The sequence below is a fragment of the Hemicordylus capensis genome, chromosome 4 (genome assembly GCF_027244095.1).
Source record: "Hemicordylus capensis ecotype Gifberg chromosome 4, rHemCap1.1.pri, whole genome shotgun sequence".
Taxonomy (NCBI): Eukaryota; Metazoa; Chordata; class Lepidosauria; order Squamata; family Cordylidae; genus Hemicordylus; species Hemicordylus capensis.
This window is the reverse complement of record NC_069660.1, coordinates 70548591-70692769: the sequence shown is the minus strand read 5'-3', so window position 1 is coordinate 70692769 and position 144179 is coordinate 70548591. Positions and strand designations below refer to the sequence as shown.

Here is a 144179-nt window from a genome sequence, read left to right as displayed (position 1 = left end):
CCGGACCACTTGCAAACCACCTTGTTAACTTGTTAAGACCCTGGGTGTTTAGGGCAAAAGATGGTATGTAAATATAAATAAATAAATATTTTATATCCAGTATTTATTTCAGTCCTACTAAACTTGTGGACCCAGCAATGTCCTGTGTCTATGAGTTTCATGATCTGATTGGATGCTGAGTCAACATACTGTATTCCCTTTTAGGAAAATGTGTGTGACCTTTGAATTTCCACAGAATATCCCTCTTGTTTGTTGGTGAGACAGAGCTGACTGCCCAGCACACTGCAAAAGAACACACTGTCCCTTTTCCATCCATTGCAGAAACGGTTAGTGTGGCCATGAGAGAAATTTCCAGCTAGTGGCATCAGCTGTCATTTCTGGCACAGCATTCAGCCTGTAATGGAGGATTATTATTATTGCAAGGATTAGTGCCAGGGGATGGAGACTAACGGTATATGAATGAAAATAAGAGAAGGGAGTTACTTTTCTCTTCCAGCCAGCTTAAATGTTGCTAGTGAACAAATAGCATCTGAAGAATGCGTGGGAAATAAGCACAGCTGTGAGTTCAGCTGTGTATGAATGATTAGTTTTCTGAGGCTGCAGAAACAATGTACTCCTTAGCCATGATCCAGCACTGGTAGATAAAGATAATGGGGGAGGGGGAGCCTATTTGCTGTTTTCCTAATTCTTGATTGCAGCCATTCACCCTAGAACCATAGAATTCAAAGGGGACATGAAATTGACTACAAGAAGTTTCTGGTCTAATCAATTTCAATACAAAATGAATAGTTGACCATTTAAATTATATGTGGACACCAACTCATCCATTCATAGACTTTTAAAAATGGAATGAAAAAGTCTGGAAAAGGTTCCAAAATGCTTGGGGGAGGGTGTATAACTTGTCATGAGAGCCTTGCAGGGAGGAGGACACCTTAAAATCTGCTTTCCAGAGACAACTACTGCCCAGTGGTGAGAGCCTGTGTAGCTGCTGTCATCAATCTGCCAGCCTGTGTGCCCCCTAATGTGTGGGGCTGTGGCTGCTGCTCTGTGGGTGAGTGTGGGGAACTGGGGCCAGAGGGAGTGAGTCAGCAGTTCTTGAGGACCAGCTGCCCAGATTACCCATCTTTCTGGGCTTATGAAAGGGCTGCTGCCCTGTGGCGGCGGGCCAACCACTGAAGGGGCAACACTAAAGGGGGTTGCCCCTGGGGGGGAGCTACTTCTGGGGACAAAGAAGGTGAGGGCCAGGTGGTATTTTTTTGTTTCTGTTGGGGTTTTTTTTAGGTCCTAGGTGTTTCAGATGTGTCTTGGTTTGTCTGGGGATGGGGAGACAGGGGGTGTGTCCACTGACTGTGGGGTGGCTATTTTGGTGGTGGTGGTGAATAGAAGAAATAAAGTTGACAGGTCAGTAAGTCATTACAGGGGAGGAAGTCAGAAACCTATTAGCTGTTTCCCCTTCCAGCTGTCTTGCCAGTTCTTTGGCCTTGGGGAGCAGTACCAACCTCCCGCAGACTCTCACCTTGTTCCTCTGGAATGCCAGGTCTTCCAGAATAAGTCAGAAACCATCCATGATTTGATTCTGGATGAAGGTGCAGACCTGGTATGTATTACAGAGACTTGGTTGCAGGAGGCTGGTGGCCCAGTCTGGTCCCAGCTTCTCCCTCCAGGGTACTCTGCTGAGAAGCAGGGGCGGAAATGTGGGCGGGGAGGTGGTCTATAAGAATAACCTCTCCCTGACCAGGATCCCTGTCGAAGTGCCTGACCATATTGAATGTGTGTACCTAGGGTTAGGGACCAGGGATAGACTGGGACTTCTGTTGGTATACCGATCGCCCCGATACTCAACAGAGTCCCTAACTGAGCTGATGGACTTGGTCTCAGGTTTGGCGTTGGAGTCCTCCAGGTTTATGGTGCTGTGGGACTACAATGTCCACTTTGGGACCAATTTGTCTGGGGCAGCTCAGGAGTTCCTAGCGGCCATGACAACTATGGGCCTATCCCATATTTATATTTTGCCTGGAAACCTTGTATTTTGCCTGGAAACATATCAGCAACCAGTGTGGCTCCTTCAATATGGGAGCAATATGGTCTCTCTTAGATGACTCAGAGACCAACGTGGCTGCCGCACTCTGGACTATGTACAAGGGCAGCCCCACATAGAGCACATTACAGTAATCCAGTTTGGATGTTACCAGCAGATGTACCACTGTTTTGAGGTCATCCATCTCAAGAAATGGACGCAGCTGACGTGTCAGCCAAAGCTGATAGAAGGGACCTCTGGCCACTGCCGAGAGACTCAGATCCAGAAGCACCCCAAGACAGCATACGTGTTCATTCTGGGGAAGTGTGACCCCATCCAGAACAGGCAGATCAAAATTGTCTCTCGGGTTTTGACACAGCACAATGAGTACCTCCGTCTTATCTGGATTCAGTCTAATTTCTTATCCATCATCAAGCCCATCACTGACTCCAGGCAGGCAATTAGGAAGGTTATGCCCTCTCCCGATGATGCTGACATGGAGAAATAGATTTGGGTGTCATCAGCATACTGATAACACCCTGCACCAAATCTCCTGATGATCTCTCCCAGGAGTTTCATGTAGATTTTAAACAACATAGGAGACAATACAGAGCCCTGAGGGACACCATACAAAAGTTCAGATTCTGAAGAACAACAGTCTCCAAGGGACACCATCTAGAACCTGCCCAAGAGGTAGGAACGGAACCATTGCAAAGCAATACTTTCCAATCCCAACCCCCTCAGACGCTTCAGAAGGATACTATGGTCAATAGTATCGAAAGCCACCAAGTGGTCCAAAAGGACCATCAGAGTCACACTTCCTTTTTTCCACAAAGAATTTGTTAAACACATCACAGTGGGTAATAGATGGTTCCAGATTCTTATTCAAGGGAGGAGGGGCACATACTAGGCTTCTCACAACCCTGAACAACTCCACTGGACGTGAGCTTGCAGATGCAATATGGACAGAAAAGCATCGCTTCTTTGCCACACGTATTGCCTGAACTCTATGTTGCAATCTGTCAGATTAAAGCCGAATCTTTCTCCACCTGCGCTCCAGTCGTCTACCTCGCCGCTTCACCCCCGTAGTTCTTCTGTATACCCAGCGGCCAGTTTTGAAGCGGGTCGGAGAGAACGTTTAGGAGTAATTATGTCTACTGCCCTGGTGAGTTTGCTGTTCCAGTTCTCCACTAGGGCATCAACAGGATCACCAGCAGAGCCAACACTAAATCCTTCCAAGGCTTCTTGAAATCCTATGGGATCCAATAACCTTCTCGGGCAGACCATCTTAATAGGTCTCGCACCCCTGCGAAGGTGGGGTGTGACTGTGAGTCCAACCTTAACCACATAGTGGTCCGTCCATGACAATGGGGAAATCACAGGAGTCCCACCCATGGATCACCACCCTGATCAGAGTGAAATACCAAATCAAGCATATGACCTGCAACGTGCATCGGTCCTGAGACCACTTGAGATAGGCCCAGAGTTGTCATGGCCGCTATGAATTCCTGAGCCGCCCTGAACAAATTGGTCCCCAAATGAACATTGAAGTCCCCCAACACCACAAGCCTGGTGGACTCCAACACCAAACCCGAGACCAGGTCCATCAGCTCAGTTAGGGACTCTGTTGAGCAGTGGGATGATTGGTACACCAACAGATGTCCCAGTCTATCCCTGGCCCCCAAACTTAAGTACACGCATTCGATATGATCCGACACTCTAACAGGGATCCTGGTAAGGGAGATATTATTCTTATAGACCACAGCCACTCCACCTCTCCACCCCCGGTTCCTCACCTGCTCCTCAACAGAGTACCCTGGAAGGAGAAGATGGGACCACACTGAGCTCCCAGCCTCCCCCAACCAGGTTTCTGTAATACATCCCAGGTCTTCAGTTCATCCAGAATCCAATCATAGATGGTTTCTGATTTGTTCTGGACCGAGCTGGCATTACAAAGGAGCAAGGTGAGGTTCCAAGGGTGGTTGGCATTGCTCCCCAAGGTCAAAGAGCTAGCAAGACAGACGGAGGGGGAAACAGCTATTAAATTTCTTAGTCCCCTTCCCCTGTAATGGCCCGCTGACCTGCCAACGTTACTTCTTCTGTTCCCCACCACCACCAGAATTGCTGCCCCACAGTCAGTGAACACACACCCCTGTCTCCCCATCTCCAGGCAAGCCCAGACACATTCTAAAAGATCCTCACCCAGGACTAATTAAAACAGAAGCCCCATTATTAAATGCCCACCACATACAAATACCTGGGCCAAGAGGCCTGGCCCTCACCCTCATTGTCCCCCAAAGGGGCAACCCCTTTTGGTGTTGCCCCATTGGTTACAACCCTGCCGCCACAGGCAGCATTCCTATATAGGGCCAGAGATAGTCCCTCTGGTCAGCTGGTAATCAAGAACTGCTGACTCACTCCTGGCCCCGATCCTGCGAAGCAGCCACTGCCAAAGGCCACAGTTCTGCAAGTCAGGCAGGGGGCTGGCAGGTGGACTTGCCTTCCCCCCTCACTCCTACAGGCAGATGTTCAATGCAGCAACAGACAGTCCACACCTGTTTCTCACCCTTGGGGCTGTCTAGGAAGCAGGTGGTCTCTCCCAATGCTGCAGGGCTTCTAGCAGGCTGAGGTAAGAGGCAGCATTCCTATATAGGGCTAGAGCTAGCCCCTCTGGTCAGCTGGTAAGCAAGAATTGCTGACTCACTCCTGGCCCCGATCCTGCGAAGCAGCCACTGCCAAAGGCCACAGTTCTGCAGGACAGGCAGGGGGCTAGCAGGTGGACTCACCTCCCCCCACCACTCTAGCAGGCAGGTGTTCAACGCAGCAACAGCAGCAGACAGCCCACACCTGTCTCTCACCCTTGGGGCTGTCTAGGAAGGAGGTTGTCTCTCCCAATGCTGCAGGGCTTCTAGCAGGCTGAGGCAGGAGGCAGCGTTCCTATAGAGGGCCAGAGATAGCCCCTCTGATTTTGATCTGCCAGTTCTGGATGGGGTCACACCTCCCCAGAAGGAACAGGTACTCAGTCTAGGGGTGCTTCTGGACACAAACTTCTCTCAGGTGTCCCAGGTTGAGGCAGTGGCCAGAGGAGACTTTTATCAGCTTCGGCTGATACGCCAGCTGTGTCCATTTCTTGAGATAAATGACCTCAGAACTGTAGGACATCTGCTGTTCACCTCCAGACTTGACTACTGCAATGTACTCTATGTAGGGCTGCCTTTGTATGTAGTCCGGAAACTGCAGTCAGTCCAGAATGTGGCAGCCAGGTTAGTCTCTGGGTCATCTCGGAGAGACCATATCACTCCTGTCTTAAAAGATCTACACTGGTTGCTGATAAGTTTCCAGGCAAAATAGAAGGTTTTGGTTATAACCTATAAAGCCCTAAACAGCTTGGGCCCTGCGTATTTAAGAGAACGCCTTCTTTGCTATGAACCACACCGCCCATTGAGATAATCTGGAGAGGTTCGTCTGCAGTTGCCACCAGCTCGTCTGGTGGCTACTCAGGGAAGGGCCTTCTCCATTGCTGCCCTGATGCTTTGGAACACACTTCCTGCTGAAATAAGAGCCTCCCCTCCCATCTCTTACAACTTTTAAAAAGGCAGCCAAGACGCATTTGTTCACCCAGGCTTTTAATTAAATATTGTTTTAATTGTGTTTTTAATATTTTTAACATTTTAAATTTTAATTGTTGTAATGTTTTAATCTTTTTATCTGGGTTTTAAAAAAAATTGTTTTGTTGTAAACCACCCAGAGACTTGCGTTTTGGGCGGTATACAAATGTGTTAAATAATGAGAATTATTGAACAGGCATCTCTCTCTCTTTCTTCCAGTTCAGTTGTGTCCAACTCTCGGTCACCCTATGGATCACTGCACTCCATGCTATCCTATCTTGGAAAGCTTCTTTTAAGTCCGCCATGGTCATTCCAGTATCATTTTTGCGAAGCGGCAAGGTAGGCGACTGGAGTGCAAGTGGAGAAAGACTCGACTCAAATCTGACAGATTGCGACAAAGAGCACATCTAAAGATCTATGCTCAGGCAATACGTGTGGAAAAGAGGCGGTTCTTTTCTGCCCGTATTGCCTCTGCGAGTTCACGTCCAGCGGATTTGTTCAGGGTTGTGAGTATCTGCTCCCCATCCCTTGAACCAGAATGTGGAGTCATCAGTTACCTGCTGTGATGTGTTTAAAGAGTTTTTAACAGATAAAATCTCTCAGATTCAGGCCGACCTAGATGGACACTCCACAATTAATCTGATGTCTGAGCTGAAGGTGCCAAACAACTCCTCTTATGTGATTTGACTGGATCAGTTTCAGTTTGTGACTCCTGAGGATGTGGACAAGCTGCTTGGAGGAGTTAGGCCTACCACTTGTTCTCTTGACCCTTGTCCAACATGGCTTGTTCGATCTAGCAGGGAGGTTGTTGTAGACAGCCTGGTGGAAATCATAAATGCTTCTCTGAGGGAGGGCAGGATGCTTCCTTGTCTTAAGGAGGCAATCATTAGACCTCTTCTAAAGAAGCCTGCATTAGATCCCTCGGAGTTGAGCAATTATAGGCCTGTTTCCAACCTCCCATGGCTGGGCAAGGTAATTGAGAGGGTGGTGGCCTCTTAGCTCCAGGCGGTCTTGGAGGAAACTGATCATCCAGACCCATTACAAACTGATTTTTGGCTGGGCTGTGGGGTGGAGACTGTCTTGGTCGGCCTGATGGATGATCTCCAATTGGCAATTGACAGAGGAAGTGTGACTCTTTTGGTTCTTTGGATCTCTTGGCGGCTTTCGATACTATTGACCATAGTATCCTTCTGGAACGTCTGAGAGTGTTGGGGGTGGGAGGCACTGTTTTACAGTGGTTCTGCTCCTACCTCTTGGATAGATTCCAGATGGTGTCAATTGGAGACTGTTGTTCTTCAAAATCTGAGCTTACGTATTACAGTATGTTCCTCAAGGCTCCATACTCTCTCCAATGCTTTTTAACATCTACATGAAACCGCTGGGAAAGATCATCAGGGCAGGGGATTTGGAGCTGGGTGTTACCAGTATGCTGATGACACCCAGATCTACTTCTCCATGTCAGCTTCTTCAGGAGCTGGCATATCCTCCCTCAGTGCCTGCCTGGAAGCAGTAATAGGCTGGATGAGGGAGAATAAACTGAAGCTGAATCCAGATAAGATGGAGGTACTTGTTGTGCGGGGTCAGAACTCCAGAGATGATTTTAATCTGCCTGTTCTAGATGGGGTCACACTTCCCCAAAAGGAACAGGTTCACAGTCTGGGAGTACTTCTGGATTCACACCTCTCCCTGATTTCTCAGGTTGAGGCGGTGGCCAGGGGTGCTTTCTATCAGCTGCATCTGATATGCCAGCTGTGCCCATTTCTCGAGATCAATGACCTCAAAACAGTGGTGACCTCCAGACTTGACTTCTGTAAAGCGCTCTACGTGGGGCTGCCTTTGTACGTAGTCCAGAAACTTCAGTTGGTTCAGAATGCGGCAGCCAGGTTGGTCTCTGGGTCATCTCGGAGAGACCACATTACTCCTTTACTGATGGAGCTACACTGGCTGCCAGTAGGTTTCCAGACAAAATACAAAGTGCTAGTTATAACTTATAAAGCCCTAAATGGCTTAGGCCCTGGGTATCTAGGAGAGCATCTTCTTCAATACAAGCCCCACCACCCATTGAGGTCATCTGAGGAGGTCTGTCTCCAGTTACTGCCAACTCGTTTGGTGGCTACACAGAGATGGGCCTTCTCGGTTGCTGCCCCGAGATTGTGGAACGCGATCCCTGCTGAGATACGATCCTCCGCATCTCTGGCAATTTTAAAAAAACACCTTAAAACCCATCTTTTCACCCAAGCTTTCTCAGCTTCCTAATATTTTTGGGTTTTAATCTCTGGTTTATTTTTAAATTGTTAAATTGTTTTTACGTTTTTGTATATGTTTTTAACTGGTTTTATATTATTGTAAATCGCCCAGAGATGAAGGTTTGGGGCAGTGTACAAATTAGATAGATAGATAGATAGATTTTTTATAATATCCAGCCACCGAGCATAAGGCCGTCCCCGCCTCCTTCTCCCGCTGATCATTCCCAGCATAATTGTCTTTTCGAGTGAATCAGCTCGCATAACATGACCAAAATATGTCAGTCTATGTTTGGTAATCTTAGCTTCTAGCGATATTATTGGTTTAACTCGATCTAAAACTTCCTTATTTGTAATTCTCGCTGTCCATGGGAACAGGCATCTATGACACATCAAAATGTATATCCATGTCTGCCTCTTGGACTGCCACCCCTTCCTGTTCTCCGTCCCAGTCCCTCAGCTCAGTGGGGAGAGGGGTTGTTCTTGCCCTGGATCCTTGTCCACATAACTTGCCTCTCACCAGCTTTGCACATATCCTCCTGCTCCTGCTCCTCCTCGATGCTTTCTTCTCATGCACTCTCACTAGGGATGTGCACAAACCCGTTCAGCACTTCCTTAGGGAAACTGGCTTGGGCACTGTGAAGAAATGTTCATGCAAAGTGTTGGAGAGAGGGAGAGGGTGGGGGCCAAGAGTTGCCATAGCAACCAGGCATGGAATGTTGAGGGGAGGATTTGACTAAAAGACAGTTGGTGACAGTTGGAGAATAGGTTAGGAGTTAGTGACTGAGCAGGACAGGAGAACGGAGCTCAGAGGGAGAGTTTCTGTGCGCTGACTAAACAAAGCAAATTGTTCAGGTTTTGTGAAAGTTCTTGGTTAGTGGATGTGCAGAGACTGAATAGCCAGTAGTGAACTGGTACAGTACTCTGGGAAGTTTGGAGTAATAAGCCTAAGGGGGAATCCTGAGAGAGAAAGGTGTCCAGAGGCAAAAAAAAAAAAAACCCTGGATAAACAGACTAAAAGGTCTGGGTCATTACACCAAGTCTCACTCGCCCCCTATCAAAAGAAACATTTGGATTGGTCTGAGGAACATTTTATTGTTTATTTTTTAGGAGATAGGCATGAAGAAGTTACTCATAGCATAAGGGTGGGTTCCTGACAGGCAACCTTAGCAAACTGGTTCAGTGGGATGGGGAGTGGTTCCCTTAAGAAGAAGGTACCTGCTCCGCTGCTGCCCTGCTGATTTTCCGGGTGCAGAGCTCACTCAACCAAAGGCCACATGCAGTGCAGCACTGTTCCCTACAGCGTGTGTGTGGCGTCAGCATGCACATGACATGCATGCACAATGGCCATGTGCATGGTCAGCAACACCATGTTTACCACGTAAATGGCCGTCAAATATGTGCGGCAGCCATGTGTGTGCCAACACCACACACAGGTTGAAGGGTACTGTTACAGAAACAGCTTGTCTTGGGGCTACAGACAGCATCCTTCTATGTGAGTTGGAGTTTCAGGCTTGCAGCCTCTGTCTTGGACATTTGAGCTCACAGGATCATGAACTCTGCACATTCCCATGTTTGGCAAACTATGCAGTTTGATCACTTGGCACAAGCAAACATGTGGCAGCACTGCTCAAGGTCAGGTTAACAAATGGCCAGGTCAAAGAGACCTTCACAAGCAAAATAGCTAACTCCCTTCACACTGGGATTAGCCTCACTAATCACTTTCACAACTAATCAGATAAGCATGGCACACACCCAGACTTCTATCTCAGCGTTAATGAGCTGTCAAGGACCCAAAGTAGGATTGTTAACATAAAAGGAAACCTATATCTCTCTCAGGAAGAAATGTCCCAGTGTCCAATATGGCTTTTGAGTTCACCCATACAATAATCTGCATACACCCCTCGGCCAGCCATTCCATCTTTTGTTTCTTATAGAGCACACCCACTCAGTTGGTTCATGTAAACATGAACTTCTTTGTTACATGTGAGTTTCAGCCCCTGCAACCAGGGCGCCTAACTTATGCATTGCCTCAAGATATGTTTCTGGGTACAAATACCCCTGGCCCAGCCACATGGCCTTGGGACCAGAATTAGAATCAGACTCCACATGGATCTTTGCCATGCTGGTTCTCAAGGGTTTGAGTGGTAGCTCTTTGCTCCTCACTCTTTCTTCTTCCTGCTTTTCTGCTGCCTTCCCCCTGCAAGGAAGTCTGCCTGCACACGCCAACCTGCAAGTATATTCAAAACACCAACAGATTGGGATTGGTAATAACTAACTTACTATCCTTTTTAAGTATCCTTGCTCCCTTCTCTCTTCTCTTCAAGTCTACATATGGGTCCTTTCTCAAGCAAAGCCTTAAGCCAATTCAATTGACAATTTGGACCATAAGCTAAAACACTTCTACATGAGACTCTAGTTAATACTGTTTGTTAAGATTTGATTGCCTCCTCACCTTGCCTAATCAATCTTTTCCCTTCCTGTCCCCCTATAACCGCTAAATAAACCTGATTGTACCATATTCCTGTCTTCTTCTTGTTTCCAGACCAAAGGTTTGCACAAATTTATTCTGTAACGAACTGTTCCATATAGTCACATTGATTCTCCACATTAGACTAAAAGTCCAATTTGAGTGTTTGGCCAGCACTCCAGAAGAGTCCCATTAACAGAACAGTGCCATAGACACATAAAGTCTTTGACAGTGCAAGCGCCATGACTGTAAAAGTGGCGGGGTGGCAGTGGAGCAGGTAAGGACCTGCTTACCTGCTTCTTAAGGGAACTGCTCTCCGCCCCACAACCCACAGCTTCCCGAGCCCGCGCGTCCCTAAATCTCACCAGGGACTTTCATCTATCACAGTGATCTTACCCTGCTCTCACAAGGATCCTACTGTCTACTCATTCCTTCATCTCCTTGCCTTGCCTTCTTCTGTCCACTCCCTTGTCAGTCTCCCATTTGCCTGCTAACATGGCCCAAATGCTCCACCCCCTCACTGGCCTTGCATTGCACATTCTCATCTGAATGCAGGACACCTCCAATCAGGCTTTGCTCTGGAGAGCTGAATTCTATGCCACTTTGTTGGCCCAGCCACTCAAAGATCAAATACCCATCTTCCAAAGGTTCAGGTCATGTTGCTGGGGGGTGGTTTTGACTTTGCCAGAGAATAGCCTGGCGCTCTCTCTCTCTCTCTCTCTCTCTCTCTCTCTCTCTCTCTCATTTCTTCCTATTGTCCATAGACCTCAAGGTAGGGATCATGACCTGGACACGCAGCGTCCACTTGCACAGGCGCAGCAGTCTCCCAAATGGCCACTGTGCAGGGGAATAGGCCTGGAAAGGGTCGAAGATGCTAGAACTGGGCAATTTTTACTAAAAGGAAGGCCAATGGGGGAAGAGGGAGCCTCTGCAAACCTCCCCCCATCACCTTGGAGAAGCCCCCCAGAGGGGGTAAATTTTTTAAAAAGTAAATAAATTTCCCCAAAATTGATTGATGAACCCCCAAACTGGGGTGGTGGGTGGGTTTTGGTCCATGGTGAAGCCAAACTGGGGATGGTTCAGCTCAACCCCAAATCTTCGAACCAAACCATTTCGATATCGAACTGGTTCAGATTTGAACCTGTTTGCACACTCCTACTTCAAGGTGCTTTACATCAATACAATGTTTTATTGATAAAACAAGAGGTTCTTCCTCTTTCTTGTTATCCTCACAGGTAATTTGTTTCTATGTGAGGAGGGAGGGATTCCTCATTTGGACCAGACATAATGATAGGAGACAAAAATGAATGTATGTACCATAGGCAATGGCACTCAAGTCTCCAAGCTGGAATATGTACACACCCTTTGTGCACACTTCTATATGCACTCTTACTGAACTATGCAAGAGTGAGCAGGCTGTGGGAAAAGGATGATAGTAACAAATGTGACTTCGGGCTGGATATATTTTCTGTAGGGAAAAGGAGGGCTTGAGAAAAGAAAGGCAGTTTCTTTCTGCTAGTGTGTCGTGGGAAGAGCTCTGGATATTACACACATCAACTAGGCATTTGCACAGCACAGTTTTTGAGGCAGCTGAAGGAACACAAGGGGGTGGAAGAAAGAAACACAAGGCCTTTTAATGAGGGAATATCTCATTATTTTACTGTAGGATCAAGGAACCTGGATTCTTTCCAGCACTGACTGACTCTGTGAAACATAGAGCTAATTAATATCATTCTCTGTCCCCTTTCCCACCACAGAACATTATAGAGATGACAAAGTAAACTCATATGTCTGAAGTTGTGATGAGGGGCTTTCTTTCCTCTACAGCAGCAGAAAACCCCCTGCTCCAGCTCCTGAAGAGGGAATCTAACCCTCTCATGTGGGAAATGGCTGAAAAAATCCTGTGTATTGTTGCCAAGGAACTGCCAAAGGCATCAGAAAATGCCTGAGAAAGGGTTAATCAAGATACAGCATATCTAATCCCATTCCCTCTGGATTGGGAACCTCTTCATTATCTCTACCGACCAATCTTGGAGGAAGAGTGGGATTAGGGATGTGCACAAAACCAGTTTGCCCGGTTCAGTTTGAATTCAAACCAGGTTTGAACCAGGTTCAAACCAGGAGGGGGTGGTTCAATTTTGATTTTGCTAGAACCTCCCCCTTGTTTGGTTTGAATTTGAACCATTTAGAACCAGTTCAGACTGGTTCAGACCTCCAAAAATTGGTAGGGTGGTAGCTGGCACCCAGGGATACCTGCCACCCAAACCCCAAAGCAATCGGACACTCGTACAATTTTTTAAGAATTTTTTAAATTTATTTTTATTTTTTCTCATAGGGTATAATGGAACTAGAACCAGCCCATTATTCCATATTGTGGAGCACCCATGGGTCACTTCAGAAACAACAAAACCCAGTACCCCATGGGTTAGCAACCTTGCTCTGGGCCACCCCAGCACCCCCCAAGTGCAGTTATGGGGCTGCTGAAACCTCCATTCTTCCCTATGGAGAAAAACCTTAAAGCCACTTGTGGGGTGCTGGGGTGGTCCAGAGTGAGTGGTGGTGTAGTGAACAGAGGGTGCTAACCACCCCCATAGGTTGCTAACCAATGGGGTACTGGGTTTTGTTGTTTCTGAAGTGTTCTGAGTGTAAATTCTTTGGTAGCATATAAGGTTTTCAATGACAAACCATGAATCCATTCTCATTGCCAAACTTAAAGATACATAAACTTCAAAAATCACTTAAAAACCAGCCCTTTGCCCAATTCCTTTCAAATAATTCTGATAGCTACCTGGCCCCCCTTGGGCACTACCACCCACCACATTCCACTCTAAAACATGCCATCCCCCCTGACGTGAAGCTATACATTTGCTGCAATCCTCATTCCCTATGAGGAATTCCAAAATAATTTTAAAATACACCAATAATCAGAGGAGTGTCCGATTGCCTTGGGGCTTTGTGGGTGGTAGGCAACCCTGATTGTCTACCACGCATCCCACTTTTGTGCCCCTAGGTGCTCCAAAATAGGGGATAATGGGCTGGTTCAGTCCCATTATACCCTATGAGAAAAATAATTAAAAATATTTCAAATATTCATTAAAAAATCATAGGAGTGTCCAATTGCTTTGGGGTTTAGGTGGTTGTTGGCACCCATGGGTGTTCCACAACAGGGAATAATGGGCTGGTTCGAGTCCCATTATACCCTATGCGAAAAAAATAAAAATAAATTTCAAAAATTCATTTAAAAATCGTATGAGTGTCCGATTGCTTTGGGGATTGGAAGGTAGGTACCTATGGGTGCCATCTACCACCCCACCCATTTTGGAGGTCTGAACCAGTCATAACTGGTTTGAACTGGTTCGAATCGAACCACCCCCAGTTTGATTCGAATTCGAACCTGCAGCTCGAACCTGATGGCTGGTTTGGTTCAAATTTGAACCATCGAACCACCCTGGTTCAAATTCGAACTGGTTCGAGTTTGAACCAGTTAGCATATCCCTAAGTAGGATATAAATGTAACAACAACAACAACAACAACCGTGGACCACCTAATCAGCTGTAGTAAAAAGATCACACAGACTGACTACAAACAAAGGCATGACAAGGTAACAGGGATGGTACACGGGAACATCTGCAAAAAATACAAGCTACCTGTAGCCAAAAATTGGTGGGACCATCAAATTGAAAAAGTTGAAGAAAATGAAGATGTAAAAATATTATGGGACTTCCGACTACAAACAGATAAACATCTGCCACACAATACACCAGATATAACTGCAGTCGAGAAGAAAGAAAAACAAGTCAAAATAATCGACATTGCAATATCAGGGGGTAGTAGAATAGAAGAAAAAGAAATAGAAAAAATCACCAAATACAAAGATCTACAAATTGAAATTGAAAGGCTGTGGCAGAAAAAGACCAAAATAATCCCAGTGGTAATTGGCGCCCTGGGTGCAGTTCCAAAAGACCTTGAAGAGCACCTCAACACCATAGGGGCCACAGAAATCACCATCAGCCAATTACAAAAAGCAGCTTTACTGGGAACAGCCTATATTCTGCGACGATATCTATAACAATTGACAATAAAATTCAGCCATTCCAGGTCCTTGGGAAGGACTTGATGTCTGGATAAAACAAAGCAGTCAATAACACCTGTCTGACTGTGTAAACAAGAAATAATAATAACGAAATTCCCAGTCAGAAATTGAATCACTGCTAAACACTGTCTGTATATTCAGTAGCGATATAGCAATGGAGTTTGGACTAGACAAGTGTGCTGCATTAATAATGAACAGAGGAAAAATAACAAAAACAGAAGGAATACAACTGCCCAATGGAAGCATCATTAAGAACCTGGAAGAGAAAGAACATTATAAATACTTGGGCATTCTCCAGGCTGATAACATTGCACACACTGAAGTGAAAAGAAAAATTGGAAGTGAATACATCAGGAGAGTGAGAAAAATCCTCAAGTCCAAACACAATGGCGGGAACACCATACAAGCCATAAATACCTGGGCTATACCTGTTATCAGATACACTGCAGCAATAATAGACTGGACCCATGCAGAGCTAGAGACGCTAGATCATTAGACCAGGAAAATAATGACCATCAATCATGCTCTGCACCCCCGCAGTGATGTAGATAGGCTCTACCTCCCTCGCAGCTCAGGTGGAAGAGGAATGTTGCAAGTCCATCAAACAGTAGAGGAGGAGAAAAGAGGCCTTGAAGAATATATCAAGTACAGAGAAGAAGATGCACTTCAAATGGTCAATAATGAGAAACTATTCAACACCAATGAAAGAAAGCAGGCCTACAAGAAAGAACAAGTCAAGAACCGAGCAGAAAAATGGAAAAATAAGCCCCTGCTTGGTCGATATTTGCACAATATAAGTGGAAAATCAGACATCACCAAGACCTGGCAATGGCTTAAGAATGGCAACTTGAAGAAAGAAACAGAGGGTTTAATACTGGCTGCGCAAGAACAGGCACTAAGAACAAATGCAATAAGAGCCAAAGTCAAAAAATCCACAACAAACAGCAAGTGCCGCCTTTGTAAAGAAGCAGATGAAACAGTGGACCACCTAATCAGCTGTTGTAAATAGATCGCACAGACTGACTACAAACAAAGGCATGACAAGGTAACAGGGATGGTACACTGGAACATCTGCAAAAAATACAAGCTACCTGTAGCCAAAAATCGGTGGGACCATAAAATTGAAAAAGTTGAATAAAATGAAGATGTAAAAATATTATGGGACTTCCGACTACAAACAGACAAACATCTGACACACAATACACCAGATATCACTGTAGTCGAGAAGAAAGAATAACTAGTCAAAATAATCGACATAGCAATACCAGGGGATAGCAGAATAGAAGAAAAAGAAATAGAAAAAATCACCAAATACAAAGATTTACAAATTGAAATTGAAAGGCTGTGGCAGAAGAAGACCCAAATAATCCCAGTGGTAATTGGTGCCCTCGGGTGCAGTTCCAAATGACCTTGAAGAGCACCTCAACACCGTAGGGGCCACAGAAATCACCATCAGCCAATTACAAAACGCAGCTTTACTGGGAACAGCCTATATTCTGCGACGATATCTATAACAACAGCAACAACATTGACAATAAAATTCTGGCATCCCAGATCCTTGGGAAGGTCTCGATGTCTGGATAAAACAAACCAGTCAATAACACCTGTCTGACTGTGTAAACAAGAAATGATAATTATCATCTTTTTCCGTTTCATTGGCTTTGGGAAACTGTTTTGGTGATTTGCCTAGAATTTTTTGAGGAGTCCTATTGCGTTAACAATGCTTGTGTGCATGATGAGTGCCAGGTGTTTTACTATAACAGAATGAAGACTTCTATAGCTTCTTCCAGTGCTTATACATTCTCAGTAATGGCCCTCACCAAAGGGTTAAGTGTGCTGCATGGATGGATGGCCAGCCAAGCAACCATGAAAACTATTTTTCTTGTGAGCTTCATCCCCCGCAAAAAGGGCAGTCTGCAAATGGGTTCTGCTTCATTCACCCAGGCCTGGAATTCTAGGGCATAACTGCTGCTGCCACAAGGTTCACAGGATAGAATTGATGTCTCCCATTCACAGCATGGAGGAACAGTTAGGATCTGATTGCAAAGACATGGATTGTGTGTAAAGCTACCTTTCTACAAGGCATAGCCTACAGGATGCAATGCCTCTTTCACAGCGTGTGAAATTATGATAGGAATGGTTGTAACAGAGATGCCTTGGCCTGGATGTCTCCGCATCAGTTCCCTTAGCATGAGATCACTAACAGCTCACAGTATAAGGACTGCATTATATCATCTAATCGGGAAATAGATGTGGACTCCCAGCTCAGCAAGGAGTCCATCCATTTACTTCCAGCCACTTACAGCTGGAATTCGGAGAGTATTTGATTTCCACATGTGTAAGTAGAGCAGGCTTTTCCTAAGATCATGAGATCCTTGAATGCTTTGGGATTAAAGGTTCACCTAAGGAATAAATAAAAATAGATAAATAGATAAATCAAAGGATTTCTGGTGGTTCTTCCAAATGTGCTTATCGCACTAGAAAGACCCCTAGAAATCTAGGGTATTAAGACAATATATATTAGGCCCTGAGCAGAAATTAGCCATAATTTCTCAGGAATTTATTCGGTGTCAAAAATATCTCTTTCTTTCATTGACTTTTCACATTGACTTTGTGAAATGTCACAGCACTCTTGTGATGTGTTCTAGGAAAGAGAAGGAAGCAGTAACCATGGGGTAGGGATGTGCAGAAATCAATTTTTTTAAATTCTATTTGTGCCCCAAACAAATCACACCTGATTTGTTTTGTATCCAAATCTACCCCCTCCAAATCACCCCAGATTCTATTTGTATTTGCTCTGATTCGATTCATACTTGGACTGATTCAGACCACTTAACAAGGTCCTAGGGACACTAAATTTGGGTGATGGGTAGGTACCCATGGGTGCCACATACCACCCAAATTTCAAGGCAGTGGGACATTTGGTAGATTTTTAATTAATTGATTTAGTTTTCACTGATTTTGAACATTTCTGCCATAGGAAACAATGGGGATTCGAAGTTGTCATATCCTAACCCTAACATGGATCCCCAGCTTTCATTTTTTTTTTAAAAAAAAGCTAAGCTCTAGTCCTTATAGAAGCAGAGTTATAGAGCAAAATGTGCAGTCATTTTTCAAGTATTTGGTTTCTTTGGTGTATAATAACTTTTCCTCATAATGAATCCCTATGAGGATTCATTATACACCTTCATTTCTTCTGTTCATTTTGACTATCATTGGACAGTACCAACTGTCAACTGCCATGTGTCAGCTGTACCCCCCCCCCCCACACACACTGGGGTACTCAGTTTATTTTTAAGTATTTTTGAAGTGTTTAGATTCTTTGGTGTCTTCATTACACACCTTCATTTCTTCAGTTCATTTTGACCCCACTGCTTTGCAGGTGGTGTCACGCCTTCGATCTCAGATAGCGAGGAGGAGGGGGAAGCTGACAGCCTTTCAGCCGATGCAGGGGTGCCTGAGGGGCAGAGCCCGGCTGTCTTTTCCCAAGAGATGGCTGAGGAAGGTCCGGCTGATGTTTCAGAGCAGGCACAGCAGTCTGAAGCAGCAGAGACAGCGACGGACAGACTAGAAGATGAGCCGTGCAGGTAACCCCCACTGACTCCACAGCAAAGGCACGTCACAAGGTGAAGAGCACAGCTGGAAACTATCAGGAGGAGTAAACGCCTCTTGCAGAGGGCTGATAAACCTTGAATTCCTGCCAGCTGAGCTTTATCAGCTTGGACTATAAAGCACATCAACAGCTTTCTGTTAGCCGCTGGAAGACAACATTTGTCAACTCTCGTGTTGACAGCTTTCAGACCAAGCCTGATATAGAGAACTATTCCGAGCCATGTTTCATTTCTGCAGCCCAGTTTGTATTGTGGACTATCTTCCTGGACTTTCCTTCTGGGTGGCCAGATTGCTGACAGGTGGGAGTGGAGAATTAGTGGCATTCCATGTGCCAACTACCCTGCAACCCACAAGTCACTGGGTACTCAGTTTATATTTTAGGAATTTTTGAGGTGTTTAGACTCTTTGGTGTGTAATGAATCCTCATAGGGATTCATTATGAGGAAAGGTTATTAGACACCAAAGAGCACATAAACTGAACAGTAGCCCACTGCCTTGCGGGTGGGAGTGGGGTGTAGTTGGCACATGGCAGTTGACAGTTGGCACTGTCAAAAAGACAGTCAAAATGAATATAAGAAATGAAGGTCTGTAATGAATCCTCATAGGAATTCATTGAGGGAACGTTATTATATACCAAAGAATTCAAACACTTGAAAAATAGTGACCACATATTTTGCTCCATAACTCACTTCTACAAGAGCTAGAGCTTAGCTTTTTTTTTTTTTAATGAAAGCTGGGAAACGGGGGGAATTAATAGGAGGGATCCCGATCTCGAATCAATTCAAATGGAATCAGGCACAATTCAATTTGTACCCAGATCTAATCAATGGACCACAGCGGTGATTTGTTTTGTCTCCAAATCACCCAAATCAGCTAGATTCGGGTACAGACCAATTTGTACCCAAATCAATTTGCACATCCCTACCATGGGGGGTGGGGTGGCAAAGCAGAAACATCTATTTGAGAAGCACCAAGCTAACCCAACAAACTCAAGAAAAGATGAATATTCACATACCAAGTGTTTTTAGTGCAGGAGCTTAGTGTGAGGTACAGCCAAAATATTTCACTGTTGGCTACTCACTGCATATTGCAGGTGGAAATTGCATACATATGGCATTGAATATCGCTTGGGAGACACACAGTCCAGATGGAGTGTTTGGGACACTTTCCAAAAGGGTCCTGGAATGCATGTGGGAAGTTTTCCAGTAGGTTATAGAACCTTAATGCTACTCTATAGGACAAAGTATCTCTTTCTTCACTCCCCACAACTGACTCCAACATGGATATTTCAAATTAATCTTATAAGGCTTTCAGTGCTCTAATATGGCTCTAAATGCCAAAAAGACCCCAAATATGAAAATTTTTTATTTATTTATTTATTTATTTATTTATTTATTTTTTATTTGATTTATATACTGCCCTTCTAAAAATGGCTCAGGGTGGTTCACATCAAAATAAAACAATTAAAATCAATTAACAATTAAAAACAAAACTATAAAGACAGCATAAAACTAATAAACAATTAAAACATATAAACAGTTTTTAAAAAACGTAGAACCAGGCTGAACATTTACAGCAATTAAAAACAATTTACAATAAATTAAAAACCCTGGAAGGCCAGGCCAAACAGATAGATTTTAAGGGCTCTCCTGAAGGCCAGCAATGAATTCAGATGACGGATTTCTGCCAGGAGTGCATTCCACAGCCCCGGAGCAGCTACAGAGAAGGCCTGCCTCTGAGTCGCCACCAGACGAACTGGTGGTAACTGGAGACAGACTTCCTTGGATGACCTTAATGTGTGGTGGGAATCGTGTAGAAGAAGGCACTCTCTAAGATAACTCGGACCTAAGCCATTCAGGGCTTTAAAGGTAATAACCAGCACTTTGTATTTTGACTGGAAACATATCGGCAACCAGTGTAGCTGTTTCTAAACAGGCATAATATGGTCTCTCCAAGTTGCCCCAGAGACCAATCTGGTGGCCGCATTTTGCTAACTGAAGTTTCTGAACTACTTACAAAGGCAGCCTCACGTAGAGCATTTTGCAGGTAAGCCTGGAGGTTACCAGCTGATGCACCACTGTTTTGATGTCATTCTCTTCAAGGAATGGGCACAGCTGTTGAATCAGCTGGAGCTGATAGAAAGCACTGCTGGCCATGGCCTCCATCTGAGATAACAGGGTGAGGCCTGGGTCCAGGAGTACTCCCAAGCTGCACACCTTCCAGGTAACCCCGTCCAGTACAAGAAGATCTAATTCCTCCCTCAGATTCTGAGCCCCTAAAATGAGCACCTCCGTAATACCACCTAAATGATTCATTATTATCATTATTATTATTACAGATATTTACGTACCATGGAACATGTCCCTTTGCTGTCAATTCATCCAAATATCACCTATGTATGCATATTAGGCTAATCTGATATGTCCCTTACTTTGGTTCATATGATTTCACATAACTTGGTGGATAAATGAATGCAGTTGTGTGCAAGCTATAATTTATACATTTTCATTTTTTAATTTCACATATGCACATGCAATGGAACAAGCGTCCTAAGTGGATAGTTACTACCTGCTTCTTGTAGTATTACTTGAGGTTATCATAAAAAAGAGAGGAGACATTGTCTGACATGTATCACTTCATAATACAGGCAGTGCAGACTCACCCACGCCACTGTGGGGGTCTTAATGCACATGGTGATGTTGCTACACAAGAGGATTGTTCCGGTACAGTTTACCCATGCATGATTGCAGTTTGTTATGCTACTTGCTTTGAGAATAATTCATACTACCACATGACCTGCAATCGCACAAGGGTAAGATGCACCAGTACAGCGCTCTTGCTTAGCAGCATCACTATGTGTGTTAGAGTTGGGTCTGCACACACACCCCGTTATGCTGTAGGACATTTCAGCCATTGTTGGGATGCTGGACAATTCTTGGAAAGCAGAAACAGTTTTTGGAAATGGCATGTGTGCCTTCTACACAGTTTTCTTTCCTGTACCTGAAAAGGCATACACTGTTTCGCACTCTGTGAAACCAGGGAAACATGTCAAATGTAGAGACAGGGAGGTGTGAATGTAATATCTATGTAAATAAGCAGAGGCTCCCAGCTCCTCTCTCAATGCACAGTTCTTCTAGGTTTGGAATATGTGAGAACCCAAACCGTGCTTCAGCAACAGCATTAGAGTCCACTGTTTAAATAATAACATTCTTGTGGCCATTTTTCACAGCATCCCACATTTAACAAAACTCATACATCTGATATTTTGTACAAAGGAGTGATGTGGGTGATTCCATCATCTTCTCTCACTGTATCTTTGAAAGTGCAGAACACTTGCTTTGCTGTTGTTGGTTGGAGAATTAGATCCTTTGCTAGAAGGCGGAAAAGATCTCCTTTAATTTTCTCTACTGAGAAGAATTTTTTCACTGATATATCCCCCTGGTTATGCCAAATTCTTATGTCCAATCATAGGAACCATGGGAAGGAACATAGATGATCCCCCTACATGTATGAAGATGATAGTTGGGTTATTTCACTTATTTGGTTGTTTTGGATGAGTTAAAGAGGAGGACATTTTGCTGCACAGTGCATTGGTATTTATGAACATTTCTTTTGTTTTTTTGGCATATAAACAGCCTTGGAAATTCCAAATTTGAAAAATTCATGTTGAAGAAATCTTCCAGGTGATCCATATGCATACAGTTTCTTATTTCTATGCCATCATTGCTATTTTCAGTCTGAAAATTGAAAGTAGATAATGTTTGGAACAACCCTAGCATATATAATAATACATTGGTCTATGTGAGGTTCCTATGATTGTCAGATTCTTTCTAGAGTTGAACCAGAACCAGAGGCCAGGGGAAGTGTTTAATGAGAATCAGATCCTGCTCATGGTTCATTCAGAAGTCATCTCTGGGTAAGAAAAATCCTGCAGGCTGCAGCATTAAATGAAAATGTGCCACAGGAAGCTGAAGCAGAGGAAGATTCAGCTATATTGTTCCAGGTATTTCCCTACTAGCAGCAGTTGAAGAGATCAGAGTTATGCCATTGGATGGTATCATTGTACCCATCAGCTGTTATTGTAAAGGTCATTGCTTTCCATTCATTCAATGAGATATCCCCAGGTTCCATTCAGCAACATAATTATTCCCACATGACGTGTTAGAAAGGAAGACCTCTGTCATGGCATTTCACAGCTAAGGCCCGTCAAAACAAGACATGGGAATCCCTCCTTTAAAGGCCATCCAAAAAGACTCAAACACTTGATTTGTGGAGTATATTGCTAACTTCTTGGAAGATACCAGGTGAGTCAACTGTAGCTAAAATAACAGTAGATGTTAAGAATAAGGAAAACATATCCACTGGCAATGAAAATCATTCATAATGTAGTGATTGGTACACATGAGTCTTGCAGGCATTCTTCAATCAGAATTCTAAACCTGACATAGTGCTGAGCTTCCTTCTTTATGTAGTGGCATTCTTAGGCTTAAAACAGAACTTGTGATGGAAAACTGAGGACTATTATTATAATGCTCTGTTAGAATTTATATTTAGTTATATGTAGATTCAGTAATCCAAAAACCTTCAGTTCAAGATTAGAATTAAAGTGCTTTAAATTTTCAATCATGTTCTAAAAAGTGTAGAAATTGCAAGTTAAGGTGCTCATCTTAATTTCCATGCCATATAAGCTGTAAAGACTTTGTGCAGTCTTGCATATTATGCTGGAGTCACATTTAGAAATGTGTGACTCCAGGCACTCACACTTTGCCTCTGTCTTTTAGCTTTTCATTGGGGTGGAGAGGGATACATCCAAGCAGAAAATCAATAGGTGCAGCTTCCCCAGTCACCTGCAACTGATGAATTTCTGCCTGATGCATTTCTACAAAGCACAGTCCTTCTCCAAAATGTCACCTAGGCAAAGTGTGGTACCTAGAGCATCATTTCTAAAGCCAGCATAATATACAAGACAGTATAAAGTCTTTACAGCTCATATGGCACAGAAGTTAAGATGGGTACCTTAACTTGCAATTTCCACACTTATTCGTGCGTAAGTGAAATATTAAAGAACCTGAACTCGCATCTTAAACTGAAGGTTTTGGGACTGCTAAATTTCCAGGCTTTTTGAAAAGAAAAATCTGACGGGGCACTATAAAAAAAGAATAGTAGCTCTTTCCCATAGAGTCCCTCGTGGTTATACAGCCCGCAGGGAGATACTCTTGACAGAGAAAAGACCTTTTGCAGTGGAGGGAGAGCAGTAAAAATAACTTCTCCCTCTCCTTCTGCCCATCCTGGGATGTAAGCCAAATTTGGGCTGCAGCTAGTTTACTGACTCCTTGTGAAGATGGAGCTTTTGTCTCTGCCATTTTAAGGCTGTACTGCATGTCAGCCACTGGCACTACCTTGTCAGTATAATTAATTAATGTAAAGGTTTTGTTTCTTGTAGTGCAGTGATGGCAAGACATCCTTGGAGATGGTACAGTTGGGTAACTGAAAAAGTTTTGGTTTTGCAAAAGGGGTGAGAAGAAACCACTAGCCACATTATTTGTAGACAGCACAGTCTGGGAAATTTGACAACTTCTAGCAGACTAAAGAGATGAATAGAAAGCCTAGTGTCTTTTACACTCATTCATTCAGAGTACCACAAATGCCTGCATATTAACCAGGCAGTTATTATGAAACATACCCTGTTCAGGAAGTTTGGCAGCTGTCAGGGAATGTCTGACTTCCAAAGCATCACCCATACCTGCATTATGATGGATTAGCGAGTGGGTGGGGTACTGATAACTAAGGCCTTTCCAGACTCTGTGGTCTTCCTGGAGGGGTTTCAGCAGTTGTCACTCATCTACCAGAAAACGTCACCCCAGCAACTGCTTCTGTTGCCTGTAAATTACTGTTTCCAAGAGGTCAGGCCTCTAAATCCAGCTGCTGAGCAACTGCAACCTTGCCCCAATGAACATGTTTATCAAACATACGGTATTTTGAAAACCTCTGTGCATAGTGATGAAGCTATGCAGATAGAGATAGAGATAGCTTATTCATTCATTCATTTGTTCTATCTATCTATCTATCTATCTAGGCTGCTTTGGGAACTTTTGTTAGAAAGCAAGCAAACTAGCGGGGAATGGGATCATGGTGGCAGAGCCTACCACCAAACTATGCAAGTTCATTTGATGTCTGAAACAGAGCCTTGCCAACATGCAATGAATGCAGGGCTTTCTGTGCCATTAGGAATCCTGAAAATGCAGGGTTCTCAGTTGTGCCCTACAGAGAGAGTCCTCCTTCCACACTGTTGTATGTGCAGAAGTTCTCTTCTTACTTGCTAATGTATATACACACAGGCCAAGGGCAAGCATGTGATTCTGCTCTTCCTATGTATGTTCTCTCATCACAAATGGGTGCTGGAAAAGCTGGGTACAGCAGGCCAAGAGCTAATATATGGCTATGGAACTCAGATAGTGGTAGTAGTAGTAGTGCTTGTACTATTAGTAGCAGTGTGTGTTGGTTCATACAAATGTTTTAATTTAAAATGAATATTTGGATGATTTTATACTGGAGGAATGTGGAACCTAATGAAATTCTTTTCTCTCTCCCTGCACTTAAACTCACCACTGAAAACCCGTGTGTGTGTGTGTGTGTGTGTGTGTGTGCGCGCGCGTGCGCGCTCATGTGTGTGTTGTCTCTGTGTGTGTGAGTGTGTCTGTGTGTAAGCGTGAGTGTTTGGGAGGAGGTGATTGTTACAATTTCCATAGCAAATGAGATTATCCTCTTGAAGTCCTCCAGACCTCCCAAGCAGTCTCTGCAGCTTCACGGAGGTAAAACAAAACAAAACAAAACAAAACCCCTTACAAAGAATCTAGCTTAGCTCACATATTTACGAGAAGAAAAGTATGGAGGCATCCAGTGTGTGTCGAGAGCTCCATACTGTTGGAAGTGGATGGCCCAGGCAATGGGAAAGCAATACCACATTTTCAGACAATGGCTCATTAAAATCCATGGAGGAAGTACACGGGGCGGCAGCAGGGGTGGGAGAGCACTACGCCAACAGGAATAAAGGAAGAAAACAGGAACGGTGCACTTGCAGTTTATTAAAAGGTAGGTCCCAACATGTTTCGAGTGGAACTCTTATTCAGGCCAAGTGACTTTGGCTAAAGGCCAGAGTTGTATGTATGTATGTATGTAGTTATTTATTTAATTTATATCCTGCCCAAACATACGTCTCTGGGCGGCTAACAATTAAAACATATATAAAAATTAAAACAATGCAACATATAACACATATATAAAAGTTAAAACAATACAATAATTTAAAAACCATAAAATTAACAAACTACTTTTAATTAAAAACCTGAGAAGGCTTGGGTAAAAAAAAGGGTTTTCAAATGTTTTTTAAAAATAGCCAGAGATGGGGACGATCGTAGCTCAGCAGGGAGCGCATTCCACAATCTCGGGACAGCAGCTGAGAAGGCCCGTCTCTGTGTGACCACCAAACGAGTTGGCGGTAACTGGAGACGGACCTCCTCAGATGACCCCAGATGACTTTCGTCTCTGGGCGGTCAACAATAACATAAAACCAGTTTAAAACATATACAAAAAACTTAAAAACAATTTAAAAGTAAAACCAGAGATTAACACACACACACACATTTTTTTTAGGAAGCTGACAAAGCTTGGGTGAAAAGATGGGTTTTAAGGTGTCTTTTGAAAATTGCCAAAGATGGGGAGGATCGTATCTCAGCAGGGAGTGCATTCCACAATCTCGGGAAAGTGACCGAGAAGGCCCATCTCTGTGTAGCCATCAAACGAGTTGGCGGTAACTGGAGACAGACCTCCTCAGATGACCTCAACAGGCAGTGGGGCTTGTATTGAAGAAGACGCTCTCCTAGATACCCAGGGCCTAAGCCGTTTAGGGCTTTACAAGTTATAACTAGCACTTTGTGTTTTGTCCGGAAACCTATTGGCAGCCAGTGTAGCTCCATCAGTAAAGGTGTAACATGGTCTCTCCGAGATGACCCAGAGACCAACCTGGCTGCCGCATTCTGAACCAACTGAAGTTTCCGGACTACGTACAAAGGCAGCCCCACGTAGAGCGCATTACAGAAGTCAAGTCTGGAGGTCACCAACAGATGTACCACTGTTTTGAGGTCATTGATCTCGAGAAACGGACGCAGCTAGCGTATCAGCCGAAGCTGATAGAAAGCACCCCTGGCCACTGCCTCAACCTGAGAAACCAAGGAGAGGTGTGCATTCAGGAGTACTCCCAGACTACGGACCTGTTCCTTTTTGGGAAGTGTGACCCCATCTAGAACAAAAAAAATCGTCTCTGGAGTTCTGACGCCGCACAATACGTACCTCCATCCTATCTGGATTCAGCTTCAGTTTATTTTCCCTTATCCATCCCATTACTGCTTCCAGGCAGGCATTTAGGGAGGATATGCCATCACCTGAAGAAGTTGACATGGAGAGGTAGATCTGGGTGTCATCAGCATACTGATAACACCCAGCACCAAATCCCCTGATGATCTCTCCCAGCAGTTTCATGTAGATGTTAAAAAGCATTGGAGAAAGTACGGAGCCTTGAGGGACACTATACTTAAGCTCAGATTTTGAAGTGCAACCTTCTCCAATAGACACCATCTGGAACCTATCGTGAGAGATAGGAGCGGAACCACTGTAAAACAATGCTTCCCACCCTCAACCCCCTCAGACGTTCCAGAAGGATACTATGGTTGATAGTATCGAAAGCCGCCGAAGGGTCCAAAAGGACCAACAGAGTCACACTTCCTCTGTCAATTGCCAATTGGAGATCATCCATCAGGCTGACCAAGGCTCCACCCCATTGCCCGGCCGAAAGCCAGTTTGAAATGGGTCTAGATAATCAGTTTCCTCCAAGACCATCTGGAGCTGAGAGGCCACCACCCTCTCAATTACCTTGCCCAGCCACGGGAGGTTAGAGACAGGCCTATAATTGCTCAACTCTGAGGGATCTAATGCAGGCTTCTTTAGAAGAGGTCTAATAATTGCCTCCTTGAGGCAAGGAGGCATCCTGCCCTCCCTCAGAGAAGCATTTATGATTTCTACCGGGCTGCCTACAGCAGCCTCCCTGCTAGATAGAATAAGCCATGTTGAACAAGGGTCAAGAGAACAAGTGGTAGGCCTTACCAATCCAAGTTAAAAGGTGGGTTAAAAGGCAGGGCAGTAGCAGGTCAGCCTCAATCCCAGCACTCCACACAAGCAACCCAACCTGTCTGTGCTGCCCTAGCCTGGGTTTGGCTACTCATGCGAATAGCCTCGAGGACTTCTTCTCCATAGAAGCCGCTAGGACTTCTTATCCATAGCTGGTAGCTGCCGAAAAGTTGGGCTTATGAATTATTTCCCCTGAAGAAGATGTCCACTCGAAACGCATCGGGACCTACCTTTTAATAAACTGCCAGTGCACCGTTCCTGTTTTCTTCCATTACAATCCATACCAAAGGATTCCCTGTGTGTTTCTATAATGCTGGTTAACCCATACAGCTCAACACTAGTTTCTGCTCCACCTCTTGTTTCCACAAATCAGTAGCATACAGCCATCTTTCTAGGTGGATTTCCTTGGGCCATATCTGTCAAAACCTGAGATGTAGATCTTGTGAAATGACCGCATCCAGGATGCAAGGCCTCAGCTAGTGTAAATGAGCCCAGGTCAGACAGTATGTGGAGCTATTCCAGTTCCCACCAGCAGAGGTTCAAGGATCTAAGGCTGCCAGCTTTGCTCTCCATCTTTTCTGCTGCCTGGGTAGAAAGTGAATTAAAGCTTCTGCAGATTAAAAAGACAGCAGTGACACTTCTGTATTAAATTATTTTGCCCTGCCTGTTTTTCCTCTTCTATTATAAGGCTGCCAGATCTGAAAAGGCTGTAAGCAAGTGCCAGAAGAAGGTAATAACCAAAGCAGAGGAGATGAGCTGTATATTGAGTGCAAGCTTTATAAGCCTTGATGGACTTGCCCAGTTTTTTCCATTGCTTAATTTCCCCAGTGCTGGACAGGGTGCATCTATTTCCTTGTTCTCCTGGGGAAAATTTGTCCACAGTTTCAATGACCAAAATATCCAAGGAACGTTCAAAACATGTGCTCTCCTTTGTTGCTTTTCCTGAACCACCTGGCTAAAGCAAGGAGGGCAAGTAGAATTCTCTCAGTGTGACCTCACTCTTTCCAGTTCCTCAATGAGCAACATTCCTCTCTCCATCCTTTAAAGGACAGGGAAAGCAAAACAACCCAGTCCAAGGGGTGGGGAGAGACTTTTATAAGCCCAGACTGTCCTGACCAAGGTGTTTGGTGATGGACATTAAATGCATGGCCAATTGTAGAAAAACAAGAGTAGCCTATCTTCTGGGATGCATGCAAGTGTTGTTTCTGTATCATGCACGTGTTCTTGCTCTTAAAACGTACCCCCTCCTCACATGGTCATTCTCTCCTCTTGGTTCTGGCTTTTGGATGATGGAATGCATTGCCAGTGTTAACATAGTTAAAGCTTAAAAACAACACAAGAGCCATCCCTCGGACACAGCCTGTTTATTTTGTGCATACAACTTGTGTGCTGGTAGAGTGCTCAGGTTTTAGCCAACCCCATGAAAGCAGCAGGGTCCCACAATAATCATTTATGACTGTTTTATTCATAGAAGACCCCTGTAGAGGCTATAAAAATGGTTTCCATGTAGAAATGTGTGTGTGGGGGGGGGAGGATAATGTTCCTACTTGTATATTTATGAAGTTGATGGGTGAACTTTCCCTAGGTCACCGCATAATTTGTTTGATTATTCTTAACTTTCTCAGATTAGGTGGGGTTTTTTTGTGAGGTGGTGGTGGTTTTTTGTTTATTGATCCTGGAGGCTCTCTCAGAAAGCTTAGAATGTTTCTGCATCTGGGGAACATCCATTCCAGCCCTCCCCAAACAAATTTGCTTGAGTGAAGCAGGAATACTAGTGGTGGGGAGAGTTAACTGGTGATGATGGAAATGGTGTAGACATACCTGTGATTCTTTTTAGATTGTGAGCCCTTTGGGGACAGGGATCCAACTTATTTATTTATTATTTCTTTGTGTAAACCACCCTGAGCCATTTTTGGAAGGGCGGTATAGAAATCAAACAAAACAACAACAACAACAGAAAATCAACAAGAACTAAAGCAAAAAATAACTGAGCACATGAACCAAATAACCACCAGGGTTCAACTTCCAGCTCTAAAAACAGTTGCCAAAAAACAACTTACTCAGGCATTAAAAGATGTCAATGCTGCACTTGCAGAAATAACAAATTATTGGTTGTCTTTCATATCTTTCAATTTACTAGCATCTAATCTAAGCCTGGAGATTTTATTTTCTAATCTAATCTTCCATTTAGGTGATGTACTGCTTTTTTTTGTTTACAGGTCCACTGATCTTATATCTGAGCTCTTGTGTTGTTATTGTGGACCTGTCAAAAAAGAAAGCAGTACATCACCTAAATGGAAGATTAGATTAGAAAATAAAATCTCCAGGCTTAGATTAGATGCTAGTAAATTGAAAGATATGAAAGACAAGAAGCTGAAGAATGAAAACACCAAACAGTATCTGATCCAAAAATACCACCTAGATTCAAAGAAAATTAGAGAAGTCCTGGAAATAATAAAGCAGCAAATAACAGCAGTGTCAAAGAAGATTAGCAGATACGAAGCCAGAATTACACAACACAGGCAGAATCTCCAATTCCAGTCAAATCAGAGACGTTTCTACCAAAGCATAGAAGGAGAAACTGCAAGAAATGTAGAAACACCAAATAAAGAAGAAACAGTGCAATTCTGGAGGAAATTATGGGACAATCCAATAGATTATAATAAAAAAGCAGGCTGGGTGAAAGAGGTCAAAAAATGTAACCAACAAATGCAAGATCTAATAATAACACCAGAATTAATAAGTGGAAGAGCAAAGAAAATTAAAAATTGGACTGCTCCAGGCGACGATGAACTGCATGGCTTTTGGCTTAAACACCTAACAAGCCTTCATAAGCAACTATCAAAACAGTTCAATCACATTTTGCAAGGAGGTGATATTGAACAATGGCTAACAACTGGGAAAACTCATCTCATCATGAAAGACCCAGCATAAGGTGCAGTTCCAAGTCATTATAGACCGATAACCTGCCTGCCAACCATGTTCAAATTATTAACTGGAATAACAGCAGATGAAGTGATGCAACACTTATTAACTAACAAACAGCTTCCAGTTGAACAGAAAGGAAATTGCCCGAACACCAGAGGCACAAAAGACCAGCTGCTGATTGACAAATGATTTTAGAAAATTGCAAGAGAAGAAAAACAAATCTAAGTGTTGCATGGATTGACTACAAGAAAGCCTTCGATTCATTGCCTCACACATGGATACTAAAATGTTTAGAAACAACTGGTGTCAGCAAAAACATTCAGATATTTATTTAAAAAGCAATGAGCATGTGGAGTACACAGTTAACAATCAATGGCGAGACACTTAGACAGGTTAGCATTAGAAGAGGCATTTTCCAAGGGGACTCACTATCCCCTCTGTTGTTTGTAATTGCCATGACTCCACTTTCACAAATACTAAACAAAACAGGCCTCGGATACCAAACATCTAAAACATCAAGTCAAATCAACCATCTGCTGTCCATGGACGATCTGAAGCTGTATGGAAAGTCCCAGTCAGAAATTGAATCACTGCTAAACACTGTCTGTATATTCAGTAGCGATATAGCAATGGAGTTTGGACTAGACAAGTGTGCTGCATTAATAATGAACAGAGGAAAAATAAGAAAACCAGAAGGGATAGAACTGCCCAATGGAAGCAAGATCAAGAACCTGGAAGAGAAAGAACTTAACAAATACTTGGGCATTCTCCAGGCTGATAACATTGAACACACTGAAGTGAAAAGAAAAATTGGATGTGAATACATCAGGAGAGTTATAAAAATCCTCAAGTCCAAACTCAATGGTGGGAACACCATACAATCCATAAACACCTGGGCTATACCTGTTATCAGATACACTGCAGGAATAATAGACTGGACCCAGGCAGAGCTAGAGACGCTAGATCGTAAGACCAGGAAAATAATGACCATCAATCATGCTCTACACCCCCGCAGTGATGTCGATAGGCTATACCTCCCTTGCAGCTCCAGTGGAAGAGGAATGCTGCAAGTCCATCAAACAGTAGAGGAGGAGAAAAGAGGCCTTGAAGAATATATCAAGGACAGTGAAGAAGATGCACTTCAAATGGTCAAGAACGAGAAACTATTCAACATCAACACCAATGAAAGAAAGCAGGCCTACAAGAAAGAACAAGTCAAGAACCGAGCAGAAAAATGGAAAAATAAGCCCCTGCATGGTCAATATTTGCACAATATAAGTGGAAAATCAGACATCACCAAGACCTGGCAATGGCTTAAGAACGGCAACTTGAAGAAAGAAACAGAGGGTTTAATACTGGCTGCACAAGAACAGGCACTAAGAACAAATGCAATAAGAGCCAAAGTCAAAAAATCCACAACAAACAGCAAGTGCCGCCTTTGTAAAGAAGCAGATGAAACAGTGGACCACCTAATCAGCTGTTGTAAAAAGATCGCACAGACTGACTACAAACAGAGGCATGACAAGGTAGCAGGGATGATACACTGGAACATCTGCAAAAAATACAAGCTACCCGTAGCCAAAAATTGGTGGGACCATAAAATTGAAAAGGTTGAAGAAAATGAAGATGTAAAAATATTATGGGACTTCCGACTACAAACAGACAAACATCAGCCACACAATACACCAGATATCACTGTAGTCGAGAAGAAAGAAAAACAAGTCAAAATAATCGACATAGCAATACCAGGGGATAGCAGAACAGAAGAAAAAGAAATAGAAAAAATCACCAAATACAAAGATCTACAAATTGAAATTGAAAGGCTGTGGCAGAAAAAGACCAAAATAATCCCAGTGGTAATTGGCGCCCTGGGTGCAGTTCCAAAAGACCTTGAAGAGCACCTCAACACCATAGGGGCCACAGAAATCACCATCAGCCAATTACAAAACGCAGCTTTACTGGGAACAGCCTATATTCTGCGACGATATCTATAACAACTGACAATAAAATTCAGCCATCCCACGTCCTTGGGAAGGACTCGATGTCTGGATAAAACAAACCAGTCAATAACACCTGTCTGTGTAAATAAATAATAATAAAACCCTAAATGTTTATGAGAGTGCTCAGGAGGATCTTTTGTTGCAGGATACAAGGGAACTGTAGATTATAATGCCTCTCAACAGGAAAGTAGCTAGGGGAGAGGGGGCCGTGTTCACCCCTCTCTCTGGTGCCCCACCCCAGAATGAGGGAGATAATGAAGAAAATAGGGAGTGGTGGACTGGAGGGCCCAGTAGCTTGGAGCCTGGGTTCTTTGAACCCTTTTTCTCAATTATCGCTACACCCCAGCCTCCCAGCTTATTTAACTGAACCAGGAAACTTTGGATACTGCAGTGGCAATTATCCTGAGCATGCTCAGGAGGATCAGGAGTAACCGAGGCTTCCAAGTCTTGTGCCATAGGCAGCCAGACCTCCCCATTGCTGGTTCCTCCCCCATACTTTGCAAGGGTAAGACTGCTTGTGAAAGGGGTGACAGGAGGTGAGGACCAACTGGTATGAGCTGAGCCTGAATTTCTGTGTGAGCAATGGACCTCGTTCATAATGAACTTAGGGAAATGAACTTTTTATTTGCCAGTATGAGCCTCCCCCTTCCAAAGATTTACAGGATCACTAGCATACATTCAGTTGTATGGTGAGTCTGCACCTCAGTGCTGTTTCATGCACATCATTCCATCCCAATGAAAGGAGGCAGGGCTGCCTTACTGTCGGTGGATAATCTTTCTGTAGGCTATTTTTAGTGTGTATTGGGGTATAATTATTTTAAGGGAACATGCACCTGAGCACAGGTTAGGATGAGCTTGCAGCCTTCAGAAAACAAAGAAACAGAAGGAAGTTTCCATCTGTGGGCATGGGTAGGCAGGGGAGGGACTTGTGATACCTCTTCTTAATGTAACTGGCACCATCCCATAAGTGCCCGTGACACCAGCTCTACCGAAGGAAGTGCAACTGTTAGATCTCTCAGTAGCGGGAATTACTCTTTAGCAGCAATTCGACCTAGTGGCAAGTTAGAAGTAGGATTGTTTTAAGGAAAGGTTTTCCCTATAACAGGAAGACTTACTGGGACAATGATGCGGGACTCTTTCAGACATGACTGTGTAGCCCTCCTGTGAAAACCAGTCTCTAGAAAGATATATAAGGAAAGAAATGAAATTTGCAAGAGCCTATAAGTTACATAGGAAGCTGCCTCGTATTGAATCAGACCATTGGTCCATCTATTATTATTATTATTATTATTATTTTATTTTACATTTATATCCCGCTCTTCCTCCAAGGAGCCCAGAGTGGTGTACTACATACTTGAGTTTCTCTTTCACAACAACCCTGTGAAGTAGGTTAGGCTGAGAGAGAAGTGACTGGCCCAGAGTCACCCAGCTAGTTTTATGGCTGAATGGGGATTTGAACTCGGGTCTCCCCGGTCCTAGTCCAGCACTATAACCACTACACCACACTGGCTCGCGGTGTCTAGCTCAGTATGGTGTGACTGACAGCAGTCTGACTGACACTGACTGACAGCAGCCTTCTTGCAAGGTTTCAGATGGATATTTCCCAGCCCTTCCTGGAGATGCTAGGAATTGAAACTGGGATGTTCTGCTTGCAGAACAGATGATCTTCCAGTTAGCTATAGTCCTTCTCCATCAAAAGGAGAGCTGGTCTTGTGGTAGCAAGCATGACTTGTCCCCTTAGCTAAGCAGGGTCCATTCTGGTTGTATATGAACAGGAGACTAGAAGTGTGAGCACTGTAAGATATTCCCCTCAGGGGATGGAGCCGCTCTGGGAAGAGCAGAAGGTTCCAAGTTCCCTCCCTGGCAGCATCTCCAAGATAGGGCTGAGAGAGAGTCCTGCCTGCAACCTTGCAGAAGCCGCTGCTAGTCTGTGAAGACAATACTGAGCTAGATAGACCAATGGTCTGACTCAGTATATGGCAGCTTCCTATGTTCCTAAAAGAGTCCCTGTAAACACTGTAAAGAATATGTGGTTGCAAAAGCAGTGCTGCCACTGTTTTTCCCCACTCAGAGCAATGGAAGAAACTGAGAGCATTGCTTGTGCAACTGCACATTCTCTATCAGGGCTGCCTTATGGGTCCACAGCAACTGCAGTGTGGTGTGCAACAGCACCATACCACTGTTCACCGTGTCGGCCATAATATTTAATATCTTTTAATGGTACAGTATTTTGTACAGGGAGAGACAGCATTTATATAACAAAGAAAATGAGTGGATGTTATCATTCTTTTTCTCATTCCAATACTGAACAAATAAAACCCAATTTTCCACAAATCTGTTTGTTGTCGATCTTCTCTAATTATGATATAATTAGATTGCTTCATCATCTCAGCTACTTTCCATATTTTTCCCAAGAAATAATCAACTGTAGGAGGTTTGTTTTTCCAATTAGCAGCCAAACCAATCCTGGCTGCACATAATAATTTTAGAATAAACTCTGTATTCCAATCATCTATTTTGCCTTGAAGACTGTTTATTTTCTAAATGCTGACATATATTTAGTTGTTTCATCTAGCTTGTAAAATCACACGATGTTCTGAATTCTCACATCATTTGATTCAAATGTGTGAAAAAGCCCTTCAATTTCTGCACTATTGTGTTAGAATTATTTGGTATATTTTTTAGGTATCAATACTGTTCAATAAGGTTGTTTTATACTATAAATGGATTCTGTTAGCCAGAGATTGAGCTTGTTAATTCAAGATGGAAATTCAGATCTCTCACCAATTCAGTTGGCTCTTGGTCTAGTCCCCTGGCCTGGCCTTGCTACCAAGGTTCCCTTGCTTGTTCACTTCTTTCTTGCCTGGGTGTCTTTCCGACCGGTGTCAGTTTTTTTAAAAAGGCAAACTGTCCTTTCATTTCCCTCATAGGATCTGCACTGACTGTAAGCATTCTCTTGCTAACACTTTCATCTTGAACAATCAGAATGTTTGTGAACATCCCATGACATCATAACAGTTCAATCAATACTTCTGGGTGAGAGGGATTGGAAGGTTCCAGGTCTGAGAGAGTCCTCAGCAAGGTGACTTCTGGTGGATTTTGATTCTACATGGGGCACTGTGGGGCGAAACATGATGGACAGTAGCCATTGGCTGTAATTTAGGTGTTGCTGCTGCTGACCTGCCAAGTATAAAATAAACCCACATCTTCCACGATGATAAAGAAAGAGTGCCCATCTATCTGGCAGCTGATGGTTGCTGAGTGGGCCTGAGGAGGCCAAGGCAGGCATCAGCACTAGCAGTAGGTCCCAGCATCCTCCAGTGGATGCTGGGCCCTAGGAAGTTGCCAAAGGGTGTTTGTACTGACATCAGCTCTGAGAAGGTCAAAGGCAGGTGAGTAGCAGGAAGGTCATTGCCAAATTTTAACCTGTTCTATATCAGATGATTCGTGCTTTGAAATCTTAGTAGTCAGGGACTGTAAAAAAAGGTTGGCTACACATTGATCTTTTCATTCTGAATTAATTTTGTCTGAATTTTGGTAGTGAGTGTAGAATCCAAAGGAAAGAGCTGTGGCACACAAGGACCAGGCAGTGTATAATTAAGAACAGTAATACAGGTGAAACTCGGAAAATTAGAATATCGGGCAAAAGTCCATTAATTTCAGTAATGCAAATTAAAAGGTGAAACTGATATATGAGACAGACGCATTACATGCAAAGAGAGATAAGTCAAGCCTTAATTTGTTATAATTGTGATGATCATGGCGTACAGCTCATGAAAAGCCCAAATCCACAATCCCAGAAAATTAGAATATTACATGGAACCAAGAAGACAAGGATTGAAGAATAGAACAATATCGGACCTCTGAAAAGTATAAGCATGCATATGTATTCAGTACTTGGTTTGGGCCCCTTTTGCAGCAATTACTGCCTCAATGCGGCGTGGCATGGATGCTATCAGCCTGTGGCACTGATGAGGTGTTATGGAAGACCAGGATGCTTCATTAGCGGCCTTCAGCTCTTCTGCATTGTTTGGTCTCCTGTCTCTCATCCTTCTCTTGGCAATGCCCCATAGATTCTCTATGGGGTCAGGTCAGGCAAGTTTGCTGGCCAATCAAGCACAGTACACTGTATACTTTTTGGTGGTCCGATATTGTTCTATTCTACAATCCTTGTCTTCTTGGTTCCATGTAATATTCTAATTTTCTGGGATTGTGAATTTGGGGTTTTCATGAGCTGTATGCCATGATCATCACAATTATAACAAATTAAGGCTTGACTTATCTCGCTTTGCATGTAATGCGTCTGTCTCATATATCAGTTTCACCTTTTAATTTGCATTACTGAAATTAATGGACTTTTGCACAATATTCTAATTTTCCGAGTTTCACCTGTAGTTTAATGAAAGAAGTATTGATTAAAGAAAGGCAAGTGCAGACTGCTTTTTATTCTCCTGCTGCAGGTTGTCTTTCTGCCTTGCCTCCATTCTAGAACTGAACTAAAACTGTAACTAATCTAGACCACAGAATGGATTCACTAGAAACACAACAGGTAGATGGCTATATACCCAAATATTTTGGAGGTGCTACTGCTTTTGTTTTTGTTTTTGCAAAGCTGACTCCTTGACTTTATGTATTGGACTATTGGCAAGAAAGATGCCATTTTCTGAAAAGTGGGCAGATGGAGTCAAGGGAGGAACTTGTTTGCATCTCTTGGGGACACTAGAGCCTGACATAAGCAACAGGCAAGTTCTTTATATGAACAGAGAACACTTTAAATCATATTCTGTGGCTTTCCTTCATAGTTACGAGTTCAGCAGCTATTAGAAGAAAACTGAAAAATAGCTCCAACAGCCAATATCTAGTTCATGTTAGGCCTTTGTATTCTGTAGCTGTTATATTTATAGTGAAATAACATTGCATGGCTGGTGGAGAGTATTGTGTTCTGTAACCAGACTCAGTAGCTTTTCTAGGCCAAAAGAAAATGGTGCCAAGGACAGCCAATGGACTGCCAATGGGGGAGGGACTTTTCAGAGTTACTTGGATTGAAAATGTCTGGTTCAGGGCAATATGACATAAAATCCCAAGATGAAGTGGGATCAAACAGATTGCCCATTCTAGGCAAAGGAAAAATTAAGGGTCAGTTCACAGCACTGGTAAATAAAACTGTCATATTCATGATGGAGAAACCTGGATTCCTTCCAATATGAGAAAAAGGTAGAAAGACCACAAAAGTATATAACTAAGCAATCTCCTTTTCACACATTGAGGTTGTTCTTATGACCAACCTAACCCAACCTGGGGCAGCCCAGTTGTTGTTGTTGTTGTTGTTTATTCGATTTCTATACCGCCCTTCCAAAAACGGCTCAGGGTGGTTTACACAGAGAAATAACAAATAAATAAGATGACTCACTGTACCCAAAGGGCTCACAATCTAAAAAGAAACATAAGATAAAAACCAGCAACAGTCACTGGAGATAGTGTGCTGGGGATGTAGAGGGCCAGTTACTCTCCCCCTGCTAAATAAAGAGAATCACCACGTTACAAGGTGCCTCTCTGCCAAGTTAGCAGGGCTGAGGTTAGGCTAGTCATAAGAAGCAGCAAGATCCTTACAGATCCCTCCACTCTCTGCCCACTTAACCCTCTTATGGAACCCGGCTGTTAGCTGAGGCTAGGGTGTGCTTGCACACCTCCCCTGATACTGGGTATTGTGTGTCTCCTTGGGCTGAGTTCAGCCCAAGGAGACCCAGAGATGGGCACATACACCACCCATCTGATGGGGAGATCCCCAATGCAACGCACACGGCACGTGTTGCATTCTGAGATATCCAGAGGCCGGAACAACAAGTTATGGCCCTGAATCTCTCCACCCTGCTCTGTGTCTCACAGAGCTGCACAGATCACTGCTGCCCGTGAGGGTACACAGGAGGTCTACAGACGACGGATGGTTTAGTTGTCTGAGGGGAAGGTAGCCATTGCCTCCCGCCCCTAGTGGCCAGGCCGGACTTTGCCGCCACTGCCGCCACCACCTCCCCCTTACCCAGCATGGCCTGGCCATCCCGCCGCCACCTCCCGGCGGCCAGCCGAGGCCGCCTCCTCAGGCCGTTTTGTGGCCTGCCCGCAACCACCGCCCTGAACTCTCGCCCAATGTCAGGAACTCTCACGAGAGTTCCGCCGCCAAATCTTGGGCATGCATGCCGGGCCGGCTAAGAGAATTAAATATATAGATTCCTGATTCAACTCCACTGTCTCGTCATTGCATACAACAACATTTTCCTCTGGGTTCTACAGTGAACAGAGACAAGGCTTTCTCAGTTGTGGCACCCTGACTCAGGAGTGCCTTTCTCAGGTCCATATGCCTGACACCTACTCTTATGAGCTGAGGTGTCAGGTACCCATTCCCTTTACCCTCTCTAAATGCCCCTTAGTTGGCCCTTTCTTCATTATTCAGGGAAACTGGACTCAGAAGAATCATAAGGGCTTATTCTAGCTAGTGGGTCTTGTGATCTGGGCTTTAGATAGACCAAATATTTTATTAGCTGGCATCAGCTTAGTGGAAGAAACGTGTCAATGGCCGGCAAAGACAGGCTCCTTCAGGAGCATGCCTTGTAAGGACGGTGATCCTCAAGGGGAGGAGCGGGGGGGAAGCTGACAGAAGAGCATGTCGGTGTTGCGGGGAAATTATCAAGCCATTGGGACATTCGTTATATAAAGCTGTAAGGGCTATCCCACAGGAATGTCTTTCAGTTGCCTGGAAGAGGATGTGCCAAAGGAGCTCATTAGAGGAGGGAGTGTAGATTTTAAAAGGAGGTGTATGAGAAAGGGAGAGAAAGCTCATTGACAAAGCAAAGAGTAGCCAGCTGCTCTGCACTACTAGCCAATCCAGTCCAATTATTAAGGGCTATTTACACTACAAAGAAGGAATATTTGCTATGGCAATACTAAGAAAAGAACCACAGCATGCGAGTAGAGGAGGAATAATACTGATACAGGCCTCTCCAGCCGGCACTCCCTTTCTTCAGTCTTACCCTTCCTCCTTTCATATTTATGAACCCCATTGAAATCTCCAGTGAAATTATGAACTATGTGAACATGACAAAAGGCCAACACGGTGTTCGGTCTGAGTTCAGGGTGTCCCAAAAACTGTTCCTTCTAAAGTAGACTCATGAGCCCAACAAATGTATTGCCTTTGGCACTGGAGCTTTCTCTGTGTACAAAAGGGATAGCTGAAAAGCAACATGTACCCTACTTGTGTACATCACAGCTATAATTATTGCTGCCGTTTCTTGCTGGCTTGATAAAATCATGGGTGCTCTCCCACTGAAGTGGGTGGACTGAAGAACACTTAATTTTGTTTGGATGATGCTCCATGAATTCCAAACCTGGCTATAAATACTTTTTGTAGTAAGAAAAGAAAAAAAGAAAGATTTGCCGTGCTTGGGTGCTTTCCAAACACTGTATTTAAAGTAAGATGTGGAATTTGGGTCAGTACTGTAGAGGCAAAGTCCTAGATCATCCTGATTTTGGGTAGATTAACTCCCTCTTTTGCCTCTCTTTCTAATCTCTGTTATGTCGCCATAGAAAGCAAACATGAGAGCAGCACATTCTCAGACTGCCATATCAAAATTTCAGAACTAATTCTGGAACTTCATGATGTCTGTGTCATGGAGTGCTATCATGCTCCAGGGAAGGTATGTATGTAAAATAAGGAATATCCACAATTGCTTCTGTTGAAATGGTTTTTGACATAGCAGGGCTCTCCTGTAGTGGATATTTAATGTTACTGGAGACTCTGGCTCAAGTCTCAGCCCTTTCTGTGGTACCAGATTCACAACAAGGAGAGTTTTGCCTTGTTTCATTTTACTTGACTTTTCCATGGACAGCGTTATACAATGAGAAGAGAGTGAGCAACCTAGTTGGTGATTCACTCTAGCAGTGTGCACGGACTGGTAGCAGCAGTTTGGTCTGTATAATGCTGTCCATGGAAAAGTCAAGTAAAATGAAACAAGGCAAAACTCCGCCGCTGCTCAAATTGGTTTGTCAAACCGAGCAGCTTGGCCAGCCGAATCAATGAACCAGCTTGAACTGAGCATGGTCCGAGCAGCTTGGTCAGAGCATGGGAGAGCACCCTGAAATAGTAACACTCTATAGGTATTGCACAATTGTGCTCATAATTCGGAATGCAACTGAGCAGTGTGCAAGCTCTCACTGCATCCCTGCAGCTGCTTGAAGCATGGATGTTTCATTAGGATATCAGCCAATGTCTGTACCCTCTACAAAAAATGAGTAACAACTGAGCAGTTATTGTGTGAAAAAAATCATCTAGAAGGGCCTTCAGTGTGGGATATGGTAAGCCTTAACTCTGTTTTATAACTTGTTTCTTACTCACACTATTTTAAGTGATGTGCAGTGCAATCCTATGGATTTTTTAGTTAGAACTAAGAGTCAAACAAGGCATAAACTGAAACACATGTGTGCTTGTTTCAAACAAGCACACATTGTACAAATTGGGACTGCAGCAGGGGAGGGGGACCTCTAGCCCTATATGGATCGGGATGGGGCCCTTCTGAAGCTACTCGTGGTGGGGGGATTTCTCATTGGCTGTTGAATTCAAACTTTATTTGGTCATCAAGCAGTAGAAAGAAAACACACCAATATCTGTTTACATATTTATGACAACCGTTCAAAATGAAAGCAATAGCATCCTAATTACCCACAGGAACCGGAATTATTTAAAGCTCTTTCTCCCCCACCACAGTGCTGATCAAGGTTGTATTTTACATTTACACCACCACCACCAGGAGCTTTCCCAGTCAGCAAGCTTTACTGCGGGTTTTCTGTGAGGCTTTACTGCGAGTTCGAAGTTGCCTCGAAGTGGATTTTTTTAAACCCCAGGTATAAATTGGGCTACAGTCCAAAGTACAATTTTTAAAAAACCCAAATTGTGTGTGAAGTGCTCCCTGATAGCTCACAGGGACTTTGGGGTACATTTGGCAGATATGTGAACACACCCCTTCCATTCTGGAGGAGATGTGAACGAAAAGCCAGGTGTGGAAAACTTCCATGTGCTTGCAAAACCTGAGATTACAGTAAAACCTGGCATCACCCTAAATCCCACACTGCCCGATGGGGCACTTCCAAGTAAACGTGCAAGTACTGCAGCCTTAAAGTCTGCTTCACATGAACTCTCTGCATATAACTTGCAATGGGACTTTCCATCAGCCAACCCATATTAGGGGTTTTCCGTGGTGCATTGTATTAGAGCTTATGTTATGCAGCTGACTAGGCCAGGGCACCTTGATTAAAGGGCCTTAACTGCTACTATTCTTAGCTCCCACTGTAGCCTTTGACCCTGAAACTGACAAGGTCCCCAAGGCTTCAGCAGCCCAGCAGGCAAGCCCTGAACCAGCCTTGAATGAACAAGGGTAGCACAAAGGAAGATTAACATAGCAAAACAATTATATTTAGAAAGGTTATAGCATGTGCAACCACCTCATTCATTTTAAAGCACAAGAATCCTTTTTATTGCCCGTTGAGCCTGGCTGCCCTTTCCTTCCTGCTGGTGTGAAACAAAAACCTAGGCATGCTTGCTGATTTACAGCAGATTTAGGAGAGGACGACATCATGCTTATAGGAAGTGAAAGTTTGGTGAACTTTTTTCCCTTTCGCTTTGTTTAATGTGATTTGTTTAATAACACTAGCTGGGAGCTCTCCTGAGCCAGCAGAAGGAAATATTATTACACATGAGTCTTTCAGCAGGCAGGCAGGAGGAGGACATGTGCATGGATTAAATGCTGAGAGTTTGGCTGCCAGAGAAAGACGTTATTGTTGTGATTTTCTCCTCCTTCCCTCACTCCCACCCACCCTCTCGAAGAGAATCTCAGAGGAACAGAACCACAGAAAACACACACTGCTTGGAGGAGGCTCATTTGTATCAGAACCGGACTGAAGTGAGGAGGAGGAGGAAGAGGAAAAGGGGAAGGAAGAGTCCTGGAAGTTAAAAACACACAGGCAGGAGGAAGGGCAGGTGGCAACAGGTAAGCCCTGGCACGTGTCTTCCTCGGGAATGGCTTCACCTAACAAAATCCAGGAGGCACCTTCTCCTTAACCAACGGTCAGATAGGACTTTTCACAATCTTAAGTTCTGTCCTATGTCAATCAGCAGGCATTCATGACTAGTTCTGTGAAGGCAAGCTGTGCTGCAGTTAGATACAGAGTTCTGTCAAGGAAAAAGTTGGAAGAGTCAATGGTTGAAATGCTGAAGCTGTTTCCATGGCAACAGAGCTTAGGGGACCCCCTTTTCTCCCTTGCGCTTCATCCACCCACATACATCTCTTACTTATAGCCCACATGTGCAAGAACAGGATGGGCGTCTCAGAAGTCTCACAGTCTGTAATACTGAAGAGAAGAGTTCAGAACTTTGAAGGGGGACAGATAAGATTCCAAAGACTTGAGTTTTGTCTGTTGTTCTCAGCAGCATCTGCTATTATACTGCTTGAACTGGATGGCAAGCATTTGTTTGCTGTTTCATAGAAATTTTGTAAAAGGCTTGGGAGGAGGAAAAGGTTTCTGAATCCCTGAACAGTCAGTAGTGAAGACATAATGATCTTTTCCAGGTTTTGCAGAGAAACTTGTGATGTTTATTTTTCTTTGAGGGATACAGAGACAATTTCTTCTCACTTCTATGAGGTGGAGAATTTAGGATTACAGTGAAGGAGTATCATGGTATGTGCTGTCACAGTCAGCTACATTCCAGAAAGGAAAACCAAGCATTTATATAATCAAAGGCTAGATTTCCAATTGCAAGATGTATTCCTCAAAGGGAGATGTACATGAAGAATTAATGAGACTTGCAGTACAATGCAATGCATGTTTACTCAGTTCTGAGTAAACAGTTCACAGTGTTCAATGGAGGCTGAATTCTGATTAAATTGCGTAGGATTGCATCCATGCACTCCAGTCTCTACACTTTTATTTGGAAGCAAGTCCCACTGATGTTGAGAGATATTTTGAGTAGAGTCATGTATCCCTGTATGATTCAGTTTCAAATATATCTATCTACTGGATTCATATTTGGAATTTTTTGGGAATACACCCATAGATTCAAAACAAATGTACTAGAGTGTTTTCTTTGGTCAAAGAGATCTATCTGGTAGTCCATTTCAGCTGCTCAGCTACTATGCCTTATATTGTAGAGCCCATTGTATCTGGGGACAGATTCTTACCTTATGTTCATGTGAGAAGAGGAAAGAAAGGACTATAGAGATAACTCCATTTGAATGCAAAAAGAGTTCATTTTGTGTATAGAATTCTTTTTTAGAATGCTTTTTAAAAATGTTTCCTTGAATAAATGAGTTTGGATTTTGGAGTGACTGATGTTCTCCATGAGTCTGAGAGATTTGCACTGAAGTTTCTTGTGTGAGGCAATCCTTTCAATGGTTCCTCTCAATCAGCAGCACCACCAGGCTTGTTGAGTTTAGAATATCATGTGCCTGGCATGGGAAGAACTACTTTCATGCAGCATTTGTGTTGTACTTTTAACACTGCCCTTCCCACTGGAATGGAATCCAACTCATGTGATTTTGTCAGAGATTAGATATACAGAAGGGCAGCTTGGGAGCCTTTCCCTCCACTGTGAAAAATGCAAGAAAAGATGAGGCTGATATATGAGGAGAAAACAAGCAATTCCCAGGGGAAGAATTCAAACTGCAGAGCTGAATTAAACACAGTACAAGCCTATCTGAAGTGCTAGAGTTGAACCACCAGTGCTTTGGAAAGCCTTGTCCGTTCTTTGTGACTTGCAAAAAGAGCCAGAACCAGAACCAAATAATTTGCAAAAGAGAGTCCAAGTCATCTGATGTACAAAGCTAAGTGGCAAAAATAAGACATGTACAAGGGTGGCAATACTGCTAAAAGGATGGGGTGTAACTTGGTAATTAATGGTGAAAGCCAGGAAGCCAGTATTTCATAGGAAGCTGTCTTGCACCAAGTCAGACCATTAGTCCATCCAGTTCATAATAATTGTCTATACTAGGGATTCTCAGCGTTGGGTCCTCAGATGTTATTGGACTTCAGCTCCCATAATCCCCAACCAAAGGCCACTGGGGAGAATCCCTGGTCTGTACTGACTGGCAGCAGCTCTCCAGTGCTTCAGACAAGGCCTTTACCAGCTCCATCTGGAGATGCCAGGGATTGAACCTGAGACCTTCTGTATTCAAAGCAGGGTGCTTTCCAGATTAACCCCTACCAGACCAGTGTCACTACAAGCCACCTAATGGTACAGTGGGGAAATGTCTTGACTAGCAAGCCAGAGGTTGCTGGTTCAAATCCCCGCTGGTATGTTTCCCAGACTATGGGAAGCACCTATATCGGACAGCAGCGATATAGGAAGATATCTGCCGTGGGAGATGGCAATGGTAAACTCCTCCTGTATTCTACCAAAGACAACCGCAGGGCTCTGTGGTCACTAGGAGTCGTCACTGACTCGACGGTACACTTTACCTTTATGGTGTCACTATGGATCTCCTAAATGTGCTTCCGTACTTCCTGTGTTGTGACACTGCAGTCCCTGCGCTGACAGCAAGGTGCCATTACATTTCTGATGCCATATTTCAGATTTTATCTTTGGGTTTTAGCGCTACAATTTTGAAAGTCCACCTGTTAATAATAACAGGCTACCTTACAAGGATGTTGTAAGTGTAGTTTGTTGGTTACATGTATAGCCTGCTTTTCAACAAGGTCCTCAAAGTAGCTTTCAACATATTAAAATAACATTTTAGTTAATTCCCAGCAACTGAAGACAGGAAGAGCCATGTGCTCTTCTTGGGGTGCCTTCTGTTGACATCTATTTCCCAGCAATCTACTCCTGGAGGCTTTACAGAAAGGGCTCCTACCCTGAATCTCCTTCTGAAGAGAGTGTGTGCATTCACACACCAGTCAAACTTACCCTGAAGTCCCTTCAAGATCCTTGAACCCACTCCACACACAAATCAGGCTTTCTCTTGCGAATTCTAGCTTATCTCGAGGTATTTTCGGGTTTTTAAAATGCTGGTTTTAAGCTACTTTTTCTGAAAACGCATGATAAGAAGGATGTTCTCTCTAGAAATGCAGATGTAGCTCTTTAGTCCTCTCCCCCCGCCCCCATTAGCTGGAAGGAAAACACAGACGCATGCCATGTGAACTTGCATCCAGACAAAACCTGAGAGCAGAGGGGAGGGGCTGCTTCCCTCAATGCCGTGAGTGTGATTCAAAGTGGCTTCGCTCAGCATTTACCCCACAGCATGAAGCCATGTGCGAATAACTCCCAGGAGGACTTAATCCACCCCCTTTCTTCCCTTCTTCACAATGATCCTTCTGTAAAATTAGTTGTTGACCAGAGGTGTGGCAATTTTCCTGGGACATTGCAGGCAACTTTTCCCCTAGTGAAAAACTTCACAGCTCTTGCATGGGGAGTGGGGATGTTGAGGGTCTGATGGTGACATAGTGGTGGTGACCGTTTGACATTTTCTAATGCCACTTCTCTAGAGTTTCCAGGTCTTAGGGAAGCCATGGTAGTGGGAGGGGGCAGACAGGGGAGAGGCAGCTTTGGGTCAGAGCAGGGGCCAGAACCTGGAAGGGGAAGGTTGAGGAATGATTTTGGCCTGTGTACCACCACAAATGAGTGGTGACCAGCCAGATCAACAATAAGGTTCTGGAATATCATACCAGTGACCAGTTGCAGAGAACCGGACTTTCCAAGAAGGGTCTCATTTGAAAGTGCTATTGAGATAATCTACATCAGGGGTTATCAACCTGTGGTACTCCAGATGTTGCTGAACTACTACGCCCATCATCCTCAGCTATAATTTATTGTGACTGGGGATGATAGGAGTTGTACTTCAGCAACATCTGGAGTATCACAGGTTGAGAACCCCAGATCTACATGAAAGATTTTGAAGACTTGGAATGAACTATACAAATGCTTGCCATTGAGATCTCTGCCTGTGCCTCTCAGGACAGATCGTGCAGTCTTTATTTCAAGGATTAGGTGACCTATTTCAGCATTCCTTATGCCTGGAGTGCAGCCACCTAATGGCACAGTGGGAAATGACTTGACTAGCAAGCCAGAGGTTGCCGGTTCGAATCCCCACTGGTATGTTTCCCAGACTATGGGAAACACCTATATCGGGCAGGAGCAATATAGGAAGATGCTGAAAGGCATCATCTCATACTGCTTGGGAGGAGGCAATGGTAAACCCATCCTATATTCTACCAAAGACAACCACAGGGCTCTGTGGTCACCAGGAGTCGACGCCGACTCAATAGCACACTATACCTTTAATGCCTTGAGTACATACATTCAAGTTGCTTCAGCTTTCATGGTTTCAGTCAACTGATTGGTTAGTATAGGAAAGGTAAGGACTATACAGCTGGCTTCTAGCACTGTGCTGTGCATGAATGTCCCATGAAGAAAAGGTGCCTATCTTTTCACTGGGCTTTCCCTATATTCCCAAGTGTCTGCTGTTATGTCAGCCCAGCAGATTATGGATTGGTGGTGGTGATGTTCATTAGTTTCTGTCTTTTTCTGTGCAGTTGAATGAGGAAAAGACACTGGGGAAAGTCTTTTACCATATTTATGCACCCTGGCTGGAAATTATATATGCACCCAAAATGCAAAACATTTTATGTGCAGCTTTTGAAATCTAGACTTAGGAAGAGAGAGAGAGACACACAAAGTAAGCCCTGAGGGATGAAAAAGAGCACAGGCACTAAGCAAAGTTGCTCTGTGTTGCAATATCACAGACATTAGCCTTTCAGTTGATTCCAGATGCTTTCTGTACAGGACACACCCCATTCATATGCATGAGCAGAAACCTTCCCTACAGAAAAGGCTGAGGTAGTCGAGACTCCTTCCTTCCCCCACCCTACAAATTATTTGGATTAGTCAATGGTACGATGGCTTGAGCCCAATGCAAACACTCTCCTGCTTGACTTTTCAATCCAGAGTCTGCAGAAATAGACAGTTTTCAGTATTAGTGTTCTACTTTTCAACATCTTTTGGCGACAGCAGAAAAAGAGCATTTAACAGAGGGTGATTATCCTGAGATTTACCAGGTAGTTTTCCACACCAGGCATTTAAACCCTCCTCCAGAATGGAGGGTGTGCATTCACATATCGGCCAGATTTACGCTGAAGTCCCTGCAAACTATCAAGGAGCACTTCACCCTTGGGATGTGTGAACTGATTTGGGTACAAAATGATGTGTACCTGAATATGGCTGATTCGGGTGATTTGTAGACAAAACAAATCACCCCTGTGCCCAATTGCCCAGATTTGGGTACAAAACAAATCACCCCAGATTCAGACCCAAAAAATTCAGAGATTCGGACCTCCATTTTGTAGCCAAGTGGGTTGGGTGGTAGTGCCCAATGGGTATAAGCTACCACCCAAATTTCAAAGAAATTGGGCAAAGAAGTAATTTTTAAAGAATTGTTGAAGTTGGTGTGTCTTTAAGCTTTCCCCCCCTAGGGAATAATGGGGAATTTCAGCAGCCCCATAACTCCACATGGGGAGCACCAGGGTGGCCCAGAGCAGGTTGTGGTGTAGTGCACATAAGGTGCCAACCGTCCCCAGAATGACAAGCCCATGGAGCACGGGGTTTTGTTGTTTTCAATGTCTGGGGTGTTCTGAGAGTTGATTCTCTGGTAGGAAATCCCCATTATTTCCCACTGGGAAAAGCTTAAAGATGCACCAACTTCAAAAATTCTTTAAATATCACCAATTTCTATGAAATTTGGGTGGTAGCTTCCACCCATTGAGCACTACCACCCAGCATGCTCTTTTGCCCCCAGAACCCCCTTTTTGCCCCAAATCGATTCAGATTTGGATTCAGAAAATTCAGGTACAAATTGAATCTGGGGTGATTCGGGGGCAGATTCAGACCCAAAAATTGGGGGTGATCCAATTGGGGTACAAATTGAATCAAAAAGGTTGATTTGTGCACAACCCTACTTCACACACAATTCGGGTTTTTCACTGTGCATTAGAGTGTAGCCCATATTATATCCGGGTTTTTAAAAAATCCACTTTTTGAATCTGGTTTTGGGATAACTTTGAGTTCACAGTAATTCCTCCCAGAAAACTCGCAGTAAAGCCTGCTGTGTGGAGAACTCCCAGGGCAAAATCGCCATACTGCCATTAATTAATTCCTTAAGTCCAGTGGAATACAAGTACACCTTATTTAGACTACATTATAGCTACCATAAGATGAGGACCACAATCCGAAAGGAGCATGAGATGAGGAGCACCACAATCAGAAAGGTGTCTGACAGCTGATTCTGATGGGGAGAATATCTAAACTACTCATTAAAATAGCCAGCATTCTTCAAAAGATTGATTATGCAAATTGGAGGAGCAGATGTGAATGTAAATGCTTTCTTTCACATAGTAAGGCTGTTCACATGAGCAGCCTAGCCCAGGCTGGGGCAGCCCAGCCTGGGTGAGGCTGCTCGTGTGGAGCACTGGGATCCCTCCCGATCCTGGCCCTCCTACCATGCCTAACCCTACTGTCAACCCCAGCCTTTAGCCAGGGCTAAGGATGCAAGCACACCCTTAACCCCGGCACCAGGGTCATGTTTATGCTCAGGCTGCATGCAACCCGAGCATACACTGAGTTGGGCAGCAAAAGCACCCAGCTGATGGAGGATCCCTCAATGTGCCATTGAGAGATGCCGGTCTTCCTTCTCTGGCTCCCTGCTCCGCTACTCGCCGCAGTACTGCTCATGTGCTGTGGTGAACAGCAGAGTGAAATGGTGAGGGAGATCATGTACAAGGAAGCAGGCAAGAATCTACCTCCCCACCAGCCCAGCCCACCCCCCGGCAGCAATTCTAGGTCATGGTCATGACCTCAGTGTTTGGTTTACAAAGGGATTTTAAAAAGTGTTTTGGTCAAGGGCTTGGAAATAAAGATTATGACTCATATAAACACTGGAAGACAAACGATATATGGATGCAGAGTCAAGACCTGATTGCCATGGCCAGAGTCCAGAAACTTTGCTGAGATAAATGCCTCAGTCCCTGGCTACTAAAGAAGTCCCAGCCAGGCTGGAATACGGGTCCGAAGGGCCAGACTACATGTGACAGCAACTGATGCATATCTTGAAATATGGACATACGCAATCGTGTGTAAGTGAGGCCTGGGGCTGGGATTAAAAGTGCCCACCCACAAAATGCAGGGTGGGCACTGAACCATCTACATTAGTCAGACCTCATCTGGAGCACCAAGTCCATTTCTGGGCACACCTTTAAAAGGATGTAGATGAACTGGAACAAGTTCAGAGGAGAGTTATAAAGATGGTGAGGATCTTGAAAACAAGCTGTGTGAGGAAAGGTTGAAGGACCTGGATATGTCTAGTCTGGAGAAGACTGAAGGATAAACAAGATAGCACTCTTCAGATACCTGAAGGGCTGCCATATCGAAGAGGGCCAAGACATATTCTCTGTTGCCCCAGAGATTAGTACTAGATCTAATGGGCTTAAGATACAGGAGTGTAGATTTCACTTGAACATTAGGATTTATTTTTTTAATGGTAAGAGCAGTTAGACGTAAGTTTTGGGCGGTATAAAAATATGTTAAATAAAATAAAATAAAATAAATAGATAATGGAAACAATTACTTAGGGAGGGAGATAGTGGGCTCACCCTCACTGAAGGTCTTCAAGCAGAAGTTGAGCGGCCATCCTTTGGGGGTGCTCTAACTCTGAATTTTCTGTCTTAAGCGGGGGTTGAACTAGATGGACTATAGGGACCCCCAACTTTATAATCCTGTAGCTCTCTCTGACAGAAACATCACACATACATAAATCATGTTGGGATAAAGGAGTTTAGAATCAGCACATTGTAACTTAACAAAAGGAACATTGGAGCTGAAGTACATCTCCTGCTCATGGTGGGGAATGTTTTTTCTGTGAATGTTTTTTCTTACCTGGCCTTCCATAGTACTCCTCACATTTACAGTATATATCTTTTCAAATTATGTCACTTTATGGCATATCACCCCTTATTCAGAATTCAAAAATGTGGACTCAGTTGCCATTTCCACAAAACAAGGACAGAGAATGAGCTCTAGCTCTCCTTTTTCCTTATCAAAACTAGAAGGCGAGGGAGACAGCTCCCTCTGTATCATGAAACTGAGAAGAGAGAGCTTGAATGTTCTAACTAGTGGTTCTTACCCCACCAACATCCCAGCTGAGCACAGGATGGTAGAGACGGAGGGAATGTGTGAGGTCATTCACACAATCAAAAGCTGTGTTCTACCAGGTTTGGGAGCTGTGTGTGCTCCCAGTTTTTGGTTGTGTGGAAGCAAGGTAGGAGGAAAACCTGGGTAAAATTTCCTTCTACCTTGATTCCACACAATCACTTCTACCCAGGTTTTCTGTCTATGTTGCTTCCACACAACTGAAAATTGGTAGCATACACAGCTCCCAAACCTGGGTAGAACACATTTTGTGATTGTGTGAATGACCTTTGTAAATCATTAAGTGTAAGAAACATACATTTTGGTGCATGTTCTGTTTGTTTGGGAAGCCAGCCAAGTACTTCCACTCCTGCTGGGATTCCCTTTACATAGGGAGCAGCATATTGTGAACCAGGATCCTCTGCAAACTGGCAGAAAGCCTTTTAAGGAACTTTGTGCATTTTTAAACTTCCCGAGGAATGGCTTTTCATTCATACTGCTAGTTTGGTGTATAACTGGTCTCAGTGTAAGGAACTGAGGGTGAAGATCTCCATATTTGCTACTAAATAGTGATACTTACGCTTTGCACAAATGCTAGCCATTTCAGCTCAGATGTTCAAACTATGGTACAGTGGCTCTCATACCAAGCACTGTTATGCAGGCAGTTGGGGCACTGCCCACATTCTGCACTCATGTAAACACTGGTGACGGATGTGCAGGGTTATTGTGAGGATAAATGGGTGTGTGCATGCGCCATTCAGAGGGCCTTGAAAGAAGGGTACATTATAAATGTAATTTATAACAATAATTTTTTTAAAACAAAAAAGATAGGAGAGGATCCATTCCAAAAGCAACCAGTTAGCCATTCCTCATTTAGGCAACAGGATTCAGCCATGACTAATTTCTCTCTGGATTTCATTCAAGTAAGTAATGTTTAGAATATATAAAGCTTGTTTATTTGCAGTCTGTTCACTCTTAAGCTTGCTATTTGTCCTTTATAATTTGTGACTTCACAATATGTTATTTCAGTGTTGAACAAGCTAAGAATGTGTATTATACTGTTGAAAGCCTAACTACATAAATATAGAAATAAATGACATAGTCACGCATTACATCATCAGAAATTATAAAGTTCTCAGCTAATTTAAAACAGACTGGCAGCTCTTTCATGAGTGTTGCCTCTACAGGAAGCCCCTGAATAGAATGTTCACAAACTGTTGCTTGCAGGAGTTTGTTCTCCACCAGTGTGAGCCAAAGTCCCAGATCTGAATTCATTCCCACCCCTCTTTCTTACAAGAAGCTTTTTAAAATTATTTTTCAGCTCATTCTCTCCAACATTTTGGGAGAAATCCAAAGGAACAAAAGGAGGGAAGTTAGAATGAAAAGGTTGTGATCTTCATAGAAGAAAACAGACTTCTAATCTTCATAGAAGAAAAAAAAGACTTGCAGAAAAAGATTGCTTAGATGAAAAAAGAGTTACAGTAGTTCTCCAATATCTTCACTGTTTTTCTTCCTGCCCACAATTCAGGCACTAAAGAAGACTCATATCCCTGCTGAGTCTAATACTTGGCCCCTTGTGTGCTGGGGTTAGTGCTCACTCCAAACCCAAGATGCCATAATTTTGATTGGGAACAGCAGAAATCCCAGAGTTCTAGGGTTAAGCGAGACAGATGGCAGCAAATAGAGAAAAAGAAAGGCACAGAATCTCTTTATGGAAGGAGTCCGTTACTTAGATGCCCAGGAATGTGTGAGTCGGCTCAGCCAAAATATGTCAAAGGGAGCCAAGTGTTCCGCTAATCCAATGTGCCAACAGCCTTGTGGTACAGGCTCTTTCCCTCTGCCTAGTCAATTCCTCAGCCTCAGACAGGAGAATTTGCAGTGTGCATATGAGTGGAAGGTGGATCATCATTATTCCACAATGCAACATCAAATTAAGAAGCTTCCAGCAAGGTCGACACAACACCAGGGGTCAGCATCCTCTGACAGCTGATGAGGGCCCCAGGCCCTCAGAAGGGCCTACTGCTGCTCTCTGACTATCGCTGACCATAGCGTTCATGCATCTGCAGACAGGAGGCACCTAGAGAAGGCATCAACAGAGCAACACTTTCAAATTAGACAGGCAACCGTCCCAAATTAGAGAGCCACTCCATCATCCCCTCCTCTCTCCCTTTCCATGTGCAAACAGAAGCTTTCCCTCATGAGCTCCAGCACCATCACTGGGGTCTGTCAGTATTAGTTTATGGCCAACCACTGGAGCGTAGGTTGGAGCTTGAAGTTGGAATCAGGAAGGCTCAGCAGAGAAGTAAGAGCAAGGGAACAGACCAAGGACTGGAGTCAGGAAGGAAGCCAGGAGTTAGCATCAAAGCCAAAGGTCAAAGTCAAGCAGACAAACCAGGATCCAGGATCAGAAACAAGCTGTGAATCAGAGTTGAAACCAAGGGTCAACGACAAGCAGGCAAACAAGAACCCAAAGCAAAAATCAGAGCCAAAACTAAGGCTCAAGGCTAGCAGCACCAACAAAACCTTAAAAGTGAGGAAGAAAACATTTTTATTGTTCCTTTGCTGGAAGGATCCTATGAACACCTTGGTTGGGCAGAGTCAGTCTAGGGCCTGTTGTTGTGCTGTGCATAGCACAACTGTTGTAGTTCCACTGGTGCCACGTGGGGCAGTAGTATGTGGGTTCTGAGATCTCTTGCCCAATCTTCACACAGATCGTTCCTGATGGGGCCTGTGAGGGTGAGGTGCCATTTATGGACAGAACAGAGGAGGCAGTGTTTAAAATGTGAGGAAGGGATGAGAAGGGAATTAGGAAGGGGGACACAGAGGAGGACCTTTGCTGCTGCCACCACTTATAACAAATAGTAAAAAAAAAAAAATCCACACACACCTACAGTGCCATGACAAGCCCTATCCTAAATCTCGAGGAAGGCCACACAGGTAGGAGAAAGCCCATGGAGTTGATCCATGGAGTTGATCCATAGTGTTGATCCACAGACTTTGCCAAGGGCCCCCTCAAGTCTGGAGCCTGCTCTGGGTGATAGACAGCAGAATCTGGAGGAGAGAGTTGTGGTTTACAAGGACAAGGCAGTGGAGCAGAATCCGGAATATAAACAAATATTATGTACAAAGAGGCAAGTGCAGACTGCTTTTCAGTGCTCTTGCTGCTGGCTGTTTGTTAGCCCTGCCTCTACTCCAGGACTGGAATAAAAGTAACTAAAGCACCATCCAAAAGCTGGCTTGGATCAAGGAATGGATTAAGCATAAACACCACACAGACCATCACTTGAACGAAGGGGATAGGGTTTCTAGGAAACCAGCTGCCGTCACTGAAGAAAACCTATCCAGGTCTCCTTACTGATGGATCTTGCCATTTCTCGAAAGGTTTTCAGGCAGGACTTTTAGACTTCTGTTCCTGCCTAGTGTTGATCCACAGACTTTGCTTGTTAACTTAATGCTATGGACATTTCCTCACCACAGACGAAATGCAAAGCTGACAGCCACAATGCTGTTTCTTAATGGGCAAGAGTTGTCTGAAGGGGCCTGGCTGACTGTGCACATGATGTCCCTGGTAGCTGGGTGAAATGAACCATACTGAGGTTAGTAGACTCTGCTGGGATGGGAATCATCCTACACAGCATAGGTGCAAAACATTCCATACATGAAAAAGAGCAAAATATGAAGAAACTAATTTTTGGAAGCTTCCAGAAATCCTTACAACTAAGCACCATTGAAATAAATGAGAAAAGTTTATCATGGCTATCTCAAGTCCCATTAATTTCAATGGGAATTGAATGATTCACTTAGTCTGGATACTGCCCAATACAATCCAGTTAAAAATAAATCTACAATTAATCACACTAAAATGACAATAGGGCCTCTTTTGGTTACAGCGGAATCATAAGCAGCCCTGAATGGAAACTCACGACCAGCTAAGCAGTCTTGATAGTGCATTGCAGGAGTAGAATAAGAGAGGAAGGCTAATCTGCTCCTTTTGCTGCAGTGAATTTGCCTCAAGTAATCTGTTCATTCTGTAGCTTTTGGGATGAAACACTGAAGCCCCATTCAGACATTAGATTGTACATGTGCACAGATGTCTGTACACACATTGATGTCTTTTGTGTGAATGACTATACATGTGTTCATCATAAATCAGAATATCAGATCTGCCTCATATGATATTAAACACATGACACACTAGGAAGCTTTCAAGGGATTGCACTGAACATTTCACCGTTCCTAAAACTGAATATATTGTACCAAACATCCCCACGCATGGTACCACTGCACCATGTCAGCAATGACAGCTGCAAGGAAGAAAGGAATGTGCCTGCAGCAGGTGTCAAATGTGAGCATCTCACAGGCCAAGAGTGTCAGTTACTGCCAGGTTACAAGTCATTCTGGCCTGTGTCACTGCAGCAAATAGGAATGCACACTCAGCCCATCTGCTTTTTAATTTTATTTTTAAGAAAAAAAGGCCAGTGAAATCATATTATGAAACAGCAGCTCTGTAGCAGTTTGCAAATTAAACAATACTCGGTTATCCTCGTGGCTGGGGATGATGAGACTTGTGGTTCAGCAACAGTTGGAGGACCAATGTTGTGCAACCCTGTCCTTCAGCATGTTTTTTCTTTCTTTCGTTTTAAAATTGCAACTGGTGGACGAGTCCTTTCTTTCTTTTTTTGATGCACTGAAGTCCTGACAAAAATTGCCCCCGCAAACCAACTAGGTACCAATGGCAGCTTCCTGAGATAAATAGCAGCTTCAATAGGCAAGGGGTTGATTTTTGTTGGGAATATGTATGTGTGTATATGTATGTGTATATGGGTGCATATTCATACATAAACTCCTGTGACACAGTGGCAAAGGATTAAATCCCCTCCTCGTGCTTTGCAAAGGCAAACAACACACTTAATGTACTGTGTAGAGTGAGATGCTTTTTAGAATATTCACTTTCATTCCATCCAGCGAGTTCTCTGGAGGTGCCTCTCACAGCTCTGTTGAGATGGCTTTAGCATTTAGCACATGACCTAGGCAGAGAAGCCTGCCTGACTTAACCATACTGTTCAAAGGAGGCCATTTGCTGTCAAATTCCTTAAATACCATGTCACCATACCATGCCTATTATCATGAATGCAGCTTGTAATTGCTAGTCTATTACCCACTAAAGTGAAGTAGTTCTAATCACAAATTGTTGCTTTTGAGGGTATGCCTCTTTTGTTATGGTGGGTGTTCTGTCTTGCATTTAGATTTTTAAAAAAAAACAACACACACACACACACACACACAAAATCCCCTTTGTGCGGTGTATACTTCAGACCTCAACTTGGGTCTAGTACATTTGGATCCTGATTAACTCTATGCGGAATAAGCTATAGTGTAAGCCGTGGTCCCTGATGCATTCTACTTATTTTATCATGCATATGTTTGCTGAAATGGGCAGCCTCTCATCCGACAAGGGGAACAGTAGCAAATATCTCATCATAAGATTTACATGGTTTCTAATCTATAATGGTTTGCAACCATTTGATTTCATATTAATATAATAATGTTAATAATTAATATAAATTAATAAATATGACCATTTCCCTCCCTTCTTCCTGCTCTCAGGCAATGAGTTTATGTGGTTAATTGCGCTCTCTATGTTACAAAATATGTCACATTCAGAATACTTTTAATCCGCAGAGATTTCAAGAAAACATGAACGGTCCCTTCACTCCCGCCCCCAATATGCTGGCTAGCATGATACGCAAGGTGCAAGCCTTATTATAGAGACGGGAGGGACTTGCAGCATTGCTGCTGTGGATCAAGTAGCAGCCATGCCACTGTAGAGAACCGTGGTTGTGCTATAAGCATTACCACAGTTTTTCTTGTTTGAGACAAGGGAAAGTAATACAGTCATGCCTGTAGTGCAACCACAGTCTTATATCTAACAACAGAATGTTAATGTTCCTTAATGGTTAGTTAGCAGGTGTTTCTCTATGGGGAGTAATCGTTAAGAGAAGTCCAATTCAGATTCTTAGCAAAGAGGCACCTTTTAACGTGGTGATTCTCTTTATTTAGCAGGAGGAGAGTAACTGGCCCTATCCACCCCCAGCACAGTACCTCCAGTGACTGTTGCTGGTGTCTATCTTATGTTTCTTTTTAGATTGTGAGCCCTTTAGAGACAGGGTTCCGTCTTATTTGTTTGTTATTTCTCTGTGTAAACCACCCTGAGCCATTTTTTGAAGGGCGGTATAGAAATTGAATAAATAAAAATCGATAATAGTATTATTATGCTGTACAAGTTGTACAGATGTCTGTACATTCGTACATGTGTTCATGTGAATAACTGTACCTGTGTTCTTTTCAAAAGTAAACCTGGATACAGGCCCTTCAAATGCATGGCATAGATAGGAAGTGTACTTCTGTACCTGCATTCAACATAACATGTGAATGGCTGTACTTGTGTACAGGTCTGTGCCTGTGTACACTGTGCACTCATTGCACAAGTGTTAAACATAATGGGTGAATGGGCCTAGAGAGTCTCTGGAATGTTTGAAAAGGGGAAAGCTATTGGAGTTTAAGGAAAGTGATACATTTGCCCACGGAACTTGCCTGTGCCTGGTTTCAGAAATTCATAACATAAAAACATAAGAGCCCTCAATAATCAAGAAAGGTGGGGGGTTTTGTGGGGGGGGTGATACAGGGGGATGCTGTGGTAGAAAAGTTGTCTTCCATGAGTTGTTGTTGTTTTTTGCACTTGAGGTTCTTGGGATACTACACATGGAACACAACCTAACCTCAGAGTTTGCTGAGTAATATCCTAAGCAACAAAGAACTGGTTATACAGCACCAGGCCAGAGAACTGACAAAGGCAAAGTCAGCATTTAAAACATGACTGCAGCATGCTTCCTTGTAAGCATCTCTGTGGCACAACATATAAAGCTGTATCATTTCTGCCAGCCCTCAGTAATCTCTGATTCTTGAGGGCACAGTTTAAGAGAGAACAGTTAAATTACTTAAGCTCCATGTACCAAATTCGTCTGAAATTCCCCAAAGTTCAGGACATGTGTCTTTTCTTGTTTCACTTAAGAGAGGAATAGTGGCAGTGTTCCTAGATGTAAGAAAATGTAACATACCAGTAGATTGTCCAGCACAATGAATAGAACGACCAGTGTATGCACTGCCATACCATGGTGTGATTAATAGGACAGGAGAAGGGTGCTTGTCTGTATGTCTCTATGGCTGCCTCTCTGTGTGTGCAATAGTGGCCGGTGAGGGCAGCAGCAGGGTGAGGACAAGTGCTTAGTGCTTAGCAGCATTACCACAGCACCCTCAAACTGTCTCAAACCACGGCGTTCTACCCGGCATACTGCATGGGGTGGTGGCATGGCCCTGGCCTCTGCATGTGCAGGGAGACCATTTGCATGGTCAGCATGGTGTTTCTGACCACACAAATGGCCTCTGCACATGCAAAGAGGCCAGGGCCATGCCAGTGCCTCATGCCGGATGCCAGGTGGAGCGCCGCGGTTTGAGACAGTTTGCAGATGCTGTGGTAATGCTGCGAAGCGCCTGCTAATTTATTTTTAAAGGTGCCTCTTGACCTCACCCTGCTGCTGCCCTCACCGGCCACTATTGCTGTACTGGGAGGCAGCCATAGAGACTGTCTCCGCCCTGCCCCCCACTGCCCCCCTCACCATCCACTACTGGTAGGCCAGGAGTGTGACAGCTAGTTTGGATAAGATGTAGGGCTCTGGGTGCTTTCCAGATTACACCCTGCAATGGGGTCACGGAAGATCTCGGAGGTGTGTTTCCACACTTCCTGTGTTGTGACACCACAGTCTCTACGCAGACAGCAAGGTGCCGTTCACATTTCCAATGTCTTGTTTCGGATTTAATCGCTGCAATATAGAGCTAGGACGTCGTATATCCAACGTAAAAAAGGTGTTGTTTTTTCAGTTGTACATTTTCACAAGACTGCTTCCTCTGCAGGTTTTAGGTTTTGGATGCGATTCGCTGGCATTTTGCCTCTTTTGCGGCTAATCTGGAAAGCGCCATGGAGTCTAGCTGGAAGAGACCCTATGCCCTTTAATACAGCACTGAGTAGATAGAAGTAGACTTGAGGCCAAGAAACTATACTCACTTCATTCATTGCACTTTGGGACATAATAAGTGATCCAAAGAACTTTCAGTGCCTTTTTATAGATATATTTGTACATCAGTTATTACCAAAGTCATAGTAGTTTGACTTAAACGTCCAGTGTGGCAAGCTGCATATTGAGTTAACTGATCTGTAATGCAAAATAATCAAGTGGAATAATTACATGCAATGATCATATTAAATTATTTAATGGGATATGTTTTCAAATGTCTGCCTGTTTAAATATATGCATACAGTCAATCAAGTCCCTTTCTGAGGCATATAAAAGAAAATCATGCCAAATTCTTAACCAGTGTCAGGCCACACCATAAACCAGAATTCCAGAAAGGATAAATCTAGAGTCAAACATAGATTGATTGCGTATAAAGTTGCCACATGTCCAGAATTGGCCTGGACAGTCCAAGAACCGGGCATTCTGCCCAGTATGTAGGGAAAGTGTCATTCTGAATACAAAACATCCAGGAATTTGAGCAGGAAGATTGCTTTAGCAATTTTTATCCATTTTTCTGGTGCTTCTCTCCAGGCATTGTAGCTACATGGTGTGTGTTTAAAAGCCACATATTCTTACCCTCTCTGGCCCCAGGGTTGCTGACTGGCTAGGTTGGTTCTCTGTGTATCACTCAGTAAACCCCTTTACCTCTTTTCTGAATAATCTGTGGAATCATCTTTCTCTGCTTCACTTCACTGCTAAACCCAGTGGCCTACTACCACTTCCATATAACTCTATAGATCAGGGTTTCTTAACCCTGGGCCCCCAGATGTTGTTGGACTACAACTCCCAGAATCCCCACACATGGCCTTTGTGGCTGGGGATTCTGGGAGTTGTAGTCCAACAACATCTGGGGGCCCAAGGTTAAGAAACCCTGATCTGTAGAGTTATATGGAAGTGGTAGTAGGCCACTGGGTTTAGCAGTGAAGTGAAGCAGAGAAAGCCCCTTTCCTCTGGAGGCATTGTTGGGTTCCCACTTCTCTCTAGAACATACATTGCCTGATGCAGCCCCAGCAATCTGGTGAAGGCCCCTCTTAGCCAATAGGGATGGGCACGAGCTGTGCACACCCCTTTACCTCCTCTGGGAAATGCTGAACCGGCTCAGGCACTGGCATTGGGACGGGTTTGGCAGAATGTGGAACAGTTCCTTTAAAAAGCAGGGAAGCAGCTTCTTATCTGCTCATCTGCTGCCTCACCGCTTTTCCAGCAGGAGCACCCACACTCCAAAAGGCTGCACACAGCCATTTGGAAAAGTGGTGGGGCGGTGGACAAGCAGGTAAGAAGCTGCTTACCGGCTTTTAAAGGGAACTGGTCCCCACCCCGCTGGCAGCTGCCTGAGCCGTTCGTGCACATCCCTATTAGGCAATCGGAAAGGTCTCCTGTTTGGAGTAGCAGCAATAAACGCAAGGAGCAGCAGGCCTTAAAACTCCATTGGTCTGTATTATTATAACATGAAAAATGTAGCTCTGCAGAAGCTCCACCCCCAGCTACTGCTCCCAAAACATTATGAGCTTTTAACCCTCTTCTATGCCAAGAACGCTGTAGAGAAAAATGTACAAAACATCACCAGGCTCCACTGTTGAGGACTCTTTCCAAACACAATTTTTAAAAGTAGGGATTTTTTTTTTTAAATTTGCACACACGCTGTTTTGATGATTGTGTCCCGGAATTCTCTCCGATGAATATGACAACCCTAATTGCATTTACTGCAATCAGGACCAAATGATCAGACTTCTGTCAATCCAAAGATCAAAGGTGAAAAGGTAGGAACAATGGAGGATCAATCACCAAAAGTTCCCACTTGCCTGCAAATCACTGGAGGATTATTTGGCAGGAAACAATTAACCTCCCCCTCCCTTCATGCTACAGTCCCGATCAGCACTGAGGCCTCCCAAGACTGTTTTTGATTAAATAAGAGGCATTTCCAGTTTGGAGTACGCCTCTATAAATGCATGCATGTCAAGTTTCATCTAAGGTTAAGATGGGTCAAACATTGAAGTCAAAATCCATATTTCTCAGTTTGAAATTGATTACTTTAACATTTCTCGAAATTTTAGTTTAGCTTATGCAGCAATTGCCATCATCTTTGTCTAGGAGTTGGATGAAGTTCTACCTAAAAACAACAACTCTTTTCCTCTCTAGCCAGTAGCCACGTCCATCTTGAACCAAAGGTTCAAACTGGATTTGTTTGAGGGAAATTGCAGCTTACTTTTGCGCAAAACCACAATTTCACACATTCAGATGTACATGGATTCCAACCATTCAACTCTGGTTTGGCGTCAAGTGTGAATTGGGCAATAAAGACAAAGTGACTTGAGCATAGATCTGAATCCATTTCTTCTCTGCCCTAAGGAAAAGCCGGTTCCTCCTTTGCTAGCGGCTGCTGAGTGCCTGACAGCACCCTTAAGACTATTTGCGACTGATTCATTGTCTTGTGAGTCAGCTTCCATATTAAGCATAGATCACCAAGGCGATATTTCCATTGAATGTATTCCAAAGCTGCAATGAACCATTTTGGCAGGAGTTCTAATGGCTCCAAAGCCCCTTGGTACCACTTGAATCTCCTAAGTTAATTAGGCCCTACTTGTACATTTTTACAACTGGCATTAAAAATGTGGTGCAGATTTAAGTGCAGACACTTGGTGGCAGTGCTGTTAAAATATCCAGTCATGCTGAAGTGAAATGTTGAGGTTCAAAACCATCAGGATTTTTCCATGCTCGGTAGAAAGATGTTGGGAAGCCAAGAAAACAACCACCTCGCCCACCTCATCACACCCCAGCTAGGCAATATACTTCCCTCTCCATATGTCTCCCTGATTTGCATTCTCATTTGCCAGATTCATTATGTTGAAGCATCCTCCACCTCAGGACCTCAGTGTTGCTTCTGCCTTGCTATGCATGTAATATGTTGATTGTTGCAAAATCAGTTGGACATGGGAGAGATCCAGCTGTTTTCTCTGCACAGCTAATGATGACAACCTCAGTGCCTGTTAGGAGCTAACTGCCTTGTGTTTCGGGATTGTAACAGCCAGATGGCCAAAGCACTCCTCCCTTCCCTGCGTGTCGCATTCTTCTGAAACTTTGACCATAATTGGAGCTGTGTTTTGGTACGCTTAAAAAATCTGCCACTTATTTTGGTGCCTAGATAGGAGCTGAGCACTTTATAAAACCTGGTAGCTGGAGTAGAGGGCCAGTCCTGCAGTAGCTAGCATAATTGTCCCCTTTGCTAAGCAAGGTTTGCCTTGATTGCACCCATGGGCTCAGTGGAGGAGCCAGGGAATGGATGCCTGCATTCTGCCCCATTCAAGGTGGCCCTACTATGAACACAGCACACATGCCCTTGCACATAATGTCACATGAACGTGGGTGTGGCCTGATCGCTGGAGGGCCTGTGCGAGCCCTCTGGAGTACATTCCCAGCCAGCATTTGCTGGCTGGGCGCATTTATTTCCCTTTCTCTCCCTTGAGAGAGAAGGAGGGGTGGAATGCATCTAGGCAGCCAATGCTGGCTGGTAATGAACTTTAGAGGGCTTCTGTGGCTCACGGCCTGGTTCTTTGAACCCATCAACTCAATGGTGGCTCCACCCCTACTCAGGCCCCAAATGCCTCAGTACCCACAGCAAGCGGCTCCTTTGCTGGACTCTGTGTCTTGCTTCCTCCTCCGAGGTGCTAAGGACCATCTGCATGGCAGTGTGGACTGCGATGCTGGGTTGCTGTGCCTGCCATAGCAAAGCTTTTGTTCTCTTGCTGGGAGGGGTTCGGGTGATGGCGCATGCCCTTGGAGACTGAACTGTACATGCTGCCCACTTGGGGCATCTGGAGGTGTTGGTGTTGGGGGAGAGTGTCTGCCCACCTTGCTTGCACATCCGCAGGAACAAAGGGGTGGTATTCCAGGGCGGGAGGGGGCTTCCATTATTTGTGCCCTGCCTGGGGCATGGTTTTAGCCAGCTGCTTCTAGGGCCGGCACACCCTCCTTTCCGCTTCATGCCCATAAGGCACATTGTGAATGGCCCATTGTTGGCCCCCTTTCAGCAAACTCTACTTGGTTGTTAGAGGGCTCAAACTTTTTTCACCAAGTACCTAGACCTTGAATTCCCTCCTTGGCAGGGGAGCCTCTGCAACCTGTACAGGTAGAAGGAGCAAGTCTGCCTCCCTTTACTCTTTCCCCACAAAAACCCTTCAGGACATTGTTTGGCATGTCCATGTTTCTCCTTTGATCCCTTCAGTGGTGCCCTGAAAGACCTTGGATGCTGCCATTGACATGCAGCCCCCTGTTGCCATTGTCATGGAGCCCCACCCCAAACACACACACCTGCTTCCAGCATGGACAGGAGCCTCCTTTCCCTTTGACCACTGGCAATGATGCGGGGGCTGAATGAGAAAAGCGGACAACAGTTTTAAGAACAAAGAATTAAGTTTTATTCAAAGAAACAGAGAAAATACATCCTCTTTGTTAACTTCTGAAAAAACAACAACCAGCTCTGGAGATTTTAAACTGGGGGGGGGGGGCATTGCTCGAGAAGCTGTGTGCAGGCTTGAAAGCTTGTGGTTTCGGGGCTTGCAAACTTGTATGGGGCTCTATGTCTACTTTTGAGTGCCTTTTAAATACAAGGCAATGCAAGGCGGGGTGCAGCTTTCCCACTGCTCTGGGGCGGTAGACTAGCGAGCCTATGTGGTGGGGGAGGATTGGGGGAGGGTTTCCCCGGATTCCCCTCCGCCCTGTCCTTGGGAAGCAGTGGCTTGAATGGCCATCTCCTCCTGTCTCCCCATCTTTCCCTTTGCCTCAGAGCAGCCCAAGCATGAGTGTGGCTATGCTGGGCCCCCTTGAACAGTGGCCTTCTACTTGCAAGGGAGAAATGGGTGGGGGCAGTGCATTTCTGGACGCGTGTATGGACCCCCATTGGCTACAAGGCTCCTGGTCTGGGGTGGTGTGTGATGGAGGAACCTTGTCTTGGCTGGGGCTGCACCAGAAGGAGCTTCTCCCACTTGCCTGGGATCCTGGGGTATCAGGAGCAGAGGGGCTTGCAATGGGGCCATGGACTCTGTGTGCAAAGGGCCTGCTGCCCTGATATGCCCACTAGGCTGAAACCTGATGACCCGGCACATGGACCTACAGGGGGAGGCCTTAAGGGCGTAACAGGCATGGATGGCAAGCACCCAGCCTGCGGAACCCTGAAGGCCCCTTGTGGTGGGCCAAGTGGCATTCGGGCCTGTGCGTGTCCCTGCAGGGGAGCAAACAATTGCCTCTGCACTCTTTGAGAGGCTAAAGTGGCTTGGAAATGGCCTGAAGGTGCAGGCACTTAGGACCCTGGTATTGTTACCGTCCAGGCCTGGTTTATACACTAAATATGCTCATTAGCTAGCATATAAAATTAGGCCTGTCTCATAGTGTCACCAAGTGACCAAGTTCTTTTATATAGTGACCATGTAGGATCTGGGTGCAAGGAAGAAAGGAGATCAAACCAATCCTAAAAGGATTCAATGGGCTTTATTGAGTATAAAAGAATAACAACATCAATTCTAGCTGAGTAGAAAGCAGAACACTCTATCAATATTACTAACAGTATTTAAACAGAACATCCTAGCCAGCACCAATGTTCAACCCGTGTTCCTAACTAACATATGTGTGTGTATTAAATCTTCCTAAAGCCTAATATAATTCAGATATAGACAGAAAAAGGGGGGGGGGGTAAGGAAGGCTGAGGACTGGCATGGTTTGAGGAGATCAGGAATTAGTAGAGGGACGAAGGGAAGGGAGCAGAAGAAGGGGAAGGGAGGAAGGGATTCAAGGCTTGTTGGGGGCAGCATATTACCAGGACCAGAGACTTTGAGAGCGGTGGATCTTTCAGCTGAAGGAGTGAGGCCTTTGGCTGGAGACAGGAGCCTTGGATCAAGCATGCAGTTTGCTCAGAGCATGGCTGAGAGTCAGAGCACCATGGCTGGGGAAGTCTTGACTTCTCACTGCGCAGTAGAGGTCACAGACAGCTCCTGTCCATGGACAGAGTTCCTGCTTGTTGCCCCATGGCTTAGCAGCAAACTCTGGGATTGCTTGTGAGCAGATCTTGCATGTAGGCACAAGATGCCCGTAGGCACAAGATTGCTAACTCTCTGTCCAGTAGCCTCATTCTTTATAGTTGTATTTTCCTTAGATCTATTCAAATCTCATCTTTTCCTGGGTCCCAAAAAGGGGTGACAATGCTGTTACCTTCTGGATAATGTCTTTTAATTATTCAGGATATTGGCCAGTCCAGGGAGATCTGAATCTCATCTTCTGTAAACTGTGCGCTTAGGAAGGCGGGGGACATTGCCCAAAGCAAATCTGCATCTCTGAGCTGAAAATGGGCATCTTCTCTTTGCTAGCCTCATCCCAAAAGGTGTTAAAGTGTTAGTAAAGTAAGAATTACAGTCTATAGGTGTTTTCTTTGTATGCATCTACCTATGTTGAATTTCTATAGAGAGCAATTGAGTTAATCATTGACAAGGATTAACGCTGACTTCTTGCAACAGGAGAGGGGAGATCAGCCTCCGGCCTCTTCCATAGACATTATCTGATAGTGAGTCACATTTTAGCATTTGCATAGTTCGGCCTGGCTTTTGTGCTTCCTTGAGTACCCATTTCACAATACAATGCTGGATTGCCTCCTCCTTCACAGAGCAGTTGAGATCTGGGGTGCCAATTCACCCTGAGTCCAGGTATTAATAGAACTCTTAATATAAAATGAAATCAGACACAGGCCTGAATTCCACATACTTCTGAGTTGGTACCTTTAAGTCCAAGGTTGGGGTACATGTGTCCGTAACAGTATCAGCAGCTGGGGTTGGTAGAGCAGCTGCTTTGCTGAGGAGCAAAGGATAGCGGCTGCTTGGCAAACCATTCTATAGAACCAACCATGCATTTGAGGTAGCTGGTGTAGCGCTTGAACCGCCTCTCAGCTGCCTCATCAGACCATTCCAAAGTAATCACCACTGCCCTCACAGTTTCTTCATAGGCACACACCATCCAAGCTTTGACCTCCTTGAAGATCCACCTGTCTTCTTCATGCCTTCCCCCTCTCTCTAGTCAGTTTCATGCAGCACATCACAGGTGGCCTGTGAGCTCTCAGCATGCTGTGTGATCAGTTCCTTGGGAAGCTGGAGGTGGTCCACATGCCTCCTGTTTCGCAGCTGGGCCTCACACTCGGCATTGGTCATTGTCCTGCATGGGGCAGAATCTGGCTTGTCCACGGCGTGGTGTGCAGGGAGCGGGCATGGAGAGGGAGAACCGCATAAAGATTTAGGTGAAATAAATCTTGTGGCATTACCTTCCTAGGTGTGCTGTTGGGTCAGGGAGTTGTCCACCCCACCCCACCCCATGAGGCGTGCCCCATCACCACATGAAAGCATGAACACATAATGTAGGGATGGGAGGGTGTGTGCAGATCTTTGGGTCTACATAGGAGCCCCTGGTGGCGCAGTGGTAAAACTGCCGCCCTGTAACCAGAAGGTTACAAGTTCGATCCTGACCAGGGGCTCAAGGTTGACTCAGCCTTCCATCCTTCCGAGGTCGGTAAAATGAGTACCCAGAATGTTGGGGGCAATATGCTAAAATCATTGTAAACCTCTTAGAGAGCTCCGGCTATAGAGCGGTATATAAATGTAAGTGCTATTGCTATTGCTACATAGACAGACAGCCATGGAAGCTCAGGGTCACACCCCATTTTGCAGGTTTCACATTACGTCCAAATTTGGCCAAAGAGTAAGAGTTTAATTCCACAATTTGAGTGATGGACATTCAGCAAAATTCAGACTTGGTTTGTCTTGTAGGGATCCTCTTGATTTTATATGGAAGCACAGTGTGGCAAATAAAAATAATAATAATCACAATATGTAACTGGAGGATCTGAAAAAACAAAAAAAGGAGGCTACCAATTTCATCTTTCCATGCTACCACACCAAAATGAATTAGAGACATCCCTCAAATATTTATTAGAATTACCACAAGCAGAGAACAAGACTGAGTAAGTGGAGAAATAAAAGACATTTTCTGTTTGCGGCTTTCTGTATTTCTGCTCAGCTCAACTTTTCCATGTAAATAATTGCCTCTAGACATTTAGATGGACATTATTCTTGCACAGGATTCAGACAGGTTGGGATGGGAGAGTAAACTGCCTCCCAGATGGTGCAAATATTAAAAAATGCTGTCATATAGCCAGTATATATGTATGGTCTGTGATTCTCACTTCTCTTTCTTACATGATAAGCCATGTGGCATATCTATCTTCCCGTCACTGGACCTTTAGGTTAGCCTTATGGTGAGATGAAGACAGCAGTTTACTCCACTTCTCTCAGCTTCCACAAGAACCTTTTTGTAGCTTTCAAGGACATGCTTATGTTGGCCATGATTTGCTCACATTTTCTTCACAGCCGTGACCATGAGAGGCACTTCTTCTCTAAACAAAACTCGACTCTCTTGAGAAAACAGGCCTTTCCAGGTCATTTTTTAAAAGCAGGTTTTTATTCTTTGTGACATTTGTGCTAGCCTTGATCCAGTGGCAGCTTTGTAATAGCCAAACCCTAAGTAATGGAAGAAAGGGCAGCCTTGCTATAGTGAGTGGCCACAATCATCCTGCTTCCCCCACCCTCAAACAGGGAATATGTGCTAAAGAACTGAAGGGTTTTGGAATACACATAATTAAAAGAATTTGCACTGAAAAATAATGGGAAAGGTCATGAAATGGAAGGGAATTTGCTGGCGTTCTTGATTTTTGTCTTGATTTTTAAAAAATAACCTTTAAAGGGCTGCATGAGGGATAAAATAGTATAGTATTGTACAGGGTTTCTTAACCTTGGCCCCCCAGATGTTGTTGGACTACAACTCCCATCATCCCCAGACATGGCCTTTGCATTTGAGGATGATGGGAGTCATAGTCCAGCAACATCTGAGGGCCCAAGGTTAAGAAACCCTGGTATAGTAGATAAAATGTAGTATAGTAAATAAAATGATAATTTAAACATTTACAGAATGGTGCAGGCAGGCAGACAGATATTCAACTAACACTAGTTTAAGAAGCAGCAACATCAGTTCTCCAAAACCCAAGCAACCTCTACTTGGAGCTCTGCCCCCACCTCAACCCCCAGAGACTTCTCCTCACTCCTCCTTTTGCTGCCAACATTGCACATCTCTATAAACAAGAAGTGTGGTGGTGTGGACAGAGTGCTGAAGCTTCCCTGGGAGACCGGGATTCAAATCTCCACTTAACCCAAAATCTCAATGGGTGGCCTTGGCCCAGTCATGCTCTCTCATTCTGACCCTCCTCACAGGGTTGTTTTGAGGGTGATGGGGAGAACTGTGCATGCTGCCCTAAGAGAAGTTGAGATAATAAAGAAATAAACAGTTGTGACTGAATTCCCAGTTCCTCTAGTCTTCACAAAACTTACTTCTTCAGAGATGAAGTTAACAGAGTTTATTTGACAAACTAGCACATTAATATATACAACAACAGGAGCATCTGATACCACCTTGTAGTTAACAACTCCTAACCAAAATAAGGAGGTTCTGGTGGCAGAAGCCCTTCCTACAACTATTAACTTTTCAGTTTCCACAATTCTGTTAAATAAACTTTACTACATACAGAAAACATTTTTTCTGTCTCATGCACATTCACACATACTGCAGAACACTGATCTCAGTCTCTCACTGCCTGGTATATATGTTATGACTGGAAGTATCCACCAACCATTGAAGAAACATTGTTCAGCCATTAAGGCCCATTGAGGAAACATCAGCTGATCATCACTCACTGTCCTTTAGCAAGAAATTTAGGCTTATATCCTGAGGTGGCATTCCACGAATTTTTGCCAAACCCTGCTTCTGTAGCTTCCTGTGCCCCACCCACATTTGCTCCTGAGAGTTGGGGGATCGTCTGGAGCAAGATGCTATGTGGCATGGGGTGCAAGGGTGAAATTCACCCCCTCCCATGCAGACCTTTTCATGGAATGTTGCGCCTAGTATAGAAAAGACAGCCACTTAACTCCTACAATGTATTTCAAGAGGAATAATAAATGTCGCATAGATGGGAGAGGGACATTTTTTGGTCATATGGCTGAGTCTTCTCTCCATCAATATTCCTTTGGAGGAACATATCCAAGAGAATATTTCAGTTCCCACATAGACTGCCCATAACAGGGAAGGTATTTCTACAGAATCACTATTCAAGGGCAGTCCATAAATCAGAAAGAACCCCCTACTAATATCACACTTCTTCTAGCAGCAAGATGTGTTATTGCGAGATGCTGAGGAGGGGAAAGAATGAGCTTTCCAACACTTGCTGCCTGGAGGGACAAAATATGGCAATTTCTCACAATAGAGAATTTAACAGATAGAATAAAAGAATCCAGTAAATTGTGCAGTGTTAGGTTACCATCTATAGAATTTTTTAAAAAGAGAAGTATAAATATATATAACAACAGGCTAGATTTTTCATGAATGGTTCAACTGCAGTATTTATTATGTAAATCTCATGATGTACTATAAAAAAGATTGAATGGGAAGCTGTGAAGGCCAGGGGAAGCAACAAATATGTGCTGTAGCACACAAACATGAGACTGGGAGATGTCCCTGGAAAAGGCAGGTTCTCTTCTCCCCACCCTGTACTGGAGGTGTATTCCTGTACTGGAGGCTGAAAGCCAGCTGTGCTAGTTGCACATCTGGCGCTGGTCCTACAATCATTCTCAACAGGCCAGGGAGGAAAGATTGGCAGGTTACAGTCTGTAGATCACCTCTGTCTCTTTTAGAAATCTACAGCAGTGAAACAGGATGCGGTCATGATATGGTTTGTCTCACCCTTTTCCTCCCTGATTCTGCCATAGGGCAGGTAGGAGGGATGGGTGGGTTAAGATCAGAGTGTGGGAAGGTTATATCCTTTCACAGTGCTGAGGATTAGTTAAAGAGACAATTGTGATCTCTGAGTTGTGACTTGGGAGGGTTGCAAGCAAGGGACCAGAAGAGAGCTGGTCTTGTGGTAGCAAGCATGACTTGTCCCCTTAGCTAAGCAGGGTCCACCCTGGTTACATATGAATGGGAGACTTGATGTGTAAGTTATTCCCTTTAGGGGATGTTCTGGGAAGAGCAGAAGGTTCCAAGTTCCCTCCCTGGCTTCTCCAAGAAGGGCTGAGAGGGATTCCTGCCTGCAACCTTGGAGAAGCCGCTGCCACTCTGTGTAGACAATACTGAGCTAGATGGGCCAATGGTCTGACTCAATATATGGCAGCTTCCTGTGTTCCTATGAGACGAACTTGCCCCCTGCTTTTTTGGACTCTGAAGGAACTGAAATCGCACATTTGGTCTCCAAAATAAGAGCCTAGCAGAAAGTATATCTGAAACAAATTTGCAAAAATATACTGTTCTCTGTGGAGGAACAGGCACTACTTACACCTTTATTTATTTTATCCAAAATGATTTGATTTTACTTAAGAGTGTTTAGATTGTAAGTTTGTGGGCAGGATCTTGTCATTAATTTTTATATACTACAGTGCCTTGGATTTTTTTAAAATGTGCTTTAGAAATAATAACACTGATTAATTATTATGGACTGACCATTATTATGGACTACACTGTGTCCATGCATGGAAGGCTTCTTGCACAGTGGTCCAGGTACAAAGAGGGAGGGGGCAGAAATTTTGCATCTCCCCACCACCACCACCACCTTCCAAAGTCCTTTCCAGTTGTATAAATCTGTTTCTGAGCACTACACAACCCTCAAGAACACATTTATACAATTGTAAAGGATTTTTGAAGAGAGAGAGGAGAGGAAAACACAAAAATTGTTCCCCCACACACACCCAGAAAGAAGAGGTGCTTACGGCTTCTTGTGGACCTTCAGTTCCCTACAGTCTTCCTTCCATCACCGAAGGGCTGCAGATCCTGTCTGTCTGTCTGTCTTTATTTATTTATTAGGTGAACATTCTCCACTGGTTAACTTGCTTTGTTAATATACTCTGAACATTCACTGAATATCTTATGTTACATATTTGCATTTGACCTATGTAGATTTTGCAGAATTTGACAGTATTTGACAGCTGATGTGTACTGGCACTCAGTACCTCACATGTGGCCATGAATATTTGGCAGAAACTGACAGGTGACATGCAGTAGTGGTCGGTATATGAGAGTAACTGATATATTTAATTCAATCAATTCAATCATTCAATTTCTATACCGCCCTTCCAAAAATGGCTTAGAGCAGTTTACACAAAGAAATAATAAATAAAAAAGATGGATCCGTGTCTCCAAAGGGCTCACAATCTAAAAAGAAACACGAGATAGACACCAGCAACAGTCACTGGAGGTACTGTGCTGGGAGTGGATAGAGCCAGTTACTCTCCCCCTGCTAAATAAAGAGAATCACCATGTTAAAGGGTGCCTCTTTGCCAAGTTAGTAGGGGGATATATAGCATTTATTCGGCATTTGAAAATATTTGATTTGCAACAGAACTTAATAAATGTTTTATTAATTCCATTCATGCATTCAACCAATCAAAACCAGGTAAATTTCAAGTGTTGATGTCAAATTTCAATTCCAAAAGTCAAACAGCAAAATCCACATTTTGAAAATTGAACATTACATTAAGCTGATCTTGACATTTTGCAAGCTTGCTGCTTCCTGCTAGAGCTGAAATGCATTTTAGCTCTAGCAGCAAGTAGCAAGCCTCGCCCTTTTCCTGGACCATCAGCAGTCGACATTGCAGAGAAAGGCTTGCTTCTACCTCATTTGGAAGTGAATCAGTGGTGTATTGTTGGTGGAGAAGGGAGCAATCAAAAGCTAGGGATTTCAGTACCGGCTAGGGCATCCTCTGCTGGCCTCCACAGAATCTGAGATATGTGCTGGGAGCATGAAAGCTAGTGCTTGGAGTAAAGTTGTGTATATTGACACTATAGTTATCAGACTGTGTGGACAAACTGCTTCACATAACCTCAGTTTTTCAAGAATAAGTCACAGGTAAAACGACTGCTGTTCACTAGAAAACTAGTACCAGTTTACATATGTGGTTATGAAGGAATCAGGCGTGCACCAAGTAAACTGTTTAATATCAAATCTTAAACAAAACACAGCAAAACACTGTAGTACTAAGAGTTATGCTTGCCAGACAAATCTAGTTCCAGAGAGAAGTATTTTTTTAAAAAACTGTATCGAGTTGAAAATACTGGATTAATGTTGACTATTTATGGCCCATAGGCTTCTTTTTAATGCTTTGGTGGTGTTGTTTTTTCTTCCAACAGGAAACTATTTAGACCATGAAGGGTGTTGCCAGCCTGATTTTCCCACTCATGCTTGTGCTGATCTGTGAGGTGAATGGACAGAGGCGCCCAAGACCTCCAAAGAAGCGTCCAACTCCCTCACCCTTTGAACCAGTCGAGCCTACAGAATTGCCTCCACCCCTGCCGCCAGGACCTCCCTCAGTTTTCCCCGACTGCCCAAGGGAGTGCATCTGCCCTCCAGATTTCCCGTCAGCCCTTTACTGTGACAGCCGCAACCTGAGGAAAGTGCCCATTATCCCATCCAGGGTCCACTATGTCTATCTACAAAACAACTTCATTGATGAGCTTCCTGAGGAGTCCTTCAAGAATGCCACAGAGCTGAGGTGGATCAACCTGGACAACAATCGCATCAAGAAGGTAGACAAGCGGGTGCTGGAAAAGCTGGATAGCCTTGTCTTCCTGTACATGGAGAGGAATTATCTTAGGGAAGTACCCAACAATCTCCCTCCCAATCTGGAGCAGCTTCGGCTGAGCTGGAATCGGATCTCCAAGATCCCTCCTAATGCATTCAACAAGCTGGAGCACCTCATCCTATTGGACCTCCATCACAATGAGCTGAATGATGTAGTCTTCAACAATAAGAATATTTTCAAAGGGCTCAAAAACCTCATACAGCTCAACTTGGCCCACAACAGGCTACAGAAGATGCCACCTGGGGTTCCCAATGCCGTTCACCAGCTCTTCCTAGACCAGAACAGAATTGATGACATCCCCAACAACTACTTCAAAGATTTCCCCAACTTGCAGTTCCTGAGGCTTAACTACAATAAGCTCTCCGATAAAGGGCTGCCTAAGAACTCTTTCAACCTCACTAACTTGCTAGTCTTGCATCTAGCACACAACAACCTCACCAACATCCCCTACATCAGTGCCAGGCTAGAACACCTCTACTTGAATGACAATTCCATTGAAAGTGAGTCAGCATGGTTAGCCCTTCAGAAAGTATCCCTTTTTAGGAGTGGGGGGTGGGGGGACCAACCCATCTAAGCATGACTACATTATTCATGGTTCAGTATCCATAATCAAAACTTGATCCATAATCAAGAACTCTGCTCACATGGAAGCATCAAATTGGGCTGGCTCTCACAATCAGATGTAAGGTGGAGGTGATCCTGGCTGTGATTCTGAAGCCGTCCGCACTCCCAAAAATGGATTGTGTGGGTGGCGGAAATGTCAGGCGGAGGACCAGGAAGTGATTGCAAGAAGCAATCTTGTTCGGGTGGCACAGGCAGCCAACTCTGGTATTTTTTAAAAATTAATTAGATCTGTTTTTATATTATAGCATAATATTTTAATTGTGTAATTTTTATAGTCTTGTTTTAACTTTTTCTATGTGAACCGCCTTGTGATTGTTTTAATGAAAGGTGGTATATAAATTTAACAATAAATAAAAACAATAAATAAATCGGAGACAGGTGCGGAGCCAGCTGAACAGTGGCCTGTGTCAGGCCCCATTCAGAGGTCCCTCTAGTTATGCCCCATGCACGTAATGTCACAGGCATGGGGCATGGCTCAGGCTCTGGAAGAGCCCTGAGCAAACTCCCACCCACCCACGCCCAGGCTCCAGAAAGCCCCAAGAGAGCTCTCCCCTTGTCATTTCAGGCAGCACTTATTGCCTGACAACATAATGGGAGATACATGCTGTCAGGCAGCAAGCGCTGCCTGATATGACAAGAGAAGAGCTAACTTGGATTCTCTGGAGCACAAGCCATGCCTCCATGTGTGTGACATCATGCACAAAGGAGGCGTGGCTTGGACTTGGGATAGCCTGAGCAAGCTCTCCCCTTGTCATTTCAGACAGCGCTTGCTACCTGACATTTCCCTTTCTCTCTCTCTAACAAGGGAGAGAAGGTGAAATACATGCTGCCTGAAAAGGACAGGGAAGAGCGCTGCCTGAAAAGGACAGGGAAAAGCTCGCTCGGGGCTCTCTGGAGCCCGGGCATGGGTGGGTGGGAGTTCACTCAGGGATCTTCCAATGCCCGAGCCACGCCCCACTGTGGGCTTCAACAGCCCTTTTCATTGGTGGCCCGGATTCTTTGAACCCATTTGCACAATGCTGGCTCTACCCCTGATCTGAGATTTGATCTAGGGTGGAGGTAGTCTATTGCCACACACATGGTCTATTTTCGAGAATGTGGGTGATTTCAGAAGCATGGCTGGGAGCTCCTCCACCTTACATCTGATTGTGAGAACCAGCCCACAGTTAGAAAAGTTGAGCATCCTATTCTCTTGTGCTGCTTTTGAATCAAACTCTTTCACTGCCTCCTGAAATTCTGATTCTAAAGATTCTGTCCATGTGTTCCAACATAGATTTTAAACTATGACTAGTTCATGCTTTTTTATACTGGTACATTGGATAGCATGCATATAGAGAGGGTAGGATATCCATATCTGCAGATGCATGCATGGGAATGGAATATGGATTGAAAGATAGAGATTTCTTCTGTAATTATTTGAGCAAGTTTTGTTGGGGGTTTTTTAATGTGGTTTCTGGCGTAACCCAAGACACTTCGCAGCACAGGTATTATCCCACAGAATGCACAATCATAGTAATGAGAATAACAAAACCTCTTCCCTTACTGCCCCCAGATGTTTGTATTGCTGGAGCTCTCACCACCTGCTGCCTTGATTGAAAACATCTGCAGGGGTGCAGGAATGCAGAGTTCCTTCCAGAAATTCTTAGCAAATAAAGGAAACAATAAGACTTGACACTCGTGACCAGCCCCAGTGCCTAGTATTTTTCACTGTGGTTTAAACTTCTGGCACTCTGGAAGGGCAGCAGTTTAGGCCAAAAGATGGGCCCCAAAGGGTGGGGTGGGGGGCTGTCATTAAATTCTGAGTAACTTTATTTTCACATCTGGCAGTTCAAGGCAAATACATTCCTTTTGAACCAGGGTAGTTCAATGATAACACCAATCTCAGTATTACACAGGCAGAATTTCAGATGAATGATTTAAAACCATGGGTTTTTAGAATTTTGAATGCATAGTTTAGATTCACACTTGCATTTCGGTGTCTGGTCCAAGGTTATCCTAAAGTCACATTTTAAATCCTTTCTCTGTAAGCACAAAGGCTAGAGACCTACTTTTAGGGAAATGTAATTTATTGGGGGCTTTTTAATTATGTGGTCACCAGGAGTCCACACTGACTCAATGGCACACTTTACCTTTTTAATCCTGGAGCAGCAGCATTCAGCATGAGAGCTATCACAAAATAGCTCTCACCTTTCCAGTTGTTCTTGATGGTAGAATTTCAGTGAGCAGCCCAATGGGAGTTTTCTTAACCCCAATGGGAGTTTTGTCAAGACTTAAGACCTCACAGATGATAACTTTATTTTGAAACTCCTGCATGTATTTGGGGGCATCAGTTATTCCATCTGTACATTAAGGATAAAAGGATTAATTAATTAAAAACCTTTCTATACTGCCCCTCCAGTACAATGCTACTTGAGTCTATTTTGTCTGTCATTTTAGTGACAAACATTTAAAAGAGAGATGAACACACTAAATGTGAAGACACCTGTGAGCTTAGCTAGGGAGTCCATTGCTACAAGGATGTGTTTAGTTCCAGGTTGCCCTCAGACCATCCTGATGTTGTTGGACTACAACTCCAATAATCTCCAGCCATAAATTCCAGCTGGGACCACTGGCAACAACAGCTGGGGAGCCTGAGGTTGGCTAGCCATGGTCTAGCTGGTGCACTCCCATTTTCCTCCACCATAGAACACTGTACGTGGCATCTGCATCTGTCTAGAATAATCGGCCATTCTGGTTCCCTGAACTGATGACACAGCACAATATACAGTGTTTGCACTAAGACTCAAGGGCACATATGGTTTGTCATTTAGCAACACAATGTTAATTTTGATTCAGTAACTTATTAGTGACGCGGTTGTTAATCATATCCATAGTAAGAAGATGCAAAGTCACTGAATAAATAAATTATAGAGTTGGAAGAGACCTTGAAGGTTTTTTAGTCCAACTGCCTACTCAGAATAGGCAACTGCAAAAACGTCTATGATAAATAGCCATCTAGTCTCTGCATGAGAGCTTTATCATACTTTGTGCTGAGACCATGCATGCTGATTAACTGTTCGAAATTATAGTTCAATATAGGCTCAATATATGGCATGCTTATCTTGTTCATCTTCACAGCATCCTTCTGAGGTAGCCCATGAAAAATTCTGATTTTACTGAGAGTCTTGATCGGTGAGAGTCTTGATTAGCCCCTCAGTCGGTTTCTTACGGTGGAATCGTTCTTTAGAACCCACACCTTCCAAGAGCAGATCTAGAACCCAGATATTTGAAGGTGTTTTAAGGAGGAAAGTGGTCTTTAAAGATTGGTTTAAATATTACTTTTAATAAATAAATATGTTCTGTCTATCTCACTGACTCTTGAATAATAAAAATAAGAATATCAGTGGATCTGAAGGCATCTTTCCAGATTGGTGGTTCAGATGACAAGGCTGAGTTGAGAGTAGGGAGCACTGAACCTTCCTGGAGCACTGAACCAGTTCGATCAGCTGGCATTCGAACCGGTTCGAAGGGTGGGTGGGGTTGCTTTAAGGAACAGGGAAGACGCTGCCTACCTGTGACCCCCTCCCCTGCCGCTCCCCCCCTCCAGCGCTCTCCAAAACAGGGTGTGCGCTGGACTGCAGTGTTCCTGCTTGCGCCCCGTGCATGTGTATCAGCCATGTGCATCAGCCACAACATGCATGTGCATTAGCCATGAGCATGGCGATGCTGATCAGGGAGCAAACAGGAATGCTGCAGCCCAGTGTGCCCACTATTTTGGAGAGCGCTGGCGGGGGGGGGGGGGGAATGGTGGGGTGGAGGCTGACAGGTAGGTAGCGCCTTCCCTGTCCCTTAAAGCAATGCTGCCACCCTGTTCTCCCAGGAGTGCACGAACAGTTTGTGCCCATCCCTGGTTGATAGAGCTACCCAGCGTTCCTTGGGAGCCCTGCTTGAGGCCTTCCTAGACCTCCAAGCTCAGATCTCTCTTTCATTTTTGCCCAGATTCAGAGCCACACATAATGACTGTACAGATTGGTCCAAAGTGTATTATACTGGGAGATACAATGGTGACCAACTTCCCTTCTGTATGGGAAAGTGAGTGGAAATTTCTCAGGTTTCATATCATTCACAACCAACTTTTAAATAGATCTATAATGCAATGGTATACATCTCATTTTTATTGTGATCAGTAATCAAATGTGAATGAAATCACATCCCCATATGCTAACCGTACCCCTATGCTAACCATAACCACACGCTTGTTGCATTTTAAACAAGTATTTAATTGCATCTTTATGTCACACCTAGTTTAGCACTGGAATGTAACCTACAGTTCATAACATTCTGTACAAGTCTAACAGTACAGAGATGACATGGATATTACAGAGAAAAGGACTGGAATATGCAGCTAATAAGTACAAAATGCTCTCATCGTTCTAAGTTTGACAACCGGTCAGGTCATATTAATCACTTTTCTAAGCAGCTTCAGAGTCAGACTGTTAGATTTACTCCCTTCTAACATTTTACTTCTACATGCATGTAAAGCTATTTTTACTCAGGTGGGTGCACAGCAGCATTGGTGCCAACCTCCCTAGACTCTGTCATTTATAAGGATGTATTACTAGATGATAGTGTACTGTGAAACAGGAAAAGACACCAGAGTTGAGAAATGATCAAGGAAGGCCCTTGTTCACAGCAGGCAAGGAGAGTTTCTTCTGCCAGTTCACTTTGATGAATGGGAGCACAAGTCTTAAGGCCAAAGGGGTCCACTGTAATAACAACATGTGTTGTCTGAATAACTCTGGCAATTGCCAGTCGAACGAATTATGGATGTCCACAGGGTGGAATCAAAATCACAGCATCAATTATTTATCTCTGGCCTGCTTAAATCTCCTAACCTATTGCTCTGCTTTTTTCCCTCTTCTCTCCTTTCAGAAATCAACGGGACCCAGATATGCCCCACTTCTCTACTCTCTTTCCAAGAACCATCCTCAGACCTTGAAAACGTTCCCCGTCTTCGCTACCTGCGCCTAGATGGCAATCTGCTGAAGCCGCCCATCCCCTTGGACCTGATGATGTGTTTCCGACTCTTGCAGTCTGTTGTATTCTAAGCCTTGCAGCAATCGCCACTCCCCGGGGACTTTGGCTTTGCACAGTGACTTGATTCCAGTCTATGTTAGACATGGAGAAAATATTTTATCATCTCTACCCCAATGTCTTCTCTTTACATTCTGCCTCCTCCTCTTTTGGCTGCAGGAAGCTCTGTTCAGCTCCTCTTATATGCAGTATCTTACGGAGATGTCATGCCCCTAGGAGCGTTGCACAAGATACACACATGTAGTATCCACACACAAAACCAAGGGTTACAGTCAAACAGTTTCTCCTATCTTGTCCCTTAATTTATAACAAAAATAGAGAAGAGCATATCAAGGTGACTTTGTAGCATGCACTTGTGTTACTGCCTTGCTTGCTAGAGCTTCAGATAGACTTACTGGTCCCTCAGCAAGAAAACTAGTTTATGGAATAGGTTAGGTTTGTCATAACTCTCAGAGGAAAAAAACAGCATGTGCAATTGCATAAATGTGTGCAAACATTTAGACTCATTTGTCTAAGTGCAATGCTGAGCTAAGGGGAAAGGAATATTAAAACTGTTTACTGTTGGTTGGGCGGTAATCGCATATGTAGCTGTAGTAGGAGATACTTCCTTAATAATGCACACAGCAGATTGTACCTGGTGGAGCCATGTGAGGTGCATTGTGGGTACAATGAGGAGTGATGGCAAATTGACGTTCCTCCTACTTGTGCTCTTTGGGATAATAAAAGTGATATAATAACATACTGTGGGCATTTACTGAATGACCAAATGTAGTGTGACCACCAACAACCAGGACTTGGGTCATGATACTTTAAAAGTACTGGCTGACATGCTGCGCAATGCTCTGTCTGCCTCACAAGGGTGCATTTGCACAGTCGTGCAAGAGTGCTCTTGCGCGATAGCTAGAATTGCACAAACACAGTTGTGCGATACAGGGCCATTATTTCTCATGGCTCTCTATCATGCAACTGTGGTTGTGTAATGCTACCGTCTTGCAAGAGTGCTCTTGTGCAAATGCTCCATAGGTAGGTAGATGGCAGATGGAACGTTGCACAGTATATCAAAGGAGGGTAATTGCTCATTGCGCTTCCCACAATCTAACTCCAGGTTCATTTTGCTGCTGTGACTCATTTTGCATCTTCTGTGCCTAGGCAGAAGTACCATTCATGCAGAGTTCAGTAGTGGAGATAATTTGGCATCAGAAAGAGCAGCAGCAGCAGTAGTAGTAGTGGTAGTAGTAGTTGTAATAAAGTGCCTTGACAGGACTATCCCATTGTCATGATGCTTTTACAGATATGTGTATACCATCTTTGGGCTTTTTTGCATGATATCTTGAATAGCTAGTGCAATCTGTACCACATCATAGATCTTTCCCCTGGATAGGGTTACTCTAAGTTTCTTTGCATGAAAGTGCCAAAGTGAAGAGGTTCAAACAGTCACATAATGTCCCTAGCAATAACTCTACAGATGTCACAAGGGAAATGGTTTCCCATTTCTCAAGGCATGCTGCCTTGAAACAGCCTGCTGCTTCTTCCCTACCCCACCCCCCAAGTAAGGTTATTCAAGAGGAGAGCTGGCAGCATATCAAAATTTGCTTGAGAGAAGGCAGGGAAATGTACTATCTTAGTGAGCTGCTGCCTATTCTCTTAGCTGCAGTCAGCACAGATATCAACAGAGTCCCCATATAGCGTATGAGTGATTTGCAAACCTCTTCATCATGAGAAGGTGCAGTAATATAATACACATAGACGTTGGTGCAATAATTTTGCTCTTCTTATTTCTTCCTGTGCTGTTTTTTCCCCCTGTGATTTGCACAGCAAACATACACAGAGCAGCATAAGAAGTCCAAATAAGTGCCTCAGAGAGCTCTGGTGAAAACAAGCACTATGGCCAGTTTTGCAGGCTCTAAGAATTATATGGCTCACATATTCAGCGACACTCCATGGAGTGCATAACCATTGCCCTCTCCCCAGGTAGCCCCCACTGCCAAAGGTCCTCTGGCCCTTCACAGGGGGCTGCCCAGGAGGCTGCCCAGGGAGGAGGTGACAATTGCATGGATCCTGTGTTCTGCTGGTGTTGCTCTTAAGTGAGTCAATGTTATGAAAAATGGTGGCCATAGGAAAAGTTGCAATGCAAGGTTTTCCCCAACTATACAAATTACCCACACTTGTCCATGAGTGAATTACTTTGAGGGTAGAGTACTGTGTGGAAAACAGGATACTGTTTTTTACCAACACATTTCGTTTTACAGCACCAGCAAAAAAATAAAAAATAAAGCTGTTGCTATCACACCTGTATTTCTGCCACTTGGCACAGTACAGGTGCACTACAGAAGAAGTGGGGAGAATGCTCATTGAAACTGCCTTGAAAAAGAGCAAAGTGGAGACTATAAGTAGGTACTGCACTTTTAGGATTGGTTAAATACTGTTTAGGGTCCTTTCCCCCTCTATTCCTGAAGGGTCTACTGTTTTCACTTGCATTTTCCCTGTTACTTTGTCCACTGACCTCTCCTTACCTATTTATTCCTGTATCCCTCTTATTACTGCCCTGCTCAGTCTCTCTCTGAACCATGACCAAAGAATGGTTCTGTGCCTCACTGATCCTGCCCAACTTGTTTCAGTTCTGGGGCCAACACCTCAGCTAACTCAGCTCTGTTTTGCCATTTGACCATCTGCCTTATTGACAGACATCTTGTTTGTCCTTGACTTTCAAGCAACCTGATTCCCTTGGTTTGAAAACAGGTTTGAGTCCTCTGTGGCTCTCTTTCATGTACTTCATCCCTTCCTGAGACATCGTGTTCCATTCCACACTCTGCAACATGAAGGGGTTTCACATTCACTATTATTTAATAATTCTATAGCACTTCCAGTGTGCATATTGAATGAATCCCTGTCTCATTCAACCTCACAAGAAGTCTGGAAGGAAAATAGTTATCCTTCCCCTTTACAGAGGGGGAACTGGGGCTGAGAAAGAGTCCAAGGCAACCCAACAGGGATTGGAACAGGCTGTCCTAGTCCAGTATTCTAGTCACTAAGCCAGAGCTGCTCAACTTCAGCTGTCCTGCAGAGGTTGGCCTACAGCTCCCATAATCCTTGACTATTGGCCACTTTGGCTAGGGATTATGGAACTGCAGTCCAAAAACAGCTGGAGGGCCAAAGTTGATCAGCCCTGCATTACGCTGAGAGGGTTAAATGCTGGCCTCCTTATGCTTGTGCAACCCAGGGCAACTTCTGACAGAAGGGCTATTCACATGTTGTGTTGTTCACATGTCCTGGTGTTTGTACATGTGCACATGTTTTCATGTAAAAATTGATGCATATGTGTTCATTTTAAAGATCAACAAGACCAGAAAGGGCTGGAGTCAGCACAAGGCACCTGTGTGTAGCTGCTGCGGGCCCAGCACCCTGGAGAGTGCCTTCTGATGCCCGCTCCTGAGGAGGATTGGGCCCAGTCAGGAGCTGGCAGTCGTGAAGGCCACCTTCCCTTGCCATGGCAGCCAATGTGGCTGCCTTGGTTAAAGAACACAATGTCTTTATTCTCAGTGAGCCAGCACCACCACCACCACCAGCAGCAGCAGCTTTCTGACAGGTGGCTGTCACCTGCCATTCTTCTGCCCTCACAGTGCCCCACTGTAGGGGAAAACATGTGGAGAGCACCTGCCATCAGCTAGAACACTGCTGACAGCTGTCTAGAAATGAAAGAAACTTGCTTCACCCTGGTAGAGGGAGCCCCGGTTGTTGGTTGGGCCCAATCCCCCACCCCCCACAGGGCCAGGTATTAGCAGTAGGCCTCGCCAGGGTGCTGAGCCCTCTGCAATTATGTAATGGTGCCTTGTGCTGATGCTGGCTGTGTCTGAATCTGTGTGTGCCCTCTCCAGCCAAATTTCTTAAGTCAATTGTCATATGTCAGGCTGCAATTTCAACAACAGGAATAAAGTTCTGCTGACTCTGAAAAGATGAGGATGTGGTTCATTGGTGCATTTTTTTTTCAATTTTTCCCCTTTCATTTTTGACCTGAAGATATTCCCATTTCCCTGAGCTGTCCCTGAGCTTCCCATTTCCCTGAGCTGTGAGAAGTCCAGAGGCTATAGCCACCCAGAGATGTAAGTCTGGGCAGGGTATAAATTTAAATTAATAAATAAATAAGGAAGGAAGGAAGGTTCAGGATTTAGTTCCCTTTGGATGAGAGAGCACTGGGGACTTATGAGGTCTTTGTATTATCTCTATTACCATCACAGAAGCAGAACATAGTGGAAGCAAATAGATCTTCCTACAGCAGGCAGCAGATCCACTACATCTGATTCCCAGATAGGTTTCTTGAACTGCAAAGTGCTTCATCTTCAATCATCTTACAGTTTTAAACCCTCCGTCTTTCTGATTCTCTGGCACAATTCAGACTTCAAAATTGGGCCCAAGCTGCTGTTCTGACACTTTCTTAACTCATCACAAATATTCATGTGTATTACATTCCAAAGGCTGGACAGAAATTCCCAGCTATCAGGATAGCATTCTTAGCCATGAAGGTTCTTTCGTTAAAGTCTCTGACTGCTCATGAGCTGGCCATTTGGTTGTCAATGATCAAGACAACCAAAATCATATGTGTTATCTTTCATATGGAAGATAGCTATATGGTGACAAGCTCTTTAACTTTAAGTGCTTTGCCATCTGCTGCAATCAAAAGAGCAAACTGATGAATCTATGTGACATTGGATTGTCCTGAAAGGATTTATTCATGTTCCTCGCTCTTCCAGGTTGCCTTTACTCTCTCTTCATCCCTTTTCTTGTGCTGTGGCTTAAAAATTCAGTAGTCTCCTCCTCCTCCTCCTCCTCCTCCTCCTCCTCTTCTTCTTCTTCTTCACAAAACAGGTTGATGTTTTCCCATTTCTCCCTTTTCACTCTCATTTTTGATTCCAGAAAACAATCATAGAAGTCCCCTATTCTAGATGAAAACAGAGCTCTGCAGCCAACAAAGAGACAACTCACTCTTTTCCATCTCACTGTCTCATTCTCTGTCCCTCTTCAAACCACTGCTTGGGCGGAGTCTCCATGGAAGTCAACAAGGGACTCTGGCTTACACCCCTATGACCAAACAACCTCAGTCCATTGGACACTCCCTGAAAAAGCTCAGCATATCCCACTGGTACCCATGTTGGGGTTGGGCATGCTTGCTTGGGATCACTTATTTTAATAGTAATGCAGGCATAAGATTTGCTTTTAATTTAATCTATCTGTCTATCTATCTATAGGGCCCAGTTTGGCCTTCTGTTACACCAGTGTAAACTAGCGTAACCCCATTGATATTTTTTGAGTTACTCTGGATTTATGCTTGTAACACTTGGAATATGATCTGCTGGTTTCTTGTTATATCCTATTAAATCTGTTGTGTAAGTTTCAACTTTGTTTGCTTTAAAACAATCTCCTCCCCAAATGTACCGGATTCTATTTTGTATTTCTTTCAAAGAAGATTTCCCCCCAATTCTACACTACACCTTGCTACATGCCATATGATTTTATTCTAGAGCGATCACCCTGTTCCAGGTAAATCACCTGTGGCTTTAATGTGACAAACAGAAATTTTCCAGGATGTAGATGTGGTAATAAGAAAAGCTTAATTTACTAAATATACGCTGTTATAGTTTTACAGCTGTAAAAGGCAAAAAACAAAACAAAACAAAAAAACCCTTCTAAGAGTTAATGTAGGCACCCCTGGTTGCAGCTACTCAACCTACTGTAAATGGAGACAGGCCTGAGCAAAATGATGGCCAGAGGCTGAAGAAGGTACCCTTGCTGTGTATTTTACAGCAAGTTGGTTTGCAGACAGGGGTAGTTATAATTGAACAGGGGCAGGACCCCCAATGAAGGGGGGCGGCCCACTGGTCGGGTGATAACTCGCTCTTTGCTCTCCCCCTCCCACTTCCCCAAATGACTGTTGGCTCCTGATTGGAGGACTCATCTTGACTTTAAGTGAAACATGTCCTCTCTAGGAGGGCAGGAGGAGGAGTGTCAGGCAGCATCCCTCCCACCTCCTCTCCGCCTGACTGGCTGACTTATGCTCTGATTCAGCCCAGCCCTCCCTCAGCTTGACTAATAGGGTCTACAGAAGGACTGCACAACTTTGGCTCTCCTGCAGATGTTGGACTACCAGTCCCATCATCTTTGACAATTGGTCACTATGATTGGGGATGATGGGAGTTATAGGGGCTATTCTCATGATCAGGCAAAATTGGGCTAAGAGAGCCTAGCCCGATTTTGCCTGATCGTGGGAGCCACCGGGCTTGCAGGCGAGCCCGGTGGCTCCCAGGTGGTTAACCCGCCTAAGCAGCCCACCCCTAAAACCGGGTTTGCAGAGCGAGTGCTCCACAAACCTGGTTTTTTTTAATTGTGAGTAGCTGCGGCACGGCTCCGTGCCACGGCTACTCACAAGGAGACCCCCGGAGGGGAGGTGAAAAGCCACCTCCTGGCTCCGGGAGTCTTGCCAGCATGCCCTGCACACTTGCGCAGGGCATGCTGGAGCTTGCGGGGGCCAATCAGCCCCTGCTCCCCCACAGCCCCTGCTGGCTCTGTCACGGAGCCGGCAATCATGTGGGTGGCTGATCCAGCCACCCAGGGCTCCAGTCATGCTCGTGTGTGGGGAGAGCAGGCTTAGTCCACTCTCCCTGCGCACCCTTCTCAACGGGGTCTCACTGATCATGAGACCCGGCTCATAGTCTGACAACAGCTGGAGGGCTAAAGAGAAAAGTCACTGAACATCAGCCTGACAATTACGAGGAGAGAAGGGCAAGATGTTGCCTCACACTTCTCCCCTTTTCCTCCCAAAGCTGAGACAGAACTGGAAAAAACCTTCCAGGAGCTTAGGGACCTTTTTTTTAATCCTACCCTCCTTAAAAATAACAGAGTAAAACCATAATATTCCTCCTCTCTGCTCCCCTCCCGCTGCAAACATTCCTTAGCAACTGGATTCAGTTTACCCCTAAGTCTCTGGTGAAATCTGGGACTCAATTTCCTGTGGAAAACTTTGCTGGGGTGGTGGTGGGGGAGAGAGAGCATGAACCAGCGAATAAGAAAGAAGTGTTGTTGATGCTGTATGAATAAATGAGGTGACTGCAATAACTGTATACGTAAAAAAGAAATGTTTCTGAGCCAGAGGAATGCATGTGTACAAGTATATGTGTGAAAGTGCCTGCATGTATTGAGAATGTGTGATAGTATTTACATAGGAGCTAGAGAAAGGTCATACTGATAATGTTTTGTTTTTCACCATGTCCTTACAGTTCTTCTGCAGCAAAGACATGTGGGGAGGAGAAGGCAGGGTACTTGAAGTTCCAAATTCACTTCTTGTCCCAGGGCCATTCCTCAGGCCAGAGCTCAGGGTTGATCACTGTCCCTCTTCCTCCTGCTGGCCACACCTTCAGCAGTACACTCTGCTTCCAGTCAGCACTGCTGCTTGCTGTAGCAGGCAGCGTGAATCCATCTTTGCCACCTGGTATGTCTCTCTCACCATTGCTCTGTACTGCAGTCCCAGCTCCCAGTCTCTGTCTCTCCCGCTGTCTCTGCCCTCCAGCACGAAGCTTGTCCTCTTTGTCTCCTCCAATCTGGCAACAAGCCAGCTTTGAGGAGAAACTCTATCTGGACTGGAGAGAAGTTGCCAGCTTCTTACTGGTCTTGCTTCCTGAGCCTTTGACAGCCATCTGTCATGCAGCTATTTAGTAGGGCTTTGCATCACATTGGACCAAATATTCAGGCCTCAGGTGATAGCAATAGCAATAGCACTTACATTTATATACCGCTCTATAGCCAGAGCTCTCTAAGTGGTTTACAATGATTTAGCATATTGCTCCCAACATTCTGGGCACTCATTTTACCGACCTCGGAGGGATGGAAGGCTGAGTCAACCTTGAGCCCCTGGTCAGGATCAAACTTGTAACCTTCTGGTTCTATCAGGGTATTTTTCTCGGAGATTGGTAGATGATTCAATACAATACCAAACTTTATCAGTATTGTATTGGAGGGTTTAATAAAGATTGGACTTTTCTGAAGAAATCAGCTGCCTTTGGGGCAACTGCAGCAGTGGCATTTCAAATTGCTGCTTTCCCTTTATCCCTGGTCTCATCCTAATGTGATGACATTGCATCCTTTTCTTGACGTATTATTGGTTGGGAGGAATGGCCATGCCCTGTAACTATAGGACACATCCATTTCCCCCCAGTAATGCATCAGGAAAAGAACACAATAACATGATGGGGCATTATAGGGTGAGATCAGAGAAGGAAAGGTGGAAACCAGTGCCTCCTGTAACAAGGATTCCCAGACGTTGTTGACTACAACTCCCATAATCCCCAGAGCTGAGAGCCAGCGTGGTGTAGTGGTTAGAGTGCTGGACTAGGACCGGGGAGACCCGAGTTCAAATCCCCATTCAGCCATAAAACTTGCTGGGTGACTCTGGGCCAGTCACTTCTCTCTCAGCCTAACCTACTTCACAGGGTTGTTGTGAAAGAGAAACTCAAGTATGTAGTACACCGCTCTGAGCTCCTTGGAGGAAGAGCGGGATATAAATGTAAATAATAATAATAATAATATAAATGTAAAAAATAATAATAATAACAACATCTGGGAATCCCTGTTACAAGGAACACTGGTGGAAACTTAAAATGCCACTGCTGCAGCTGCCCAGAAGGGCAACCAATTTCTTCAGAGAAGCCAGATCTTAATTAAAAGGTAAGCCCGACCCCACCCCATTCCAATATATTACGTTAATACCGACCATCAGCTCGATATTATCTAGACCATCCCTTGCATCATATGTATGATGCAAGAATGGCCTGGATCATTATCAAGCTGATAATTCAGCCTGTCCATAGTCCTAACATTTAGCTAGTAAGCTTTCCCCTCAGCACTTATCATCAATGTCAAGAGGAGTTTAATCTGTTCCATTTCTGCATGTTGGGATGGTGTTAGAGGCACAGAAGCAGAGCCAAGAAAAACTGGCAATCCTAACACAAAGCCACATTTTCTCCTTTAATAAATAACTGCTGAAAAGTGCCGAGTCACAGGACAGGCAATACATTGACATTAATTACCTAATTACATCCAAATTATTCTCATTAACAGCCGTTTCCCAGGATTTCAACCAAGGCAAAGCATGGAATACTTCTTCCAGCAGACAAATTAAAAGAGTGTATTAAAACAAATTGCCTAATCATGTGGCCAACCAAACCCATTTTGTTTCTTATCATGCTGTGACGCTTATCTATAAAGAAATATTTTCCAGCACTGCCACAGAAGGATTCACTGTAGTACTACTTTGCAGCTAATTGCCAAGGCTAGACCAAGTTTCATGCTTGTGTGTGTCGCGATAGCCGTTCTCTCAAAAAATCCTCAGGGCTTTTGAAAGTGTTCCAATCAAACACTTGTAGAAGTGGCCACCTTCTTCTATGCTGCGCCTCACCCTTCCCTTCCACAAGGTAAAAATAAAATATCTTGGGGAGATGATCTGTAAGTTTTACTGCCTGAAGTAAAGCACCAGATAGCACCCCCTTCCTCTCCTATCCCTTCCATTTATGTTAAAACCATACCTTCATTTCCTTGCTTCTTTCAAATATCCCCTTTCTTTCATTTTCTATTAGACCATCTCCTCTTTCCAGGGGCATAACAAGGCTGGAGTGGGCCCAGAGACAAAATTTTAAAATCGGTCCCTCGCTGATACACACACTTCACTATATATAGTCATACGACTTGCCCCTGGGGGGCCCCTGAAGGCGTGGGGGCCCCCAGGCAGCCGCCTCCCCTTGCCTAATAGTAGTTACGCCGCTGCCCCTTTCTTTATGTCATTATGACATTAAGGATTTCCATTTGATTCTCTAGTCCAGGAGTAGGCAATGTGCAACTCTCCAGATATTTGCTGAACTACAACTCCCATCACCCCCACCCACAATTTATTACAGCTGGGGATGATGGGAGTTGTAGTTCATCAGCACCTGGTGAGCCACGTTACCTACCCCTGTTTAAACACAACTATAAAATGCTAAACTAGTTAAATTACAAGTAAGTAAGCATTACTGGAAAACCCAGATCCACGGCCTGAAGCAACTCACTTCACTCTCCTTCATGGTAGGGTCTGCCCTGCTAGGAGGAGAACGAGAAGAGCGGCACCCCCATAGACATGCAGCATGTCTATTCCCACCTGGGCAGGGCTGTCCTTAGGGCATGGCAAGCAGGATGACCGCCCCTGGCCCCTCTCTTTTAACCCCCATTAGAATTAACTGGAAGGGGGCTCCACAGTGGATTATTTGCCCCAGGCCCCACACCCCACCAAGGTTCTCTAAGGACAGCCCTGTACCAAGGATTTGGGATTCATGTCCCAGGATCCTGAGTTGGAAAAGATGCTGTGCATGTCTATGGGAGTGCACACCTGCGGCCACTTCCTTTCCCAAAGTTAAACTCCCTACCTTGAAGAAGGGAGGAGCTGGCAGCAAGATTCCCACGTAGAGCATCTTTTTCTTTTTCCCACCAGAGGTGGGGCTTGACTACAGTACCCAGCAGGAAATGATGCTCTGTCCATCAATGAGAGCTCCAGTAGCTGTCTCCCCACCCTCCTCAAGGTAAGGTTTTTGTTTTGGGGAGCAGGGGGAGCGTCACACAGGGTTATGAGCAGTGTAGATTGGAGTGTAGATTAGGATACCAGTCCCTATACAGTTTACCCACTTGCTTCCCAAAACTGAAACCATAACTGCACCAATGTTTGTACAAGAGACAGTGCCGGGTAGCAATTCCCAGGCCTGCAGTCTTCCAGCCCAACAGCAAGGCTGACCTCATGAAGAAAAGCTTTAACTGAGCATAGATATTGTTCTGAGGGGGGGACTTAGCTAAGGGACACCATGGGAGGTAAAGGGCGGTGTGTGTGTGTGTGTGCTTGGTGACAGATGGAATCATCATCACCCTGATTGGCTGCTTTTTCTGCTTTCCCCTGCCCACTCCCTCACTTCTACGCAGTTGTGTCCTCCCCTACCACTACTATTCCCATGCTAAGCTTTTCATTCCCATCACACTGGGAGCCCTGAGGGTTGGCTTCTTTGTTCAACGCAGACAACAAGCAGCAAAAAGTGGTATGTACTGCTGTACTTTGCTCCCCGTTCAGCATCTTATCCCTCTCTCCCTCATTCCCATTAATAAGCGGGGCCCAGGAGCTTTCATGTTCAGTTTGGAGGAGGGCGTGGAAGCTACCCAGGGGTTGGGGCTCAGAGACAATGCAAGAAGAGTTCTCCCTGCAGTGTGAGACTAGAAAGCTTGTCATTATGCTTGTACTGCTGGGTTTGATCTATCTAGATTTGTAGTTTCAATGCATTTTATTCACTCTCTTTCTCTCTTAGAGATCTGTGCATAGTATATGTGCATGCATGTGTCTTTATAGCCATGAATGTGAGTGTGTGGGGGCGTGAAAGTACACACAGGAGGGGAAAAGATGATTGTTACATGCAGGTTTCTGCATGCATGTGTGCTTACATGCATGCACGTATGTGCATTTCTATATGTGAGATGGACTTCTGTGTACTTGCAAGTGTTTTTGCAGCCTCAGACATAAAATCCTAAAAACCAGGTTAATATAATTATGAACAAGATAAAGGAAAGACAGCAGTAAAGCAGCCAAGCTCGTTTAAAAGATCATTTACGTAGTGATCTTTTAAATGGGATCAAAACCATCTATTAATGATCAAAAGTCAAGATGGAAAAGCTGGTTTTAACCTGACATCAAAATGACAGCAGTGCAGGTGCCTGAGGATAACATGGGGGGGGGGGCTACCACTGAGGAGGTCCTCTTCTTGGTCCTCCAAAAGTGAGTTTACCCAGAGAAGGATCTCTGTTGCGTATCTCTAATATAAGGCAGGTTCATATGGGAGAAGGCAGGCCTTCACATACCAAGTTGTTCAAGAATATAAAGTTTTAGAAAAATTGGACTTTGAATGGTGCTTGAAAACAAACTAATATACGTAATTGTACTATGCTCATGTGTATGTCACTTTGGAAAGTATTGTACATCTATGTGGCATCGCTGTATAAACACATGCAAAGTTTTCAGTATGGGTGAGTATCTATGCTTGTGTAAACATCATGTGCATCAGTGGTTCTATATATACAGAATAACAATGATAATTAATAATCAGAAATGCAGGTTCAGGTGGAATAAATACTTCAGCAGACATATTACAGTCTTCCTAAGGCTACTGTCCAAGTACAAGCATCTTTTTGGGGGGGGGGTCCCTTCTTCCATGAATTCTAATCTTTTTTTAAAGCCCATTCCTCAGTCTGTCCTCACATTGCACAGAGGAAAAACCTTGCACCAGATTTAGAATGCCTCTCCTCCTGTGGTCCTTTTTCCATTAGGTGACCAAAGCTATGGATTTCCTTCTCATTTTCTTAAAGTAGACTATCGCTAGTCAAGGGCTACTAGTCTGGTGGCTACAGGCCACCTCCAGCCTCAGAGGCAAGATGCCTCTTAATACCAGTTGCAAGGGAGCAACAGCAAGAGAGAGGGCATTCCCTCAGCTCTTGCCTATGGGCTTCTCAAAGGCATCTGGTGGGCCACTGTGTGAAACAGGATGCTGGACTAGATAGGCCTTGGGCATAATCCAGCAGGGCTGTTCATATGTCCTTATGACTGTGTGGCTGCATTCGCATGTAATGGGAAACCAAAGGTGAAGTAGCCTGAGGTTGACTTCCTTGTGTGTCTGAATTCATGAAACCCAAGTCCCATCAGAAAAGTGACCTGACATTTCCCGTTCCAAACTCCAGTTTGAACCCTCAGTTTGTAGTGAGTTCCACTGCTCCTGTCTGAGATTTGCAGCCAGCTGCTGTACATCACAATTCTGAATTGAAAGCTGTGCTTGCTGTACCCAGAGTTTAGAGAGGAAGCTGCTCCCTCTCTCCAGCTGTGATTGGCTGTCGGGGCTGTCCTTCATTCCAGAAGGAAACTCGCGCAGCCAATTCTCCTTCCTCTCTGCAGTCTCCCTGACTGCAGTTCGGTTCCTGTGCATTTTGTCTGAACACTAACAGGTAAGTGGGGGGGGGGGGCCAAAACCGTGGGTCCATTGGACCTTCGGTTCCATGTTTGGTTCCATGTGAAGGAGCCCTGTCTATCTGTACATGCTCTTGTTTATGCAGCTGGTTAGATAGAGGTTTAGATATGGCATCTGCACTGTTAAATGCATGCTGTACAAATAGATTTCCTAGGAAATTGTCATGGTCATAGTTCTTGTGTATATACAATTCAGTATAAGGCAACTTCATTTATTGTATGTCAATATGTCTTAGTCCACATAGACACACGTACAAAGCAGAACCCTTGGAGAGACTGGGACATCAAAAGCCCTGCTGAATGCACTCAGCTAGATGCATAGTTTTCTGGACAGTGACAACAGTTTCTTATTTTTGATGTTTTAACATGTGTGCCATCCCAAACACATGGCTGTGCCACTCCGACCTTTGAATCGTGGATCATAGGAACATAGGAAGCTGTCAAATGTCCATCTAGCTCAGTATGGTCTACCCAGACTGGCAGTAACTTTTCCAAGGTTGCAGGCAGCAGGAATCTCTCTCAGCCCTATCTTGGAGATGCCAGGGAGGGAACTTGGAACCTTCTGCTCTTCCCAGAGGGTCTCCACCCCCTAAGGGGAATTTCTTAAAGTGCTCACACATGTTGTCTTCCATTCAAATGCAGCCAGCCCAGGGTGGACCCTGCTTAGCTTAGGGAACAAGTCATGCTTGCTACCACAAGACCAGCTCTTCTCTCTGATCAGCCTGTGAAGAATTAAGAACAGTACATCTGAAGTATTAAGAACAGTGCATTCCACTCCCCTGTGTTTCAATCAATGATGAGTCATCACAAGCCTTTAGGTAGGGGTTGCCATGTTTCAACTTGCCATGGTATCTGCGTATTTAGCAGCAGCTTGATGTGCCGACATTTGCAGGTGATAGTGTTTATCTCCACGCAAAGCATTGCTGGCTGATTTCTGCACACCAAGCCCTGGCAACCTGGTCCTGTGTGAACCTAGGAGGAGAGGAGAGGAGAGGAGAGGAGAGGGGTTCTTGTGGTAGCAAGCATGACTTGTCGCCTTAGCTAAGCAGGGTCTGCCCTGGTTGCATATGGGTGGGAGACTACATGTGTGAGCAATTTAAGATATTCCTCTTAGCGGGTGGAGCCGCTCTGGGAAGAGCAGAAGGTTCCAAGTTCCCTCCCTGACATCTCCAAGATAGGGCTGAGAGAGATTCCTGCCTGCTGCAACCATGGAGAAGCCACTGCCAGTCTGTGCAGACAATACTGAGCTAGATAGACCTATGGTCTGACTCAGTATATGGCAGCTTCCTATGTTCCTGTGTTCCTAACCTCATGAGCTGCTTCCTCACCACTTGTGAGATCTGTTAAGTTCCTGGTATTCCTGTCCTGCCCAGCCCTCCATGCCAGCTTCTGCTGCTTCAGCAAACATCCTGACTATTCCAAAGAGCAGCCCTAGGATGCTGCCTGCCAAGTTGTACACGTTTTGTCCTGAGTATAAACGTCTCGTGAGTACAAAAGTGCCTGCAAGTCAGAATTCCTGCATCCTGCCAGTGCAATTGCTCTCGGGACGGGAGTTGGAAGAATCATGACGGGTTGTGTGAGTTGCCAGGGTAACAAAACTCAGTGTGGGGACCTGCAATTAAGAGAATTTCAGTTCTGGGTCAAGAGGTGAGACTGACAAATGGGTCCTGAACAAAGATGGTGTTTTAAATAAGGGCCTCTTATTTAAAAACAAAAAGGTGTTTTGGTAAAAATGAGAGTCTTGGGGGGACCCCTTTGAGCCCAGAAAGAGAGTAAAATCGACTATAATGGAAGTCGGGATTCTTGTGTGCTGATTCTGAGAAGGGAGCTGAAGCTGGTTGATGATCAAGATGAGTCAGAAATCAGAACTGTTCTAATTGTGGAGCTGCGGTAATGATAGAGCTGTGGAAGAATTAAATCGCTGAGTTAAGAATTGAATTGGGAACCAGAAATCCTGGGTGCCCTTTCTATTCTAGTGATCTACTGTATAATTGTGATATTTATGGTTACCAGTTTTGCTCTAAAGTGTTCCTGTGACTTTAACAATTGCATAACTTGCAGATACCTAGTGGGGTCAACTTTTCCTGCCACTTAGCACAGAGCCCTGTCAGAGAAACAAAATGACAACATCTCTAATTAAACTGGGGAGATCATCTCTCCTGCCCAAACTTTCATTTCCTTGTAAATGGCTTTGATAGCTCTTCTTTTGCAAATTGGAATAATAACAATTTCCCCATCTGTGAGAGAAAGAAAAAATAGGAATATACGAAGCCTAGGAAGCTGCCTTATACCGAGTTAGACCATTAGTCCATCTAGCTCAGTATTGTATACACAGACTGGCAGCGGCATCTCCAAGATTGCAGGCAGGAGTCCCCCTCAGCCCTATCTTGGAGATGCCAGGGAGGGAACTTGGAACCTTCTGCATACAAGCATGCAGATGCTCTTCCCAGCAAGGCCCTAAGGGGAATATCTTTCAGTGCTCACATGTAGTCTCCCATTCATATGGAAACCAGGGCAGACCCTGCTTAGCAAAGGGGAACAATTTCATGCTTGCTATATCGGATGAAATCTTGCGATTTAAGCTAAGACATAAGCAATAAGTATTAATTTATGATCCAGGATTTGTTGTTGTTAACAACATCAGCATTCCCACTGGTAGCACAAACCTGAACTTTGTATTTCTGAAGGGGCTTCCTGGATTGCTGCCTGAAACCTGAATGTCCTTTTAAGTTGTAGTCAAATCTAGCTTTTGAACAAGAGGTGAAGCTGCTCTGGGCCTCCCAAGCACACTGGAGCATTCGAGCATAAAAATGACTGAAAGGAGAAGGAAAGTCATAATCCCTCCAGGCTGGAAGCTTCAGCCATTTGTTCTCTGCTACTGTGAAGCCCCCAGTGCCTCTGTATGAAGCTGGTAGAGGAGTTTCTTTTGAAAGTGCTGCAGGGCAAGGTCAAGCCGACTCTGAAAGCAAGAGAAGGTATAGTAATAATGAGTGGAAGCAGAAGTCTGGCGAGCTCGAGCAAGAAAGCCAGCTGTGAGATTGCAGAGGAGGCAGAGATGGAGACATGACAGAAGGGAGGCTCGCCTAGTGGGCAGAATACAGGACGGGGATTCCTTTGCATACCACTCTGCTGCAGCTGCAATTTAACCTCGGGAAAGGCCCTCTTAGCCTCTGTTTCATTAGAAATCATGCTAAAAATCTCCTGTGAGAGCTGCTGAAGGCATGAGGCTGTGTGGAAATTGCCACTTCTGACTGGAAACCCTTTGCTCTTCTTGTCGATGTGTGGGCAATAAGGAGGAAGCTGGTCTTGTTTTCTCAATAGTCGGGGGAAAGCACCCTGCCCATACTCAGAAGGCAATTCCTTCTTTTATTATTCCTGTGCATGTTCTAGCCGTGGACCTTTGCACTAAAAGCAGGTTCTAAAGCTACTATTACTGTGAATTTGTGTGTGTACATATAATATTTATATTATATTCTATAAATATTTATAGAATATTTATAGTATTTATTGAAGGGGCAGGGGAGGAAACTTCACAAAGCTTGCCTCCCCCGCAGATGAACTCTGTCACTTTGCTGGGTGGGTAGATCACCCGCCCAGTTGATTGCCGGCTGCTGCTGGTAGCAGGGAGGTTTAGGGGCCAGGAAACCACCGGAACTCCCACAATGCACTGCAAACTGCAATGTGCATTATGGAGATTCCGCCGACACCGGCCAGGAGCCCCACAGCCTCCCAGCCCTGGCTGCAAGCTGGGTTCTGGCGATCAGCTGAGACCCAGCTTGGCTCTCTTGGCCCAGTTTTGGCTGATCGTCAGAACAGCTTCCGATACCACTTTTCAACAAAAGTGCTCAATGCAATTTACATAGAAAAACAAATAAGTAAGATGGTTGCCTATCCCGAAAGGGCTCACAATTTAAAAAGAAACAGAAAGTAGACCCCAGCAGCAACCACTGGAGGGGTGCTGTTCTGGGGTCAGATAGGGACAATCTGGGGTCCTGCTAAATATAAGAGAATCGCCACCTTAAAAGATGCTAAAGCTCTGGTTCACACTAAACCCTGACGTTCAGTTTTGGAAGGCCCCGCCTATTGCCATCTCCATCCTACAAAGCATCTTCAAATCAGCGGATGAGTGAGGCACTATTCAGGCCCGTAGCCAGCTGGTGGCATGGTGTGTACCTGCCAGGGCCATACCAAAAAATTCTCTTTGCTCCCTGGCCTCACTGACTGTTTTCATTGCACATTTTATAACCTGCCTCCCCTGACTTCTGCAATCCCCCCACCAAAAAAAATTTTTTTTTGAGGCTGGTTACAGACCTAGCACTATTGTTTTCATTTTATGGATGCAGAATTTCTGTGCAGATTGACTGATATACCAAAGGACACACCAGGGACTCTGTGTCAGAACAGGATATGGCATTTGCCTAATGCTGGCTTGTTTATGACCCTTAAAACACTCTGTGGTTGTTGTCCTCTGCCTTCCATTCAGGCCCAGGATGCAGACTGCAGCTTTGGTGAGTGTAATGACTGCCCTGACTTTGGCACTGGCTGCTCTGCCCAAGGAAGATGGGAGCATGAAGAAGGAGAAGCTCAAAACTGACTCTGCTGTTTATGAGAGCCTGGATCTAGACAACTATGACCTCAACCTGGACAACTATGGAGAAGTCATTGATCTCAGTAATTACGAGGAGATCTATGATTATGGAGGCTTGGCATCAAAGGTACCATATTATGAAGGCCTTGTTTATATGGTGTGCCCCAAAAATGCTCACACAAGTATTTAAATCCATAAGCTTTGGTGGCATTAAAGGGGGATTAGGTGGATTCATGGAGGAGATATCTATTACTGACTCTTAGTCATGATGGTTATAAGGAACTTCCATGTTCAGAGGCAGTATACTGAATACTAGTTGCAGCTGGTGGTGGGCGGGACAACAGCAGGAGAGGGCTATTGCCTTGATGCCTACTTGTGGGTTTCCCAGAGGCATCTGGTTGGCTGCTGTGACAAACAGAAGTCTGGAGGTGATGGACATTTCGTTTGATCCATGAGATCTTATGGCATTTCTCTTGCTGAGAACCATGGCTTTAAATTCCTTGTCCCTCCTACTCTCCAGATGTATATCATTTGCTGACCTCTGTTCCTATAACTTACTTATCCAAAGTACTTATACCTTTCCTTCAAAAGATTCCCAATACATTGAAAAGAAGACTCTTTGGAAGAAATATATGTAAACTCAAATAATGTATTCTGTTTGCAGAATCTGGGTTACCTTGAAGCAAAATTGGAATTTTGGGTGCACATAGTCACAGGTAGACACAGAGGCTGCATTCGCATGTAATGCGGAACCACAGTCCCCTCCCACCTCCGCTTTCCTGTCCGCATTCAGACGATATAGAAAGCAGCCTCTTCAGTCAGGGAGCCTGCAGAGAGCAGAAGGAACTGGCTGTGCAGGCTTCCTGCTTGATTGAAGGACTGCCCGCACAGACAATCACACACGGAGAGAGGGAGGAGCTTCCTCCCTCAATTCTGGTCCAACCGAATGCCGTCTCCAGTGCTGCATTTGGATGTAAGAGTAGCAGAATGGAACCCCAGTTATGAGCAGCACTACTCTTTACAAACCGAGGGTTCAAATGAAACTTTCCAGAGCGCGACCTTGGGTGGATTTCCAGATGGCACCAGAGTTGCACGTGTTCAGACACAATGGTAGGGAAAATTCTGTCCCATGCAACTCCCATTCTGTGTTATGTGTGAATGAGTGTCTATGTCAGAGACTTGACAGATTGTCATTTGATCACCCCAAGAGCTCAGCTATCAGGAATGTTAGAGTAGCTTCAATGAGCCTTGCCAAATGTGTGCATCTCTACTCCTCCATCAGTGATGCCTTCCTTCCTTCCTTCCTTCCTTCCTTCCTTCCTTCCTTCCTTCCTTCCTTCCTTCCTTCCTTCCTTCCTCTGTACTTCTGTTTCAATCCCCAGTGGATCAAACAGTTACTCCTATACACTCTACTGCTACAAATCAGTAGGCCAGGGGTCACTTTGGCTATTGTGACTGGGGATGATTAGAATATAATCCAACAGCATCTGGGGACCCAAAGCTGGGAATCCTGCACTAGGCTATTGCTGGTATGATGACATAGATATGCATAAACATGCTCTAGGAGTCTGAACCTTTCCTTTGTTTTCCAAGTGCCGCAATCCAGAGACTGCTCTGTATGACTTTGGCATTCTCAGGACTGCTCTTCCTAGGCATAATTCCTTCCAAGCAAATATGGTTAGGATTAAGAAGGAATACTAACTCAGGTTTTACTCTGGGAATGTGCCTGGAGGAGAGTGGCAACCATCCCACCATTTACTTATTTTTACAATCCAGGGAGTAACAGCACCTAAATGTCCACAATTGGTGTTAGCTGATATGACATAACCAGCTGCCATGCTTGGTGTTAAACATTGCATCACACTGGCTAGAGACATGATGGAGATTCCTTCCCACTATTGTGTGTGCTTGAGAGATCCAGAGGAATCACCTAGTCAGGCATCTTGCTTTGGTGCACCTTATTTACTCATTTTTAGCCTACTTTCCAGTAGGCTTATGAGATTACCCAGCATTCTCTGTGTGTGTCCGTGTGTCCCCCACCCCCATCAACTCAGCAATGCCTGGACCAATATGAACCAAATTGGGTACAGTTGTAGGGACACATAGGGACAACTCAACAGTGTATTTTGTGATGATGTCATCCACCCCAATCCAAGATGACAGATGTGTAAACTTTTGAGGCACAAGTGGGCTAACTTGTGAACTGCCTAACCGATTTGAACCAAATTTGCTACAGATGTAGGGGACACATACGGATGCTCAAATGGTGTGGTGTGTGATGATGTCATAGGAACACAGGAAGCTGCCATATACTGAGTCAGACCATTGGTCTATCTAGTTCAGTGTTGTCTTCACAGACTGGCAGTGCCTTCTCCAAGGTTGCAGGCAGGAATCTCTCTCAGCCCTATCTTGGAGAAGCCAGGGAAGGAACTTGAAACTTTCTGCTCTTCCCAGAGCGGCTCCATTCCCTGAGGGGAATATCTTATAGTGCTCACACTTCTAGTCTTCCTTTCATATGCAACCAGGGTGGACCCTGCTTAGCTAAGGGAACAAGTCATGCTTGCTACCACAAGACCAGCTCTCCTCTCCATCCACTCCAATTTCAATGTCATCCACTCCAATTCAAGATGGTGGCCACGTGAACATATGAGGTGCAAGCGGGCTAATTTGTGGACTATCTAACCAATTTAAACCAAATTAGGTACAATTGCAGTGAGTGACATATAGGGGCACTTCAATGGTGTAGTTTGTGATGATGTCATCCACCCCAATCCAAGATGGCGGACATGTAAATTTTTGAGGCACGAGTGGGCTAACTTGTGTACTGCGTAACCAATTTGAACCAAATTTGCTACAGATGTAGGTACACATAGGGATGCCCAAATGGCATGGTGTGTGATGATGTCATGCACTGCAATTCAAGATGGCGGCCGCGTGAACATCTGAGGCGCAAGCTAATTTGTTGACTGCCTAACCTCTTTGAACCAGATTGGGTACAGTTGCAGTGAGTGACGCACATGGAGTAGTGTGTGATTATGTCATCCACTCCAATTCAAGATGCCAGACACATAAACTTTTGATGCGCAAGTGGGCTAACTTGTGAACCGCTTAACTCACTTGAACCAAATTTGCTACAGCTGAATGGATACTTAGGGGTGCCCCAATGGTGTAGTTTGTGATTATGTCACCCACCCCAATCCAAGATGGTGGATGCATAAACTTTTGAGACACAAGTGCACAAACTTGAGGACTCCTAACCGATTTGAATCAAATTTAGAACAGCTGTAGTGAATGACACACAAGGACACCTCAATGATGCAGTTTGTAATGATAACATCCACCCCGATCCAAGATGGTGGACACATGAACATTTGAGGCTCAAGAGATCTAACTTGTGGACCTCTATTTGCACCAGATTTAGTCCAAATGTAGAGACAGTGAAAGGAAAGTAGGCTGATTAGTTCTTACTAGAACAACTTGTTTCAGTTACATCATTTTGCAGTCTGGAATATATAGCTTGATAGATGGGAGGTCAGTCGCAAAGAACCTTTACTTGGAAGAGAGTTTGGTTTGATGGCCTTCTAGTCTCTTAAACTTTTTTTTTTAATGAGCCTGGCCAGGACTGAATCTTACAGCATTCTGTCCTCTGAATGATTTTAAAGATCTTCACATTTTCAAAGTTATTTCACACCATACGTTTTGTGCAAAGATGGGTTTGCATGTAAAGGGATGGGCTGTCACTCAGTGGTAGTGCCTCTGCAATATTCAGTCCCAGGTTCAATCCCTGGCATGTCTAGGTAGAGATGAGAGACTCCTGCCCGAAACTTTGGAGAGCTGCTGCCAGACTGTGCAGACCAGGGCTGCTCAACTTCAGCCCTCCTGCAGATGTTGGCCTACAACTCCCATAATTCCTGGTTATTGGCCACGGTGGCTGGGGATTATGAGAGTTGTAGTTCAAAAACAGTTGCGGGGCCTAAACTGAGCAGGCCTAGTGTAGACAATACTGAGCTAAATAGACCAATGACTTGGTATAAGAGAGCTTCCTATGTTCCAAGCAGTTCAGATCCTATTCTCAAGCACCCACATTCATGCACTCACATCGAGAATGTATTCTAAGAATCTGCTGATTGCTTATATAGTCAGCAGCAGTTTCCACAATTGGTGGTGGCTTTTTTTTTTCAGCTGCCAGGATCATGAGAATTGCTGACAACTGTATCTGTGATCAGATGGCTTACAAGTTATCCACCTAGGGACATTTGAGATACTTGTATGCAGAAGAAAACCTTATGTGTTCACCAGCTGTCAGAAGGCAAGATTGAAACTTAAACAAGAAATAATAAAACCTCTGACCTAGGGGATTCTGTGTAAGCCTAGGACTCAGTTCACCTGTCTGGAAATGGAAATACTGACGCTGACTCTGAACATCATGACTATGGAGACCAATGGCTCTTGCTTTATTCACAGATTGAAGTTGGCACTTTGGCTCCTCCCACCAAGAGCTTGGCAGAACCCCAAAGCACGACATCTCTGCCAACTGAAACGCCGCAAAAGAACCCACCAACTCCCACAGCAGCTAGACCGAAGGGGCCTGGTCTGTTTGGGTCCATAACGGATCAAGGTAACCAGCTCTCACAATCTTATTCTTCTTACATGAAAAGAACAGTATATGAGTGGCAATTCTGTAATTAAGGCAGCTATGCAATGTTGCCCCAAATGTACTCTCTTCCCTGAACTGGGCATACAGGATATTCTGAATCCAAATGCTTCTTCTGCTGGCTTACCACATTCTTCCTGTCCATGTAGAATGGATGGGGGGGAATGATGATGATGATGATGATGATGATGATGATGATTTTATTATAATAATATCAATTTAGGATGAATTTATCAATGGCTACAAATCAAGTTTGTTGATGATATCACCTTGGGCTTAAGGCATCCTATAATATCTGACTGCCAAAAGAAGAAGTTCTTGGCCCACATGGGAATGAATGACTTCTCTTAGGTCATGGCTGTCGTGTTTTCCAATTATTTGGTTCAAATTGGATAGTAAGCTGGATGGTGGTTCCTTAAAATGAAGCCAGGCACATCCTGCAAAATCTTACCTCTAATACAGAATTTCTGACTGAAGGCATATGGATGAGCAGCACTGTGCAGATTCCCCAGGTCAAATGCATACTAAATATATTAAATGATACCAAAGTAACTAGAAATCAGGCACAATCTTTCCAAGTGGGTTCAGATGATATAGCCCCCCTGGGACTTCCGAATACAAGTGGGGATTTCATCTTTGATTTCTTCTTCCCATGTCAAAAACACTGCCCATGAAAAGCCAGGGAGAAGTGTTCTAGCTTAGCCTGACATACTAGCTTTCCTCACACAGAAAAGTTTTTATGTGAGAGAGCACTGAAATATGCAACCCACTCCCCACATGCATTACTGTTAGAGCTCTAAGCAGGGTGTTTATAATGGTGGTGTTATTTACACGCTGGAAGTCTGGCCTTGGGCCGAAATAAACAAATACATACATACACGCTGGAAGTCCCTTCCTCAAGAAGTAAGGCTGGCTCCTTCATTTTACTCCGGTTTAGAAATGGGGCTGCTAGTGTTGAATTACTTAATTTAAATTTATGCTGCTGGCTTTTAAATGTTAAGGCTATGCACATGACTGGCAGGTGGTGGGTGGGGATGCAAAAGGCTGTGCCAATCTTACCTTTCCCCCAAACGATCTGTCCTGGATGGTGGGACTCACAGATCTCACTTCCACATGATCCTTGCTGCTTGGAAGCAGCATGGATCTCCGGAGGCGGGGACAATGCATCCCAGACTCTGGATATCCGACAATGCACTGCGCAACGAGCACAGGATCCACTCACCCTAAAGGCCAGGGTTTACAGTAGGGTTAGGTGGGCAGGGAGCACTGGGATCCATGCGGATCCCAGCATTGGGAAAAAGCAGCCTAGCTTGTGACAATAGGCTTGTTGTCTAATTTGTTTTTATATTGAATTGTTGCTTTTTAATTGCACATTATTCAGAGTATTTTAATTCATAGAGAAACAGCACTTCTCTCTCTCTCTCGGACATTTTAGAGAGCCCCGATTCTTCCCACCACGTCCCCTTCTGACCACCTCAATCTACAAGCTATTGTTGCACATACAAAATCCGTTCTGCTTGTGGAACAATCGCTGGGCTTCTCATTTTGAGATATGAGAGGAGCTTGGGAAAAGAGCTGCTTGGAAACAAACCAAAATGCCAGCCAAACAACAACACTTTAATGAGCAGAGACGTAGCGACAATCGGACAGAGTAGCAATTAGATTAGTGACAATTAAAATCCTGTAGCGAGGGATAAATATCTTTATTCATTTTCTGTCACTCTGAACTGGGACAAATTAAGTAGTAGACTGAGGGAAATTGTTGCCTTTCTGCTTTGAACTCCTCCACTAATGGGTCTAGAGTCTGTTTGGTTCTCTGAATAGAGTTTTTAAAAAATACCCATGCAGTTTTAATTGGTGCCTGGAATCTTGTCATGTTGCCACCCTCACTTTGACTCTGCAATGGGCTATTGGCTCCAGACAATGCAGCAATGGTTTCTTAATGCAAAAATAACTCCATTTTTCTTTGGTTCTGTTTCTTTAAACATGAGAGACCAAACAAAATCCCTGGGCTTAGTAGAAGACATGACAGACTGGACTTGGCCCGGGCTGATTCATTTTAAAGCAGCTCTTTGGATGCTGGACCTTGGTGATCTATCTCTTAATTAGAAATGACTCATTTGTTTCTCCCCACCACCTCCCCCTCCCTTTTTAAAGCGAATTTAGCACTCACTTGTGAACAGGACCAAGCAGGAACCCTACATTTTCATATACCTTAGCAGAATGCAATCTTAATTGCCACTGGGTGAAACAGGATGCTGGACTAGATGGGCCTTGGGCCTGATCCAGTGGGGCTGTTCTTATGTTCTTATGAATCTTGCCATCTGTTTAGAGTTCTCCCTTTTATTAGAAACTAGCTGGGCTGGGCACAGAACATCTGCGCCTCTAGTTCTCGACCACTCGTTCTCTGCCCTCCCCCCTCCAATGTTCTTTTCCTCTGACTGGCCACCACCCCATCCACCCACCACCACTTTCTTTGCCTGCCACCACCTTCTTCACACCCTCAGTCGCTGCTTTCTTCACACACACACACACACACCACCACCACCACTTTCCCCCATGCCGCTGCCCCCATTACCTTCTCACTTTCCCTGGCGCCGCTCTCTTGCCCGTCCATCCATTTCAGCCCATTCGCATTTCCCCCCAGAAGCTCAGTCGTGAACTCTCACAAGAGCTGCCACACGTGGGATTAGCGATGGGTATATTTAAGAGAAATATAGATATAGCTATATTAATAATGATTAGTCATCCCATTGTTTAGAAACTATTTGGTTACATGTATGGAGCCATACAAATGGCCTCTAGGCATGGCCTCTGCACATGTATGGAGCTCACTAAAATAGCCCCCATACATGTTCAGAGGCCCAAACTGGGCCAAAGAAGACCAGAACCAGTCTGTCACCAGCATGGGCTACTCTGGGGGAGGCTGGCGAGAGTGGGGGAAGCTTCCGCCCCCCCCCACCTTGTGGCTGCTGCCATTCCAGATAGAAGTTGTGAGTAGTAAATGACTCCACACCCACCCTTTCTACCTTTAGGGGAGCTCCCCTGCCCCCCACTTTTCCAGTACAGATCCAAACTCCCCTATGGGCAGTAATGGGCTGGATGAGGGATAACAAATTGAAGCTGAATCCAAGCAAGACGGAGGTGCTCCTTGGTGGGGAACGGAATTTGAGGGATGAGTTAGATCTTCCTGTGCTGGATGGGGTTACACTCCCACAGAAGGAACAGGTTCACAGCTTGGCAGTGCTCTTAGATCCTGGCCTCAACCTGGTATCTCAGGTGGTGGCTATGGCCAGGAGCGCCTTCCATCAGCTTCGGCAGATTCAACAGCTATGTCCATTCCTTGAAGAGAATGATCTCAAAACAGTGGTGCATCAGCTGGTAACTTCCAGGCTTGACTATTGCAATGCATGGGGCTGCCTTTTTACGTAGTTTGGAAACTTCAGTTAGTTAAAAATGCAGCAGCCAGACTTGTCTCTGGGGTAACCCGGAGAGACCATATTATGCCTATTCTCAAACAATTGTATTGGGTGCCAATATGTTTCTGGGCAAAATACAAAGTGCTAGTTATCACCTTTAAAGCCCTAAACAGCTTAGGTCCAGGTTACCTTAGAAAGATTCTTCTTCTGTATGATCCCCATTGCACGTTGAGGTCATCTAGAGAGGTCCATCCCCAATTACCACTGGCTCGTCTGGTGGCAACTCGGAACCAGGCCTTCTCTGTAGCTACTCCTGGCCTGTAGAATGCTCTCCTGGCAGATATCCGTAGTTTGGACTTGTGGTTGGCGTTCAAGAGAGTCCTAAAGACTTACTTGTTTGGCCTGGCCTTCCAAGGTTTTAAAATTATTTTTAAGTATTTTAATTGGTTGTAAATGGCTCTGAACTGTTTTACATTTGTTTTTATATTGCTTTAACCTGTTTGTTTTAAATGGTGTTTGTTCTTGTATTTTACTTGTGCACCACCCATAGCCTTTAGATGGAGTGGCATAGAAATGTGATTGATAAATAAATAAATAATGGAATTTATATAAGGCTATCCTTAAACTCTTCTTCTCTTTTCCTCATTATCTGCTTCTGTCTCTCCTGCCTCCAGGTCTACCCACCTGCTTGGTCTGTGTTTGCATCAGTACTTCTGTCTACTGTGATGACACTGATCTAGAACACATCCTCCCTCTGCCCTTGGAGACCACATACTTCTATGCCCGTTTCAACCGCATCAGCCGGATTGAAGCCAATGACTTCATCGGACTCAGTATGCTATGCTCCTTAGGATTTCTGGCTTCCATTTTTGTCAGCTGCTTCACCCCGACCTTCTTTGTTTCAAGCAAGACCACCTGTGTCTCACTCCTCCTTCCTCAGTTCCCTGGAGGGTAGTGGGAAATGCACTTTGCTTGGCATGCATTTGTCTCAGCTGGAAATTTGAAGACCAGAGTCTGTTTTCACACATGCCCCTATTTCACATGCAAGCTTTAGGACCAACCAATATACCAAATTAGACCCTGTTTTCGCCTGGTGGCATGGAGAGAAAGGGTTCAGCTTTTGACATGCCACTGCCAATTCTGCAGCATGTCAAAAACTGTAACCTGAACTTGGAGGTGGCTGCCAGCCGGATCCCCACAAGCTGGAATCCAACATACAAGCTTTTCTACTCCTTTCCCTATTTCTATCAAATGCTTAGTAGTTGCATTGCATATGTGTGTACACCGTGCACATGCTGGCACTGCACACGGGTTAGTGGGAGGAGGACTGCCACAGCAGGAAGCTGCATGGGGCAGCAGAGAGCAGGAAAGGACCTGCTCTCTGTTGGGAATTCTCTCTGATAGGAGAAACCCTTTTTCATTAGAGCAGAGTGTACAGAGGCACAACACAGCAGAATTTAGTTAGGCATGCGTGTATGCTGAGAATAAAGTAACTTGGAGCCAGTTCATAGTTGCAAATCAATATAAGTGGTATTATTATAGAACTCCATTCTAGATAAGAAAGTGAGGAGTTAGGATCTCTAATCTAGCTAGCTAGCTGGATGCAGATGGATTCTGCATCTCTGCACACATGGTGCAGGGAGAGGAGCTTGCATGTTGCAAGGTAGAAGGAAGGGAAGAGAGGAAGGAAGTGGCTGGAAGGAAGGAACTCCCTAAGATTAGCAATCTACATATCAAAGGGATAGTGTCAGAGCAGTAGAGAAGGGATGACCAATGACTTGACCCTCTAGACCTCTGACTCACTAGTCTGTCCTCCTATGTCATTGAGACAAGAGACAGCGCAAAGTCCTTCACTTCCAACACTCTCCTCCTTGTAAAAGATCCCATATGCTGCTCCCACCCCCCGGCATGCCCCCCCCCAGCATGAATCTCAGTTCATGCACATCCCTACCTGAGACTTTGGAGAAACCACTGGTAGTCAGTGTAGGCTATACTGATCTAGATGAACCAGTGGTACGACTCGGTATACGGCAGCTTTCTATGTTCCTATGTTCACCAGGAGACTTTCCAGACAGGGCTTTTACCTCAAATCTCCGCCGGAAGGGAGTTTGTGCATCCTCATGTCAGCCAGATTTACTCTGAAATCCATGGGAGATCTTCAGGAGCATTTCACACAGAATTTGGGCTTTCCTTTCCAAGTTTCACCTCATCCTAATTTACATCCGCGTTTTAGAAAATACTGAGGCAGTTCCCACGATTAGTGGGAGCTGCCTGAGGAGGGTTAGCGGGCCACCCACATGACTGCCGGCTCCATTACAGAGCCGGCGGGGGCTGGGAGGATCGGGGGCCGTGTGGCCCCCGGAAGCTCCAGCATACCCTGCACGAGCACACAGGGCATACTGGAAGTGACCCCAAGACAGGAGGTGGCTTTTCATCTCCCCTCCGGGGATCTCCTGGTGAGGAGCCCTGGCGCAGAGCTGTGCCATGGCTCCTCACGTTGGCCAAAACCGGTTGCAGAGCTCTCTGGCTTGCCTATCGGTTTAAGCACCGGTCTACTTAAGCGGGTGACCCGCTTAAGAACCACCAGGCTCGCAGCCAAGCCCAGTGGTTCTCATGATGGGAGAAAATCGGGCTAGCCTCCGCTAGCCCGATTTTCTCCCAACATGTGAATAGCTTCACTGTATTTCAGTGGAGTTTTCTGGATATACCGGAGGGGCTTGCTGCAAGGCGGTGACGTAAAGTCTTCACATTAACATAAGAGCAAGTCAAATGCAAACAGGAAGCTGCCTTGCCTTTGACCCCGGGACAAAGAGTGGAAAACCAGTTTTCAGGCAGCATAGCTACCTTTTTGCTCTTTGAAGGTTTTTGGAGTGGAGAGATCTGGGGGATCAGTGTTCCCTCTAACAAGGATTCCCAGATGTTTTTGACTACAACTCCCATAATCCCCAAGCAAAAGCCATTGCAGCTGGGGTTTCTGGGAGTTGTAGTCAACAACATCTGGGAATCCCTGTTAGAGGGAATATTGCTGGGGAGCAGAGAGGGTTTGAAGAGGGCTTTCCTTGCAGGAAATGAACATGCAATCCAAACTGGGAAGGAGGCTGTAAAAGAAGAGGTAACTCTGCAGGGGGCTGACACATGATTGGGACTGGTTTGTGTGTTGGGGTCAAGGCGGGTGGGGGGGATAGAAAGCTAAGGCTGATGGCTAACAGGCAGTCAGATCCACAAACCATTTAAGCAGAAGCGTGTGTGTGTGTGTGTGGTCTTCAACAGAGGCTGTTTTAATTACTAAACCCTGGGGGGGAAGGAGGCGTGGCATCCTGCCTCCTCTAGGACACCATTGGCCACAAGCAAAACCTGGAAGCAAGCTATGTGAACTTACATGAAAGAAAACTCCAAGTGGAGAGGGGAGGGGCAGCTTCCCCAATTCTGTGAGTCTAATTCGAAGTGGCTTCACTCGTAGGATATGCTGAGAGCTGAAAGCCCTGTCTGGAAAAGGTCCAGGACAATTTGGCTGAACAGATTCCACAAATACATTAGCAGCTGTGTCACCATCTTGTGTTCAGACCTTGCATAGCATAATAAAGGTCTGAGGTAGTATTGTTTATGTGACCACCAGATTGCTCTCATGTAGATTTTCCCTACTGATTTGACACACCTCTCCACCAGTGCTGATTGCAGTGATTTACAACCATAATTACACGAGGGTGTGTGTGCAAAAGAAAACGGCAGGATTTTTTGCTTCTTGTGCACTAATGTGCCAGCACATGAGTCAGGCACAAAGTTTCCCTCATGTAAACAGTTTCACATTAATTACCCAGAGCAAAATTGCCACCCAGATGTGTTTTTTTAAAATACCATATTAAGATGCCTGAATTCAGAGATGAAAAAACCTGACCATTTTCTGTCGGGCAGCACATCCATTTGAGAGCTGGTAATGCATCTTTCTCAGCCAATCTCGAAATATGAGATTGGGATTTGGTTAGGATCTCACAGTGTTTAAAACCAGAGAAATGGGTAGAAGGAAACACTTTATGTTCACAAAGCCTGTCATTAGGCTGAGGAATTCCTGGACTGTGAGTGGAAGCCAAGGAAGAGCTAATGCAATCAGACTGGGAGACAAGATGGAGAGGCTCCTATCTGAGGGTGGAAGTGCTCCATAATTCTGCACTGACGAGATCTCTGTGCTACAGTAACAGTTTGTAATTTGCATCTTCTGGGATTTTTCTTTTCTTCATTTTTTTTATTCCTCCTTTGGGTTAGAGAGAATGATAAGAAAGTATGGAACTTTGGAGGGCAATAGATGTTTAGTGCCACCATGGAAACTGGGCCTGGGGATTGCATGGGCTACCACAAGAAGGTCTGTTCACAGGAAACCCTTCGCTGGCCTAGTCCATCCCAGAAAGCTATTACATGAACATGGGTTCATAGATGTCTTCTAGGAGCTACAGATAGGCTAGCTAACTTTCCCCCCTGGCAGGGTTCCTGTCTCTCTAACAGATTTTGTTGGGGGTGATGGTGGTTTTGATTAGGAAAATGTCCCACAGATAAAGTGTGAAGTATTCCCTCTGCACACACGGATGCTGCAGTGACCTGTGGCACCCTCCATAGCTCCATTGCAGCCAAAACCCAAACACCATTAGTTTGCCACATTTCATCTAGTTTGGAAAACCTGTGCCTAAGGTGGACTACTTCAGGCTGCAGGTGGCTCACATGGAGGAATGCTTCACTTGGAAAGGAAGTGTATTCAGTTAGTGTATTCTCCTCATGCAGGATTTCCCCCCTAGTCAGTCAGTCAACATTTATTATGAACCATAATTTTGGGGGGGAGATTAGATCATAAAGTTGATTTATTTATGACTGGGGGGGGCGCGGAGGGATCCTGCATGAAAAGAATACGCTAACTGGGAAATCCTGCATGAAGAGAATATGCTAAGTATTGTAAACTGCCCAGAGACCTCGGTTTGGGGCAGTATCCAAATATGTTAAATAAATAAATAAAGAGGCTCCTTTCAAAGTGGTGGTTTTATGTATACTTTCTATATATTAAGCAGAGTGAGAGCAACTGGCACTATTCAACCACATCACATCCCTCCAGTGACTGCTGCTGATATCTACCCTGTCTTTCTTTTTAGATTGTGACCCCTTTTGGGACAGGGGAATCATCTTATTCCTTTTTTCTATGTAAACCACTTTGATAATGTTTTTGGCTGGAAAGCAACATATAAATAATAAGTAAAGTTAGTCAGGGTGAAGAGCAGGCTAGAACCCTTCTCTACGGCATCTAGTTAGGAACATGGGAAGCTGCCTTATACCAAGTCAGACCACTGGCCCACCTAGCTCAGTATTGTCTACATAGACTGGCAGCAGCTTTTCCAAGGTTACAGGAAGGATTCTCTCTCAGCCCTATCTTGAAGATGCCAGGGAGGAAACTTGGAACCTTCTGCATGAAAGCATGCAGATGCTCTTCTCAGAGTGGCCCCATCCCCTGATGGGAATATGCTCACACGTCTCCCATCCAAATGCAAACCAGGGTGGACCCTGCTTAGCAAAGGGGACATTTCATGCTTGTTACCAGTTGTGCGTGGAGCTGGTCTTGTTTTCTGGGTGGAGGGTTGTTTGTTGGGGTTTTTTTGTATGAAGGAATATTCAGTTATATGAATGTTCATTTTATTAGCCTACATTCCTTAAAGAATGTAAGCTTGTGAGATCACCGGGCATTTGGGTGTGTGTGTCCGTGTCCATGTGTGTGTCCCCCATCAACTTTGCAATGCCTGGACCAATATGAATCAAATTGGGTACGGTTGTAGAGATACATAAGGACACCTCAACAGCATAGTTTGTGATGATGTCATCCACCCCGATGGAAGATGGCAGACGTGTAAACGTTTGAGGCACAAGAGGGCTAACTTAATCAATTTATTACAGCCATAGGCCATACAGAGAACATACAAAGATTAAAAGCAAAATATGCCAGCAGTAATATAATACATAATTATCAGGACAAAACAATAGCTCCTAAGAATTAGATCTTAAACAGGATCTTAGTCTAATAGCGACATAAAAGAATTTCACCACCACCTTGTTAACCTCATTATCTTGATCCTCAAGACAAAAATACAAATAAAAAGACTTGTGAACTGCCTAACCGATTTGAAACAAACTTGCTACAGCTGTAGGGATACATAGGGACACCTCAACAGCGTAGTTTGTGATGATGTCATCCACTCAGATTCAAGATGGTGGGCATGTAAACATTTGCGATGTAAGTGGGCTAACATGTGAACTACCTGATTTGAACCAAATTTGGTGCAGTTGTAATGAGTGACAAAAGGGATACCTCAACGGTGTAGTTTGTGATGATGTCATCCATCTGAATTCAAGATGGTGGACATATGAACGTTTGAGGCACAAGAGGGCTAACTTGTGAACTGCCTAACCGATTTGAACCTTATTTGATACCACTGTAGGAACACATTGGTACGCCTTTATGGCATCGTTTGTGATGCTGTCATCTACCCCAATTCAAGATGGCGGACACATGAACATTTAAGGTGCAAGTGGGAACCAATTTGGACTAAATTTGGTTCATTGCAGGGGCACATAGGGACACCTTAACAGTGTAGTTTGTGATGATGTCATCCACCCCAGTTCAAGATGGTGGACGCATGAAAATTTGAGGTGCAAGAGGGCTAACTTATGAACTACCTAATTGATCTGGAGGAAATATAGTCCAGTTGTAGGGATAGTGAAAGGAAAGTAGACAGACTAGTTCTTACCAAGAACTTCTTGTTTCCCTATAGAGTTGCCCATATGTTAAATTCTTCTCACAAAATGCAAGAGTCTCTTTGGACACTACTAACAGACATGGCCGATTCCCTTATCCAGTTCTTCCTTTTCTGTGGCCATGGGCACCTGGGATGTGGCCATTTCTTTTCAGAGTCTCTCCCTTGGTCTCCAGTGAAACTGACAAGGTCGAGGAAAAGCTCTTCTCCATTTTATCAGAATGGGGGTGGGGATTCCTTCAAAAGGGTGTGAATGCACATCAGCACTGGTGCATATAGTAATACTGAAAAGGAAAAAAACTGAAACAGCAACAAATGAAAACAAGGGCACAACAACAAAGGAAACAACAAAATCCCATGTTTCAGCAGCATTTTATACAGTCTTCCTCCAAGGTTGCTAGTTTCATGGGAGCTGAGACGAGGCTAAAGGAAATAGTCATGCATGGGAGGGACTAGGATTTCCAGAGGCTTGCGAAGACTGAAGGAAACCTCAAAGCTTAACAGACAAGGCTTTCTCCCTCCCTAATATTGGCAGTTTCACCGGAGCAGGCAGCAGGGGACTGATGAAGGAAATGGTGGCATGTTGGGCAGACAGATAACACAGAAGCAGATGGGAGGGTTACACACATATTATCCACCTACATCATGATGGGTTTGGATCCTAGTTGTACCAGGGGACAAGATGGGCCAGCATTTATGGTAGCTACAGTAAGTGGAAGAGTATTTCTCTCATGATAATTGGAGAGGAAGAGGTGACTTTTAAAATGGCAAGTGTGCAGCTTGTGAATGATGATGATAATGCACAATAGCTGAAGCAGGGAAAGATTCCTGTGTGATCATTGGAAATGCACATGTTATTTCAACGATGAACTCTTTTCTCAGCAAAGCTGCAGCGAATTGACCTGACAAGCAATTCTATTTCCTGGGTGGATGAAGACTCTTTCCGGCTGCTGCCATCCTTGCAAGAGCTCATCCTCCCTGAAAACAAGCTGACTTCCCTGCCTGAACTGCCCGGTGGAATTGTGCAGCTGGATGCACGGCTCAACATGATCCAGAGTGCAGGCATTCGACCTGAGGCCTTCGAGGTGAGTTTTTCTCCATTTTGTAAGCGTAAAGGAGCCCCCTTCAGACATTAAAGTTGTCTAACCAAACTGATAGGCTTGGGGGTAGGTGGTAGCGGGGAGGCAACCTCCTCTGTCCCTCCTCCCAGACAGCTGTTCTTCACTCTGCCCGATCCCGGTGGTCCTCACGACGAGGTCTACTGGGGTAGGGCTACACTAGCCCGGATAGACCTGGCACCGTGAATGACCTTCCTATGTTGTACACATGTACATGTTTTTCATACATGTGTTTGTGTGAATGACTGTACCTGTGTTCATTTTAAAAATGAACCTGGGTACAGGGCCCTCAAATGCATGCGGCTGATAAGACGTGTACTGCTGTATCTGGGTTCAACATAATGTGTAAATAACCATACCTGTGTACAGATCTGTACCTCTGTGCACGGTGCAGTCATTGTATGATGGTGGGAATAGGGCTTAGGTCCAGTCGAAATGTTATTGCTCCTCTTTGGTTGACTCTCATGTGGATTTTCATACCACTTGAGTGCTTTCTAAACCAGTATCGAGAGTCCAGTGGGGGTGGTGGGGGATAGTGTGGGGGAAGTACTCATGTGATCTGGGGCACAAAGACAGTGGCACTGGTGCTCTGTGGGCCCCCTAGTAGGTTTGGGCCTTGGAGATTCTTATCATTGTTGACTGCAGTTGCTTGCCATGCCTCTGATTACCCACAGCCATAATGGGGAGTAGGGGACATTATTTTTAGGTAGGCAAGCTCGAGCCTGCCTTGGATCAGTTTTTGTTCTGTTTTAGAAATTAGCCATGGGTGATGCACCCTCGGCAGCTTCTGATGATCAGGGGCCTAGAGCACCTTTCTTATGAGGCAAGGTTATAACACATGCGGCTTTTTAGTTTAGAAAAAAGATGACTGCATGACAGAGGTCTATAAAATCATGCATGGTGTAGAGAAAGTGGATAGAGAGAAATTTTTCTCCCTCTCACATAACACTAGATCCTGGGGTCATCCTGTGAAATTGATCGCCAAGAAATTTAGGACCAACAAACGGAAGTACTTCTTCACACAATGCATAATTAATCTATGGAATTCTCTGCCACAAGATGTCGTGACAGCCAACAACCTGGATGGCTTTAAGAGGAGTTTGGGTAACTTCATGGAGGAGAGGTCTATCAAGGGCTACTAGTCAGAGGGCTATAGGGCACCTTCAGCCTCAGAGGCAGGATGTTTCTGAATACCAGTTGCGGAGAGTAACAGCAGGAGAGCGGGCATCCCCTCAGCTTCTGCCTGTGGGCTTCCAGCGGCATCTGGTGGGCCACTGTGTGAAATAGGATGTTGGACTAGATGCGCCTTGAGCTGACCTAGCAGGGCCGTTCTTATGTTCTTATGTTCTGTGGACTAGATTTCATTATGCTAAGCAAAAACATGCTGAACTCCCTTGAAAAGGCATGTTTCTCTTCCGAGATTTTGGGAAGCCTGTCCTGGCAGTTAAAGTGGGCAGAAGGCTGACGTTTCCTTCTTGTGCTTTCAGGATCTGAAGAAACTGCAGTTCCTTCATCTGTCTGATAACAAACTAGATTATATCCCAGTGCCGTTGCCTGAGGGATTGCGGTCTTTGCATCTACAAGTGAGATGGTGAACTGACCCTTACAAGCTAGATCTGGGGACACCAATAGTCAAGGGATGGGCCCTTAAGAAAATGGGCCCTTAATCATCTTCACCCATTTTTGGTTGGGTGACTATGAAAGGGGTGGGGCCATAAAATTAGAGGGCTGGGCTAGGACCGGGGAGACCCGAGTTCAAATCCCCATTCAGCCATGAGACTAGCTGGGTGACTCTGGGCCAGTCACTTCTCTCTCAGCCTAACCTACTTCACAGGGTTGTTGTGGGGAGAAACTCAAGTATGTAGTGCACCGCTCTGGGCTCCTTGGAGGAAGAGCGGGATATAAATGTAATAATAATAATAATAATAATAATAATAATAATAATAATAATAATAATAATAATAAATGGGTTCATGCTTAAAACTGCACGTTTCATATGATCTTATGAAGCTGTCTGCTACTGGTCTTTCTGGTACAGTATTGTCTGCACCAACTGGCAGCAGCTCTCCGGGGTTTAGGCAGGAGTTTTTACAAGCCTTATCTTGAGGTGACAGTGACTGAACCTGGGACCTTCTGCAGGCAAAGCACATGCTCGGCCACTGAACTGTAGCCCCTTTGTCAACAGGCTCAACGTGGAAGGAGCCCTGGGACTCTGACTGAGCCTCTGGGTAGCAACACTAGGGCGGGGCTGGTGAACAGAACAAGCCCTGCCTGAAAGCCTGGAAGCTCCCCCACCTGAAAACTCTGAGGCCTCCTCAACCTCCTTTGGCAGCAGAAGGCAGATGGCTATTCTGAGAACCTGACACATGGACTGTACCACCTAGGCTTCCTTGGCCCAAATTAGGCATGGCAATGGAAGAGCTGTGCACGTAAACTTGAATCTGCCACAGTCGCACAAATAGTGGAATTGGAGAGTCCAGTTAGGCAGGAGGGTGGGGGGGAGAAGCGCAAGGGGAAAGAATAAAACTCTACCCCACCCACAGCTTTCCTTCCCACAGCCTGCCCCCTAGACACTTTTCTCCCAGCTGGGGAAAAAGCTGGCTAAGAAAAAAAGGGGGAGAGGCTGCAAGGAGATAAGCTGCTGGAGGGGAGAGGCCCTGAACTAGGGCAAGCCTATATCCTCATGCCCATGAAGAAGAGGAAAGTCCTTCAGGAAAGGCTTTTTTCCAGTATTTTTCCACCCACATATATCAGCCACCTGGCAGATCTGGCTCCCTTTGAGCCAGTAGCCAGGCCTGCCAGTTTCTGGAGGCCAGGGCTACAAGTTCAAAAAGAAAGTTGTCAGGTAGACCTAGCTGCCTTTGTGCCAGGAGGCAGGTCTGCACGCTGCATGCCAGAGGCCCTGGGTAGACCGAGTCACTATCACTCCAGTGCCAGGTCTACTGGCCAGGAAGAGGATGGAGCACCTCCTTGCCCCCAAACGATAGATGGACATGGCTGCTCAGCACTCCAGAGGCCAGGTTGAACTTTGTTGCTGCTGCTGGCTCACTTGTCAATTGGTAGACCTGGCCTTTGTACATTATTTTTTTAAGTGGTGGGAAGGGTATCCTCATTTCTCAGGCTGAAAATATGGAAGCCCTACCCTGTACCCCTCACCCATGCTCCCTTTTGCTCCTGAAATCAGATTCTGCCCCACAACATGTATTTTCTCCATGGTTGCTGCGTTACCACATGCCAAATTTAAGCATGAAGATCTCTGCCACTGTCATGCTCAGTTTAGCCTTTTAAGATGTTCTCTTTTTCTTTCCTTGCCTAGAACAACAACATCCAAACCCTGCACAGAGACACGTTCTGTGACAGCAGAGACCACAGCCACATCCGCAGGGCCCTGGAGGACATACGCTTGGACGGCAACCCCATCAACCTGAGCCTCTTTCCCGATGCTTATTTCTGCCTGCCCCGCCTGCCCACAGGCCGCTTCTACTGACCTCAGCCACCCTGTGCCTACAGCCACCTCAGCCAGCTTCAAGGGCGGCTTGTAATCAAAACCAGGGAGCTCTCCGGGCAAAGCGTCCCTGGTCTTAATTTCCTTGCCAAGCAGATGCCAATGCTGTCAGACTGCTCTCTTGGTCTGTCTCCTCTTCCTCTTTTTTCTCAGCTTAGCATAAATTAATGGGAAGAATCTAGGACTCAGCAGCAAAAACAAAATTGGTCATTGATCTACATCTGCTAGAAAGAGGAATCACTCAATCAAAGGATAGTGCTAACTGAAAAAATCAGATTAAAACATTGTGCATCTTGTTTTAGTCCTAATGGGTGACTGGCAGGATAGGTGCTTCAGTAGGTTCATGGTGCTTCCAGATGCAGGGGATCTAGTTTGTGATGGCCACACCTGGTTCACCGACTCTTTACCGGGGTGGGTTTTACATGGCATCATTGTCTACCTGGATGGCCTTCTCCATGCTTAAATTGTCACATTTATTAATGGAGTAAATCTGACTTTTTTTTCCCCCCAGAACAGTGATACTGACTACACACATTGACAGCATCTGTGGGCTGTTAGCACTCTTGTTCCATCATTTTTGAGAGGCACATGACCATACCAGAAACAGACCACCAACAAACCACACCAGAAACAGGAGGGATAAAAGGGGAAGGATGAGTGTATGTGTCCCCAAAACAGACAATATCTACCCCAGTGTGAAAGTGGAGATGCAATGCAATTGCGACTCACAGCAGTCAAGAATCGACAGAGTGGTGCTACAAGGAGCATGTCTGGAAGGGCCTTGAGACATCTAATGACTTTGAGGTTCCTTTCTAGGGCGCCACCTTCCAATTTCTCTCTCAGCCAATGCTGGGCTTCCATATAACTATGGCTCCTTGCATCTACGTCTTGTTTTCCTGGTATAACCCTCACTCACACATCTGCACCTCAGTCCTGATTCAAAGCTAGTCCAGTTCTGGATTCCTGGGGTGCTCTGCCAAAGTACCTCCATCCTGACCTCCCAGTCTTGAACTCACACACAAATCTACAAGCCTAATTTCCACCTGCTGCAATTGTAGTTCTTTACTGGGTTGTTGTTTTTTTAACATTGGATGCACCCTCCCTCCCTGGCCCTCTTTATTTCAGCATAGTAACCAATACATATTAATTGTGCTACATAAGAACATAGTGCTCAGTGTCCTTATGCAGAGCACTGTGTAATCCCTCTCATGTAAACTGCATCTGGTGCTTTTTCAAGACCAAATGCAGGAACAAAAGCTAAGCTGCAGAAGTGCTATTATCAAAGAAGGTGCAGCAAGAATCAGATTATGAATCAGGTAATTTCAGAAACCCTTTTGCAGTGCTAAGTAATCTTTAATTTTAAATCTGAGGTAGGTGGGCCTCCAAAAATAGGCAAAGGCAATTGCTGTGGGAGACATCCACACCCAATGGGCATGTCAGAAACTAGGGATGTGCACGGAACAGGATTTGCGTTCCATTCTGAGCTCAGAACGGAAAGCAAATCCCCAGAATGTTCTCTCAGAACAACTGGGCGAGCTGTTTGTTCCAACGGAATGAACTCGGAACATTTTGAGTGTACTGAGCGTTAGGGATGTGCATAAAACTGGTTGGCCCGGTTCGGTTCGAATTTGAACTGGGTTCAAACCAGGAGGGGGTGGTTCGGTTTTGGTTTTGCTCGGACCACCCTCTGGTTCAGTTTGAATTTGAACCGGTTTTGAACTGGTTTGAACTGGTTCAAACCTCCAAAAGTGGGTGGGGTGGTAGCTGGCACCAATGGGTACCTGCCACCCAAACCCCAAAGCAATCGGACACTCGTACGATTTTTAATGAATTTTTGAAAAATATTTTTATTTTTTCTCTCATAGGGTATAATGGGACTCAAACCATCCCATTATTCCCTATTGTGGAGCACCCATGGGTGCTGACAACCACCCAAACCCTGAAGCATTCAGACACCCCTATGATTTTTAATGGATATTTGAAATATTTTTAATTATTTTTCTCATAGGGTATAATGGGACACAAACCAGCCCATATCCCCTATTGTGGAGCACCTAGGGGCACAAAAATGGTGTGGGTGGTAGGCACTCAGGGGTGCCTACCACCCACAAAACCCCAAGGCAATTGGACACTCCTCTGATTATTGGTGAATATTAAAAGTATTTTGGAATTCCTCATAGGGAATAATGAGGATTGCAGCAAATGTATAGCTTCACATCGGGGGGAAAGGGGTGTCCTAGAGCAGAGTGTGATGGAGGGTAGTTCCCAAGGTAGGCAAGGAAGCTATCAGAATTATTTGAAAGGAATTGGGCAAAGGCTGATTTTTAAGTGATTTTTGAAGTTTATGTGTCTTTAAGGTTTAAGGTTTATGTGTCTTTAAGCTTTACTTGGAATGGGGTTGTTCCATTACAAGCTCCAAACAGTCTCTTCATTTGAAGGGCATTCCATACTGTTTCGAGCTTAGAAAACTAAAAATGGCCCATTTCAAGTTAGAACATTCCGAGCTCAGAACATTCTGCACATCTCTATCAAAAAGCTTCCCACTTTCTCAGTATAGTGTTTTTTCTATGCTAAGGCAAAAACACTCTGGGCAGGATTGGTGGCTGCTCCTTGAAAACCTTCATGTTTCTTTACTGTGGCTATTATTTATATACCATTTTAAAACTAAAAAATGTTCTCAAAGCGGTTTACACAGTAAAAGAAGAAAGATTATTCCCTGTCCCAAAAAGACTCAAAATCCAAAAGAAAGGCAAGGTGGATGTCAGCAGCAACAGCCATTGGAGGGATGCTGTGCTGGGACTCTGTCCGGGCCACTGGGGGAAAAACAATTTAGCATCAGCTTCTCACTCTGCTCCCCGCCCGCCCCCACTCATTATTTAACATCCAAAGGAAACAAAATTCTTGCTTTCCATCGCATCAGGCAGGACTGGCGGGTTGATAACAGGACCAGAGAAGAAAACACAGCTATTAATCAGGAGGGTGCTCAGAATTGCAGCCTTTTCTGAGCATGTGCATCTGCTTGGCACTGTGTACTCAATCAGCGTCGCCGTTGCTAGCTAGCTAGCTATTCACACATGCTGCAGGTTTCAGTCTCTCCTGTGTTTGATTAAGTACCGTCAAGTCGGTGTCGACTCTTAGAAACCACACAGATAGATTCTCTCCAGGATGATCTGTCTTCCACTTGGCCTTCTCAGTGGTGCACTCATTGCCATCGTGATCGAGTCCATCCACCTTGCTGCTGGTCGTCCTCTTCTTCTCTTTCCTTCAACTTTCCCCAGCATTAGTCTCTCCTAGCCCTGTCTATTTGAGAGGATGATGACTGTGAGACCAGCATGGGCTATGCAGAGCTACTCAGCATCACTCTGCGCATGCTTGTAAGACAATTTCCCCAAGGAGATCATATCATACCTCCTCCGTTTAGATGGAAACTTACTACCTTTCCGGCCCTCTGTTGAAGTGCCAATATGGGAGCCTGGATAACTGATGTGCAAGCATGCTCTGTAGAAAAGGTTTGGGAAGGACAGGGTAGTCAGTTTGACAATCCCCATTACCAGGGGTAGGCAGCCTTTGCACTCCAGCTGCTGTTGCTGGTGATTCTCTTTATTTAGCAGGGGGAGAGTAACTGGCCCTATCCACCCCCAACACAGTATCTCCAGGGACTGTTGCTGGTGTTTATCTTATGTTTATTTTAGATTGTGAACCCTTCGGAGACAGTGATCCATCTTATTTATTTATTATTTCTCTGTGTAAACCGCCTTGAGCCATTTTTGGAAGGGCGGTATAGAAATTGAATAAAATCATCATCATCATCATCATCATCATCATCATCATCATCATCTTCACCATCCCAGTGGTCACTGGCGCCCTAGGTGCAATTCCAAAATGACTTGAAGAGCACCTCAACACCATAGGGGCCACAGAAATCACCATCAGCCAATTACAAAAAGCAACTTTACTGGGAACAGCCTATATTATGCGACGCTATCTATAATAACCAACAGTACTGATGATAAAATTCAGCCATCCCAGGTCCTTGGGAAGGACTCGATGTCTGGATAAAACAAACCAGTCAATAACACCTGTCTGACTGTGTAAACAAAAATAATAGTTAATAATACAACTCTTGTCATCCCTTGCCAAGGTTGCCTACCCCTGCAATACATTTTTCATTTTAGAAATTCACAGACAAACTCTAGCTCAAAGTGATCCATGGGAAAGTCAAGCAACACAAAGCAAGTTGTGAAGTCAGAACCATGTTTTCTATCCCTGAAGGACCACAACCAGGTTTGCCTGCAAAGAGGTAGTGGTGTGTGCAATGGCACCATTTTCCTAAAAATGTTACCATCCTGGCAACTACTTCCCTAATTACTCCCCCACCTCCCTACACACAAGTGAAAATCAGGGCAAGCTGATATACCTTTCCATGAGCTACCTGTTTAAGTAACAAAGGCTATCTGAACTGAAACAGAACAGCAGGTTCTAAAACCTCAGCCAGACTATCACAAGGTCTAAAATGTGCAGTGAAACTTAAAACAGAGGTGCTCTCACCCCTGGACTTTCAGGCTGAAGTCCAGGGCCTCAACAGCCCCAGGGCCCCCCAAATCCTCTTTAGTCTGTCCCGGGTGGTGTGGTCACCCAGCCGAGCATGATGATGCTTACTTTGCAGGGAAGGGGGGGCCTCCAAAGGCCTTTAGGTCTAGGCTTCAAAATCACCTAGTTGCACCTCTGCCTAAGCAGTACAGAAAGGAGACACTATTGATATGATGACACAGGCTGCCGCATCTTTCTTTGGCCTACACTGCAGACAAAAAATCCTTTCTGCACACCACCTCCAGAAAGTGAGTCTATTTTCTCCTAGGCCCAAAATACGGCTATTGGAGGGGCATACCTATACTTGAAGAAGGTGGGAGAAATGTCCCTGGGCAGGGTGGGGGCACTGACTGGGCAACAGCTCACTCTTCACTCGCACGGATGGGGAGTCTGTGATATTATTTGCATAGGAGTGAGAGGAAGGGCATGCCAATAATACTTCGTTTTCCACCATGTGTAGTGTACAGAGTTCTTCTGCAGCGAAGAGACACTGGGAGGAGGAGAAGGAAGGGGCCCATCTTCACTTCTTGTCCCAGGGCCCACTCCAACTTTGCTACACCCCTAAGCTACCGTGTTTGCCTTTGTAGCCGAAGGGAGAGAAAGAGCAATCAATAGATAACCAGGATTCTAGCTGCAAAGCTTGAGCTAAAAGGAAATAGCCCCTTATGTGGGAGGAACTTGTCTGGCTCCTTGCCAAAGCAGTGCACACGACTCACTTTGTACTCTTCCTGATGGTTTGAATTTGAACTAAGATGAGTTTGGAGAACCAAAACAAAGTGAGGTGACACTGATGTCTCTTGTCTCTCACACTCACACACTTGATTGGGAGGAGGCCCTTCTGTACTTCAGCTCATATGGGCATACAATGCAAGATCTATTCCCTCTTTTCACTCTAGGTCTAGTAGCAGTCTGTGCAGGGCCAGCCCATCCACTCGGCACACCTAGGTGATTGCCTAGAGCACCAGTACTTGGGGGATGCCACAGCTCCTGGTTTGGAATTCGAGTGGGCAGGGCCCACCTCCTAGCTGGCTGGCTTTCCTCCCCCCCTCCCCGGCAGCACGATTTGTTGCCACCCCCTCCCAGCTTTGCTCCACTCTCTTACAGCTGTGGCTGCTCAGGTGGGAGCCTCCATCCTGGTTTCTCAAGTGCCCAGGCCCAAGACAGGAAATGAGTAGTGTGCACCATGGCCGGCTTGGCTTGGCTGTGGTCGAGCCTGGCTGGTCACAGAGAGAAACTCCTCACGGTGCCATTAAAAACTGCCTCTCAGGGAGACAGAGAGTTTGGTTGGCCCCGAGGATCACAGTCCTGCACTGCTGATGGCAGGGGGAGGTGGTGACAGTAGAGGAAGGGTGGGTGTTGAGTGGGCTCTTAGCTCCTCAACTCTTTTCCCTCTCCCACTATAACCCCATACCAGTGCAGACTAGTCATCCGCTGGTCATCTGTATGGGCTGGTCATTCAACCTGGTGAATGAGCTGCCTGTGCGACTCAGTTCTGAGCTGGGACTCCACACTTCTTAGGTGGGCAAAGTCAAATTTCTCCTGGAGCACCAAAAACCCTAGGGCTGGCCCTGACTCTGTGGTTTCTGGGAATGAACCCTTTTGATGCTTCCTTCTCTTCCACTCAACCAGCCAAGAACTTGGCACAGTCTTATGGCTGGGAAAGAAAGAAGTCTTGAACACTGGGGTCATTCCTAGAGTTCTGTTTTGTTTTTGTACCTGATTTAAGGAGGTCTCCTGCTGACAATGTAAGTTTCCTTGCCTTAAATCTGTTTCAGCGACAGGAACCTGAAAAATGAAGCCTTTCTAGATTCTTCTCCAAGCTTCTGATCAATTCAATGAGGTGGAAATGATGTGGAAGAGAATATTGTTCTTTCTCTTACCAAATAAATGCTGCAGACTCTAGGAAGGGGGAAACCTCACGCTGCTTTTCTGAACACAGTGATTCCTCCACATCAACAAAACTCCCTACATGCACCTGAAAATCCCAAAGAGCTTTTGATGTCTATGAGACTCTCCTGCACAAAAATCCTGGAATGCAGTTACACTGCATCAAGTATACATGTGACAGAATTATTTCCCCACCATACTGAAAGCAAGCAAGGTTTGAAAGCAGCAGTGACTGTATGCAAAATCCACTCTAAGTGGGTTCCTAATCTGAAGCAGCCAAATCTCTTAAGGGAAACTTCAGTTTAAATGCCCCATTGTTTTGGCTATGGAGGAAAGAGCGGGCTGAGTGTGAGAGAAATATTAAGTCACAGATCTGGAAAAACAGTAATCACTCTCTACTGGACATGAATCTCCAGGGGGTCAGGGGGTCTTGCCTTAAATCCCAGCTGTTTGGTTAGTCTCTCCCTCCATCTCTCAAAAGAACCAATTTAAATACACATTTTAGTATCATCATTTATATATAATTGCTTTTTAGATCCACATTATTATTTTTGGATAGCATGAAGGTTTTTTTCCAGTATTTGGGGCCTACAAAGGCATGAAAAGAATGGTTCGTTTTTTTAAAAAGAAAAAAAAATACAAAATAGAATTTACTCAGTGACTTGAGTAAACTTGCTTTTCCGCCTAGAGCCACGAGGGGGAGCAGGAGAACGTTATCAAAATAATCATCCAGCCGGGTAAATTGCTTTCTTAATCTAAGCTGTTAGAGTTTTATCTCCCTTCTGCTGTTGTTTTAACATTTAAACTGATTACCTAAATCAATGAGATTCGTGAGCTCTTGCCCTTGAGTTAACAGTATCGTCTATATCGTGCTTGCTGGTTGCTGGGAAACCCACAGTCTGAATAGAGCTTGTGGCCAGCAGGGGACAAGAAAATCGGAGGAGAGGAGAGGAGAGGAAGAGAAAGGAGAGGGCTGGATCCAAAAGAGGCCTGGAGCAAACAAGCATTTCGAAACCAAGACCCCACCTACCTGCTCTTTGCATGTGCATGTGTGTGCGTACACACACACACGCACACACTTGGCAACCCCTGAACAAGCACTTCAGTCATATCATACCTTGGACCTGCATTTTTGGACTGATGTGAAGAGAATTGACCCAGGTTTTGCTCAGCCAGCTGGCTCGCAGCAGGTGGGGGCAGGTGGGCTGAAAGCCTCCTGCCCCCTGTTCTCCAAAGCAAACCGTGTGTGGAAGCTTCTTAATGTACCATGGAAGCTCTCTTTAATACGTACATGCAAATATACAGCCCCTCCGGAAATACCATAGAGGAAAGGGCCCAGCCCCACTCTCTCAGCCCCTCACCGAGTCTCCTATCTCACCCAGCATGTTTGCTCTGCTTTCTGCTTGTCCAGCCTGGTGCTTCCTCCTGTTTCTGGGATCCTCCCCTCCCCTTGCACTAATGTGTCTGCAGCAGGCACAGAGGCAGATGTGTAGAGGACACGGGTTCTGCCTCACTCACTTGTTCCCTCCTGGGTGCTTTCTCTGTGGCCGTAAAGCATCCCTGCTTGCCCATTTCATACAACCCTCCCTCATTTTCTCTCAAGGTCACCTTCTGCACCGGGACTGGATTTTCATGAATTGATTGCTTGGCTCTAACAGCCGCCGTCTCAGTGAGCTTCGTGGGTCATGCCAGCGTGGCATCCTGCTGCTCTCAGAGAGAGAAACAACATTCCCCGTTGCAGTATCTCTGCATTGTCTTCTCTTTTCCCTCTCCATGAATTGGGAAACTTACAGTACTGGAGCTTGGAAGGAGAAGCACCGAGAATTTTCAAGAGCAGCATGCTCAGATTCTGCATCTTATGCCAAAGCTGCTCATCACTAAACAAGCTTATTCACATGAGCAGCCCAACCTGGGTTGGACTGCTTGGGTGCAGCATCGGAATTGAGCCTGATCCCTGCACTGTTCTCCCGTCCGATCCGACTTTTTACCCCGGCCTTTAACCAGGGTTAAGGGCATGAGTGCTCCCTTTACCCTGGCGCCAGGGTTGTGTATATGCCCGAGTTACACCTGCACGCAGCCTGAGCATACACAGAGCTGGGCAGCAAGAGTGCCCAGCTGAGGGAGGAGGATCCCTCAATGCACCGTGCTCCTGGCGTAGTGCACTGAGGGATGCCAGAGGACCTCCTCCTCCTCCAGTTTCTGCCACTCACCACACTCACTTCTGCCACTCATGTGCCGTGGCGAGCAGCTGAGTGAACTGGGGAAGGTGATTGTGTGCAGGGAGGCAGGCAGGAGCCTACCTTCCTGCCAGCCCTCCCCACCCGCCAGCTATCATGGTCGCGTGCATGACCTTCACATAAGGTGAGAAGGTGAGTTGTCGTCATTGTCATGGAAAAGCATAAGGAAGACTTCCAAGGCTATGTTGCAAATCAGAGGTGAAACCAGGAATGGAGTTCTGAATTCTCCATCCAGTACAAAGGGGCAACTACACAGTCGCCCCGTTCACATGACCATGTATACCTGGGTACAGCCTCTGACCTAGGTATGCATGGTCGTGTGAATGGCATGTGACGCCCTTTCACATGATCATGCATACCCAGGTCAGAGGCTGTACCCAGGTATACACAGTCATGTGATGGGATGACTATGTTGTTTGCCATGGAAATGCCACCAAAATTGTCGTCCTGTGTGAATTCTTCCCTTCCCCTTCCCCACTATAATCTTTAAGCACACTTGCCGGGCAGATCAGGACCAGCAATTTTATAAGTTTCCTCATCCCACTCCTTGTCATAAGCTACCACAGATGGCACTGGAAAAAGCTGCAACTTTTATCTATCTATCTATCTATCTATCTATCTATCTATCTATCTATCTATTTGATTTCTATACTGTCTTTCCAAAAATGGCTCAGGGAGGTTTACACAGAGAAATAGCAAATAAATAAGATGGCTCCCTGTCCCCGAAGGGCTCACAATCTAAAAAGAAACATAAAATAGACACCAGCAACAGTCACTGGAGGTACTGTGCTGGAGGTGGATAGGACCAATTACTCTCCCCCTGCTAAATAAAGAGAATCATCACGGGAAAAGGTGCCTCTTTGCCAAGTTAGCGGGGTTAATGGCCCTATTTTACAGCAAACAGGTTTCGGAGTTTGGGTGCCATCCTCATAGCACGTAGAATGTGCAGACCAGCTCACTTTCATCATACTAGCATTCTCAGTTCCATCTAACACAGACAGCTCCTTAGAGAGACGAGGCCATCTGTTACTCCAGGAATCAGGAGACCTAGGGAGATTTCTCACAGGAGACTTGAAATTACATTTCACAAAAATGCAAATCACTCTAGCTAGAACCTACACTCAATTTAAAAATCACTGGCAAACAGCCTGATAAGTTTACTAGAGGAAGCCCTGTTGAAATGTTGTAGTGCTTTAGACATCTCCCTGAGTAGCACGGTTCAGTAAGTTAGTCTGGATGTCTGCCACTATCTTTCACATTCTATTCAAGGTCATAATATTCGCATGTGACACAGTGCTTTGTGAGAAAGGCTCCAGGGTACTCCTTTCTGTCATGTGTGAAAATGCTCCAGGTCTCAGTATTTATAACTTGCATTGGCTGCCTGTGTGACCTTGGGAAGGTTAATTTTCTACCGCAGTAAGTAGGCTCAGTGATTTAGACTATAACATCTCAGGTCGTGGGTCCATGAGGTTCTCGCCTGGCTGTGGTAGAACAGGGCATGTATCTTGTGGAGGAGCCAAAATTCTGTGGTAGAACATCTGCTTATTAAAAGTTGCATTTATGTATTACAAATATTTAAAATACCACTTTTCAAGAGAAGCGAAATGATTTTCTTAGTGACAGGAATGAGAGAATGATTTCCTGCCTAAAGTGGCTCACAATCTGAAAAGAAACACAAGGGAGACACCAGCAGAAGCCAGGTGACACAATGCTAGGCTGAATAAGGGCAGGATAATTGCTTTCCCTCTGCTAAATAGAAGAGAGCTCAGCTACCACTCTAAACAGTGCCTCTTTGTCCTGCTCTTAGGTTCAGTCTTTGACATCTTCAGAGAAAGGGCCTCAGGTGATGAGACTGGGGAAGTCTCTTGCCTTGGAGGGCCCCTGCAAGTCAGACAGGATAGTGGTACTGTACTAGATTGGTTTGTCTGTATAAGGCAGCTTCGTATGCTTTGCTTTATTACTCTCTCAAAGGGATACGACACTGGAAACTATAGTAAAGATTGTGAGCTCAAAGTAATGGAGGGATGGGGGTGACAGTGTTCTAGACCAGGGTTCCTTAACCTTGGGCGCCCAGATGTTGTTGGACTACAACTCCCAGAATCCCCAGACATGGCCTTTGTGGCTGGGGATTCTGGGAGTTGTAGTCCAACGACATCTGGGGGCCAAGGTTAAGAAACCCTGGTCTAGACTAAGCAGGGGCAGTCCTTCCATGAGGTGAGGAGAGAATGTTGCTTCAGGCAGGAGCTTCTTGGGCCACCAGCCAGGTGGAAAGATGCCTTCTTCCCCACTCCCATTTTTTTTAAAAGGAAAAGAGTGGGAGGCGAGTGTGCACCGGCAGAGGGCGGTAGCATCTGCCACCCTGCCTCAGGTACGCAGAGGTCTTGAGCAGCCACTGAGACAAGTAGATATTTTGACATGGTAGTAATAACTGGTAGTAATAACCAGTAGTAATAACATGGTAGTAATAACCGGTAGCAAACTGTTTGAGAAGGATGGTTTGGTTATTTTAGTGCAGGGTTCCCAACCCTGGGTCCCCAGATGTTGTTGGACTATAACATCCTATCATCCATCATCCAACAACATCTGGGGTCACAAAGTTAGGAACCCCTGTTCTAAGCAAACAGAGGAGCACACTAATAATAGGATGCTATAATCCCCGCTGGTGTGTTTCCCAGAATATGGGCAACTCCTACATTGGGCAGCAGCGATATAAGAAGGTGCTGGAAGGCATCGTCTCATACTGCATGGGAGGAGGCAACGGTAAACCCCTCCTGCATTCTACTAAGAAAACCACATGGCTCTATGGTCGCCAGGAGTCGACACCGACTCGACGGCACAGTCAACAACAACAAGGTCAAAAGCGGTTCAGGGTTGTTGTTTTTTAACTGATTGTTCAGGTAGGTCACACCCAAAGAGAATTCCCTCTCCCCACCATCCAGCCAGTTCAGCTCTTGGTTGCCCCCCTTTAAAGCCCCACACCTGGCTGCCAGAGAGATGAGGTTGCAGGAGGGGGAACCTTTTTGCCAAAATGAGGCAGCAGAAAGTATAGTACAGCAGCCAAAGCAACACATTCCCTGCCCTCACTCGACACTTTCCTTGTTCAAGAATTGGAATGTGGCAACCAAGACCCACATTCCAGAGGCCCGAGACGAAACCCACTGGAAATATTGGTCAAATGAAAATCAATGAGTGAATGGAAAAAGTATGGCTGAACTACTTCTGTGCACAGGCTTGGTGGTGATGACTACGCTTAAGATCCAGAGGCTCGATTGCCTTTAAATTAGACACTGTAGCTGAGAGAAAGTCCAGGGCTGCCCATCTCCCTGCCTGGTAAGTAGAATTAAGCACACACATGACAGCTTTATTTATTGTACTGAACTTGCATATGGCTCATGGCAGCAATTTATATCTATGTGCCAATGTGTAGATTCCTTTTATGGCTGTTGATTGCAACAAATGGGCAGAGTGTGCTCCACATGCAAAGCAAATGAGGAATCTCCATGAGTAACTTAAACAGGATCAAGTTTAACTCTGAAACAAATGGCACTTCAATCCAATTAAGAGCATTCCTACTCAGAGCATTTTTTGTGTACAGGACTTAAAATGGTTCTTGCTTCCATTGCTTTATATTGCAAATATAAAGGCCCACTTTGATCAGAATGCTCATTTGCATTACAAATACCCATCTTCTGTTTCATCTTCGGCATGAATTATGACTTTTCACAAAAGCAGTGCAAGAAGCTCAATACTAATTTAAGCCTCACCTAAAAACATTCTCGGCAGGAGCGTAGCAAGGTTGGACTAGGCCCAGAGACAAAATTTTAAAATGGGCCCCCGCCTCACTCAGCTCAGCTCGTGATGTAAAGAAATCTTAAATGAGCCTGAATAGTGGTAACAAAAAGTGTGTGTGTGTGTGTGCGCGCGCGCGCCACAATGGAGCATAATCCTAAATTATTTTTTTTAAGGTTTTGTAAATTGTGGACGATGCAAGTCATTTAATGGCACTCAAGAAAGACATGCTGTTCTGGTAGCTCCAGGTCTTAACATTCACATCAGTTTCGGAGGATGAATACAACTGAAGGAAGCCCAGGCAGGTTTGAAGCTGGGGGTGTCAGTCATGTGACTTGCCTCTGGGGGGCCCCCAAGGCAGTGGGCCCCCAGACAACTGTCTCCCCTTGCCCTATTATAGTTATGCCCCTGATTCTTGGCGTTTCCAGTGTTGGCTCAGCCACCTTTGATTCACACTCCTATATCAGTAATAATTTCTTCTGCTACAAAATCTAGAAAGTCTAAATATGAAAATGTGGAAAACGGAGAATTTAAAAAAAAAAAATCTTCTAGGTGTGTTTAATCCAAATTAAGGGAAGGGGCATACAGGGACCTGCGAGCTATCAGGGCGTACTTCACATACAATTCAGGTTTTTCATTGTGCTTTACAGCGTAGCCCAATTTATATCTGGGGTAAAAAAAATCCACTTTTTGTGTTGTTTTTTGGGGGCAACTCGCAGTAAAACCTCAAAGAAAACCCTCTGTAAAGAGAAAGACCCTGCTGTCTGAGAAAGCCCCTGGAGGACATGTCTATCAATTGATGGTGAAGTCTATCAATGGCTACTAGTCATTCATGATGGCTATGTGTTACCTCTCCAGGTTCAGAGGCATTGTGTCCGGAATACCTATTGCTGTGAAGCAATAGCAGGAGAGGACTCATTGCCCTCAGGTCCTGCTTCTGAGCTTCTCAGGGGCATCTGATTGGCCAGTGTGCTCAAATAGAAGGAGGAAGCTAGACTAGATGGACTTTGGGTCTGATCCAGCAGGGACTTCTTATGTTCCTGAGAGAATGGCCGCTTGTAAAAGTGCTACTGCAATTGCAGAAACTCTGCAATTTCTCAGCTTGTCTCCTCTTAAAAGAATGATAATTCCATGAGTACAAGGGTGACTGAAGGCCATTGTTCACATCACAATGCTTAAGGATCAGGAAAAATCACACCTGCTGGTGAACTTTCTCTTCAATACGAGCCTTCCCACAATCTGTATGCTGCAATCTTAGCCCTATCCACACTTTATGCTCAACACCTGTACATTCTGCGTACAGTGTATGCAGGGCTGGCCTTAGCGGGATCAGTTGCTGTGCCCAGGGTGCCTATCTGAAGGGGGCACCAAGCTGAGCTTGCACAATCCATAAAACTTGGCAACACCAACAAACTAACTGGGGGGGGGCACTAAGTGCGCCTCACCCAGGGTGCTATTTATCCTATTTATCCTGAGGATACGCATCTGCAGATCTATACATGAGTACAGTTATTCACATGTTACATTGAATGCACATACAGCAGTATGCTTCCTTTCTCTATCTTGTATTTTAGGGGGCCTGTACCCAGGCTCACTTTTATGAATGCATGTAGTTATTCACTCAAAAATGTGTGTATGGACACCTCAATGAAAGTACAACATCATGTTTTAATAGAGTTTTTATTTCAATGCCATATGAGGCTGTGTCAACCTTACAATACTGCAGTGTTTTGTGTGTGTGTGTGTGTGTATGATACTTTAGCATCTATTGTAGCTTTCTCTAGCCAACATATTCATTGATTAGAACTGACATTTATGTTTAAAGCCAATTAATCTGAATGTCTTGCAGCTGATGGGATGCTTTCTTTGAGTAATAGTGATACTTAGCATTTTCATAGTGTTTTCCTAAGTGATCCATATGCATTATCATAGGAGCCAGAGCTAGTGTGGGGTAGTGGTGGGACTATTGGCCTAAAACGTAATATCATCTGAGAATATTTCCCTAAGATATAAGAAGAAGCAAAAAATCAGAAGTAGAAAATCTGTCAGGGAGGTGGTTGGACCCTTAGATGACGAGGGTGTGAAATGGTAAGGAGGATAAAGAGATTTCAGAGAAACTGAATGGGTTCTTTGCATCTGTCTTCAGAGCAGAGAATACTGACCATATACCCATTCCAGAGCTGAGTTTCTCGGGCATGAAGGCTGAAGAACTATGCTCTCCAAATATGCTCTGCCTCTCATTACTGCATAACCTTAGCCCTATTCCCACATAATGTGCAACATTCATACAGTGATTGTACACAAGTACACAAGCAGAGGTCTGTTGTACACAATACATTATGTCAAACATGGGTACAACACTCCGCAGCCTATCTGTACCATAGGAACATAGGAAGCTGTCATATACGGAGTCAGACCATAAGTCCATCTAGCTCAGTATTGTCTACACAAACTGGCAGCGGCTTCTCCAAGGTTGCAAACAGGAATCTTTCTCAGCCCTATCTTGGAGAAGCCAGGGAGGGAACTTGGAACCTTATGCTCTTCCCAGAGCGGCTCCATCCCCTGAGGGCAATATCTTATAGTGCTCACACTTCTAGTCTCCCTTTCATATGCAAACAGGGCAGACCCTGCTTAGCTAAGGGGACAGGTCATGCTTTCTACCACAAGACCAGCTGTCCTCTCAATCCATGCATTTGAGGGGCCTGTGCCCAGGTTCACGTTTAACATAAGTGAAGGTATAGTCATTCACACAAAAACATGTACATTATGTTGCATGAGTGTACAACTGTATGCTCATACAACGTAATGTCTGAATAGGGCTTTTTACTACTGACTACTCTGCTACAACCTTCCTTCTACACCTCCAGGAAATTATGTCCTGCAAGATGCAAATTCCTTTGCAGTGCACAGAAGGGGAGCACTGCATTATGTTGAGTGAGGTCCGAAAGAAAACCATGAAGAGGGAGACCCCTTGTGTCAGTGAGGAGGGACTTTACAGCTTGTTAGGAAAAAGACAGGCATGACGGCCTCTGTACAATAGAATACTAACAGATCTGCTCTCCAGGGGCACAGGTATTGTTTACAGGGTCACAGCACTGAGTGAACTACCTGTTGCCTGGGAATTTGACTTCCCCTTTGGATAGTGTGAAAATGCAGTACTGGGAAGCAATGGAAGAGAGGAATAAGTGGCGCTGAACCTGAAGGACTTCACTTGATTAGGATTGGTACCTTTCTCTGGCAGTGCCCCCATGGCTTTGCTAACACTATGAAGAAGAATTTCAACCAGTGTAGTATTTCCCCATTTCCATGATGGGGAAGCAGCACATGCTGCACATCTGCCTGTCATGCTAAAGATGCAGAAAAAATGTGGCGAGTGTACACTTGGAAAGTGTGATATTGTTTTATTATTTCCGCAGTACTTTTTTGTGTCCAATTCATTTATTCATTCAATCATTCATTCATTCATTCGATTTCTATACCGCCCTTCCAAAAATGGCTCAGGGCAGTTTATCCAGAGAATAAGATGGATCCCTGTCCCAAAGGGCTCAAAATCTAAAAAGAAACATAAGATAGAAAGCAGCAACAGTCACTGGAGGTGGATGGGGGGGCAGTTACTCTCCCCTTGCTCAATAAAGAGGATCACCATGTTAAAAGATGCCTCTCTGCCAAGTTAGCACGAGTCAATCCCGCGCTTCCAGTTTTTATTCATATCACCTCACAGTTAAACCTGGACAGATAATGAAAAACCCAAATCATGTGTAAAGTGTCCCCCCGACCCCCGATATCTCAGAGGGACTTCGGAGTAAATCTGGCCGATTTGTGAACACACACCCTCTATTCTGGAGGAGATGTGAACTAAAAGCCCTGTGTGAAAAACACCAAGGAAGTTTTTCACACGGGGCTTTTAAAGCCCTTTAACTTGTATCTCCTCCAGAATGGGGGGGGGGTGTTCGCATATCGGCCATATTTACCCCGAAGTCCTGCTAGGCGGAAACATCTGGCTGTTACTTTGAGAAACAGGTTGCTGGACTAAATGAACCCTTCATTTGCTGTGCACAGGCCTAGCTAGGGTTCATATTAGATATTTTATTTATTTATTTATCTATTTATTTATCTATTTATTTATTTATTTATTCATTTATTTTACATTTTATATCCCGCTCTTCCTCCAAGAAGCCCAGAGCAGTGTGCTACATACTTAAGTTTCTCCTAACAACAACCCTGTGAAGTAGGTTAGGCTGAGAGAGAAGTGACTCGCCCAGAGTTACCCAGCAAGTATCATGGCTGAATGGGGATTTGAACTTGGGTCTCCCCAGTCCTAGTCCTGCACTCTAACCACTATACCATGCTGGATCTCTTCATAAGTTGTACACGCTTGGGTCACAGCGGAGAAATGACTTGACTAGCAAGCCAGAGGTTACCAGTTTGAATCCCTGCTGGTATGTTTCCCAGACTATGGGAAACACCTATATCAGGCAGCAGCGATATAGGAAGATGCTGAAAGGCATCATCCTCATACTGTGCGGGAGGAGGCAATGGTAAACCCCTCCTGTATTCTACCAAAGGCTCTGTGGTCACCAGGAGTCGACACCGACTAAACGGCCCACTTTATTTTACTTTACCTCACAAATTAAGAGAATTTTACATCCAAAGTTTGCTAGCTGCTTTTTGGAAACACAGCTACCATTTCCTAACCATATAGATTCCACCAAACAATTGTATAATATATATATACAATCTGAGTATATACAATACTTGCAAGTATATACAATACTTGCTTTGTGAAATGCTGCCACATAATGATTGGTTGCTACAGATTGTCATATGGGTCTATGGGGGAGTACCTCTCTATATGTAAGCTGTGATTCAGCTTGTTATCTAATTTCCCTAACCCATATGGCTTTTCCTATTGTGTTGTACTTCATTATTATGTATGTGATCAGAACATGATTTTTGTTTTTAAAATGTGTGGGAGGCAGGAGGATTCAGTGCCTCTCTCCTGCCCACTTCCTCTCCTGTTACAGTAAGACCACCACCACATATGAGAACTGGGCGGACAGATGGATGATGGGCCCAACTCATTTGATTTGGCACTAAGTTAAGTGAGTAGAGGGATATGCTGTTATTAATATTTTCATCATTTTATTGCATTGTACATGAAATGCTGCTGACATTGCTGATTGGATGCAGAGGCAGAAATGGTGTTAATTGAATTGCGCTTTTAGCATTTTAAATTATAAGCTGCTTTGATGGGCATAAAGCCAACCAACCAATCAATCACCAAGATGGAATTACCCCAAAGTCAACTCCCAGACTTTGAACATAAGAACAGCCTTGCTGGAACAGGCCCAAGGTCTATCTAGTCTAGCATCCTGTTTCCCACAGTGGCCCATCAGATGCCTCTGGGAAGCCCACAAGCAGGAAACGAAGGCAACTTCAACCATCCTGCTAATGCTGGACTACAATTCCTATAATCCCTGGCTATTGGCTGCTGTGGCTGGGGATGGTGGGAGTTGTAGTCCAAAAATAGCCAGAGGGTCAAAGTTGTGCAGCCTTGCTCCAACGGAATAAATACTTCAGATCCAGCGGAATAAATACTTCAGATCCAGCAGAATAAATACTTCAGGCAGAGGGTTTCCTTAACCCTCTGCCTTGCCTTTTCAAAGCAGCAAAGCTGGCCTGGCAGAGACCCTCCAGGATTCCTTCAGCAAAAGCATGGCTTGCAGCTGAGCCTGTAATGGGAGAGAAGCACCGAAGAAGTGTCAACAGCATCACTTGCCCCGACTTCATCATTTTGTGTTTTTCAGGGTTGCTTTGCAACCCAGAGTGCCCAGCAATCAATGCTGCAGAGACAGCCACTGTAAGGGGCATTCTTCTGAGTTGCACCCCAGAGAGCTCTCCTGGAGTTCAGGCAGGGTTTCAATTTATAGCACCTGCAACCTGCAAATAATCCATAAAGCCTCTACTGAGAAGCAGAGAAATAAGGTGGAGAGGGAAACACAAACAGCAACTGCATGCAGCAATAGACAGGAGTCTGGCAAGTGAACTTCCATCACAAATCCCTGGGTAGCTTGAGATCTCATGGTTGTCACATCACTGGCTTCTCAAAATGTGTGCCATCTTCCCTTAAAAATCCTATGCTTGAGCTAAAATGGAGCTTTTGCCAGCAATATGCCTAGGCATCACACAAATGCAAACATGACTATTTGCCGCAGAATTCAGTACTGTGAGATTCTCAGTGTACAATTTTTAAAAAATAACAAGATTGCAGCCCTTGAGGCTGCAGAACAGGGTCTTAAAATGTTTATGAAATGCCTGATGATATTTTTCAAAACTAGTGTTGACTACCAGATAAAAATATAAAACATAAATTAATGCTAAATACACAAATATAAGCACATTTTCTTAAGTTGCATTATTTTTTGCATAATTTATTACCCTTGTCTCAGTTTCCATTCTCTTCCTTTACTACGAATACTAATACTAATACTAATACTAATACTAATACTAATACTAATACTAATACTAATACTAATATTTATATACCACTCCTCAATCAAGGTTTTCAAAGCAGCTTACATAGAAAAATACAGGTGAACCTCACCATTCGCAGATCCAACATCTGCAGTTTCACGTATCTGCAGCCAGGTAATTGACACCCAACTTTGGTATAGGCAGAAAAAAAGTTTGTAAAGGGTTAATTCCGGGGTGGCCAGAAATGACCTCAGAGGTCATTTCCGGCCTCTATTTTGAAGAGAGGATCCATTTTGTGGCTCATTGTATTAATTTTTTTAAAACTGCAATTTTTCACGGGGGAAAACCAGGATTTGGGACTTTTGGGGTGCTTTGCTGAACACCTGGAGACCCACGGAGCATAGTAGGGCACCTTTTTTCCAGTTTTTTTTCCCTCTTTTTCACCATTTTCAGCAGTTTCTGGAGCCTCCAGGAACCTACTCCCCTGAGTCCTATTGACTCAAGGTGGAAACTCGTAGATAATGAGGCACATCTGTAATAAATAAGAGGGTTCTGTGGTCCCCAAAGGGCTCACAATCTGTTGTCTCTATTGTGTCAATATCTAGACTGTATGCTCTTTGGAACAAGGACCTCTCAACTTTTTGGTAAAACACCACGTACATGGATGGGATAGATAGATAGATAGATAGATAGATAGATAGATAGATAGATAGATAGATAGATAGATAGATAGATAGATAGATAGATTTATAAAGGTAAAGTGTGCCGTCAAGTCGGTGTTGACTCCTGGCAACCACAGAGCCCTGTGATTGTCTTTGGTAGAATACAGGAGGGGTTTACCATTGCCATCTCCCACACAGTGTGAGATGATGCCTTTCAGCATCTTCCTATATCGCTGCTGCCCAATATAGGTATTTCTTATACTGTAGTCTGGGAAACATACCAGTGGGGATTTGAACCGGCAACCTCTGGCTTGCTAGTCAAGTCAGTTTACAATCCCACCTTGGGATTGTTTTTAATGAAAGGCGGCATATACATTTAACAACAGTAAATAAATAAAGTCATTTTCTGCTGTGCCTTCTTGCTTTTGAATTATTATTTTTATAGTGCAGAGTATAATGTGCCATTGATATAGCCCAAAATCCATATGGGGAAAGTACATATGAGCAGTAGATTTAATGGCAAGCCAGTTTTAAAATGTGGATCTCTATCATGCTTGCCTCCTAAATCACAGCAGTTTTGTGTGTTGCCTCACCAAATGTGATCCAAAGAGGGAAGACAATATGCTGCAGTTTCTTCTGCCTATGGCTCCACAGGGGGAAATGGTCCCTCTCTGAAACCAGAGCCTAAAGCTAGAAGCTTTAATGCTGATCTATAGCTGCACCATTAGTGTCGGGGCCATTTCGCACATGCAGCCAGCCTATTCCTTTTGCTCAAAGGTCTTTGGGCTCATGCTTGCCCACATTTGCATGGAGCATGTGAACCAGGTGCTCAGAAACACCCGCCATTATGGTTACAGCATCCACCTCTTCGGATGAATGCTGCTGTAACCATGAGTAGTGCAACAAGGCGGGGAGGGGGAGTGACATACCAGGGCGGGGCTTCCAGACCTGCTTTTGGCACTGTGCACATGTACGGCACCTTTTGGGGCAATGTCTGAAGAGGGCTCCTCTGGCTTCTGGTGGAGGATACAGCTTGACGTTTGACCTGTTTCTGACTCATCGCTCCTGCCTAGACCCTTGGGCTCCTGATCATCTACCTGGCTTGATCCCTGGCAGGTTCCTGGCTCTACCAGTCCTGGCTTTGGACTTATACCCCCTAATAACTGCTGCCTGTGGCTCAGCTACCTGACACAGAGCCTCTGTTTCGTTTGAAAATATCTCTCTTGACCTTATTTCACAATGCTGGAAAATATGCAGTGATGATATTCCGTGGGGTACATTAATATGTCGTGAGCTGGCTCCATTTTTTTATCAAGAGTTTTGATGCTTTTCCACATGTTTTCCTCCAAACAGGCATTCAGATATGCAGCACCCAAAGAGCTCTCCCCATCACACATGTCACCTAATGCAATACATCAACCAAGCCTGCTTTTATTTAGTCTGGAGATCAAATGTATCTTTCATTGCCTTGCTGATGGCAATTTAAAAAAAAAGAAAGAGTGAAATAGCATATAAAGTCAAGTGAAAAATTGAATGGGGAAGAAGAAATTGACATAAATAAAAGAGAAGAGGGGGGGAAACGGCAATGATAGGATTGGAGAAGCATGATCAGACCTTTTTTGTCCCTGCTAAGGTTATCTAGCCTAGAAAATACAGCTGGCAAATACAAGCAATGCAGCTGTACAAAGTTTTGGATCTATTTGGATTTGATGTGCTTCAGACCCCTTTGGTCTCAAGCGAAGTGCTGTCTGGAGGGGCTGAAGTGGTATCAAACTGAAGCAAACCTGGCTTCACTTCAACCCTTTCCCCTCCCCTAAAGCTACTAAGGCCAGCGTGGGCCAGGAGAGACAAGGGCCAGAGTGGGCCAGGCGGAAAACCTCTATCCTTCCACTGTGAAGAAGGAAGCAGCCATCTTCTACAGATTGTCTTTTAAAATTTTGTGTTTTTCCCTTTTCCCGAGGACTTCTGGGAATGGCACAGGTGCTCCTGGGATTTGTAGTCTTTTCTGAGGCTGCAGCAAAGGATAGAGGCTTTTCTTCTGGCCCCAGCCAGTCCTAGTTTTAAGGGTAGCGGAAGGTTGGAGGAGCTGAAGCAAAGCTTTGAGGAGCTGAAGGGTTCGGCTTGAAACAAAGCGGAAGCCCTTAAAGTGAGCCTAAAGGGGACCAAGGCGAATAAAGTGGTTCCCAAAGTGAAGTCGGGCTGCTTTGCACAGGTATCCAGATGATCACCCAGTTAAGTGTGGAAGACTGCTTAGGATAATTTTTCCCCTGGGGTGTTCAGCCATATCTGTCCTCTGAGGGTCAAACTACATGTCATGCGAGAGATCTGTCACTGGATCTCCTGACATCTTTTTCTTTTCCTAAAAGCAGCTATGGGGAGCTGAACTGGATTGGGCTCATGGTGCAGGGGAAAGGCAGTTAATCCTTTCCTTAGCTGTGGTTCCTGATGATGTGAATTTGGCTCACATCCTCCCTGAGAGTAGGGGTGTGCACAAAACTGGCTGGCCCAGTTCGGTTTGAGTCCAAACTGGACCCATACCAGAGTGGAGCTGTTCAATTCTGCACCCCCTTGAGCCCCCCGAGTTCGGTTCGGGGGGGTCATGAAATTTTTTAAAAAATTTACTCACCCCCCTCTGGCTTCTCCGAGGAAGTGGTGGGGTCTTCAGAGTTCCTCCTCTCCCCCCCCCCCAGCCTCTGTTATGGTAAAAATCGCCCAGTCCGGGAAGTCTTCGGCCCAATCCTGGGCCAGACTTGCGTGGTGGTGGCCATTTTGGAGACTGCCGTGCATGCCCAATGGGCCTCTGCATGGCTGGGTCATGACCGAGGCCATGCAGAGGCCCATTTGGCATGTGCAATGGCCTCCAAAATGGCTGCTGCCATGCAGGGCAGGCCTGGAACAGGCTGAAGACAGCCCAGATGGGCAATTTTTACCATAATGGTGGCCAGCAGGGGAAAGGAGGAACTCCAGACACACACACACACACCACGGCCCCGGAGAGGATTCCCAGAGGTGGTGAGTAAAATTAAAAATAAAATATACTTTTTTTAAAAAATCACAAACCCCTCCGAACAGCCGGGGTGTGTGTGGCAAAAACAGCCATCAGACCGTTGACCGAAGAGGTTTGATGTTGAACCTGTTCGACATCAAACCTGTTTGCACATCTCTACCTGGGAGCGGTTATCCATGGAGGGAGAAACATATAGGTATAAACATCATATTGTGCCAGCATAATTTCTTCTCTGCAAAAGTGACTCCAAAGTCCCCACTCAGTGGTGCAAGTGCCCCCTCAAACAAGTAGTTTGCCCCCCACACCTGCCCTTCATTTCTGTTTCAGAAATCTAATATGTGGGACACAGCTTGCACGCCCATAAGTGCCCTTTGCCCTTTCTGTGCCCCACCCCTCAGGTTTTTTCCCCTGGTGCCACCAGTGACTTCTCTGTAGCTAATAACATCTCCAGGGAGAGATTTGCATCAAGGAATTGATGCGAGAGAAGCATTAAGCTCCTCCATTTCCAACCATTTGCACTCCCAATCCATAGGAGTCATAGTCAGAATCCAAACTGGGCCTCCCATGACTGCTTTTGAGAACAGAAAAATATATTGGGGGATCCAACTGTCTGTATCATGCTTAGTTTGCCTCTGGTCAACTGCACAGTTGCCCCTATTGAAAATTATTTCCATGTATCACAGTGTCCGCCCAGAGAACTTCCCCTAAAGTGAACTATTTTGGTTAGCAAGTAATATATGACTAGACGGCTGGGGGCTAGATGGCCATATCAAGGATACTTCAGCAGTTTCCTGCAGTGGAATCAGGAGGCTGGACCAGAAGACCTCCAAGGTCCCTTCCAACTCTAAAATTCTGATGGAAGCCATCTGAGATATTTCCAGCGATCCTTGCTTAAGCTGTGCTTAAATCTCTTCCATCAAAAAGAATAAGATTTACAGCCAGTGGTGTAGTGCTGCAGGGACGGGCAGGGATACAGTCCCAGTACATTTTCCCCTCCAGGGTCTCAGCAGGGACGCAAAGTCCTTTGCTTTATCAATGGAAATAATCTGCCGCTCTTGCTATTCCAAGTATTTATTACCATTCTTCCTGTATTTCGAACATAGCAAGCTGCATTATACTGAGTCAGACCATTGCACCATCTTGCTCAGTATTGTTTACACTGACTGGCAGTGGCTCTGTATGGTTTCAGGCAAGATTCTTTCTCAGCCATTCCTGGAGATTCTGCCAAGGATCAAACCTGGGACTGTCAGCATACAAGTCCTACAGTGGACTATTGTCAGGACGTCCTAAAATGAATGACACAAAATGCTGGGGTCCTTTCCAAATGCCCATGGAATGCATGAAATTTCAGGAAAGCCAATGGACATTCCAAATTGCATTCCTATGGCCATTTGGAAGGAACCAGTGCATTTCAGTGGGCATTCCCTGTCATTCATTCTAGTACATTCCCTAGAGTCTACATGATCCTTGACTAGTTGTAACAGGACCCTCCCAATTATTGTATCTATTTAAGTGAGGGGTGTGGCCATTGGGATGGGTATGGCTGTCATAGTGGGTGTTGCTATGGGGGCAGTCACAGATTGCACCTAGACTTCTGAATTTGCAACTGCATCACAGTATACAAGTGCTTGACTTTGATTGGATTGAGCTTATTCTTCTTTTTGGAGTGGATGGAATCTGCCAAGCTTGCATGCTGTAGAAACAAATCAAAGTGGGCTGCACTTTCATTAGTTAATGAATGGGAGTTGCAACCAGAACTAGGGGTGTGCATAAAACCGGCTGGTTTGGTTCGGTTCGAACTGGACTCAAACTGGACTGGGCCAGTTCAGTTTTGCCTCCCCTCAAACCCCCTGGTTCAGTTCCGTTCGGGGGGGGGAGGCATCACGAGCCTTTTTATGTTTAAAAAATTAGTATTTACCTCCTCCATGGGGCTTCTCTGAGGCCGGGGGGGGGCCATGGAGGTTCCTCCTCCCCTCGACAGCCTCCGTTTTGGCACAAACCACCCAGTTTGGGCATTCTTCAGCCAGTTCTGGGCTTTTTCTCCATCATGGTGGCCATTTTGGAGGCCGATGTGCATGTACAATGGGGCTCCGTGTGGCCTGGGTCATGGCCTCCAAAATGGCCACTGTGACAGGGGAAAGGCTCAGAACAGGCCCAAGAACACCTGAAACAGGCAGTTTTTGCCAAAACAAAGGCTGCCGGGGCGAGGGGCAACTGTGGGATCCCCCCATGGCCTCAGAGAAGCCCCCAGGTGGGGATAAGTACTAAAAAAATTTTTTTTAATGCAAGAAGGCTTGTGAACCCCCGAAACGGCCAGGACGGTTCAGTCCAGGGTTAAGTTGAACCAGGGGTGGTTCAGCTCAACCCTGAACCTTCGAACCTAACCAGTTCAACGTCAATCCAGTTTTGACCTCAAACCGGTTTGCACATCCCTAACCAGAGCATGGCAGGCAAATTCTGCAACTCTAAGCCATTGTCATTGGCTCTGTTCCTGCCTCTTCCCACTGACTGATGTGTATTAGGCTGTAGCAGCCTGCTATGTGACAAGGTTTAAAGGCTTTCAGTCACTACTGCTCATCACAGTGACATCTTCTGCAGCACAGGCAACAGGAATGCAGCAATCTATCTCAGGTAGGCACAGTTGACAGTAATGCTGCCACCAAACTATGACATGGTCACTAAGGAGCCAGTCTCCCCACAAGCAGCTTCATGTTGCTGCTGGACAGGTTTATTGACACAATCATAAATCACACCTTTCAAGTGGGCATCTCCATCTAGTGAAAGAGAGGCACGGGGAAGCAGGTAATTGACCCCACCATGTCTCAGGTATCAGCTGCCATTGCAAGCTCAGCTGCCCCTATGGCTAAAATGAAATGTACTTGGGCCAGTGTGGTAACACATTGTGCAAGGATGAGAGGCGCTCTTCGTGTTTTTCACCGGGCATTAATCTGAGAGTTTACCCAGGAAGTTTTTCAAAGGGGCTTTTAAAACCCTTTAACTCACATCTCCTCTGGAATGGACCGTGCGTTCACATATTGGCCAAATTTAACCTGAAATCCTTGTGAGTTATCGGGCAGCAGTTCACACACCATTTGGGTTTTTCACAGCGCATTAGAGTGTAGCCTGATTTATATCCGGGGCAAAAAAAAAAATCCACTATTTGAGTCAGGTTTTGGGGACAACTTCAAGTTTGCAATAAAGCCTCCCAGTAAACTTGCTGTAAAGCCTGCTGTGTGTAAAGGTCCCAGGTGATTAGCCAAAATAAGTCTCCCAAGCACATGCATGCATATGCACACAAGCACACTGCATTTTAGCCTTTGTGAGACTAGGATCATACTCAGAAACCTGGGCTGAGGGCTTAAAGTACATCAGAGAGTCATTGTAAGTCAATGCAAAACAGCAGAAACTAAAATATAAATAATATAATTTGAATTAAAATGTTATTTGTTTGTTTGTTTGTTTATTGAATTTATATACCAGCTAGTATAAAAATCTCTAGGTGGTGTACAGAATTAAAACATAAAATATAACACATTTAAAATTCATTAAAAGATTTTTAAAAATCAGATTAAAACACATTAAAAACACATTAAAATTTAAAAATCAAATCTCAGTTGAAGGCCTGGGAAAACAGATAGGTCTTCAGGGTCCTCCTAAAAGCAAACAGAGGAGATGATCTTATTTCAGCAGGGAGTGTGTTCCAAAGCCCTAGGGCAGCCATAGAAAAGCCGCGGTCCCAAGTTGCTACCAAACGAATCTGCAGCACCCGTAATCAGAACTCGCCAGATGGTCTTAATAGATTACAGGGTTCATGACAGAGAGGGTGCTCTCTTAAATACCCTGGACCTAAGCCATTAAGGGCCTTATAGGTAATAACTAGCACTTTGTATTTCATTTGGAAACCTATTGGCAGCCAGTGCAGTTCTTTTAGAATCAGTGTTATATGATCCCTTCAGGTAAACCTAGAGACCAGTCTGGCTGCCATATTCTGTACCAATTGTAGTTTCTGAACTATGTACAAAGGCAGCATCACGTAGAGTGCATTACAGTAGTCAAGTCTAGAGGTTGCCAGCATATGTACCATGGTTTTAAAGTCACTAGTCTCCAAGAATGGACATATCAGATGTATAAGCCCAAGCTGATAAAAAGCACTCCTGGCCACTGCCTCAGCCTGAGAAACCAGGGAGAGTTTGGGATCCTGGAGCACTCCCAGACTATGAACCTGATCTTTTAGGGGGAGTGTAACCCCATTCAGTACAGGCAGATCTAAACCATCTCTAGGATCCCAACCCCCTACAGACAGTACTTCAGTCTTGTTTGGAGTCAACTTCATTTGAAGACGGAGGCACCTCTACGATAGACTCCGCAGTAACTGTGGAGTCTAGATCAGTGCAGATATAAGACACTTTTAAATGTGTCAAATGCTCAAGTGTTGGTCAGTCATCACTATGCCTTTGCACTCACTGGCCAGAACACCGGAAGGTAGGAGAAAATAACCTTCTCTTCAGATGCCTCCGTCTTCAAATGCACATGATATAATTTGCAAGGTTTGAGCACATTACTGGGCTTGCCCATCCATCCCTTAGAAAATCCCTCTTGGAGGTGTGTGCTTCACTCTGTATGAGCAATAATTGGTGTCCTGGACTTATATCCAAGTCCAGGATTGACTTAAGTTAAAAACCATGCTCTTTGCATATGCAGCATCTCCAACCTTTAATAGAACTTTGAAGGAAATGTCGGATTCATATTTCTTTTGAGCATTACAAGGTAGGTGAATTTGTATTTCCATCCAGGTAATTACAAGTTTTGGTAGCATCACTACTCTGCCCGAACCAAAAATCCCCAAGCATTTTTATTGCATGTGTTTGCTATCTACAATATAGTTTCAGAGTTTCTTAGCTTATGGGTCAGTGCGTCATCCGACATGAAGGATGTGAGGCAGAGAATGTCTTTATAATCACTGTGTCCCAGATTTCTGTTTTGAACAATGTAGAATTAAGGGGAGGAACCCGTATTCTCAGAGGGTAGACCTACTTGATATGGATTTTATGAAAAGTGTTCCTCATAGGAAAACTATATGTAGGCTGTGAATAATTATCCCAAATTCCAATTTGTGTAATTACTTTTCACCTACCTAATGTTCCCTGGGTGCTGTCAGCTGGTCAGCATAATTTTCATCATTTATTCAAATCAACATTAGAATATGTCCCAGCACCCTGCTTATAAATTTTTCAGTCCCCACAAAAGCACAAAAATCTTTGGAGTGAGCTGCTAAAGATGCTTGTATTTCTATGGGGATTGGGAAATTTATAAGAAGAGTGCTGAGACATATTTTGAATTAACATAGCATGGCATAAGATGCTGTAAAATTGTGTTTAAAACATGGAAAGCCTTCCAACAGTATGGGAAGTTGAGAGAGAAAGTATTTCCCTGGTTGCCTGTATTCATTACTCTGTCCCAGCCTTCCCTCCATATTGTGGATCAGATCCCCTCTTTTTCACAGTTGCTGTTCAGACCTTCACACCACCTTAAGTGGTGCAGCGGGGAAATGTTTGACTAACAAGCAGAAGGTTGCCAGTTCAAATCCCCCCTGGTGTGTTTCTCAGACTATGGGAAACACCTATATCAGGCAGCAATGATACAGGAAGATGCTGAAAGGCATCATCTCATACTGCGATGGAGGTGCCAATGGTAAATCCCTCTTGTATTCTACCAAAGAAAACCACAGGGCTCTGTAAGTGCCAGGAATTGAAATTGACTCGAGCGCACACTTTACTTTACTTTATTCAGACCTTCACACCAGGCAGTCAAGATCAATGGCTGAAATCCTGACTAAATCTATTTAGGAAAATCCCATTGGAATTTGAAAGTACCCTGCTAACTTGGCAAACGTGGTGATTCTCTTTATTGAGCAAGGGGAGTGTAACTGGCCCTATCCAGCCCCAGCACAGTACCTCCAGCGACTGTTGCTGGTGTCTATCATGTTTCTTTTTAGATTGTGAGCCCTTTGGAGACACGGATCCATCTTATTTATTTATTATTTCTCTGTGTAAACCGCTTTAGAGACTTTTGTTGAAAAGCGGTATATAAATATTCGTTGTTGAAATTAAAAGGAAAAGTTAGGCATCCCCAACATGTCCTTTTAATTACAATGGGACTTTCCTGACTAAATGTAGTTTAAAAATGTCAGCCTTTGTCTCCTTTGGACACATGGGCTCCCCATTTCCTATCAGCTCCATTATTCCCCAATTCCACAGCAAGAAATTACATTATGGTCTTCTCCATGTTTGATTGATTTCTAGAGAGTTATCCTTCTTCATAGGTAGGGAAACAGAAATCCAGCTCTCTGCCTGAACTTCTAAGTTTGAAAATATGCCAACCATAGTTCACTTCACACACTGTCATGTCTGGCCTTAGAGAAAATGTTAGCTGGTGGAACTATTCGACCCCCTGCAGCACTGCAATGTGACAAGCTTCCAAAATTCCCTGTTCTACACATC

General features: G+C 44.7%; 2 protein-coding genes across 8 annotated transcripts; both read left to right on the top strand.

Annotated features, from left to right (window-relative positions):
- Positions 1–41393: 41393 nt before the first annotated feature.
- Positions 41394–83326, top strand: PRELP (proline and arginine rich end leucine rich repeat protein). The gene is made up of 3 exons (XM_053249308.1): positions 41394–42189; positions 71753–72704; positions 77740–83326. The coding sequence occupies exons 2-3, from the start codon at positions 71768–71770 to the stop codon at positions 77913–77915; spliced, it is 1113 nt and encodes a 370-aa protein (XP_053105283.1). The 5' UTR covers positions 41394–42189; positions 71753–71767; the 3' UTR covers positions 77916–83326.
- Positions 83327–87127: 3801 nt separating this feature from the next.
- OPTC (opticin) lies at positions 87128–115509 on the top strand. 7 transcript variants are annotated; one of them, XM_053242468.1, is made up of 7 exons: positions 87128–87359; positions 95451–95682; positions 100020–100173; positions 104303–104461; positions 111293–111495; positions 113016–113111; positions 114845–115509. In XM_053242468.1, exons 2-7 carry the CDS (start codon positions 95458–95460, stop codon positions 115013–115015), a joined length of 1008 nt encoding a protein of 335 aa, XP_053098443.1. In that variant the 5' UTR covers positions 87128–87359; positions 95451–95457; the 3' UTR covers positions 115016–115509. The 7 variants fall into 7 exon arrangements, with proteins under 7 accessions (XP_053098443.1, XP_053098440.1, XP_053098441.1 ...); XM_053242465.1 differs by lacking the exon at positions 87128–87359 and adding an exon at positions 88309–88496; XM_053242466.1 differs by lacking the exon at positions 87128–87359 and adding an exon at positions 88873–89000.
- The last annotated feature ends 28670 nt before the right edge of the window (positions 115510–144179 follow it).

Bases quoted from the DNA above. Each gene is read 5' to 3' on its own strand.
- PRELP (XM_053249308.1), top strand. From the start codon at position 71,768: ATGAAGGGTGTTGCCAGCCTGATTTTCCCACTCATGCTTGTGCTGATC. The intron at 72,705-77,739 runs GTGAGTCAGCAT...CTCTCCTTTCAG, and splicing joins GAATGACAATTCCATTGAAA to AAATCAACGGGACCCAGATA.
- OPTC (XM_053242464.1), top strand. From the start codon at position 92,532: ATGACGGGTTGTGTGAGTTGCCAGGGTAACAAAACTCAGTGTGGGGAC. The intron at 100,174-104,302 runs GTAACCAGCTCT...TCCTGCCTCCAG, and splicing joins TGGGTCCATAACGGATCAAG to GTCTACCCACCTGCTTGGTC. The intron at 111,496-113,015 runs GTGAGTTTTTCT...TTGTGCTTTCAG, and splicing joins TTCGACCTGAGGCCTTCGAG to GATCTGAAGAAACTGCAGTT.